This window comes from Falco punctatus (genome assembly GCF_963210335.1).
Source record: "Falco punctatus genome assembly, chromosome: 3".
Classification (NCBI taxonomy): domain Eukaryota; kingdom Metazoa; phylum Chordata; class Aves; order Falconiformes; family Falconidae; genus Falco; species Falco punctatus.
In genome coordinates, this window is record NC_137582.1 from 91,917,214 (window position 1) to 92,061,392 (window position 144,179).

At 41.2% G+C, this 144,179-nt stretch overlaps 1 protein-coding gene across 1 annotated transcript; it reads left to right on the forward strand.

Moving 5' to 3' along the window:
- The first annotated feature begins 5,674 nt into the window (after positions 1 to 5,674).
- On the forward strand, positions 5,675 to 74,532 carry LOC308060801 (uncharacterized protein). The gene is made up of 7 exons (XM_080379939.1): positions 5,675 to 5,810; positions 7,446 to 7,496; positions 8,360 to 8,506; positions 11,918 to 11,989; positions 46,222 to 46,333; positions 48,042 to 49,708; positions 57,265 to 74,532. The coding sequence occupies exons 1-5, from the start codon at positions 5,751 to 5,753 to the stop codon at positions 46,225 to 46,227; spliced, it is 336 nt and encodes a 111-aa protein (XP_080236065.1). The 5' UTR covers positions 5,675 to 5,750; the 3' UTR covers positions 46,228 to 46,333; positions 48,042 to 49,708; positions 57,265 to 74,532.
- Positions 74,533 to 144,179: the final 69,647 nt, after the last annotated feature.

A 144,179-nucleotide genomic window follows, 5' to 3' on the forward strand; every position in this document is an offset into this window, starting at 1 on the left:
TACTTAGTGCAGAGTCACTCTGGTTAGGACTGTGCTGTTGTGGTCTGGCTCTTAAGGAGTGTTGGAGAGGAACATGAAAAAAGGCAGGTTTAAAAGACTAACAGAAGAAACAAACAGCACTGCTTTCTGCCTTGATCTTTCTCGAATAGAATATACATTCCCATACACAACTGCATTTTGTTGCAAAGCTTTGCCCTTTCTTCAGTTTGCCTGAAACTTAAATAGTAAATACCGAGCAATGAGATGTTCTTCTGTCCTTCTGGTTGTTCTAATGCTAACTTTAGTAATAATAGGTTTGATGTCTTCCTGTTGTCACTATAGCTGTACCAGTTCAGAAAAGCTGGCAATTCAGAAAGACAAAAATAAGAGGAGGGAGACCTCTCTTGGTTCCTTGTTGTTGTTGTCTCCATGTAATGTAAACGGAGATCTTTCAGTAAAGCGTTGCATTAGCTGTAGGTGCCAATGTTTGTGTTTAAGGGTATGGGAAAAAGCTATCATTCCTTCCAAAACTTGTATTTTCTAAGATGATGCCAACGGTGAGGGTAGGTTTTTTCCTCTTCCTGCTTTTGTTGTAAATAGCAGTGAAGTAGCGATGATTTGCTAGCTTACCTTTGATGTTTATTTTATTACCGTTCCACTATTTGTGTGGAAAATGTACACATTGTCTCTTATCTTTATTCAAAGAACTTAAAAAGTCATTCAAATGCTGTAGGTAAACACATCAGACATAACAGAAGCTTTTTCACAGCCATACTTCAAGACTAGGAGTGGATGGCAAAGCTGGTTTTGCAAGATTTAAAAGGGGACAGAAGCTTGTGCTTAAAATCATACAATTACAGAGATGGCTATTAATGGCTGGGAGCAGGGAGCCTTTTGAAGACCAACCAGCGCTGATACTTGTTGCTGCTCAAGGCCCCTTTGCTGCCTCTGAGCGAGCGCCCGTGGTAAACCGGCTCTTGAAATCTGTGGTGGCTCTTACCTGAGGAATCAGGGGAAGGTGCTTACATGAAGGGCTGCGGACGGTTTAAACAGAGCCTTCCTGGCCCGAGTGAGAGTGGTGTGAGGCCCGTTGCTATTGCTGCCCATGAAACAACGAGCAAACTTGTAAGAAGTGGCGAAATAGTTCAAGTACTCCCGTCTCTCACCACTGAGAGTATATGTAACCTCAAGTCTTTTCCTGCTATAGTTTTTTAAAAGGCACAGTATCGCCTTCAGGTTTATAAAGATTAACACAATCATCGGAAAAACTGATTCTGTTAAGTAAACTTCACATCAAAAGCACTTTGATGTGCTGTATTATAGCAAAGCCAAACACTCCACCCCCATCACCCCAAGAAAAACCTCCAAAAACTTCTCGTGAAGCAATGTAAAAAAAAAATCTGATTCTTTGTTCTAAAATGAAATGTCTCTTCCTCTTCAGAGCAGCATAGCAGGACTTTTTTTGATGTATGACCCCCTCTTTTCCTACCCAAAACAGGTCCTCGTCAAAGACAAAGGGGAGAAATGCGAATGGTTGCTTGAAAATCACACACTCAACTTTGCTTCCCATTTTCTGTAGTATTTGACTCATTTAATCCAGAAATAGTAAGAGCGTGCCAATGGGAATTTGGAGGTAGGGCAGCGTAGTGCTTTGTGGTTTGCTCAAGCTATGAATTCTAAAATTATTCCTTACTAAATGTAGCAAAATGCTACACTGTCTGGTGATTGCGAGTATATTTTTGGTTGATCCAGTTGTATTGTCTCCATGTTATTTTAAACCATGATTTGGTTTTATATTTCAGTAAACATTGTGCAAAGGTGTGTCACACTATGGTCTTGCTTTTCTTTTTAAAATCTTTTGATTTTCCACCCAATCCTTTCTTCCCATCTTTTCTACCGTCTGTCCCTCCAGACTGCTAACTAGGTTAGAGAAGGTTTCCAGGTAAGATTGTGTAAGCACAAGTGGTCAATAAAAGTCTCTCTGTGGTGACTGGGAAGGTCCTATAGCTGGTGGTAGGCAAGCTTATTTGTACATCTGAGATGTCTGGCACACCAGCTGGACAAAGTACTTCATCATCTCTTCTTCTCCTCCTGTAGCAAGCTGCAGGACTGTGCTGCCTTGCCAGGAATGATGAAATTGGACAATGCAATACACTGCATGAACAATAATAGACCAGTTCAAAGAGTTCTCTTTGGATGGGCTGCTCACAGCAGGAGATGTGCCTAGTATGCATAAATGAACTACAGAGTCTGTGAAGGTTGGCTAATTGCACTATGTATATTTTTACAGTTGAAGGAAATCCAGCTAGTGATGGAGCTGTAAGAAAGGAGGTTGGTGGAAATTCATTTAGACCTTGAGAGGAAGAGTTTGATCACTGAAGCAGAATGCATGTCTGCGTGAATTCCCACACTGGGAACTCCACAGATAGGCACTTTTTTACAAGGACAGCCATTCCCTGTGGGCAGAGATTTTCTCATGTCTTTGGCAGGTACTAAGAGCTATATTTACAATGGGGAGTTCCACTTCAACTTTGTTTCATGTAGTCTTTGTTTTCTTGGAAGCTGTTGCTCAGAATGAAATTTTCTCATGCCGAGAGCTTAGTATCACTTCCTCTCTGTGCCTACTTCATGTCCCATAAAAAAGTATACATCTAAGAAAATTTATTTTCTCCAGCGTACTGGGTTGTGACAGAATGGGCAGGGACAGACTTTCTCCTGTGAAGAGGATGGCATTATTGCTGTTGTTACTAATGCTTAGTACCAGAGAAATAATTCCTGGTTCTTATACCATCCTTTCCACTCAGAGATCTCAGAGCTCTCCTATTTTACAGGCAAAGAGGAGTGAAGGGGAGTCCTGCTGGAAATCATCTGGCACATCGGTTGCAACCCTGTCTGTAGAACTGAACTCTTCAGAGCCCTTGTTCTGTGCTGTGTCCACTGAGGTATCCACCACGAGGCCTCATCTGAGGCGTTGGTACCATTTAACAAGGAGCTGTCAAAATGGAGAGTGCTCTGTCCTAAGACTCAGATAATTTATAGCTAATTCTCTCTTTTTACTAGTGTTACATTAAGCCTCAGGGGCTTAAATGGGGCTCTACACCAGTGTAAGGTAAACCTCTGTGGAATATATTGCAGGTCTGCAGTCTGTGAAAGTACATGACATAAAAGCATGCCGGGTGAGGAGGGAGGTTAAGTCAACACAGTATTTACAACATATTTTGTGATGACTTAATTTTGTAACTGTCCCCATAGGCTTTTCTCATAGCTGATTGCCTGGTTTCATTTAACTGCACCAAGAAAGTGAAGAGAAAATCCAAATGGTGGTGGACTTACAGGTTTGTGGATCTTTTTGAGGACATTATGCTTACAGCAAGAAAGAAACTGGTATTGGAAGGCAGCACAGGTATTGATAAGTCTGGTTGTAATTGTCAGGATGGAATTGCTTGCTAAGAGACAGGCAGCGCCGCAATTAGAAGTTAACGCTGTGTTATGTTTGTTATGAAGTTATGATGCAGAAGCCATTTGGTGAAATTCTGTGGCTTTCTGCCAGGAATAGTGAATGTTTCTTGCTACTGGTGCCAAACAAACTTAAAAAGAAACCATCATAGCTTGTTATTGCTGGTACCAGACCAAATATCTGTTGGCGCCAAACTTGGTATTGATGCCAGAGGCTTGCTATCACTGGCCCATGATATGAGGAAACACCGTCTGAGCTGTTACAATAGCCTCTTATTGCTTTCAAGTCCGTGCATTGATGGAGCAGAGTGAACAACTTCGTAAGAGAAGCACAGCAAAATTAACCAAGAGCTGAAGGGCTTTGCATGCGTGGTGGAGTCATTGAACTTTGCTAGCCCTTCCTGGAATACACCTAAGCAAACTCAAAAACACATGTAGTTTACATGGGTAAACAAGTTACTAGAGATATGAAGAGTATGTTTCCATTCAACTAAGTTAAAGTACTATTTATAGCGCTGTGGATTAACAAATGAATCACCTTGCCAATAATATCCCAGTTGAACAGCAATAAGTATTCAACATTCTTACTTCTGGGTTAGTTTTTTTTGGGTTGTTTTTGTTTGTTTGTTTGTTTGTTTTCAAAAAGCTATTTCTGGGATGGAACCCCATGATTTATATAAGCATTAGCCAAATTTGTAAATAAATAATGGTGTAAAAAATGTCTGGATTTTTTTTTCCCCCAAGACCAAGTCAACTGCATTATAATATAATCCAGGAGCAGCCTGCTGATGGCCAGGCCTTCCTGTGGCAGAATAATGCTCCCTAATTTTGTCGGTCTTGTGCATGCTCTGTCCTCCATTTGCTGTTTGCCATTTTCCTTCCCTGCTTCAGGATCTGAATTGTCATCTGTTGAGTCGTTTTAATCTAACCCTCTAGCCCCCTGGACAGCTGCAGAACAGTGTTGGTGTCTTTGAAAATCTGGTCCACGCTGCTGCTTGCTTACTCCTGGGACAAGGTAGCGTAGTCACACCAAGGGTACATTTATTACAGTAAGTATTATTATTATACAGGGTGGTGGGGGGCAGGGATTTGTAACCTCCAAACGGTGGTCCAGAAATCAGAAAATGTATTCACCACTTTTCAGATGGTGGAGAAATGCAGTAAAAGCTTGAGGAGCTGGTTCTTCAGTGGCTGCAGATCTGACAAAATCATTAGTTTTGTTGAGTTGCATGGGTTGAGCGTGTGATCTCCAGTTCCTAGGTGAGTTCTTAAGGGATTAGCTGAGTTTCAGTCTCTTGAAGGTGTGAGCAAACACAGTGTTGCCTCACACATGTGAAGTTTCTTCCCTAAAGGTGTCAAAGTGCTTTGTGCACTTTGTTGCTATTTCTGTTCTGTAAGTAAAAGTTCACAGGTTTTAAATGTCTTGGCCAAACTTACATGATCTAAGCTGGGAATAGGACAGGGGTTTACTAATTCCTCAACTACTGCACTGTCTACTAACCTCGTCGTTTCCCTGAACCTTTACATATACTTGAGTAGATTAATAATTAACCTCCAAGTGGGGCACTTTGAAGCAAATGTAAAATGAAACCAAACACTTGTCTTGGTTTTTAGTCATACCAGATTTGCAAGTAGGGTGTGTTTAAATGATGCAGGTAGATAAAGTCTTGTTAATTTAGATTAGAGTAAAAGTCAGTGCCTTATCAAAGCAAGTGACTAATTAGGAAAACTATTACCTTTTGGAAAAGAAACAGTTGAACTATCAGTCAAAATTATTTTAACTAATTGAACTGTACTAATATTTATGCTGAATAAAGGCTCGTTCAACTGCTGGGGAAAGGAGAAAGACAGAGCTTTTCCCAGGAATTGCCAGTGTTCTGTTTTTTTGATAATTTTGCCTTTAGTAACTTAACAGTACTTGTCATCAGTGTGTAAACATGGGGAAGGGAGGAGAGTCCTGTGAGTCATCAGGGAGCCAAACTTACAGAATTTAAGTGAAGAACTGCAGTATTTATGCAAAATATACTGCCTTCAGTCTCTCCACCTCACCAAGCCAACAGGACAGCAAAGTGCTTGTGAATGGCTTGAAACGATCCAGTGAATCTCAGGTCTGTAATAACTACGATCAGGCATTTGAGAACCTGCAGGGGTAGAAACACTAGGGCAAATTCATGGTGTGAAAAGAAAGATTATGATCAAACTGTATTTATGTTCAGACAGATACATGCAATTGTGAAGAATCATTAAATAACTGTTAACCACACCTGCACAGAGCCTCTGGCAATGCTGGCTTATATAGAATCTCAAGAACTGCCATGTGCCTGACATCATACCTTTGCAAGGAAAGAAAAGTCCTGGGTGTTAGCCCAAGACTGGTAAGTAAAACATAGTCCACAGACTTGAGCCAGTTTAATGTCTGTTAGTGATTTTCTCCTGCGTCACACCCAGTACCTTCTGCCCTGTAAATCTGTCAGTAGCCCTGATTTGTTTGATTAAGACTGGGCCTTACTAAACAACTCCAAATCTGCTTTAATGCAATGGCTACTTACCTGTAGGTCAGTCAGGACCATGAGGAGGGAGTAAGTACACGTGCACGTAGGGAGGGCAGCACAAACAGTATCTTGACTTCTCTGGGGCTCGTAGTTGGTGCTATGACACACAGCTGCTTGTTTGGGTTTCCTTTTACATGGATCATTCTGCCTTTTAAAAACGTTGGGGGTTTTGCACATCTTTTCATGATGAAAATGACATTTCAGAACTTTTTTATTGTTACTGTGAAAAAAATGAAAGGGAAGCCTGTGGGGAAGGGGAGCAAGCAGGGTAAAGGAAGCAGAGGAAAAGGGGGCTGGAGCAAAGCTGAGATGAAGAGATGGAGATGTGGAGAAGGTTAAGAGTAGATAGCTCCAATGGAGAGCACGTTGCAGAGCAGTTCCACTCAGACTATAGAAAATTTCCACGGTGCCCAAAGATCTCTGATTTGGCTGCTTCTGCTGGTGGAATTTTGGACTGCTCACCTCTACAGCTTTCCCCAGGCTAGGGAGTTCTCTGGGTTTTCATTTCCCATGGTGCTTTTGGAAGCAATTGTCTTTCATCTGTATTTTCTCTCTTGGAGTATGCTTTTCCTGTCTTTCATGGCTAGGGGTGGTTGAGGAGTTGTTTTTTTTTTATTGAATAAGAAATATTAAAAAAAATGCAAAAGTGAAGAGCAAACATCAGTGTGTAATTCATGAAAGGGGCTACTATGCATTGGCATTATCTTTTTCTAATTGCAATTTCTGTACAAAACCTTTCCTTTTATTTTTTTTCACCTTAATGAAAATCTCCAGCAACTGTGAAGAATAGGAGATTCTGAAAGAGAAACAGAGTGTGAGTGATGCACAGAGGGATTTTCAAGAAGGTGGAATAATATTTCAAAAAATTTCAGACTTCAGCATGCATATCAGAGAAGTGTAAGCTCTGGCACTTGACCCTGATAGATCAGACTATGGTGATATTTACTGGTTGCTTATGAGAGTCCTTATTTATAACTGGATTTATTTGTGCCATAAGGGCTTGGAAGACAGTCCATTCTACTTTCTCCAGTTGAGATGGGGTCAATGCCAAGAAACTTAGCAAAGCCCAACATACGTTAAAACTTTTAAGAGTTATCAAAGTGTTGTGGCAAAAATGCCCTCCCAGCATGCTACTTTAAATACCCAGCAATTCTCTGTAAGTAACTCTTGGTGACTTGGACAGAGTTTATTTTGAAGGCGGGGTGTGAAGTAGTACACCCTGTACCCTCTTACCCCCACTTTGGCCTTTAAATGCACTATCATTAAAGGTTGGCCCCTTGACAAAGTTGGGTGTAAACTGCAGAGGCAAACTGAATAGGTGGGGCTTTCGCTCCAGTGGGCCTGAATTCAAACCTTCAAAATTTTGGCCAGACTCATGACTATTCACAGTTGCAACTTTAATTAAATGGTGTTGGATATGAGAGTTAAATGTGGAAACTCTGTATTCTATTATACTAGCTCATGTTGCCGAAAGAAATAGAGCCGTGCTTCTTGATTGAAGAGACAGAGGTAAGTGAATAATTCGCAACAAATAATTAATCTAAACGTTTCTAAATGATTCTTACAGAATCTGATTATGGTTGAGAAAGATCCCTATTTATTAATGCTACGGGACTCCCTTTCACAAGGGGAAAGTTTATTTATATAAGATTAATGGGTTGAGGTATAGACTTGCAAGTTCTTCCTGAGTCATCAGACCCAGAAAACATGTATTTTATATTAAGGTTAATACAATCTTCCACGCAAAAGCATTTATGAGTGTACTTTAACTGATGGATACATGATGACTGACATTCCAAAACCTCTTCTACAAACACCTACGCTGGCATACTTTTATACATAGGAGTAATTCTAATTAATTTGAGAAAATTACTCTTGTGCATGAATGTATTCATTAGTATTCGAAACATCACAGTCTTAGTATGGTGAGTCTTGCAGATACAATCTTGATCTTATACTTAAAGATGCCCACAATGTCCCATCCGGTCTTTATGGCTACTTTAGCACTAGTAAAGAAAACAGTCCAGCACCCAGTCTTTGCCCCTGAGGGCATCCATCCATACAGCTAAATTCACTTCCTTCCAGAGAAGTGGCCTCATCTGTACTGCTTAGAGGGAACTGTCCTTTTTCCGTGTTACCTCCTGAACCATTCCTTTGTGTTGTGTGAGAAAATGCTAGGTTAAGAGGGAAAAGCCCATGTCGGGAAGCTTGTTGCTAGTTAAACAGTGTGGATAATCACATGCCAGCTCTTGAGTCTGTGTCCTGGCTCCTTATAGTTTGCAAATGCAAGATCTAACTTAAATGAATATTTGTGTTCATTTCACATCTTGAAGCTTTGATAAAGTGTTATTGCTCTCATCTGTTCTTTACAGGAAACAGCAGCACATGTTATCTTCAGCAGTGTACTTCTGGGGATGTGTTTGATGGGTTTTTGTTGCAGCGATGCTGAAGAGTTTTGTCCAAGAACATTGCAGGCAAACTGTCTTTCCTTAGTGTGTTGTGAGTCTTCCCTTCCAGAGGTAAGATCTGATGACAGCCTAAGTACTCTTTTTTTGATAAACACCATTTCAGTCTGGTCAGAGCTGGAAAGTTATAGTGCTAGGGAGAGCGGCTTTATTTTGAATAGAGGATAAGGTAGAGAAATTCACAGGCAAGAAGAAAACAAAACCTACGAACTGAAGACATAATAGGGAGTTCGGACTGAAAATTTGTACTTTAACAGTATCTAAATATGTAGATTCTACTTTGCTGATAGTGAGTTTTCTGAGCTGCTGCCTGAAATTCTAACTGCCTGCACATGTTGTCACACCAAGGAATTGTCATCATTTCATCCCAAAGCAGGTGCCTGTAGTACATGAAGTGATTTGCACCTTGCAGTGCCCATTTCTGTTAGCTGGAAGAAGCCTAAGGCTTCCCAAGTGATCACCTGGGATGTATTACAGAGCTCCTAAAGTATTTAAGGTGAATTCCAGCCTGCCTGTCTTCTTTTAGGAAGTACCTAAAGTGGAGATACCCCAGTTTTTGATGTTTGAGATACTCTGCTTAAGGGAGATTATTTATATAAGATAATAGATTATAAAAAGAAGAGCTACTTTTGTCATTAACCAAGCTTCATCCTGAAGTTAAAATACAATTTAATAGAGTGGGCCAGGCTAAAACATTGTGTAAGGTGAGAGGGATTGCTCCTCAGTTTATTTGCTGCTTAAAAGTTGCATGCTGTCTTCCACCTCAAGCATTGCAGTTTCTTTCTTTCTTTGCCTGGCTACCATTTGCTTATTGTTCTTTCTGATATGACTCACACAGAAGGACATTTCATGTTAGTCTGTTTTGTAACATCTTTCCATGAAATGCTAGAACATCAGTGCTTGCTCCAGGAAAAGGTGAGTTAATACGTGTTTTTATGTGCCCTGATGGTTGCCTTGCTTAATCAATAGTAAAAAGGATGTCTTTATTGACACTGAGAGCTTTCCAGAAGTGTTCTTTCCACCATTAGTGATGTCTTGTTTAACAGAGCTAGCTTAAGCTTGCCACACTGAGTTTTGCATTGTTTGTATTGCATTGGTTGGTTACCTCTTTCTGTTAACTTTCCATGTACAATTTAATTAGGTTGTGAATAACATGATGTGTTATCAGATGGCATAGCATTATTAACTTCAGTGAAGTGTTGTATGATGAACTAGCTAAAGATCTGGACAATAACTTAATACATTCTTCATATTTAACTGTCTCTGTGCATTTTGGCTGAAGATAACTGCCAGCGTATGTGATTACAACTCTGTTGCTGAAAGAGGTGTGCCTGTTTATGCTGGTGAGGTTCTTGACTGTTGGTATAAATATAATGGCATGGTAATTACTGGTTATAGATACAATAAAGATCAAACTTTTTTCCATACGGAATGCTTTTATTATCCTGGAAGTATACCACTTGTCTTTTCATGTGAGGAATGCTAACGAAGAGTACGGCATATTAGAGTTGGAAAGCAGAGTGAAAAAAAATCACAGTGTTTTATTTCTGCAAATAATCTGTGTGTGTTAGTTGCCCATGCACTGTGAACAGTGTTCTCAGGTGTCCTCTTATATAAATTAATCATGACTTACTTTGGCCTAAAAACAACAGCAAAAAGAACCCCTTTATAATGCCTGTAATGCTCATGCTTGCTAGCTGTATAAGAAAACAGTATTGTTTCTCTTTCTTCATTAGATAATTTATGAAATAAATTAATGCGTATGTGAAAAATAAGGAAAATGGTAAGTGTGTAAAGGTATCTGTTTTAAAGTTGTTTTTCTTATGTAACTGACAACTGAAGTAAGTCTAGCCTGACCTCTTAGCAAAGCAAATAAAATGTACTTATTGAGAGAAATCAAACTGTTCACAAATGTTTTCAGATGGAAGTTGGCTTTTAACAGCGAATGGTAATCCAGCATTTTCCTATCCTGTTCAGTTCATGCTTAGCACTGAAAGGTGTATGCTTGTATGACACAATGTGTTGTGACTCCCCAGCAACATGTTGCAATGCATATTGGTCAGAGTATGTAGTATTTCAGAGCTATGCATAATTTGTGATTGCACAGTCCCAAATAGGATACAAGCAATGGGAGCACATAGAGTGTGCTTAGTGTTTCCATCTCATTCATAATTTTGACTCAGCAGTTCCAGCTGATTATTAATAGTTTCTCCAACAAGCCTGGATTGACTAAGTGAATTCGCTTTAACGTACTTAAGTGGTTTCATTAACCTTGGCCTATGTAAAAGTGATTTTCTAAATTGGATTCACTGCACTAATCTTGGTTGCCTGTGCCACTGTGTATTGCATCAAGCAACAAAATAAGCAAGAGACAAAGTGGTAAAAAGTGTTATTTAGACTGGAAGTGAGGCAGAACTCATTAAAAAGAGAATATACACCATGCTCATTATAGGATTTGCTAATGCTCACAAGTTCTTCCAACTAAATTTAATGTATGCAAATGACTATGTATGAGCAGTTATTATCAACAATACTAATAACTTCAATACTAGTAATAATGGCGATCTGGACTAATTAACTGTTTGGAATTGAATTTTGTAATATTTGCAAGTTTTCTCAGTTTTATGGGAACTAAACAAAATGAGCCCCATTGGCTAACAGAGAACTCTCATGGAATACAATCCTGGGTTGGGAGAAAAGATCTGAACTAGAATAAAGAGGTGGCCGAAAGTTCTGCTTGTGCCAACAAAATGGATAGAGGAAGAAAGTCAACATAAATGCGTTTAGCATGTTTCCTCTGTTCATATGAAGCAGATATATTCTGGTGAAGTGCAAAAGGCTCACTTGAGAGTTTAGTACTGTAAATGCTTTATCTTGGTGGTTCTAAATGGTTTGGAGGGGATGCTGTTCTTGTGTTGGTTCTTTTCTGTTTTTCTGGTTAGAAAGAAAACAATTTCATGATCTACAGGGAGGCTGGTTTTTTTTTTTTTTTTTATTTCTTCCTGGATGTGGGGAAAAAAACCCAGAAATCCTGACCTGACTATAAACAGAAAGCAGAAGGCAAGTTCATGGGATCACAGAAAAGGGGATCTCCTAACTTTTGCAGCGATCTAATCAAAATGGTTTAAGGATGGCAGTATTGTGCGTTAGTCTGCAGATTCCATGGGACCTTCTGTCTGTTTGGGCAGCGAGGTACCATGCACGAGCCCTGTGTAAGACATAAAAATAAGTGTGAATGATAGCAGTGCAGATAATATTGCTTCTTATAAATAATAATTAATGCTAATTAGTGTTGACTCTGTATGTTGTGGCTTGGATGAAACTCTGGTAAGAATTGGCAGACATGCTGATATGAAATCTCCACCCACAAAGATCTGCTGAAAGAGCAGTATCTGCTGTAAGGGGATCTGCCCTTGTAAGTGCAAAGAATACGAAGATTTTCTAATTACTCTTCTTTTTTTGCAGAGAAATCAGGCTTACAGCTTTAGAGTCTGTCTGCGTGCATGGGTCTCTAGAAACTGCAAGTGTGGAACAAATGTAAGATCAGATCATGTTCCTTATGTAAGCTTATAAATAGTGTTTCATGTTCACTGTAAATGCCACACGTAATATAATGTTCTCCTATGATGCTGTCCCCTTCACATATGAACATGCAGACAGATGCATTTGTTGAGGACAGGCGGCTGGTGCCAACAGGGAGGCTGACACCTCCGCACTGGTCCTGGGTAAATCTGTATCTGCATGTGTGTCCGCACATATGCATACTATTTTTCCTCTGCTGCTTCCCTCCCACTCTGAGCTGCCTTCCTTTCTGCAGTGCCCTCGAGCCAGGAGGTCAGCGCCACCACTTCTTTTCTGCCAGTCATGCTTTTCTTTCTGTATTTTCTCCTCTAGTTGTTACTTTCCCTCTTTCCAGTGGAGGGGCAGCAGGAGCCGTTTGGCTGATTTAATGTTTTTCTGGGAAGGAAAGGAAAAGACTTAGAAAAATAGGATGCTGATTTTTGCCCTCAGGTAAAATGTGTAGGGGGGACATACTTTTTCTCGAGGGAGGAGATTTTTATTACCAGGGAGGGAATTTCCCCTAGCAGAGAAGGTTTATCTGCGTTCCCCTCAGACATGCAAGTCAGGAGCCTGTGTGCTGCCGATGTTATGGAGGAGCCATATGACCAGTTCCATCACAAAATAATCCAGCTTCCCAGAGGGAGAGAAAGGGGTTGTGTGTGGCCTTGCAAACGAGAAGGAAAAGGCGAGAAGGAAAGTCCCTGGTTGTTCCTGGCTTGGTGGGAAGGGTTGCAGGGTCCCTGATGGCTGTGTGACCAGCAAACACCCTTGAGAACCATAGACTGGGCCGTTTGCTAGAGCAGCTCTGTGACTCAGCTGCCTTCCAGGGTGTATATGCTAGAGAAAAACTGGGCCCATGGAGCCGTATTAGCTGACGTTTCAAAGGTAAGACATTCTGTTTTCTTGTTTGTTTGTTTGCTTCCCACTGGGGGAACAGTTGTATGTTGAGATGACTTGACTTGATACACGCCTCCTTAGCAAATACGTTGATTCAACATTTAGAAGATCGTGTTTCTTTGTGGTGCAGAGTTATTTATTACAATATTTGTGGTAGGCTGGTGACACTCTTGTGATGATCAAAAAGAATAAGTTGTGTATTTTTTTTTAAGAATGTGTTAAACCAGTTCTGTCAAAATGGAGCTAATAAATACCAGTAATTGTTTAGACAGTTGAAAAGGAGTAATTCTCCACAATTTTTGAAAACATTGTAGGCAGTGATTTGGCTGAACGTGTATGGAGACCTATGTTTCCTTCTAGGTTTGTGAAGCTAAGTGTAGAGTACTGTACTTGTTTTGTATGAGTCTGGCAACTGAAAAACTAGGATTTTTCTCTGAACATGCCAAAGAATGTCTGCGTAAAGTAGGCTAACTTTAAATGTTCAGATTTCATCTGCTAAACTGCTTTGGCAGGAGCAAAACAGTGGGACAGCAAACACAGACTACACCTTTTTAAACTGAGGAAGCTGGTAGGGGAAGGTGGGCAGGGACCAGGGAGATGGCACAGGTTCTGCCAGTTTAGTGGAAGTTTGCTAGTGGAAATCCTCACAGACCAGCCTGGGACTGATCTTACTTAACATTTTCATTAATGCCTTGGGTGTAGAAGGTTGGAACTGACTGATGAAATTATCTGCTGACACAAGATGAGCAGGCATTATCAGTGTAGAGATAATGTCCAGTTCTTCCCATGCTGGGAGTGTAAGGACAGGAATGATGGAAACAGACTGAAAGTTTAATAGCTGAGGGCTTCTGCCTTTAATGGAAATTGTTAGTCCCTACAAGCATGAGATGGGAAAGAACATGGTAGAGAAAGATTTGGATGTGCTAATTGACTACAGAATAAGTGTGAGCTTTGGGTGCAAGCTGGGAAAAGCCATATAGAAATAAAGGGGTCATTAATGGATTAGGCTTGTAATTAGGAGGTTACTAAAAATGAGATTCTGTAATAATCTCCCAGCTGGAGTAGGAAGAGCAGCAAACAGAACTGGAGCTTCATGGACTGATGAAGAGGGCTCCTGACACAGGACCTAACAATATCAGGGGATAGTCTAATGGCACAAGGCTAACCTAGACTTTATTTCCTGTGAAAGAGGGTATACAGTGCGTATAGAAAGGGAAATTGTTGTAGGCATGGCTGATTAAAATTTTGAAATCCAATTTAATATTGACTGATGTATCATTTTATTCCTCTTAATTTTCATTAATTTCTCAATCTATCTCATATTCTAGACTTTATGGAGCTCATTTGTAATTGGTTTTGTGTCAACAAGCAGGGAAGATCAGATTGTCTGTCATTAGTGACAGCTGGCTTAATTTAGTAATAGTACTTAGCAGTTATGTAGTGCTTTAAATTTTCAAATCCCTGTTCAAATATTAGCTAATTAGTCATCACACCAATTGTTTTAAATATTATCAGGCCTTCTATAGAGATGGGTAAATAGCTGTTGTTATCCGTATTTCAGAGATGAGGAAGTTGAGACACAGATGGGCAAGTTATGTCTCTGTGTGTCTTTATATATAGGTATTTCAAAGGCACTGATCGTTTCAAGGTCTAACAAGTCTATCAACTTATTAGACCTGATTCAGCATCCACTGGAGCCAATGGAAATCATTCTAGCAACTTCAAAGGGTCCTCTTGCTGCCTAATTGGATTACCTTGCAAAGGCCAGCTTCCTAACATTACCTAGCTGGTATAGGGCACTTCGAGATTGGCTGATGAAAATCATATCTGCCCTGGCAGTCAGCACCCGTAGTGTGGCTGTAGGGGACAAACAGCAGCACCCAGGTTTGCTCAGTCACTCAGTGAGTGAGTCCCAGAGGTGAGACTGGGATTCTTGAGTGCTCTGTTTTCTCAAAAAAAAAAATAAAAATTAAGAGCTTGAAAATCTTGATAACCCAATGATGAGATTTTCAGAAGTTCCTAGGTAAGCATCAGCTGTTGATTTTGACAGTCCCAACATACGTTTCTCAGTCTGTTCCACGTGACTTTTAAAATCTAGCCCTATGCTTCAGTGATATGTGGGAGTTAAAACTCAGATAAGAAAAGCTCAACAGAGACTTGGTGGAAAACTCCAAGACTCGGCAATGTGTTTTTTATGTTGCTTTTTAAAACCTGACATTCTGTGGAGAAGAAAAGTGGAAAAGAAAGAAAAGACGTCTTAGCCTCGAGTGTAATGCTAAGAGGGATCCTAGAAATCCTTTACCTGTGAATTGGCAGGCAGCTTTGTAGTGTTAACTTAATGTGACATAACTGGTCAAACTTTGACTAAATATGTGGAGTCTTATGGTTCAGCTGTGTTCCTTGAAAGATGGAAATAACCCTTCACAGATTCAAGAACGTGTTTTGTGTATTAATTTAGGGTTTTCATTCTTGAGCATGTACTATGCTTTGCATAAGAACTATTTCTGCAAATGTTCCTGCCCTTAAACTTTTTCTACAAATGTTCCTACCCTTTTGTGACAGGTAGCATAAAACAAATCAAAGTGTATGGAAAACAGCTTTTTACCAAAATATATTAATTTCTTCTTTTAATGTTAATATTTGCTTGATCCTATTAGCCAATAGAGCAGTATCCCCCAAACTCTGAAAGATTAGCTTAGATGTGGGAAAGCAGCACAGACAGTATTTTCCTCACTGTCCTGCCACATGCTGCTAAATACATGCTTCTTTTGCCTGCCTTCCCAGCCAGGAATATTGTGGTATTTGGGAAATATTGCAGTAACAAGAATATACAGAACAATCTTCTCTCTGGGTTGAAGCCCTATGCTACACTGTCACAGTTTAAACCCAGCTGGCAATACCGTGCAGCTGCTGGCTCAGTCCCCCTACCCCCACAGGGAGGGAGGGAAGAGATTTGGGGAAAAAGGTAAAACTCCAGGGTTGAGATAAGAACAATTTAATTATTAAAATAAAATATAATAATAGTAATAATCATAATGAGGAGAGAGGAATAAAATCCAAAGGGAAAACAAGTGATGCACAATATAGTTGCTCACCACCTGCTGACCAATGCCCCGTCAGTCCCCGAATAGTGACCCACAGTCCCCAGCCAGCTTCCCCCAGTTTATATACTGAACATGATGTTCTATGGTATGGAATATCCCTTTGGCCAGTTTGGGTCAGCTGTCCTGGCTGTGTCCCCTCCCAGTTTCTGTTGCCCCTCCAGCCCTCTTGCTGGCAGAGCCTGAGAAACTGAAAAGTCCTTGACTCAGTATAAACATTACCTAGCAACAGCTAAAACCATCAGTGTGCTATCAACATAGTTCTCTGATGAAATCCAAAACACAGCACTGCACCAGCTACTAAGAAGTGAGTTAACTCCATCCCAGCTGAAATTGGTACATATGTTCGCTAATAAAGATTTTCATGTTTGTTACTTGTTCCTGAACAGCAATCATGAAATGACAGGTGTTGCAAGACAGACCCCTCCTCAGGCTTGTATCTGTAAACAGAAAAGGATGAGGAAGAGATGTGTTCCTCCACATCATTAAAAATGTCAGATATTATTGGGGCACTGCAGTCAACCCAGTGTCTTTACAGCAGATCAAAGAGGCGAAATGAGCCAGAGAGGTGCAGGGTGCTGAACCAGACTCCTCTCCGCTGTCCTGTTGGCACATTGTTGCCTTGCCAGCAATGTGGGATTGATACTGATGCAGTAACAAATCACAGCTGTTGCACTCGGTCTCTGTTTTCAGCTCCCCTTCAGCATATGAGGGGTTGTTTCTTTCAGACCTTGTGAATCTTGTTAAGAACTATAACTCTGGTTAGCCGTACCTTCCAAAAAGTGAAACCTGAATTTGATCCAGGATCTGTATGGCCACTGGCTCCAACCTCCAGTGTGGGAGCAAAAGGAGGCCTGTATCTCCTCACAGGATGGCTGCTTGCTCTCCAGAGCAGCTGCTTTCCCCATATTCCTTTACTTATGGCTCTGGTGTTCCTGCTGCTTGGTTGATGCTTGTGGTTGAACCCCAGCCGGCAACTAAGTACCACACAGCTGCTGGCTCACTCCCCCAGTGGGATGGGGAGGAGAATGGAGGGTGGGAAAGGTAAAACTCAAGGGTTGAGATAAGAACAATTTAATTATTAAAATAAAAGTAGATAATACTGAAAAGGAGAAAGAAGGGGACACTAATAAAATCCAAAAGGAAGTGTGTGTGTGGGAACCTAAGTGATGCACAGTACAGTTGCTCACCACCCTTTGACTGATGCCCAGCCAGTCCCTGAGCAGTGACTGGCAGCCCTTGGCAAACTCCCCCTAGTTCATATACTGAGCACGATGTTCTGTGGTATGGAATATTTCTTTGGCTAGTTCGGGTCAGCTGTCCTGGCTGTGTCCCATCCCAGTTTCTTGTGCCGCTCCAGCCCTCTTGCTGGCAGAGCCTGAGAAAATGAAAAGTCCTTGACTCAGTATAAACATCGCCCAGCAGCAATGAAAACCATCAGTGTGCTATCAACATTGTTCTCTGATGAAATCCAAAACACAGCACTGTACTGGCTACTAAGAAGCAAGTTAACTGTCCCAGCCAAGACCAGGACAGGTATTCAGGAGGAGATCGTTCAGTGTTGGTCCAGGATGGCAGATTCTTCTATCGTTTGTGTCTGATAGAAAAGCAGCTGCTGCGGTCCAGCCGTGCTGGCAGCCTTACTGACTGTGTTCTGCTTCCTCACCTGTTCTCCTTGTCCTAAGCCCTGGAAGGTGGGGGGTCTACCTTCATCATTTTAGGTCCACTCAATACCAAAATTCCTGTAGGTATCTTTCTGTTCTTTCCTTTAACTTATATCCATATAAATACTTCTTCTGAATGGCTTGGAAATAAATTAGATCAAGGTTCAATTTCTTCACACTTTCATTCTACTTTTCCTTCTTCTGTGATTTCTTCATTAGAAATACTGTTGCTTTTTGCTGAAAAGGCATTTAGGAGACTCTCCCTTCTGTCACCTGGATACAATGTATGTTTCAGAGCACAAACTTTTTTTTTCTGCAGTTCCCTTTCCCTCTTGTGTTCTTGCCTCGCTGATAAAAGATCAGCCCTGACAGAACACCAGAAAGCAATTGTAGTGGAGAGACTACTTTTAGTTAGGCAATATGATGGGCTATGGGCTATCAAAGGGAAAAGCATGGCTTTGGTACACGGCTGGGGCACAGGAGTTTGTTTCTTAATCCAACTTCTTAGTTCTCCCGCTCCTTGGCCGAAGCATGTCATTTAACTCTGTGCCCCAGTTATCCAGCCTGCAGCCTGAAGGATTCGCACGTTTCACGAGACTTAGAATGGAAGTGTGGTAAATGGCTCCTTTTCCAAATGAAAAGGAGGTCCCAGGCATCTGATCTTTCTAATGGCCAATTTTATACCATTTGATATAACTGTTGAAATAAGGTTTCTTTCTACTATGAGACCAAAGTCACATCATGAATTGTAGGGAGAAGTGTAAAAAGTCAAGTGGAGCTCCTCTCCTGGAAAGTTGTGAAGTTAACAAAATTAGTTTAAAAAAAATTGGCTATTATTCCAAATTGTGCAAAAACTGTAAATGGATAATTTCTAGGTTTGCTTGAAAATGAAGCTTGCTAAGGGCAGTCTCAGGGTGTCTTCTGTAGTCCAGCAAATTTCTTATTAAGAAAATGAATCGGAGTTTATTGAAATTATTGGATTGAAGTCATTGGTTCATTCTTTTCTGGTACTCCTTTAGTTCCTCTTCCCACAGTGCCTGAAGCCATACTTATGTTGCACAAATCTACATATGCAGAGGGCGAAATGAGATTATTGTGCTAAAGATTGCTATCTCCCTAGAATACAGAGAAAAGTCATATACACATGCTGAGATGCAAACACGTACAGAAAGAAAAGATGACAGTCTACTGCAAATTAGCGTACCTTAATTGTAGTCAATCAAACTGCTAATTTGATTTAGTCAAACTGTACTAATTTACACCACCAGCTGAGATTTTGGCCCTTACTGCTTTAATTTTGTACTAATCTGTTTATAGCTTTCAAATATATGGAGCCAGTTGATTGCTAAACTGTTTATTGGGTGTGGTTCCAGGATTACAACAGTAATTATTTTACTGAAGCCCTTTATTTTCAAAAATGCATGTTTCAGATTTACATAATAGGACTAGACAATGACTAAGGGGCAAATTATACCAAGATTATTGCATGCACTTACGCATGTGTTATGTTTTTATGACTCAGAATGGAGCTTGTTTGTGTTCCACCTTTGGACAGAGGTGTCTTTGGGGGTGTGTGGGGGGAGCATTGTAGAGCACGAGAATTACAAAAGAGTCTCAGCCTGTGGAATTCTGTGCCAAGACATGATGCTAGATGATAAAATATTACTTAAGTGTGAAGGTGGGGGACTTGGTTATGAAATGCCAAACGGTTTTCCACAGCTCTGCTCCCTCAATATGGTGTTTATTCCATCCTGAGAGGAATGAGCTGAGGCCCTCAGTGCCAATCCTGACTGTGAAACACCTCTCCTCTTTGCTACCTGATTCCAAGTGCTGGCACGGGAGCATTCAGAATTCAGAATGGTATTTTGGGTGGTGTTTGCCTGGAATTACCCACTCTCAGTACCTTTCCCCATGCCAAAGGATGGTGTTGATAAGGACAGTGGCACGGTGCTTTGAAATACTGTTTTTTTTCCCCCCTTCTTTTCCTTTTGTGTGCTTCACAGAATAGTTTGCATCCAGTTGATACGCGGGAAAGCTGCCAGCAGTTTTCTGTCTGTAGAACCACCACAGTGAGAAGAGCTGTGGTGCAGCAGCGATGCCTGCGTTGGCACTGGCAGAGCCCACCGCTCCTCCCTGTGTGGTGATCGAGCTTAGTCCTCCGCTTCCCTGTGGAGTCAATCAGCGAGCCGGTTACTACTAGGTCTGATGGATGCTGATGGTGGTGAGGATGCTTTCGTGTAGGTTGGGTACTTGAATGAACCTGTTCAGCCTGGTTGTTGGTTGGATATACAGTCTGAAGGTGAAAGGCTTTAGACTGTTATCTCTTGAGCTGTGCAGCCTCTCTCCTGGCTTCTTGGTGTTTACAATAATTACCTTAACGAAACAGATCATCATCAGCTTGCTGTCATCAAGTGTGCAAAACGGTTGTTGGAGCATTCAGGACTGCAAAATTTGCGTTCTTGCAGCCAGGAAAAAACCTAATGACAACATTGCTCCAATAATCCTCAGCCCTGACCTCTTTAATGCATCCTCAAAACTAAATGCATATAAATAGTTATCTAGGTTTTGTAAACAGGGCTAAATAGAAAGATACAACCCACTTTGGGATCACCAACTTTGACAGCACCTCTTTAAAAAAAAAAAGTGTCTGTGAAACAACTTACTGTAACTCTTATAAGTTTGCAAAATGACCTCAATCTTCATAACTACTTGTTAAAGGATTTTCTAAAAAGAGTAGCAACACCTGGAGACTCATTTATCACTGTGTCTGCCTACTGGCGATCCCACCTACACACTGAAGAATGACTGCTAACATAATATTTATGCAATAAACCAGCTGAAATATGTAAAAAGAAAAGCCTTCTGTAGGGATGGTAGAGATTAAAGAACTATTTGAAGTCACTGGTTATTTTTTGCTGCCTGATAAACAGGGGAGGATTCTTTTGGCTTCATGGCACAGTTTTCTTGAAGAGAAAAAACTTTTTGATATCCATTCTGACAGAGGAAGGCTGCCTAAGACCATGCAGGTTTTCCTGTTATGAAGAAGGTTCTTTTTCCCCCTCTTCTTCATGTTGGTAAACTGTGCTGTCACCTTCTACAACTCAAATCTATGGAGCAGGGCCATTCTGAAAATCTCTTGAAGCCATTTGTTGCCTCTTGAACCCCTTTAATGATGTCCAAAGGCATCTGCCTTGCAAAGACCAGCCTGATAATTCCTAGACACCTTAAACTTCTTATCTAACTGAAAAATTCTGTGAAGAGTTCACTTAAGATCCAGGTGTTTAAAGTGTCCAGTAGTAGAGGTGCAAAGCTTATAGAGGAATCAAAGCCGTGGGCAGAACTGGAGCCCTGGAGGTGCATTAGTAAGTGAAGGCTCAGCCTAAAAATCCTACAGAGCTGAGTGGAATGACCTTGTGTTAACTTCAGCCAGTCCAGCAGCTTTGGTCATGTGTGACAACTGGGTCTGTAAAGCAGTTCTGACTTGCTGCTTGCACACGTAAGGGCTTTCTCCCTGGGCTTCTGTCTCTCTGGTGCAGTGGCCCTGTGTTGAAATGTAGGAGTGACCATGAAAACCAAATATCTTAGATCTCCAGGCCGTCAACCCATGGAGCTCTTAAACAATAAGAGTCCATTAGTGGTAGTACAAATACACAATAGCTATGTTGGTCAGTATTAATGAAGAGGACTATAACTTCAGATCGTGTTGGTCAGTCTAAATAAAAGGGACTATCTCTTCAGATCTAGGAAGCTTGGCACCACTGGACTATCACTTAAAAACCATGTATGATAATTCTGTTGGGTCATACGTTCACGTACAGTGGGAGTAAATGGATTGTAAAAAGGAGGAGCAATTTTGTAGACAGATGGTCAGCAAAAAATAGCTCTGTCAGAGCACAGGGAACATAGCCACCAAAGATAAGCTGAAAGACACAGTCCCCATGGCCTCATGGAAGTGTTAGTGACTGACCACATAGCAGCTACGCAAGTATGTTGTAGTCAGCAAGAATGCTTACTGGATGGGATGATCTGTCTTCTGCATGTATCCTCTCCCTATCCACTAGCTTTGTTTAGTACAGCAAAAAGCAACAACAAAACAACTAAAAGCACAGTAAGAAAACAAACCAAACAAAACCAAGCAAAAAACCCCACCTTCCAGCGCACACAGAAGTAACATGTTGGATCTCTTCAAAGCCTTTGACCAGGGATAATTTGCACTTGAGTTCTTACTTTAGCAGTGTCTGTCAGTGAAGAACGCCACCGAGTCATCAGTTCACATGAGTAAGTAGCTGGGAAATACTTCTTCAGAAAAAAAGCCTTGCAGGTCGTAGTGGATCGCAAGTGTGAACATGAATTGGGAATGCTGTTTAAAAAAAATAATAAAAATTGCCAACCTGGGACATACAAACAGGAATATAGCTGACAAGACACATAAAGTAATCCTGCTTCACTCAATGCTGATAAGGCATCAGCTGGAGCACTGGAACTGATTCTGGGCTGTGCCTTTCTAATAGGATGTGAGCTCATTGGAGAGAATCCAAAGTGAACAAGGAAATGATTGAAAGTCTGGAAAACTTAATGGTAAGGAGAGACTGAATGAATTGGGCTTTTTGGCTTGAAGAATGGAGCCTTTCAAAGGGAGAGAGAGTTTAACAAAGGTCCCCAAATATATGAAAAGCTCTGGCAAAGAGAGGACTAATCAGAATATAATTGTATCTAGTATAATCCTATGTGGTTATTCACATTAGGCTAACTGGCTCTAGCTGTAATATGTTAGGCAACAGGGTAGATACTCAGGAATACTTTTTTAGCGAGAAGGATGGTGATTGCCTGGAGATGTGGCAGAGTTTGTGTGAGTGGAAATCTTTTAGAAAAAGTAGGTTAGTATCTTTGAACAATGAGGTAGGAGCAGGTGACTTTGCGCTTGGAGCACCAACATGAACAGGATTATTAGATCCTTTCTAGTGTCATTCTTCTATTATTTCATGGAGAGGGGTAAACAACAGACATAACAAAACTGCCGAAGGCTTATGATGATTTGTGCTAATTTCAAGGTGCAATTCTAACACAGTGCCATGTATATAGATAACTTCATCACCATGTGACGTGATGGCAATCCACACAGACCTGTCTCACTAGTATACCCAACTGTCTGTATGGGCTGGTAAAAGAAGAGCATTGCAGGGTGGTACCTGTGCAGTGCAAAAGATGTGGTATGGGTTAATTTGAGAATGTTGCAGCTCAGCTGGTTTTGTCTAGAGCATCTCCATGTCGTATAACTCATGGAGTTTTCTTTTTCCTTGTAATAAAATAGGTAAGAACTTTATTGAAACTGGTAGAGAAGAGGTTGACTAGATATTGGCTATATGTTGTACATAAGATGCTGCTTGCAAATGCTACTAGGAACTTGTGTTAGGTGCATAGAATCCATCAATTTAATGCTTAGTAACATCAAATAAGGGAAAAACAGAACTTGAAACTAAACAACCTTTTTGGAAGTGGCATTTAGCTAAGACTGCTGTCCGGAAATTTATCTTCAGGGGTTTTTTTTTGGGTTTTTTTTTTTAAGAGATGTCCTGGTTTTTGCTGGGCTAGAGCTCTTAGTAGCTGCTGCAGTGTTGTGTTTTGGACTTGGTATGAGAATGATGTTGATAACAGATGTTTTTAGCTGTTGCTAGGTAATCGTTTATACTAAGTCAAGGACTTTTCAGTTTCTCAGGCTCTGCCAGCATAGATAGGGCTGGAGTGGCACAAGAAATGGGGAGGGGACACAGCCAGGACAGCTGACCCAAACTAGCCAAAGGGATATTCCATACCATAGAACATTATGCCCAGTGTATAAACTAGGGGGAGTTGGCTGGGGCCTGGGATTCGTGGCTTGGGGACTGGCTGGGCATCAGTCAGCAGATGGCAAGCAATTGTATTGTGCATCACTTGTTTTCTTTTCTCTGTTCCCTTTGGATTTTATTCCTCTCCCCTTCTCTTTCTCTTCATTATAATTGTTGTTATTATTATTATTGTTTTTAATTTTTTTTTAATTATTAAATTGTTCTTATCTCAACCCTCCAGATATTCCTCCCCATCCCGCTGAGGGGGGAGGTTAGCGAGAGGCTGTGTAGTTACTGGCTGGTGTTAAACCATAATAGGAGGAAGAAGGTGATAAAAGTTAGGTTTTGATTAAAACAGATGGAGAGTTGGCTTTTTTGGAAATTTTCATGTTTTGCAAAAAATAAAATACTAGAAATCTAAGTGACTTCTGGTTTTCAGGTAACAGCAGTTGACTGAATGTGGAAAATTTTATGCCAGGACTGTGTTGCGAGTCCTTGGGGAATGTGGGGGCAGGTACCTCATATGCCCTATTATACGTTGGAGCTGAGGTTTCTGACCAAATATTTCTCTCCTATGGTGAACGACTGTATCTTGCAGGAGGTGAGATCATCAGGTGTTACAGGAGAGGGAGCCTGGGCAGCAGGTCTGTTTGATAAAGGAAAATGCATACAAGTACCAGGAAGTACAACCATGAAGCTCTACGGTGATATGTCAAAATCTTCAGAATTCAGACATAAGCTGGAAGGTTTTTTTTGAAAGATGTTATTTCCTGTAAGGAAACAATTCTCTTCACAGCTCTACGAGAGAAGAAAAAATGAAGCTGTTGTGGCAGGTTTGTAGGGCAAAAGGCTGCTCCTTCGTTTCTGACCAACTCTCATTTTCTTTGGGAGACAGCAAAATGTGCACAGTACTGCACAAAGGTTTTCAACTGTTTTGTTTATCTTGAAAAGCATACAGAGATGGGAATGAGCTGTCTGATTTTTTTTGAAGTTTTTAGTTAGTTTAAGGTCACCATTAAGTATCATCTGCTTTGCTGTGCTGAAGAGATGCATTTGCCTATCCTAACAGAAAATGTCAGGTGGGTCGTGCCTACTACGTAGGAACTTGTGGTGAGCAGACCCTGGCCAGCAACGCATCACCCACCCCATGTCTTGCTCACTCCTCTCTCCTACGTGATGGAGAGAAAAAAGAAGGAAGGTGAAAAGACTTGAACACTGAGATAATGACAGCTTAATAAGGAAAGAAAAACCCAAGTGTACAAACAAAGGAAAAAGAGGAATTCATCCACTACTTCCTATCAGCAGGAAAATGTCCAGCCTCTTCCTGGGAAGCAGGGCCTCTGCAGCAGTAAACTTTGCTTGAGAAGACAAATGCCGTAATAGTGAATGTCCCTTTTCCTGTTCCCTTTTCCCTGAGCTTTTGTTGTTAAGCACGATGTCATATGGTAGGGAATATCCCTTTGGCCGCTGAGGTCAGCTGTCCTGCTAGATCCTCTCCCACCCCTTGCCTGTGCCCAGCTTACTTGCTTTGTGAGGAAGAGAGAAAGCCTTGGTGCTGGGTAAGCACTGTTCAACAACAGCCAAACACTGGTGTGCTGTCATCACTTTTAACCGCAGATGCAAAAGCATGGCACCACGCAGGCTGCTGTGAAGGAAGCTACCTCCACCCCAGCCAGACTCAGTACAGGTGCCAGGAAGGATACTGGTCCTGTGGCTACATAGCTTAGCTCCTTGCATGTGTTTCAGTTGTTTAATATACTTCTACCTTTTCTTTTTTTTGTTTCTTTTTTTTTTTTTTTTTTTAGATGTGGGTGGAGAGGCCTTGAATATGTGCTAAAAATCTACACTGAGTTGCACGAACAAAATGCTTTTGCAGGAAGCTGTAAATCTGATGAAATGAGGGACAAAAAAAACTGCTGCAGGACTTGCCCTTTAAATAAACAATTGGGAAATGCCAGGCATTGAAACACTCTTAACTTCTTCAGAGATGATTATAACTTTCTAAAAAAGTGATCTGATACAGTTTGAAAAAAAATAATCAATGAAGTAGTTCATCTTGCTATTCCCATCACGAAAAAGGAGAAAGGAGCCTAGTTTTACCCTCTGTTTCTCTAGCAACACTGCTACTTTTCACATTACTTGAGATCTGAGCATGATGAAAGATAATTATTCAAAAGGAAGCAGAAGCATTCCAGGAAAGGTAATGCATATATATTTCCACTCCTATGGCAGAATGGAGGTGCACTCAGCCTTAAACACCAGCAATGTTATAATGTTCTCCTCTATAATTAAGTGGTTATGGTGCTAAAGGTAACTATTTACTGTTTTGACCTCTCTGAACCAACTTGACTACTGGTCTGAGATTAACCGATTTATCATATTCTGCCCCAAATCAGCAGAAACAGCCATCTTTTTCCCAAGAGGCAGGTTTAGGTAAAACATCAGAGCATTTCAAAGCTATTTTTTTTCAAATCTCCTAACCTTTCTGTGAAGGTACAGCATATATTTTAGGTTTTGTCTAGGGTTTTTGAAAATCAAATAGAAAATAGAACATCTCTCAATAAAATCTGAGGCCTACACATAGAGGGGAGAAAAAGGCTGGCTGATGCTTGAGGGGCCAGCGTGGGACTTCAGAGCCTCTGGTTTGGTTCTCTGTCTGCCATGGGCTTTGCCTGTGGGCGTTGTCAGGCAATTTCATTTTCCTGCGCCTCTGTGCTCCAGTTGTAGAGGGGATAACAGCTTTTCATTGCTTCGCTACACGTCATCATTACACAAATGTTTCACGGGATGCTGACTTGCAAATCCCACGTGTCCCCCTGAAACTGCCACATTGCATGTAGATATCTAAACAGTGGAAAGATTTGAAGACTACTCACCTGTGTTACAAAATGGGATCCTTCTTTTAGAGCAATTTCAGCTTGTAATTGACCTTCTTTTTATTGCATGATTTACAATTTGCAGCAATAACAATGGGTATTCTCAGGCCATTATTTCTGATGGGAGTATAAATGGGGATATAATTTTAATCTCATAATGAAATGATGACAGATATACATAAACATATAGTAACACATTAAAAATTCCCACAGAATTGCAAGTCAAGTGTCATCTAGACAAGGCTGGGAGACTGAGCTACCATGTTATTATAGGCAGACCTGGTAATGGCACAGACAATTAAGACCTGACTAACTTTTTTTCATTATATGACTTTCATTGCAATTGCTGATAACATTGCCAAAGTTTAAACCACTTGGGCTTGTTTTTTCCATGCCAGCTATTTGACTAAGGTAGATTGCTGTTATTTTTGAGGAACATTTAATCAAAAATGGTTCAACTATTTGTTAGAATGAAGTAAGGAGGAAAGTATGCTGTTTGTTCACAGAGTCCTGTGCTTTGAGCAAAGGCTTGAATCTTAACTTGGGAAGCTAGCCTGATCTGAGATGGAGCCTTTTACGGACCTTGTAGGAAGACCTGGTAGAAGACTAGGGGCAAAGACAGCCTGCAGTTGGTCACTAAGCTTAGAGAGGCTGAAGAGAAAGAAAAGGGAAGAAAAGTTCTTAAAAACTAGACTTCAAAGCTTCTGAACTTGGGATAGTCCTCTGTTATCCTTCGGTAGCTGTATAATGTGCCTGCAGAATGATGCCTTGACCAGTCCATACTGAGGAGAGCAACCTGGTGGTACAACTGAGGACAACAGGTCTCTGTGGTACAAAGTTTATAGATTCATGTTTATGTATACAAAGGCACAGCCTGTCCACGTAGAATAGCATACCAAAATAAAAAAAGGCTGCATTAAAAGGATGGAGAGCTGCAAAGTCACGTGTTGAGAAGTTAGGGCATGTCTGAGTAAGAGCTATCAGTGCAATGCTACAGGAGCACCATATGTATGTGCATTCAGAATTAATTTCTAATCACACGATTGCATGCTGTTCTCTTCTAGTGGGTGTACATTACATTTATAGAAGAGATAGACCATGAGACAAGATGTTTAGAGGTCCATGCAATTGAATGCTGATCTGGAGTAGGCCATATGTCAGTAGGAGCTAAGCTTTAAACACAGAAAACTTTGCAGAAATGTGGAAAAAAAATAATTAAAAAAAGATTATGAGCAGAGAATGCAAAATTAGGGGGCAATTTTGAGATATGCCAGTGTCTCAGCTCTGGTCTGTATGATGGGGATAGGATAGCTCTTCCTTTCTCAAAAGAAAGATGTTTTGTGATTTTAAGTTCATTAGCATTTGGTTGCTTGTGTTTTTTTTTTTTTTTGCTATGAAAGCACTTAGATGCTGTCATGACAAATATGACAGAGAAGCCTATGAGCTTCGTGAGTGCTGGTTTCAGTGTTGTTTTAAGAGGTTGTGCTGGCAATCCTGGGTGCTGAATGAGGAAGAGGTCCTGGGGAAAATCACCTGTCATCATGTCATTGCAGAATGCATACATGCAAGGAAGGCTTATGTGAATTTGCACAGGCAACCATAATCCTGATGCTCTCAATCCTATTCATTTTTGCACCCTCAGCTTTTTTAAATGCATTTCATTATCCATGGTAGGGGGCTTAAACACAGTTTTCAATATGAAGCTGTACAATTGAAAATAAAACCCTAAAATGTTCTCTTCAAGTTTAAAATGAATGGAATATTATTAATAAAGCCTCAAATATGGCTTTTCAGCCTGCAAGTGATCCATCTATAGCTAAACTCCAGTTTCAATTGCACTTGATGGTGCAGTGAGGTATGGATTTTTAGAGTGGCTCTACCGATTACAGATATTTCATACAATGGCTTTGTGTTACCATATGCAACACATTAGATGTATCTTTAGTTCTTGTGCACCCACTGGTGTCTTCCCGTGAGTGTGATCAGAATAAAGCCTCACAGCTTATGAAAGCTATTCAAAAGCCCGTCTCTTTACTTTTTGCCTTTAATACTGCAGTTTGCTCTGACAGTTTGTGCTATGTGCTGTAGAAAAACAGACTAAAAGGCAGTCCTTCTCTCAAAGATGTTTACAACAGAAGCAAACTTGTGGTCCACAGCAGGTGGACACAGATGTGACAAAAAGGGAGAAGTGTAAGCAGAAAGTAAAGCAATACTGGCTGATACAGTAGGTAGGTCTGTTACTGGGCACCCAGCACGTATCGGGTAGTTCAGTGAAGTTTGGTGGCATCACTGTTGTCAACGTCTTCATAGCTTTTGCAAGCAAGTGAAAAGCAGAGGACAGCTATCAAAAGAAAAGCAGTGAAGTAGCTGTTGGAAACATAAGAGAGATCCTCTTAGAAAAGCATGGCATTGTGAGAAAGTCCAAAATTACTGGTTTGTAAACTTGCAAAGTACGATGATGGAGTCTGGTCTCCTGGGCTAATGGCAGGCAGAGTCCGTCTGCACGAGGGTGTTTGTGTGGTGAAGCTTTCACAGCCTACGAGTAGTTTGCTCCGTGAAAAAGAAAGGGTCTGTGGGAGAAACATCTTTTTTCTTTTGGAGTTAGCTGAGCCTAACTGCAGCAGGCTAAATCCTTCTGGTATGAAATGTGGCACTGCTCTTCAGGAGCAATGATATGACAGACCTTGGATGTTGTTGGTTTTGAGGCAAATTATCACTGAATTGTGTTCCAAGAGAAATGGGGACGTGCTGGCAAAAAGGTGGCAAGCAGAAAAAAGGAGAAACTGTGAAAAGTGTAACAGATATTAGTCACAGGGAAGAATAAGCCTAGAAGGATAACAAGGGGAAAAGTGGAATGAGAAAAAGGAGTGAACCAGACAGATCTTCAAAGAGTAGCATGTATTGTGGAAGATTACCTTCTGGAGGTAACAGAGGTAGATCATCTTGTTTTATTTACTTTGATGTCTTTCATTCATGTAGAAAAATGTTGCTTTTTCTCTTACCCTTTTAATTGAACCACCTCTGCAAAAAAATACAGGATTAAGTTACAAAAATAAGGTCTATTGTAGTCAAACAAGTTTTGCAGACAAAAACATTACTCAGAAGCTTGCAAAACCTGGAACTGTGAAAGATTCGTGTGTTCTAAGTCAAGACTTTTCCAGTATCTCTTTTGCCTTCTCAATACAGCTTCACATCCTCTGCATAGTTTTACTGTGATTATCCTGGAGACAGAAAAGTCTCTTTGGTCACTGTCTCAAGTGATGACAGACTTTTTTTGAGCAATCACCTGCACTGTCTGCTCTGTAATAGTTGCAAGTAGTATAAATAGTTTTAATGAGCATTAGCTTTAGCAGTCAGCCTGGAGCTGCATGGGTTGCTTGAATTTCAGAGCTTTTTCAGTAGCACCAACTATTCCTTTAATGTTCCTCTGTTTTGGGTGGCCTGAGTGAATCAGGCACATGTCGTTGGTTTTTAGGCACCCAGCACTCATCAATAACAAGTGATTTAATTTCCCATATACTTCTGAGGTCAGCAGCTTTTTCTGTACCCAGGAGGACTGATGGGTAGCTCATGATTTGTAAATATATTAAATTGAGTTCCCTCTGCCTCTGTTCCACAGAAAACAGTAGCCAGTTTCCATTGGACTTTCATGCACTCAGATGCTCACATGAAAAACTTTGTGTTTGATTTGCTTCTGTGTCCCATATACTGTTTAGAGCAAGGAAAGCATGCGTGCTGCTGTAAGTGACTTCTTGCACCATCCATCTGCTTATGGAGTTACTTTCAGAACTATCGGAAGTGCCAAAACTCCTGAGTTTCAATCCAGTGTGTGTGGGCTTAGGGGTTCAAAGATTGAAACTGAGGACATGTATGAATTGTTTCATAAGTAATCTCAAAAATTTCTCTGAAAAGATGGCCAGACTTCCCTTCCTCCTTTCTTGGTGCTGGCTATCTCTGACCTTATTCAGTTGTGCAAGTATTCGTTTGTCCCTTTAGCGCATTCTTTCCTCAACTCAACATACACTCTGAATTTTGGAGCACTGCAAAAATTACCTGTTAAAGTGGCTGTAGGAGGAGAGCCGAAGCAAATAAGTTTGTGCTCCTGTTTGAGGCTGAAATCAAGAGGGTAAAGGAGGGAGGTAGGTTTGATTAAAATTAGGGCTGATTTTTATTAAAATTTTGAAAACAATTTGATTAAGTGTAATGTGAGAGAGTGGGAAATGGGCAAGCATGCTTTCTTTAACTTCTCATGCTTTGCTTTTGAATTGGTACAGGGAATATGTACAACCTTTAATATCATTTTAAAAAACTCAGACCAGATAAATACATCATATGGTCATTACAGATGTAACCAGAATGTTATACTGAATAAGAATTCACAGGAGTAGTCATAGGTAAGGAGAAAGTTCAAGAGCACAGCTAAATAAAAAGATGGAAGGAGGCATGTCATGAGAAGATGCAAGAGAGAAAAGGCAGGGAAATTACGAATTTGTCAATCCACAGTGATGATCTCAGACTTTCTCTAATAATACATGTAATGTGTCTTTGTTTTTCTACTCAGATATGTCATCACTAACAATAGGATGAATGTGGTATCAGTCAACAGGGTTGGAAGAGTCTTTTCACTTGCTGTCCTTTGTGCCGATGCATCTTTGCATATGGCTTATTTGGTAGGAACATGGGAAATGAAACATTCTGGATCTAATTCACCCCAACTATAAATCTGGTTGACATTAAGTGATGTACAGCATGGATGTACTTGATTCAGTATAGCTGCTGGAAGGAAATTATTTATTTTAGACTGTTATTTTTTAAGGGCTACAGAAATGCAACGACCTGATCCTTGGTTGGGGGAGGGAAAGCATGATGCTCTACCCATGTAAGTCAAGTGCCTGGTTTGATTTTAGTGGGCACTAACTTGGATTTTATTTCTTAGAGGAAGAAATACCCCAGTAACCTGGGTTTGTTCATTGGTTTGCTCAGACGAAAGGTTTTCAAAAAGAAATGCTGTCTGCTTTCCTTCTCTAACATGCTCTGCTACATCTCCAAGCAGTTCTTTAATTTCAGCCATCTGTTCTTCTGCCACTATATCAACAAAAAAGGGGAGAAAGTGACTTCGGATTTTCAGTTATATGTATTTTTTGATTAGTATGTCTGTGTAAGGAGCTATTAAAAGCAAGAAAATGTTTAAATGTAGAAAGATACCAATTCAGTTTAACTAGGTCAACAAAAGAGGTGAGTTTCCTCGTAGCCACAAAACTACCTAGAAGTCCTATTTCATTTTAGAGGGAAAGAAGTGTTAAGTTGCTCATGTTTGACTTCATGAGACACTAATATGCTGTATCTGAAGAGTGGGTCTAAAGATGTTAATTTCTGCCCAGTGAGGTGCTAGGAACTTGCACAACAGAAACTTCAATTGATGTTAGAATGTTTCTTACATGCTACTTAGTGTCTAAGAGATTATTTGATTATTATTACCACAATGTAACTATTTGCATGTACATATAAAGTACAGATATAGAAGAATCTCATGCTGCTCCGAAGGGGACAATAAATGGAATTGAACGGGTGTATGAGGTCCATGAATAGTCAGGATGTGGGGTGGTGCCTCTTGCTTCCTTTGGCTGTGAGCTCTCCTAGTACTTGGTCAGTGCATAGCTCAAGTAATCAAGACCTTTGCCTTGCCCCATGAGTCTCATCTGAAGCCACCAGGTTTTAATTTGTACCCAACTCTTGAAAATACATTCGTCCACCTGGTTAGTTCACTGGAGTAATGCATCGATTGGCTATTCTTTTTTATGCACAGCAGTGGTGACTGTAAAATCAGTGTTAAATAGAGGAAGACCTCTTTAGCTCAGCCAGACTTCTGCCTGGAAATACAGCAACCCTTCCTGATGCTGCATGCCTGCTCTCCCCACTGACCCTAATGTAGGTTACAGGTAGGTAGTTTAGAGGACGGATATTAGGAAGCAAGTTCAGTAGTTTGGAGTGGTATGTAAAAACTAAATTTTGTTTGGGTTTATTCGAGAAAGTCAACAGGTTTTCCTGCCTGGCCAGTAGACCAGCCTACTGTTTGCCATCTATTTCTTCTGAGGAAAATGCGAATTAAAGAACTTCAACTGGGTTTAGTGTTAGTGATCCCTATTAGACTTGTGAATTCACTGATTTTGCATATAGATCTATGGAGGGGGGCGGTGAAATAAAGGCAGAAGACCATACCATTTCAAAGTACCTCACAAAGATCTTTGGAGTTCACTAAACCATATTACCTCACTCAGTCTTTAGAGGTGAAGTAAGGCGAACCTCAGAGACCAATGACTTGCATATACAATTAAGGTAAAGTGTTTGCATCCAAAAATAAAGGGTGTCGTCTGTGGTGACTAGCACAATATACCAATATACATGCAGAGTCAGTTTTGGAGATGAGCAACCAGAATAGCTGCTGAAGGCCCCAAAGCCTGGGGACATGCCTTTAGGCTGAGTTAAGAAATTATAAGTCATCTAATGTGGGAATGAAAAGAAGAGTAGCTTAGCCTCTGCCTAGAGCCCCAGCAAGTAAATGGCTCTGCATAAATGTCTGGATCAATTAAATTGCTTAACAATAACTATTGTGGCATAACTATTGCTGCTTTTGTTAGACTAGAGTCAGTTGTTACAGTAATGAGCATCACATACAGTTTTAAGTTCTGACATTGTAAATTACCTCTCGTAGCACCCTCAGGCTAGATCCAAAGTGGGACTTTGATGCTGCAACACTGAGTGTTATATTGCCGAGCTTTTATGTGGCTGGCCCAAGGTAAGCAGACACCTCTGGTAAGTGCCTTGGCCCCATACAGGTATGTGGGAAGAGTGAGGTACATCAGGATCAGGTAGTCACCTTTCTCTTAGGAAACGCTGGGGATACTGTGGGATCTTTACCAGCACGTAGCTACCTGTTACACCCTTTATTCCAAAAACAGAGCTTCTCTCTCTCTCCTTCTAAAACATGGCAGAAGAGTAGGTGGGGGTGGCCTTTTGGACCGGAGCCTAGTGATTACAGCACTCCCCCAGGTTGTGGGAAATCTCACTCCAGTTATTGCTTTTGCCTGAGGGAGCTCAAACTCACCTCCCAGAGAGTTTCCTAAATAACGTGTCTATCTGCTCTCTGCAGTGCAGACATTGACCCGGCTGTGGAATTGAAGAACTGAAGAGAGCTGAAGGTGAACTAGGCTAGAAATGAAGAATAAGACAGTGCTGCCAAGAAGTACAGTGACTTCTCTCTCCAAGAGCCGTTTCATTCAAAACACCTTTGCCATGCATAGAGTAGGAACCCATCTTCAAGAATTCCTTCTCCTTGTAAGAGGAAAGTGAGGGCTTTCACTTCTGGCCAGTGAAACCACTCCAGTGAGAGAAAAGGAGAACTTCAGAGGTTGGGGGGTTTGCATGGCAGATCAATAAAGTGTGTTTGAACTCTTTGGGGCTGGCTGCGGTGTGGTGGTGGCAGGCAAGTTTCTGCCGTGCTAGCAGAATGGTCTGAACTAAGCTGAACTAAGAGTGATACAGGCAGCTGTGTCTAGAGAGGAAACAGTAGCTGCAAGTGCATGCTGCGTGTGCCCGGTGGGGACGGGGACTCCGCAGGCTCTTGTTGGATCAAGGCAATGAGGAGAGAGGAGCAGAGGAATGACCAGCTTTTGGATTTTGCTTGGTTTAGGTAGGTCAAGGCTAGGGTGCTTTGTGGCACACGAAGCAGAGCTTTAGGTGTCCTGACAACTTGAAGTTCCTATACAGAGGCACCTGTAGAATACGAGTAGCAGCTGAAATGGGGGTTATGGATTCGTGGTCTTGGATTTTGGTGGAATTCAGGTAGTTTGATCCTTTTTGGATTTATATTCTTGTCCTGTATCTGATCAGTATAGTTACCTCTAGGACTGTGTAAACAAAATGATTATGCCATGGGTGAATTTGTACCATAATATTTGGGCCATGTAAAGCAGTGTAAGCTAACATTTGCTCATGACTCATTTCTACACATGCTGTGGAGTCCTTCTAGCAGCACGTGTTGACAGAAGTAAACGTGAACACAGCAAGAACTACTAGATGGACATGTCTCTGGGCAGTCTTCACAGGATGATCATGTTTTTAATTTGGTTGGTTCAGTAATGTTCAGCTCAGAGCCCACTGAAAATTGTACTGAGCTGGTGCTATGAGTTTAGCATTCTGTTCTAGTTACCTGGCTGTGTTAAGGCATTACCAATTCTTTTAAACCAGTATCTGAAGGCAGCCAAAGTGAAGCCAACGACATCTTAACAGAGAACTGGCTACCCACTATATTTAATATTGAAGACTCATATAGACAGAACCAAACAACAAAGTCTAAATCTGCATCTTTGGCCCTGTCCATATATCATTATGTGATAATGTGTCACCAGGTGTTTTAATTCCCAGTACAGAGGGATCTTGGGAAGCAGGCAGATTGAGATTGTGTTCCAAATATTAGTGCTATCTGGGAGAAACCTTTCTTCATTTGCAGCAGCTAGAAATTTGTACTGATTTTATAAGCTGAAGCCTTTAAAGGGCCTTTAAAACACAGCTGGATGAACAATTGTAAGAATATTTTCTCCTCATGAAAATTTACATTTAGTAAAATAACAAATATTTACAATTCTCAAGAACAAAAAGGTCCAGAAAATAACGTTCAAAATTTTATGTTCCTGGTAAAAAAACGGCATTTTTTTCAAGTTCTGAAATGGGACGAGGAAGTTGTAGCACATTCACCTGTCTGGGATCCAACTGACCAACCATCCAATCTTATGATGTAGACATCCCCACCTGAGTATGTCACTGTGGGGTCCATTTTTGTTACTGTACAGAAAGAGGCATTTCTAGAATGACATTCATTTCATGCTAAAGCAGGCTCTTAAATAAGTCAGATGAATCACAGTCTAGAAATGTAGTTGTCCAAAGTTATCTGAGATGAATCCTGCTTCATATATTCACTCTTGTCCCATAGCCAGGGAGAGCTGTCTCCTGTGGTGTAGGTGCTCTTAGGGCTCCAGTAGCTCAGAGGGAGGGACTATGGTTCCTTGTTGGAAGTGTTATCTGACCAAAATTCCAGATCGGCTGCAATTACAGGTGAGATAGTGAAGTATAAGCTCATTTTCTCTTAGCAAAACACTCCTAAATCTACCCTGTTCCTGCTCCCCCCCCCCTCCCCCCAACTCCCCGTGCTAGCTGTCAGAATATAGACCATTAATGAAGGTCCTGTTCAAACTATTGCTCTTTTCATTACCTGCTGGCTCACAGCACTTTTGATGCTTGAACCTCTTTTTCTCTCTCTCTTTTTTTTTCTTTTCTTTTTCTTTTTTTTTTTTTTTAAATTTTAGGATAACAATGAATAGTAAATGAGACAGTTCTGGCAGAAATTTTCTGAGAAACTGTCGTTCATGTGAAAATTCATGAAACCTTTTTACAAATACTTGGCAGTTGTACAAATACGCTTAGGAAGGGAAAAGAGTAACATGATCTCACAAATCATTGGTGAGCTGAAGTCAGCATTCTGGACTTGATCTGAAATTTTTTTTTTCCCTAAACTATTTGACCCACACTAGCTTGCATCCAGTTGTGGTAAAGGCTCAAACTCCCTTTTTTCTAGTAATTCTTACATTTCCAAATTAGCGAACAGCCACCAGGAGCGTGTGTGTGTTTGCATGAGCCTTTGATAACTATAATCAACAAATGTATTTGAAATATAGCACAATTTCATCAACAAATAGCCTGCTAGTTCTTTTCTGTTTGCTCCTCTTAACCCAAGAGTTGCTTTTGAAGGTTGGATCTTCTTTAATACCATATCGTGTGTGAGCTTATAAGTAGTCAGATGTGAATGCACATTGACAGTAACAAGCATATGAATATACCTTACATCCTTGGAAAGGTAGCTTTCCATTCCCTTGAATTAAGACCTTGGATTAGAAATAGGTCTTTAAATGACCTGCACACTGATAATATATAGGCAATTATGGTGATACTTCTTGTCCAAGCTACATAGTCAGGAATATTCAGGTACAAATTTAACAGTGGAGAGACTACCACCTCCTGGCATTGTAGACAAATAGACAAAAATCATCCAGCCTGGGTGGCTCAAGTTAGCTGGGGCCATATGTAAAGCCTAGACGGCTCTCGATCCAGTGGCATTATTAATAATAATAATAAAACATGAATGTGTTTTAGGATTCTTGCATGTGAAAGCCTTTGGTAATTTCACAAAATACAACCAAACACAACAGTTATGCTCCATTAAAAAATGCAACATACCCCAGTGACATTGGAAAGAGGCAAGAGAGCAAAAAATACCTACTAAACCCACAATTCCTTAGATTTCTTTACATGACAAGCCCTCCTGGCCATCCTGAGGGAGATTTTCTATGGCATCGATGGGAGAAAGACAAAGCTCCAAGTGAACTGTAGGAGAGGCCTCAGTGAGGGGACACGGGCAGCAGTGTGCTCAGTGGTGCTGGCGCGGACTGAATCGAAAGGTATTTCTCAGAGCCAGTTGTAACTGGATTAACGATATGGCTGCCTGTTAGAATTTAAACTCCCTTTTGCTGGAGGATGATGATGAGGTGTGGGGAAGCCTTCTGTGTTGACGTTTAGACGTAGGGCAAAGGCTGAGATCTGTGTTTGAAATATCTTGTGGCATAAAGGAATTCTGTACCACCTCTTTATGGTTTTCCTTGATGTTTTGCTCTTTGTACATATTCTGGCAAACTCTTGTTATCTCGGCCAAAAGGTGATCAAAATAAGCTTTGATTTTTAAGGGAGACTTTTCCAAATCTGCAGAGTTGATAAAAACGGTTTTTCCAAAAGAGTTGGCACACTGGAGATGTAACTACTTTTCTGGTTGGACTGAAAGGGAGCTAAACTGCTCAAAAAATGTTGTGTTACCTTTATAAGGTCTGCAGTTCTTCCTTAGGCTTGTAAATCCTCATTTATGTAAACCACAGCCTTTTGTGGTGAAACTGCTCAAACAGTTTTTCAGCATTGTAATACGCTGTTTCTCTCCCATTTGTTTTGGGTAAGGATATGGTCTGAATTACCATGTTATCAAAAACTACCCCCACAAATAGTTTTCACTTCCAGCAATCATAAACTGCATAGTTTTTCCTATTTTAGCAGAGAGTACCTTCACAACGTTGCATACTGGATCAGATCAAAGCAAAAAAGAAACAAACCAAAAACCAAAACAACATCACTGCCACGAAATGAAAAGGAACAGATATCACAAAGCTTGCGTTTGTTCAATTCAGGAAGGGAGAATAAAGATTCCAAATGAATTGGAGAATAAAAGCGTGATCATTAGGAAAGTGGCCTTTGGTGTGGTCACCTCTGTTGAGATTCAGTCTAACAGAACGTTGTTGTTGTCTCTACTTGTTCTGTAATGGCTCCACCCTATTCATTTGTGTAGAAGAATGGATCAAAGCGAGCTTGAAGATAGACAAAGTTTATAAAAACAGAAAACTCATTTTCTCATACATTCTTTGGTGCCTGAGGCAGAGGTATTGATTGTAAGGCAACCGAAACAAGCTGAGCTATTCTTGCCTTCTGTATGTTTGAACACTTGTAATTGTGCAATAGGCAGTGAAACAACCCAGAATGACGCACAATGTGCAGTATAAATAAGAGACAAAAGAAGCTGAATTGTTTAAATAAGGCAAGGCTGTGCAACTGAGATTCAGATGGGATTTCATCTTGTAGATGCTTCACAGAAAGGAAAAAATTCATTAACTTGATGAGTGGTTTTGTCTTAACTGTCAGTTCGTATGGCATCTCTACACTATATAAATAAAAGTGTGTTTGGTTATTTTTTTTATTATTATTTTTAGAACGTGAGGAGTCAGTGTGCTTTGTGCGGGCCTTTTAATTTGCCTGTTACAAAACTGGGTTGTGCTAGGTCCAGGAGCAGGATGTTGAAGAGAAAATGAAAAATATCTTTTGCAATAGCGTGACTCTTTTGCCCTGCTTAGGGCCAGTGTGAGTCTTTTAGGCATGGCTCTGAGGGCTCAAAGAGGGACTTTGGTGATTTCAGGGACCCTAAAGAAATAGGTTATCTGCATTGGGTAACTGTATTTCCCATAAGAAGGTGTAATTCAGGGTTGTTTGCAGAATCAGTTGCGCTTAAAATTTGTAGGGCTGATCCATGATTTATGCATTGCCTAGTCCTAACTGATTTTTACAGTTTTGCCTTTACACCATCTTAATTGTAGCAGCATGTATCTACTGCTCATCTTGTGTCCACAGGACTGGTTTGTGGACAGCCTGCCAGACATGTCTGACAGTCCGCCAACCTCCTTTATGTGTCCAGGCATGCTCAGGACTACGTGTTTCAGCTGTGTCAGCACCTTTATGTACTGGTTCGCTGCTTGTATGGTCATGAAGCTGGTTTTGAAGAGGGCTTTGAGGTTGCCCTCTGTGGGGTGCATAGTATACACGGGGTGGACAGATCTGTTCAGAGATGAAAGTGCTTCTCCAGGGATATCTTATTCTGTTTGAGGGAGTGAAATAAGTTCTGCTAGTGTGAGATGCCCTGATACTGGTGTAACTGTATCCTTGCTGGGACCGATCCTCATGCCTGGCTGGTGTACTTCTGCTGTTTTACTGCTATGGACCAACAGTAAAGCAACTTGCGCTGCTGTGGCAGCATAGAGGAACATCAGTGAGGGAATAAATGGTATTTACACCCACACCCAACTGAAGGCTTCTGCTTAATCCCAGTGCAGCAGAGAGCAGTCAGAGCATAAAGGAGGAAGTAGGCTCCCAACTTGTGCAAAGAGGGGTTCATTACAAATGTCTCCAGCCCAGCCCCTCCCTTAGATTCACCTGGACATGTGCTTCTTCAGTAAGATAAATTGTGTTCACTTTCCAATGTGCTGACTTTGGGGTAAGGGAGGAAAACAGTCAAATCAGATATATTATTTTTTATTTTAATTAAGTCATCTGTATTTGAAGGTGGTGACAACTCAGCTTCAGGCTCCTCTTGTTCATCCCATACTCTGGGAAAAGCTCCAGCCTGATTTTAGCTTTGTTCATAACAGAAAGCTTGTATTGGTTTCCTAGCCCTATAATAAATTGTGAATTCTGTCATCAGCTCTAATGGTATAATGAAATTTCAACAGTTACACAATGTGCAATTCTTGTCTTCTAAGGTCCCCAGCTGAGTGGCCAGCTACTTCTGGGGAAAGTGAGAGCTCCATAGGACATGGAAACTTTCTTTTGGATGAGGGTGGATTTGCTGTTGTTGAGAATTCCCATTTTGCCTCAAGGAGCTCTGCCCTGCTCTTTGTTTTCTCTAGCAATGTGAGATCTGCCACGTCAATGCAGATCATTAAGATTTCAAGCCTGGTATCCTGCTTGTAGCTAAATTTAAGGCACTGTGGTTCACAGATGGCTGAAGTCCCACCGGTTCAATCCTCCACGCTTCTACCTCTGCTGTGGTTGACTTTGCCAGTGCTTTGTCCTGTGCTTTCCCCTCCACCCTGGTCACTGAATGTGCAGGGAATACTGGTTCAAATGTTGCTGGGTATAAGGGAAATAATGTGCAATGTAATTGTTCATGGCTGTGGACATGAGGAATAGCTCTTCCTAAGCTTTTTTTTTGGGGGGGAGGGGGGGGAAAGATGGCTTTACACTCTTGGATAAGAAGCTTAAATACCCCCTGGAGGTCCCATCCATAGAATGATTCATCCCTTTCTTAAATCCATCAGTAGCATATATCTTCACATCCATGACTGTAGTGAGTACCCTGTCAGACTCTAAGGCAAATTATCTATTGTATTTTACTGTCTTGTGTTTTATAGCCGTGTCACTTGAATAAATCTTATCCTTGAGTTGTTTAATATAACAGGCTGATCAGATTTTGTTTCTTGATACTTTTGCTAGGGATTACCAACATTAGGCACTGTTCTCTCTTCCAGTTTTGTCACCTCATGGCACTGTGAAAGACAATGTGAAGTTGGCTAATGAAAAATTATTCCTGCACAGATGGATGTAGATATATATTCCATATGTGTGGAGCATTTCAGGAGATACAGAGAAGATAGTCACAGCCTTTATGCTCCAATGGTGCTTATATGCTGGAGTAGCAGTAACTTTATTGGCCGTTCAAGTGACTTAATTCTGTGTTGGGAATTCAGCCACAAGATTGGATGGTTGCAATGAAAATATAAAAGCCTTTCTCTCCTCTTACCCATACTCTGCAGCTAGGAATCAAAACCATCTTTGTGTTGACTTTTCTTAAAGTTGTCTCTGCATTTCATTGCTGGCATTGGAATAGTGGAAAACATCTAGCCAACATTGCATTACTTCTTATTAGGACAGCCAGCAGGTAATACAGAGAGACAGAGCATCCAAACTGTGGTGAACTAGATGCTTGAAAACACACTAAGCTTATTTCAGCCTTCAGAGCTTCTACCTGAGGTTGTGGGCATCAGGGGCAGGATTAAGTCAAGATTTGCCATTGCAACAACATTGCTAGGTGTAGGAAACATTTCTTGCCACAAAGGTTCACGAGTGTAATGCAAACGCCCATAATCTGACAAACTGAAGGAGAACTTCGTACTCTGGTGGAGGTGGCTGTATGCTTTGATGGTCTTAGAGTGTAGCCATTCTGTGCTCTTCCCTGATGATGTATATGCTGCATGTAATACAGTAGTATCTAGAAATACTGAGTAGCATTCCGGATCACATTGTGCTGGACACTGTATAGATAAAAAAACCCCAGAAGGTAATAAATGAAATCCTTAAAGTATCTTTCTGCTGCTGATTGCTAAAATTCCTGTTTGTCACCTTCCATTTTTGTACTTTCCATAGGAGATATTCTAGCAAGATAGTCTCAAGTTTCTTTTAAAGAAACTTGATCTGTGGAGTTTCTGATGGGTGGTGCGGCTCCTGTTGGATCCTGACAAATTTGTGGGTGCAAAGCACTTTCCCCAGTTAAATCCTTGCTGACTAGGTCTTCTCCATTTCTTCCCTTGCCATCTGGAATGTGCTGTGCATGATGCTCAGGCAGAAAAGAACTGCATTTTTTTCTGTAACACTTGGCAGGGAGTTGGCAACAAGAAACCCTTGTTGCCAGAATCCATGTTCTTTGTGGGGGTGGCTCAGATGGCACTGAATTAACTTAGAGACTTAAAAATGAAAAGTATTTATGATAATTTTTATTGACAGTAAGTAACCAACCCTACCTCTAGGGCAACTAATCAAATTAGCTTTAAGAACAGGAAAATGGGCTTCTCTGAATGGCCCTTTGACTTTGTTTTTTTTTTGTCCATTCCACAATACTGCTTCTTCAGCTTACACAATGCCTGGTTCCTAGGAATCAAGACTTTATGACAAAAGGCTTATCTTTATTCCCTCTATATAATTTTTTAAATCCTTGGTCAAATTGGATAGGGGATAGAGTCGTGGAGTGAAAGACAAGAAGATTTTAGGTGTCTACAGTTTTAATGACTGTCAGTGGCTGGGTGGAAAAGGACTCCTGTTAATGCCTTGTTCCTATTATAATGCTCTATTCCCTCCTATTGAAGTGAAGGACTAGCGTTAACGATCCGCCCCTTACCCAGCCCAACACCGAAGCCCCCTGACTAGTCAGCACACGTAGGACCAAACCAGATGCAGTGTGCCCCATTGCTCGAGCAGGCTGACAGATCAGCTCGTGGAAGGGAACTGAGAAGTACCAAGATTACAAAGGAAAGTAGTTGTAATCGGGGGATGTAGGGCATACATCTGCAGGTAACTCAGCTTCATCAGTTATGTTGCTCATAAATCAGCTCATTGACTTTATGCCTATTAGTTCCTTAATCCTCCACCCCCTTCTGTGAGGACTCAAAGAACAATAGGGAGAATGTCAACCCAGTGAATCACTGTTGACTGTGTCCTCCACATTTTCCTTATTTGGGCGGCCAGTTTTGCTCAGGTATGCTGAGCATCCACAAAGTGGCTGGGTACTAAGCCCTCAGACACTCAGACAGGTGTCTCAAAAGACATTTAGGAGTCTTACTCCAAGGTTCATGAACTAGATTTTAAAATAAGTCTAAAGAATTTAGATGTGGGATTTGGGACCAAATTCCCTTAGGCTTCTTTACTCTCTAAAGGCAAGATATTCAAATAATCTTGACCAAATGAGGATAATTATTCCTTCATCTTACCGCTGCAGCATATCTATTATACTTGTCTAATGAGTGTACTATTCAACTGCGTCAGGGATCTTTCTTAATTTAGTGGGAATAAAGAATTAATCATCAGTATCTCTGCTAAGAAGTTTGTGTTTACCATCAACATGCCCACTGATGTGCAGATGTTAGCCTGATGTGAAATTAAAGTTAGACATCATCTTATAGTTGGCCAGTTCATTAACCCATGTCTTATAGGCCTGTCGGACTGCATTTGGTTAGAGATTTCAAGATGTGCTGGTATTTGTTTACTGAATGTGGTTGGGATAACATACCGAAAAGAGAAGCGTAATTCGTGCTTCAGTTTACTTATAGACCTGTAGCTTTGAGGTGCCCTTTAGGTACAACTGTTCTCCCGAGTACCATGGAGCTTTGTCTCTCACTGATGAATTTGGGACAAAATTCTGTGTCAGGTGATGCAGCATTGCCAGACAGCTCTCCTGGCTGACGAAATGGGTAAGGTAGGATTCCTCTCTTTACTTTTTGATTTACCTAGCAGCCATGACAGCCTTAAAACCTGCAGTTCACTGGAGTACCATTTTTGTCTTTTTACAGCAAAGAGTTGCAGAAGTCAGAGCACTGCTTGTTTTCTGCATTTGTCATTTTTATTCCCGTATGCAATCCACAGAGCAGGAATGCACAGTCAAGCGCCAAATCAGACAAAGCAGTTCCTGTTAGTGTGTGCGTGCGTTATACTACACGCTTTAAAAAAAGCACAAACACCAAACCAACACCCCCCCCCCCCCCCCCCCCCAGCTTTATGTTCCATGTATGTCTTTGGGGGAGTGTATGAATGAATATTATTGTTGACTTTCTACTGAGCTCTTTTCACTGGATTATATTTGAAAGGCTTTTTGGAAGAGATGCTTCTATTTTGTTTCATTGTTTGTGTCATTCCTCTGTTGTTCATCTAGTGCCAGCATCTCATCCAGATGCAACAGGAGGCTAACAAAAAAATCCGGAGTGTCTTGTGGCAAGACCTCCAAGATGGGAAAAAGCCAAGGAAGTCTTGGAGCTATTAGCAGCATTTAACCTTTCCAATTGAGAAGGTCAGCTGAGAAGATTTATATGGTGGTTTGTGAGAAATGTTGGTAGCTGGTAGTTTACAACTGAATATATTGATTTTTTTTTTTTGAGGGGTAAAGACACAGAACACCCAACCTAACTGCTCATCTGTGAACATTTGCCCAGGAGGGTATCCTGTGAAATATAGAGATGCTTTATGGATTCCTCCCCCAACCCCTGAAAGGTGTTTATTCATCAGTGGCACAGTTACTCATAGGTATTGAAGCACTATTTTGGAACAACCTAATCTAAAGGTAGATAACTCATCAGATTAATAATAAAGTTGAGGAAGTTGCTGCTTTGAAATGCCATTTTTTCAGGTCATTGGCAGCTGTGCCATTTGTGCTATTAGGGCTTTAGATGAGCTCCTACGTGGTGCTTTATGTGAAATAAATAAAAGGCTCAGATGTTGCCAGCTTTGGGTGGTCAGTCACATCTGTCACAGGTCTTACATTTAGCTTACTCAGGATGAATTTACTAATGTCATTGGGGTTACAGTGATGTGAGGTTAATGGGTACAAGAGCTGAATCAGGCCTGAGGTGTCAGAGCATGGATCTGGACAAAAAGCATCACTTCAGTTTCAGCTCTTCTCTCCCTATCCCTTTCTTTCTACCACCCTATTGACTATTCCTTCATGGAGGACCATTAGGTTTGTAAGCCAGTTTGTTTCTGGTGTAACCCCACTGGGTGCGATGCAATTACACCAGGGGGAGACTTGGGACATTTTTACTCTACTCAGTCATATGGGCCATGTGAAGACAGCCTTCCCACGCAGAGCATGTGCACAATGCTTTCCTGGAATTTGAGGGTGAAACTCATTTTGCCTGTTGTGCTTCAGGCATTTCACCCAATAAGACAGAGCCCTGCTTGCTCGATCATATTAGCTGGATTAATCAGCAGTGACAGTCTTCCAACTGTATCACCAAGTCTTCCTCTTGTACCTGTTGACCATTATCTAAGACGGACTAAGGTCTGGATGGACTTTTTCTTGGCTCAGATGAACTATTTTTATAATTTTTTTAGCAGCTGGTATGCTTTTGGAAAGAACATTTGGGGACGTGCCAGGAAGATTGATTTGGAGGAGTTTGAAAAGGATTGTGAAGAAAATTCCTGAAGTGCAGTTATTGTTGATAACTTGTGATGACAATTAGCAGTTTGAGAAATGTTGCTGTGATCATCTTTTATGTGGCCCATTATGTTGAACGTTCTCCTCTAGCTATGTCATCCAAGGGTCCTTTTACTGCCTGTCATTATCCCTGGGCTGAACCAGGCTGCTGAAGGACCACCGTGTCCCCTGCTTTTGTCCTTACTCTGTGGGGTGCTAGAGCTCTTTCCACAGAAGTGGGGGGACTCATCCCCTTCGCTCCTTGGGGTGTATTCAGACAAACTTAACTTGTAAAGGTCCCCAGAGTTTTTGCCTGTTTGCAGTCTGAGGTCACATGGGACCAAACCAATTGTGGCTATCAGTTGCTGAAATCAGGACTGATTTGCAACATAAAGGTGAAGGCTCTTCAGCATCCCAAGAAGTGGAGGACTACTACTTTTAATAGACTATTCATCCATATTTGGAAAGCTGTTACTGATTTATACATTTTTTTTTTTCACCTATCAAAAGCTCTGAGCAACCATACCCTGCAGGATTTCTTTTCCACTCCATTCTCTTCCTGAGTACTTTAAATAAGTCTCCATTCCAAATAAACTTGTGAAGGGAATTTAATCTTCCTGGTTCCTCCTCAAGTCAAGTTCCGCTTTTGTCCTTTTGTAATCAATACTGAAACAAAATCTATACAGAGGCTGCTGGGGAGCTGTTGAGTTTGATGCACAGTTGGGGGAAATTAGTGCCTAGAAAAGAAATAAATGGGTCATAAGTCTAGAATACATACAAGCTTCTTAATATGCGTCAGTTATCTGAGTTATGTAAAAGCATGTGAGAGAAACACAAAGCAAACTGCTGACAAATGGAGATGACAAATGATGAGGTGTTTATTTGCCCAAGACCTGATTTATCTGTTTACTTGCTTAAGCCTTGTAGAAGATATATTTTGGTGATAAATTCAGCCAACGCTTCCCCAGCTGTCTCCCTTTGTCAGTATCCAGTGGATTGCTGGTGGTGACCAAAATTTCCCTTCAGTGGTGGGTAATGTCAGTGGAACGTCAGTCCCCAAGAGGTTGTGGGCTTTTGTAGGGTTTTTTTTGGGATTTTTTTTTTGTTCCCCTACAAGGTTATGGGTAATGAAAATAGTATAGGTTGCTACATTTCAGTGTTTTTAGTTGATTAGGTCTATGGCTCCCATTTGTCTGAATAGCCCTCTTGCTAACGTGTGTAAGTGTTTTTGTCAGACAGAGCCCCTGTCCCTTATATAAACCATGCTTTCTCTCTAATAGAATATCATTTTTTGCTTATATAATGGATGCAGTCACACAATTTGTACTGGGCTTCATGCTTCACTTCATAGCATTCTCATCTCTTTTCTTCCTAGTGAAGCTATGAGTTTGCTTTTTGGTTAGTTAGGCTTAAAACCATGAAACTCGTAAGATTCTCCATTTATACAGGCCTATCTTTGTTTTTTCTTTCAGTTTTAGGTAAAAGCACAGCTCTAAGTACCCATTGCAAGCTGCAAAAAGCCTATGAGTAGCCCTGCTGTCCTCTTCATTCCTCTACTTCTTTGAAGTCTTCCAAGGTCTCCAGGTAGGTCCAAAATATGTCATTCAATACGATGAAGTTTAAACGGATTTACTTGTTGTGATAGTTGGTCAATCTTTCAACAGAGGAAGGATCCCATTAAAAAATGGTCTCTGAGAAACTGTAAGTAGCAGGTGTACATGAGTCTGAGCTGCAGTCTAGAGCCCTGGATGACACTGGTAATGAATATTAACAACTTCAATTACATGTATTTTTTTCAAATGCATTCATCAGTGAGGGAAGAAACAGCCCTGCCTAATATTTATGAATTAAAGACGTGTGCTGGAAAGATTCATACCACAGCCATGAAAGAAAACACATGCATACAAAAACAAGTAGGAAAAAAGAATAGCAAGTAGTCATCTTAATACAGGTTATATTAGTATGGCTAGTGTACAAGCGGGACAGATTAAAATTGTGCTCCTAGTTTTTTAAGGTCTTTAACCTTGACTTTGTCAACTGAATTTTTTTTAAACATAAATAATAATGGCAAAAAGTTGGTTTGTATTTTGAGGTAAAATAGAGAAACAAAAATGCTATAATGTGACACTAGAATGATACCCCCATGCAGCTAATTCAGGGTAATTCCATATCCTGGCTTTTGCCACTGTGGCACGCATGTGTTCTGGTCTCCCAGTAGGGCTAGAATAATATCCCACATCTCCTCCCTTTCTACACCACTGCCTGGCTCCTCTTTCTGGCCTCTGACCAGGGGCCGTGAGCTCTCCTCTTCCCTTGTCTTTGGTGTAGTGTATTCCTTCTCCCAGCTAACCTGATTCTGGTGAGGCCTTCTTTACTGGCTTCCAACTCCAGTCTGTTTGCTCAAAATGGCCCCAGTCTCCCATTCTTTCACTCATTTTTTCACTCATTTACTATTTATTTCCTTCCCCTCTTTTTTTTTTTTTTTTTTCTTTCTTGGCTGCTCCCCCCCATGTTCTTATCCAAAAGCTGCTTCTTCCATACTACCTGGGAGTGAGAAAGTGGGCAACTGGGAACATGGGTGGTAGAGGATGCACTCTGTTGCAATGCCTAACCCTGGTCCAGGGTAACCAGGAACCTCAGCTGTGGAGAAAAAAAACCCTCTGTATTTTTCCCATGTACCTAGGCTGAAGGATTTTCAGTTGTGCTGTGGGGCAAGGGCATGAACAGTGTGAACACAATAGGGCTTCACTGACGTGGAAGATGCCTGATGAAATTGCACCAGGGATATAATTATTCAGTGTGTTCAGCTAGCGGCTTTGCTAAAAATGCAGGAAAGATAGAAGGCAAAATTAATTATGTAGAGCACAGTAAATCTCTTACTCAACAGCTCCATAGCCTATATATGGCTCCCTTTTTAGGATTCCGCGTGGGCTTATTGTAGAGCTTAATGGCTCAGTTACCCAATCATAATGACCTACTGCGTGCAACAGCTGAGCATGATAAAGCACTCCTAATGTGTCTACAATGCAAGGTATTTTAATTCTGACATGAGTGTTGCAGGAAGACGCGGCACTCTTCCACACCAACACATGGACAGACTTAAGTGGGTGGTAGTGCCGTTGATGGAATAAAACAAGTAGTGAAGTTTTTCCCACTGGGAAAATACATATACTATCTGAAAAACCTAACTTATATTTTGCTGGCTTTATAAAAGGGCAAGTTCTTGTTTATATTAGAAAAATACATTAAATATATTTTTGTGTCCCTAGTAAAATACTTGGCTTCTTTTTAGGGTCTCTCACTTAGTGGTTCTATTCCATGTATGAGCTGAGAACTGCAAACTTACAGCATGCATCGATTCTTCAGAGTAAGTACTAAGGCACCTGCTTAATTTTTCCCATGCAAAGCAGCTCCTCGCATTTCAGTGGTGTGATTAGACTCTTGATTCCAGAACTCTTCAGCTGTCTTACCTCACTTTGCCCCCTTTATGTTCGTAAGGATCCTGCTTTTACCAGGTGCTTTCTGTTGCCTCTTCTCAGGAAGAGCAGGCATCTGTAGCACAGGTGTACCTCTTTCAGCATCTCTGGGCCACATTTCTGCTGGCACTCCTTTTGTGTCTGTCTTTTCCTACCCTATTGGGGTAGGAGAACCCTTTCTGGGTGTCAGGCATTGGAGACAGCCAGAGTAATAGCAGGAAAAATTATTACGGAAGCACAGAATACCTGGGATTGGGACCTCGTTCCCCTAGGTGTATAAGCCTAGAATGAAACTTGTAGCTGTTCAGCAGGGCTGGTCTAGCTTATTGAAAGGTTTTGTTCTGTGCTCACCACTGCAGTATCTGTGTGTTTGCAATCTGAAGAAACAGAGGGACAAGACCCAGGAGGAAGCTCGAGAGCAAAGAGCTGATGTAGTTTCTCAAACCATGTGATTGCGACAAACCAGTTGGGTAGTTTAGACTGAGGCTCGCGGAAGTGAGACGGGAAGAGTGCCGGGCAGAGGGATGGCCACAGATCGTTGTCTGTGTGCAACTGTTGTCACTGTCCTTGGCTCTAGGAATGGCATTTCCAGGTCTCCTCTCTTTGTGCGTCCGTTTGCCTCCTTTCACAACCCTCCTCTGCCCAGCCACAAATTTAGTGATTGTTCTGGGGAAGGAGGCATGTATATTCTCTGGCTTCTGAGCCCCTCAGCTTTGTACAAGGGAACCCTCCGTGGCAGTGCAAAGCTGAGATTACCACAGGTATATTCCTCAGTAAATTTAATTCTGCATTCATGAGTTCAGTGCTGTTTACAGGCAAGGCAAATATGTTTCCTCAGGAGGTGGGGAAAAAACCCCCATATCCGTGCTTACTGATAAAGAAGTACAAAACAGTGTTGGCACAATGATTTCTGAATCTGTTTGGGAGTCCTATCATGCACTGTTATAATAAGATAGCTGGAAGATAGTAATTTTGCACTTGATGGAAAAACATATTGTAGAGCTTAATGAAATTTCATCATGCACTTTTAATTGATTTCAGCAAGGGAGACCTTTCAAAGCAAATATAGCTATTAACCTAATTAGCGTTTCATCTAATATACTGAAATTATATTTGTATATCAATATATCAGGCAAATATTTGTATGAGATAGGCATTTCAATGACTACTCAGCTGAAATGAACAAATTAACTTCTTCGATTATAAGGGCCTTGTTTCCTACAGCTGTACTTTGCAGTTCATTTTCCAGTGCGAATGCTTAAAATCAGACTGCTAAGTCCACAATTAATCTGAAATAATTGGCTTTTTTTTTTCCCCCCAAGTGATCTGGGCAGTTGCACAACTGAGCAATACTGCATGTTGACTCTGCAGCCTGGTTTTTCTGAGGGCTGTGCTAATGAATCCAAGTCACTGGGTCCATGCAGCGTGGTGAGAGCCTTTTGGAACGGGGCACTGGCTGGCTCCATCCTCTTGCCCTGTCTGGGTAAGATGAAGCTGAGTGCACAGCATGACATGCTCTGGTACCTTGTTCTTCTGACTGTCCAGCGTGTGAACCAAATTTCTTTTTCTGTGAAGCAGTGAAGATGGTGTGAGGTGGTGAGTATCATTCCTATATGGGGCCAGGACAAGGCTGCAGCTGAGACCTTGGTGCTCACAAGCATTCCAGGGTTTGCCGATTTGGCTATAGCATCTGTTTTCACCGATCTCAAATGCTACTGGACAGCTTTCAGTAGACATGACTACAAGGGAAAATAATCATGCACAGTCAGTCGTAGGTCCTCCCTTGGTGGTTATGCTGACCTCTGTGGTGCATACTCAGAGCTCCATTGAGACTGGAATGAATTTGATTCCATGCCCATTCAAATCTGTGGTAAAGCTCTCAATGGAGTGCAGGATCAGGCACATAGGTCTGGATTTGAGGGAGGACCTATATTCCGCAATTGTCTGCCTTGAACCACCTTGAGTGCAATCCAGACCTTTGGTGTCTGGCGCTTTAGAGGCCTGTGCAGTAATTAAGGACAGTTAGACACTTCAGAATGAGATACAAAACAGCCAGCAGGCTCAAGAAGTGCCAGGTACCAGCTAAAAGAAATACTGAAAACAAGAATATATCTGAAATCTGGCCATTTTTTGGGCTAGGGCACCACACACAGTACTCCATTCAAACATGGCTCCGTGCACCCACCTGATGTCCTGAAGAAATAGGTCCTGAAGTTCTCCTGCTGATGGGTATCCTCAGCTTTGGTGCCAAACTGCTGAACAAGACTCACTCCTCTCTCTTACACACCTCTTTCAGTCAATTTGTTCTCACATTTTATACAACACCTTAGTGGCTGGAGTTCATCCAAGATCTGGTAGATCCAAGTCCTGTTTTCCACTTTGCTTGAAGTGTTCTTACCATTGTCTCCTGTCTCCAAGGGAGGTGTGGGAATGTTCTCCACTGCTCCTGCAAAAACTATTCCACTAGTAAGGCAATAATTCGAGAGTGCCACAGAGAGCATGTAGTGAAGTTTGTAGCCTCATGGTTAGGGAACTCAGCCAAAGAGGAGGAATACAGGATTTTGATCCCTGTTTCTAGGGCTGTTCACGTGTTTTATTGCTTGATGTAAAGCTCAGAGGAGCAAAGGCCAGATCTCAGGGCTCCCCTTCTCAGGTAAGTAAATTCCTTCTAAGTCCCACCTTTGATACCCAAATTCTTTATTGATCTGTAACAGTTTTGGAATTCAAAGGTTTTTCTCAAGGCTGTGGATCTTCCCTGTGCTTTTGCTGGGTATACCTCCTGGAAATTAGTGGAGTACATCTTTGGACAGAAAGATTACCTACATTTTTCTACCCAAATTCAACCTTCCTTTTGAATCTTCCTTTGGGTTCTGTGTGAAGTCATTCTACCTCAGAGGGAATTAACTGTTATGTTGAACTCTAGTGTAGTTATGGCAGTTCTCATGGGTCCTCTGTTATGACTCATAGTATCGTGTTCTTTCTTTTGTGTCTAGTAAGTAGTTGGCAATTCTCCCCAGCTATGGCATAAAAAGAAAAGCTTAAATGCTGTACTTAAGCTGGGCAGAACTTATGAACCACAGCTGCTTGTGACTGAGGTTACTGCCATCACAGAATACGCTGGATGGGACTGTGTAAAGAGGAATGCCTGATGACAAGGTTGGCTAGAAACTAGGATGAAAGTAGACGAATAGAAGGGATGAAAAGGACAGTGGGGAGCAAAAATACCTGTACAGGAGTCTAAAAGAAACAATCCATGGTGGGACTTCTATTTCTTTTGCATTGTGCCAACTTATTTATTATTTCTACTGAGGAAGGTTAGAAACAATTTTCAGGAGCAATGACTATATAGAATTTCTCTATGTAATGAGTCTTGCAGTGGCGTTACAGGTAGCAGTTGTTTGAATTATCAGTCTGAAAACTCTTTGCGCTGGTGTATGTTATAGAAAAGAGAGATTGCAACTAAGAAAATGTACACAACTGATTTTGTGATGAATTCTAATACCATAGATTGCTAAAAAAGAAAAGCGATAAATGTCAAATCACACTTACCTGTAGGTTTCCCTGCTGCCCTCATTTCAGCTTGCACAGCAAAAGGAAATATCAGTACAAGTGTCTATTGGGAGTCAGTTTCTAGTCAATGTTGAGTAGTAGAGATGCAGTTCTAAAGTCATAGGTGGTTTGGAGGCTCTTAATTTTGTTTCTTTAAGAAAATATTTCACTGCAGTTGGAGAAAAGGGATGGAAATATTTTTCTAGTCCTGTATTTTGCTGGTTTCATAAAAGCCTTCACTTTGACTTGAGGATATGGACCTTTAAATGGAGTAAACTACTGTCATTATTAAAAACACCTTCCTGGAAAGAATTCAGAGATGTTCAAGACTATTCTTTTTTTTTCCCCTGGCACAATATTCTAATTAACTCTCAACCATTTCATGAGTAATGTTTTTAAGGTCACTAGCTTGGCTGGGTATTTGGTAATAAAAATTACACCCCACGTCTGCAATAGGACCACTAATTTAAAATAGCCATTTGATTCAAACTGACCTGTTTGCCAGCATAACTAATGAAGTGTCACTTTAATATTTAAAGTACTGTTCTTTCAAGGTAATTGCTATTTACTGGTAATTCTTCTTCATTTGATGGTTTATTAGGTACCTATAGGAATTTAAATTGGGCAACTGAAAAACTGTAATTGTCTAACTAGCATAATACTTTGCTATAAATATGCCTGGGCACCTGTTTAAGGAAGTTTTTTGTTTGTTTTTAGGGAAGTTTTTTGTCTCTACTTTTTCCACTGTGAAAGAATGGGGAAGGCTGATTTGGGAAAGAGATTTTACCTATTAATAAGATATTAGGAAAGAGCCAGTAGGAGGGGGCTGACATCCTAAGGAATGCAGGGACTTGTTTTGGCTAATTCTGCACCCACCCACTGTGGGTGTCAACATTCCACTCAAACGTGGCAGGGCTTGGCCTCCCCTCGTGGCAGAGGGGATAGATTTGCAGGAGGAGGGAAAGGGAGAACAGCCAGGAAAGAACTGATCTGAAAAGTAATTGCAGAAAGAGCATAAACCAAGCATTTTCTTAGAAAAGAAAAAGTGTAGTGGAAAAAAAGTAGCTGGTGAAATAAATACATTACTTGCTTGTTCCTTTTCTATTCTGGCTTGTTAGTGAATATCTTCTTTTATCCTCAATGCATCATGATGCTTTATTTTGACCACAAAATATAGCTATTTAAATTAACCTTTTTGCTAAAGAGATGTGGAGTTTTGTGATGTCCTCCACAATCTGATAAATTCTTTAGAAAAGGGCCAAGAAACAGCACTCTGTGAGAAGTTCCTGCTTGCTTTTGTTAATACTTGCCTCTTAATAAAAAAGCTTTCTGAGTGGGCTTTGCAGGTTACAGTCTTATTAACCTTTTCTTTCTTCTCACTTGTGACGGGTTCTTTTTTTGAAGCTTGAGTTCCCAGCTCTGTGTTCTTAAATGATTTTTAGTATTGCTTCTGTGACACCAGTGTTTTGTTCTTAAGCTTTACCAGTAATAGCTGTTTAGGTGACATGACCCTAAAAGCAAGAGTTCTTGAATTTGCCTTCATATTTTCCTGGAGTAATGTGAGTGCTTCAGTTACTAGTGAATTTATCATTTCCATATCTGTAGATTGTGAGCTAAGAACCAAAGCAGACTATTGTTCACTAGCTTATGCAGGACTTATTCACAAAGTGGGAATCTCCATTTCCCAAGAAAGCAGTTGATTATTTTTTTTATTATTCTTGTTTACCATTTTAATTTCAAAGTGAAAAAAATAATAGGTGGAAGCAGACCCTGCCATGGAAATTTCATCCTTGATAGCTGAAGTTTAACCAACTTTTAGTTGACCAAAAATCAAGTACTTGGAATGGGAGATGTTGAGCAACGCTGTCTTTTGGTAGCTTTACCAGTACTTTTTCTTTGCTAGAATTTAAAGTTAAGAAAGATAGCGATAGCGTCCCTTCCTCCAAAAATGTAACACATTCAGTTTGATTTGTGGCTTGTCTGTGCTTGGGCAATGGGAATCACTGAAATGTCTGTCTGCACCTGAATTCCAGTCCAGTGGTGTATCTAGTGGGTGGTGTGAATATGCTATGTCATTTGCTCCTGGGTGCATCATCCAGTGGAGATATGCCAGATGACTTCATCATCCCACTCAATCTTGCTACTGTATTTTATATTTTTGCAGCAAGGAGACAGCACAATATCCTGGCAACCTATGTACACAGTAATGAAGTGTCTGCCCACACTTCTTAACATAGGGTTACTAACGATGATTGCTAACATAATGCACTATTTAAATGGCCTGTACTGTCTAATGTAGCTATATACATGCATAAACCACAAATTATTTTGTCATGGTTGCTATACTTTGTGCAAACATTTAATGAAAAGCACTGTTGCAATACGTAGAATACAGACATACTTTGTTGATTTTTCGTGACTGAAGAATTTAATTCTTCACAGCTGTGTTAATGCTGTTTTGGTCCACGACTTTGATGAGTTACTATTGATGTGTTTTGATCTATGACAGATCCATAGAAAATCCAGATGTGGTACCTTTCGTGGTCAAACGCAGGAGAGGATTGAACCTGAATTCAGATTTGCTGCTTAGGCCCATCGTTAATTTACTTGAAAACAGATTCAAAAGTGGGATGTTCTTACTGAAAAGTGCTGTTCTCAAAAGTACAGGTGAAACTCCCCTAGAAAGAGTGGTAGTCACTGCCTCTGGGCACGTGCATATGTGTATGAGTCTGTGTGTTTGTGTATGTGTTCATGTTTGCCTGTGAAAACACATTGCTTATGTGACGGGTCTTGCGCCAATTCACAGCAAAAGCGGTATACTTTATATTTTCTCATTTTTCCGATATAGAAACTTTTCTATATGCTAATAGGAAACGCAATGTGAAGAAGTAAAAGAGACCTTCTTTGCATTCTTAAACTGTTTCCCCCCCTCTTTCCCGTTCTTCTACACCAGAAAAAAGTCTTTCAGAGTAAGAGGGAAACACAGATGTGAACTGCTATGAAAGAAGCTCGTGACATCCAAAACGGTTTGTGGTGTTTGCTTTTTCTGCTGTCATGGCACGAGCTCACAAATACCATTCTGAGCTCTTGAGGCTCTCTTTCTTCATTGACTTAGCTCCTGTTATGTGCAGAGTCGATGGGAAACCTTGTGAAGGCTTAAATAAATACATACATTCAAGTTGAAACCGAGCTGGCTTCCAGCAGTCAGGGTTCCCATTATCTCATCTTGTTTCAATCAAAAAGCTTGTATGAAGCAATCCAACTGTATCAGGAGTAAACAACATTGCGTACAAATTTATAAATATTCTGCCTTGCCCACAACAGTTCTGTGCTTGAATAAGGAGCTTCCCTACCTTGAGTAGATGCTGTGTCCTGGAGTGCTGAGTAGGTGCCATTCCTCTCCTGTAGGTAGTTTTATCAGCTGTGGGATATGGGGGGAAGGTGCTGAGAGGTGTCACTGCTGTCCATCCTTAGCTGATATTACGTCTGTGTTCAGAGAAAGAAAAGTTAAAGGATATTCATTAGGGTGACAAATCCTTCCATGGTGGACTACTTGAAGATGGTTCTCAGGAGCGTGTTCTTCTCAGGCTAAATCATGCAAGTGGCAGGTTTTCTCTCTTGGGAGGGAGGGAGGGAGGGAGTGAGTTCAGGAAGGAAATTTATCTTTACCCTTCCTTTTTCTCTCATAAACACTTGGGGTTTTGTCCCGTTTCCTAATGGCTTCCCTAATGTAGTCTTGTGTGTCAGAGGTCTGTGTAATCTTGTCTCATAACACTGAAGACTGGCATAGCTGCATTCCTGCAACGTTTAGTTTCTGGTCAGTGAGAAGCTGAGATTTGGAAGGCTTAGTCAGCAAGAGGTTGCGTGTGGGGTTTGCAGATCATGGAGGTTGGTGTCAGTAGCTTTCTTGATAGCAGCTCCTAAGGAAAGTCTCTACTTAGGACTCATCAGATGGGGTCTCAGTACATGCTTGGAGGAGAGAGGACATGCTTGGTACACCTGTTGCCTGCTGCTTTCCCTCTGGTCCTGGGCTTATCTACTCTCTTGCAGAGGGAATGAAGGTGCTATATATGTTGGTAAGCTACTGCTTAGTTATATTTGCCTTTCACCTTAGCACCTGGTTCCTTTTTCACAGGATTTCCATGCTTTGATTTCTCATCATTCCTCACACTTATAGGAGGTAGTTGTGTGTCCCAGAGGTTCAGCAGGTCTTTGGCTCCCACCATGTCCTCCTAATCCTGCTCAGAAAAAGGTGCTTTTGATGTCAGTTCCAGTTCCCCATACTCAATGTCAAATTAACTCAGCTTGGAAGATTCTGATCAGTATTTTTGGCTTGTGCACATAGCAGCATCTCCCAAACCTGTGACACAGGCGAGTTTCCATCGCAGTGTTTGCTCACAGCAGAAGCATGTGAAAAGAGTGCATTTTGGGAATGGATAAACATCAAAGTTGGTTGTAGGTGAGCCGTCCTGAGAAGCATAATGCTTATCCTGGAAGATGGCAGAAGTGTTTATGTTATGTTAATGGCCAGAGGTCTCAGTTCACATTTAGGTTCCTCTCTGCCACAGCTAGTAGAATTAGAGATGAGAAACCTTTCCTATACAGACCCAGATTTGCTGATCTCTCTGCTTAATTACAGTAAAGAGAAGTCAGGAGTATCTGTGATCATCATTCCTGCCTGGTTACACTCTATCATCTCTTAGAGAAGTGCATTTTTGCAACTCTAGAGAGAAAAGGCTTTTTTCTTTTTTTCTTTCCCCCTATGGGCTTGCCTAGGAAGATACCCATCTTTAATATTAAGCTTTGAAGCATTATTATGGTAATGTCAGGTAACTGCTCTTCAATGTAGATTGACAGCTAGCTATTAAATAAGGGTAGGGAAGAATGTGGCATCTGTGTAGTGAGTGATGCATGTGGTTATTTTAAAATGTTTTTTTTATAAGCAGAGACATGGCAATTGCAGGTTTTCTTTGCCTTTTTGATTTAACAGCATTTCAGAGTCTTTTGCCAAACCACAAGTAAAAGCAACATTTAGATCAAACTGCAGTCTCAAAATATTTTCCCCACCCTGATTCAAGCACAAAGGATTTAATTTCTAATCAATTGCAAAATGGTCTACTGGAAGATAGTATCTTTTGCATGTAGCCATTTGAGCCTCTGAAACAAGCAGAAATGTATTGGTTTCTAAAGTCACTCAATTTCTGACCAGTTTTGACTAAGGTTTAAATTGGCAGGTGCCTGAAGCTGTAATAGACTCATCTTCAATAACAAGCTGAGCTCTGAATTGCTACTGGTTGGCACTGGCAGGGATACCAAGGTGAGCTCACAGAGCTCTCAGTACATGTGCTCCTTTTCACAGTCAAAATGACATGTTCTGCCAGCCCAAACAAAATTGCCAGCAGGAAAAATAACATTTTCCTCTATGCCATGGGTTTTGGGACTCGCATCTTTTTCCCATGCCTGGTTAATATATTTCTTTTTTTCATGCAGCAAAGGGTATGGCAAGAAGCTGGCCTGGACCATGGAAATAGAGGCCACCTGTGGACAGAACATTGAAGAAGAGATGGTGAAAGCTATCTCACGTCTATCTACAGTTGGTAGTGTGGCAGGCATTTCCTATGCCTCTCTCCCTTGGTTCCAGAAAATTCCTGTGAAGTGCCAGCTGCTGCTCACATATCACTTGCATAGCCTAGCTCTTCGCTTTGTGTAAGTCTTCTTGTTGAGGAATGCAAATTCTGTTTTCATTGTTATTTGGCTAAGAAAATGGTGAACTCTTGAACCTTTTTATCTTACAATTTTAACTGAACTTGACCTAAATATAAAAGCTGGAAGCTGAATTAACTTTTTCCTCCCTGTTGTGGTCAAGAAAGGGAAGGCAGAAATATCAGACTGACTGCTCCTTCTTGCAGCTCATCCAGCCTGACAGGCTGGTGGGAATGCCCGTCAGTCTCCCACCCAGCTTGCTGGCTCCTTGGGGCAAAATATGAAGCGGGTCTAACGTGGTGTAACTTGCATTCCAGCCAGCAAGCAACTGCTTACTAAAGTACTCCTGAAAGTTGTTTGTTGAGTTTTCCTTGTTTGCAGCAACTTTAACAAAGCTTTCAACTCTGTAAGTCATACCATTTCAAGTTCCACTGCACAGAGCTACATAAGTATAAAAGCAACTTCAAGAGAGTCTCCCTTGATTTTTAGAGTGAGATTAATTAGGGCATGGGGGTATAACTAAGTATCACTGCATGTGTTCATTGCTGAGGTGCTGAGGTCTGGTCCAGGAGAATGGCTGCTGAGAAATCTTGCAGTCAAGACTTCTTTCCACATGTTTCTTTGTTTCTGTTTTTTTTGGGTTTTTTTTTGGTGTTTTTTTTTTTTTTTTTTTTTTTTTTTTGGCCTTGCTTATTGATGTGGTACATTCAGACACTTACCGATCTGAAGCACAAGGAGATTGTTTAGAGGTTTCAAAAACACAAGGGATCAGGGAACTGGCTTTACATTTTTGTTAGGAAGGGAAGATACATATGACCATGATTAAAAAGTCATTACGAAGAGGACAGTGATCAATCTTTAGCTGTGTTCACCAAGAAAAGGAGAGATTGACTTTAACAATGAAGTTAATTGACACTGGCTGCTAGGAGAAATAGTCATCTTCCGAGAGATGCTTAAGCATTGCAACTGGCTACTTGCACAAGCAGTTGGCATTCTCCCTCATGAAAGAATTTAAGGAGCAAGTTAGATAAACCTTTGTTTGATACAGTCTAGGGCTACTTGTCCCTATTTCCTGAAATGTTTTCAGTTTTCATTTGGTCTGGCATGCCTGTGGGCTTCAGCTTTAACCCTGTAACTTCTGAAAAGGAATCCCCAATGTATGCCAATAGAAAATTGCTTGAATAAATACCATTAAGGCAACAGGGCATTTAAAAGACCTCCCATGAATCCTCAGCCTCCTATGGTGAAAAGCATATCAATATGTACCCACAATGCTTAGAATGCCTGTAAAGTTTATTGGAAAATAAAGCACCGATGGTATCTAATCTGTTAACCTTAAGAGAGAATCTGTTCCTCTGCCTCAGATTGCAGGCATACCATGAAGTGCTGAGATTGGCATGAGCAGTGCACATTTTTATTTGAGGGGAACATAAATCCTAAGTATCTTGTTTGTGTGTAATTATTCTTGCCCTGAGGTTGCAGCATCTTGTGCACACAGCTGCATTGTGAACATTTTTCCAAGTTTATTTAGTACCGAGTGCAAGTACTTTACATGTCAGAGCTGGGAACGCTCCTGTTTCAGCTGACTCCACTCCTTTGGGGTGTTGTAGAGCGCTTAGGTGACTAAGCGAGAGGCAGTTGCACAAGCCTGGAGAGACAGGGAGCTTATTTAATCACATTATAGAAAGAGAGAGTAGGCGCCCAGGAGCAGACAGAACTAATCTGTGAGAAGAGAGAGAGTGAGCAAGTATTTTTTACGGAAAGGATTTGGAGATCAATGGATTGGCAAAGGCACGCACCTTTAGCAGAGGATTTCTACATACTTTCTTCATTCACATGTGTCCATATTTAAGAACCTAGCTAAGGGCCTCAGCTCCTGTAAACTCAGAGCAGTCAGCAGCTTATGATCTGAAGCTATGTTCCAACAGGAGAGTTTATTGCTTGTTTGGTTTTGCTCCTCACCCATCTCGGTTTTTAAGAGATTAGCAAATGTACCGCAGTGGCAGTGGCCTGAGATTTGATTAACCAGTATCTTGGTGGTTTCCTGTCCTCTTTAAACTGCTTTGTCCTTGTTAAATGGTGCAGAGGGCAAAGTGAGCCTGCTGTGTGACAGAGGTGCTACCTGGAAATGGAGATCCCAGAAGCAGCATGGGGATTTTTGAGGCTCTTTGGCCTTAGTTTTACTGAGGATATGATGGACAGGTTGAAGTGCTGGGCTGTTACTTTATAGAATTAACTCACTGTGTCTGTCCTTGGTGGAAACAGACACAGGGTAAAGATGTGATCTATGTGATTCTGCCTGAATGTCAGTAACAGGACACATGTGAAACGCCTGTGCATATGTTGTAAAAGCATCTAGGCACTCACATATTATGGCCCTTGCAGCTTACATTATTTTATATTCCCTGGAGTAATATTTCTGTAGTAACTGATAATTTTGTTCTTCAGTCAGTCCTTTTATATTGCGTTATTAATGGCAGTACATAATATGGCAAGTCCAGATGTACCCATAGGCTGGGTCAGTGTGTAGTATTGTACATCCACTGCAGGCAAAGGTGGCCAATATTGAGTGCAGGAAAGAGAGAGCAGGGAAGAAATGTCTATAATATGTATACATCCTTAGCGATGCTTCTGGTTATGGTTTGTAATCATCTTTGTTTTCAGAATCAGGTCTGGGACATAACATGTACATGAATTCTGTCTTTCAGCTTCTTTTCAGTGTAGAGCTTTGAGGGAACCATTATTTTTTGTGTGTGTATATATGTATATAAATATATATATACGCATGCATCACTTCTTGACCTCCAATCTGTAGGCAGTCCAGGAACGGTGTAATTGATTGAGACTTGTTGTGGGGAAAAGATTTGATCATTGTGTGATTTTATGAGGTGACTGATCTCTTGAATGATGTCAGTATGCCGTGAGGCCAGCCACATGAGCAGGATATCATGTTTTAATATGGCTCTGGAAATAGAGGGAGCGGTCAGACCCATGTTGGAAACAATGTCGTTAGAGTAGGTATGAAACTGAGTCACATGGGATTTCAAAGAGCTGGAATTCAGAATCTGAGTTTGTAGCTCATTTCAAACCAGTTCCTTGTAAAACAGAAACAGGGATGGCTATGACAATAACAATAGTATAACATACAGCTCTTTAAAAGTCCCAACACAGTTTTCTCCAGGTGACAATATTGGAAAATCCACTCCTGGTGCTTTTCTTTGGGATATCAGAAGGACCAAGCAGGTAGCAGCATGAAGCAATTGTCATAAACATTCAAACTAGATGAATCTCCATTTCAGGTTTTATTGCAGCCTTGCAGTTTGGGCTAGGTTCTCTGAACTTTGCTAACCTTGGCAGATCTACAGGGAAAGCCTGCAAAATCCTTGAGTTCAAAGCAGGCAAAATATATGACACCTTTTGAAAGTTTGGCTTTGACTATTGAGTTTATTTGAACTTATGTTAACCAGAGCCAATAAAAAATGGTTTGCATGAGCTCCCGCAAGGTGAAATTCCAGCAAGCAGAGAGAATGAGAATAGACAACCTGTTTGCCAAACACAGTTATTTTTATTTGTGTTAAAGGGAGAAATTTGATAGAGCCCGAGTACTTTATGTTTGATTTAAGGTAGGAATAAGGAAGATTATAGCTTAAGGATATTATGTAAGAAATATTATCCCTCTGTGAAGATATCCTGAGCAACCTGAACTGTATCTGTTAGGTCATAACACAAAAGACTCCACTCCCTGGGCAGTTTATATTTCATTATAGTAATACCTGTGAAAACTAAGGAGAAAATAAAGCATGAGGTGGAGATCAAAATATGAATAGTTAACTAGCCATATTGAAATAAATAAATATATTAAATAGAAATAAAATCTGGCCAAAATAAATTATAGTTTGTAGTGGCAGAGTCAATCTTATAGACCTCATGCTTAAAAGAGGGGCTAAGTTCGTACTAGACAAGGAATGAGTTTGAATAGCCCACAGCCAGGAGCAGAAAGAGATCCTACAGATATGGAATTAAAGGTTGGATACCTGGGGGAGAGAGGCAGAGAAGGATACTTCCTTTTTTTTGGTTTGTTTTTTTTTTTTTTTTTTTTTTTACTAGATACTCTGACAAGGAATGATAGGTGAGGATGACTACTGAGGTGCAACAGAGATGGTAAAGCAATTGTGGAGATATAACTAAGAAGGTTGTTGGTTGCATGTTATCACTGAGTAGATACTTCACGTGAACTGTTCAGGTATGACGTGTTACTGAACGGAGGTCCCTGAAGAATAAATCATGCGACTTCAGTTTCATTTGGAAATGGTGGGAGGAGTTTAAGTGAATAATTGAAGATATAGACAAAGGAGGTGGGGCAGGGGGCTACATATGTATTTGTAGTTCTGGAAATGGTTACTGAAGGGAGAGGGTAGGGGAGGAGAGGAATAGCAGGAGTGCAGGTACTGGAGCGCACATAACTTGTGAAAGGCAGAAGTAAAGGTAAACAGTGTGATGTTACTGTGAGCCTTTAAAAAGATAAATAAGGAGAGATAATATGAGTTAAATAACCAACCTAACAGAGCCAAAGATATTCTGTGGAAGTATGATTGCTGAGGCAGTGTGGTTATATCTGCAAATGACCTCAAGAACTGGATTTGGTAGATAAGAGATCTTGCTTGTTAGAGGTCTGTCGCTATGGGAGGCTTTGACTTCCCAGACTAGATGGGGGAACAAATAGCTAAATTCTGAATGCAATAATCAACAGAGTTCCTTGCCAGTCACTGAAACAGCAACAGGCAATACTTCTTGAGATCTGACACTGTTAAGTTGTAGAATGAAATAGAAAATAACCTTGATTTGAGTGATTTCAGTTTCAATTAAAATGAAAGATAAACAACTGCAGATCTGTAGCTAAGCTTCTCAGTTCCAGATGGATGGCATTTGATATGTTTAGGGAACTAGCTAAAGCCTGAAGAGCTCAAGAGGACTGGATTGTAAAGCAGTGCAGGCCCTTCTTGGAGTCAAAGGTGCAAAAAATGTCTCAAACAGTTGTATCTTGCAAAGTGAAAAACATAGAAAAAAAGTTATCAGATATGACTGGATAAGGAGTAGAAAAAAGAACAGATCAGCAAAGAAAGCCACATGCAAGAGGTCAGGAAATGTATAGCTAAAATGAGAATTGGCAGGAGTCAAGATGAGTTTGATTCTGCAAAGGAAATTCAAACAAATAACAAAAAATTATTCAGCCACATAAATAAAAGGGAAAAAAGAAAGTAGTTGGGCATGGCCCAATAATTTACCAGATACTTTGCTTCTGTTTCAGTTAGGATGCTGATTCTGAATATGCAGGCATCACAGGTTTTTAGTGGCAACGAAAACCTGGAAATCAAAATGGCTTTGGCCAAAGTGGGAGAAAAAGCTCAAGGAATTCAATATTGGAAGAAGGCTGGATCATTGTCATCTTGGTATCTGGAAGGAGCTGACACATATAATTGTAGGCTCAAGAACAATATTTTTGATAGGACTCAACAGAGGGAGGGGGACGCTATTCAACTGGAGAATGTAGGTCTGTCTTTGATGAAGGGCAAGGACAGCCCGTTAGAGTGTATGTTCTTTGTAGCAACTGTTCTACCAGTCTGAAAGAAAGAGTAGGGCATATGGTAATGGAAAAAAGCAAAGAAAACATAGGAGGCTAGATCTAGCATGGTCTAGGTAAACCTAATCTCTCCCTCTGATAAAAGCACTGGTATTTCTAGCCACAGAAGCGCAGTCCTTCTTGCTTAGCTTTGAGTATGGTGTAGTAGGTGAAATTGAGACAGGCTGGGTAATGGCAAAAAATTGTGACTAATAGGTGAGCTGAAGGGCAGATTTAAGTGAAAAGAGCCATTTCAGACTGGAGGGAAGTTGTTATTGAGATCTCTTAATGACTGATCTTGGGACCACTCTTCTGTGCTAATTTTACTAGGGACTATCATGCAGAAAGTGGAAGTGTGCTAGTGAAACTGGCTGCGACAGTAATGTCAGAAGGACCAAATACCTGGACGATATATCAAGGCATAAAATGAAAGACACAGAGAGAAGTAGATGTGAGAACGGTTATAGTAAAGGTGAATGCAAGGCTCTTACTAAAAGAATTTCTGCTGTAAGTGAGGGGTTCACTGGTCAGGAGTAACTGATGAGGAGGAAAACACTGACATGGTAGATACACTATAACTGAAGGTCTCCATCACTGCACGAGTCAGTGAAACAGCCATCTAGGTCGTGGGGTGTAGTAGGCAGACTATTTTCAGTATGCACATGTGTAAGTGCTGTTGTGCTCAGTTCTGCAGTCTGATTCTGAGGGTGGGATACCAGCTGAGGGATTTCTTTAATGACAGGCATTTCTGATTTGTGTTCAAATATGAATACAGCCATTTGCATGCATTACTCACCCTGTTTCTTCTCCTTTGATGCTGAGCCTGGGATTTAGAAGAGCACAGAGCTGTCCAATGTTTCTTAATCCAAAATTTGGTATTGACTGTCATTGGCAGGTTGTATTTTTAAGATGCCTTCTTTGAAATGTCAAATATTATCCTAATTGAAATCCTCTTACCTGCTATGGGATTTGTCAAACCAATTCACTCAGGATGTCTTGGCATGAGAAGATGTACCACTGCTGCCTATGGAGAGGAATCCCTTGGGCTCCAGCTAGAGACAGATAAGGATTGATCAGCTTTAATATTGTTTCCTTTATCTTTTTTCTCCATCCCAGCTACCCATTCTTCTTTGCTGTCCTCTCTTCATAGAACATGGTTTTTTTTACTTCCTTGTCAGTAGTAGTTGTCAAGATAACATGCGAGATTGATGATATCTAAAGTTTATCTTTTCAGTGTTTCATTGCATTTTGAGATGCTGGAATAGAAACTGTCTCTGCCTCTCTCTGTCTCTATCTCTGGTGGGCAGCACAGTCCCTCCCCTTGGGCTAAGATGGTGCTTTATATCTGGAGTAACAGATTCTGCCATGTACTGGGAGTTGTCTTCCATTTGCACCCCTCTTTCCCCTGGATGGGGATGATGTGCAGCATGGTGAATCCGGTCAAGGCTCTACAAGGGTCTACCTCACTGCTGGTTTGGATTTTTCGTTTAGATAACCGGTTGATTATGTCTACCATAAACATTCTGTGTTTGAGCAAGTGTGGTTTCTCCCAGCAGGAAGATTAAAGTGATCAGGCCTGGCTTGTGATGATGTATACCTTAGTGCCATACAGGACTGTCATGGGAGGGGAGTACTCAGAAGTTAATTTTTGATCCCCTTGTGCTTCGAGAGAAGAGGGACACTTTCTGCTTTGGTTGAGATGGCACCTGGAAATGTCTGTCACTTTCTCTATGTTTAGTAGCAGGCTTGTTTGTTCCCAGTCTGATCTGCTGCCATTGCATGCAGAGTAGGCATAGCTGAGAGGAATGCAAAGGATTTCAGTTGTTTGAGAAGAGGTGGGTGGGGGCCTTCAGAGTCCGTGAATTCATTAAAATTCCACGTTGTGTTGCAGGGTAAATGCGTGGGCCTTAATATGCAGGGCTCCAACAGGTAAATACTCGAATCTTGGATACAAGACATAGCAAGTTTTTACCTGCCCTTCATCCAAAAAGCTCACCAAGTACTCTACACCCACCCAAAAGGCAGTGTTCACCGCTACCTGAGTGTAATGCAAACTGATAGATGCAAGCACAGGTTAGGGGCAGCAATTCACCTTTAGATGGATATCTGCCACAAGTGTGTGCGTGTGTTTACACTTGAGAAAACTCATTCTCTGTTTTGAAGAAATCAGACACGCTTTATGTTGGTGCTCCCTTTGAACATGTGTTGTTTTGCTGACAGCATCCATTTGCACTGTGGATTGTATAAACAACTCTCAGTACCTCCAGCCACCTTCCCAAACCCCAAAAGTCACAAAGCATCCACTGGGCAATTAGTCTCACGGATCAGAAGCCCAGAGAATAGGGGCCAAAGACTGCCTGCAGGCACCCTGCCTGTGTGCACTCTTGTTGAACCCTGTGAGGTAATTTGGCCCTTTTCAAGTGCAGCCTGCTCTGTACACCGCGATCCTCTCATACCGAAGCTGGTAACTTTGCTGACAGCGATTTCACCATAGACCTGACTCTGCAGTCGCCAAGCCCCCGGCAGCGCTCCTCGCCACAGGTGGGGGACCGAGGGAGCCATGGTGCTCCCGGTCCAGTCTTGTTGTCCAGATGCAGTACCAGAACTTGGGACTGAATTTGCTCTTCTCGCCTGCAAACACGTGAACGTGTGAAGGTGGCTCGTGAATGCACAGTGGCACAAAAAGGGGAGTAGGTACCCTTAGGGAGCTGTACCTGTGGTGGCTCCCACCTGTGCTTCTGCAGCTGTGGTTGTCGACAGCTTGTGGGGTATCTGGAGGCTTGTCCTTCAGTCAGCGATCCTCTTCTCTAGTTACTTGCTCCTTTTGCTGGACAACTCAATGGGGGGATGTGAAACCACACAGCTTTAGATCTCTTCCATTTATTTCTCTTTCAAAAAAATAAAATAAAAGGTTAAAAGAGAGCTGTGGTCACAGAAAAGTAATTTCTCTACTGTAACAAGGGAACAAAAACATCTGCACGAAAACACTGAAAGTAGAGAACTGTGTTATTCTTAGGAGAGAATGTTGGGATTAAGGTTTAAAAAAATCTTTTTCTTTTTAAGGCATCCAGTTTCTAAGGGTTTCAGTTACTTCAGGGTTCAGACATTTAAAAGACATTTTCTTGATCTAACTTTTTTGCAGGACCTGAGTATTTTGAAAGACTTCCTGCACATACATGCCAGTTATTTGATCTGATCGTTGTTTTAATAAAACTATTATTTAACTAACCACGAGTTAATTTCTTTGGCCCTCTGGGAGCCAGCCACAAATAGTAGCAAGTTATTGTGTAACCTGGCTAAAGCTGAGCTCCTTGTCTTCCCTGCCAACTCCCACCATTGACAAAACCACTTACATTTGGATTTTTTTTTTCTTAATGGAGTTTAGAGTGTTATTAAAAAAAATAATAATCTTGTGAGATCCTTAAAAGTTGTCTTCATGGAACCATGTTCCAATCCTTTTAATTTGATTTTTGTGTCCAAGGATGTGAATAGATGCTCTGTAAAGGTAGAAGGGATCGACTGAGATCTGTTGTGTAGAGCAATTGGCACAGAGAAGCACTAAGTGTAACTGGAGTGTGCCTGGCCTCTACTTCAGTGAGAGGATATTAGAAAACTCACTGAAATGGATTCCTTCTGGTAACCTGAAAAATGGGATATCTTTCAAGGAATTTTCCAGGTGGGGAAAATAATTAATCAAAATGAGAGGGTGATTTATTTAAACTATCCTAGAAAATTTCAGAATTTTAGTTCATAACTGGGTAATTTCATTTCAAATTCTCTTTGCCATCGTGTTTCCATGAACGTGGCCCTCTGTGCCGTTTCAGGACCTGGCAGCAGAGTGCAGGAAGAGCAGGTGGGATGGCAGCCACAGCCTCCCCCTTGCACCCGTGCAGGCTACGCTGCTGCTGGTCCAGTGGTCAGCAGCCGGTAGCTTTTCTGCTTTGAAATCAGCAAGTGTAGCTGCTGCTTGCATTCACAGTGATATGTGAAGTGTTCCAAAACTTCCTTCTGTGTTTCTAATGAAACTTTGAAACCTAAAAGGTACCCATGCAAATAGGCCAGGGAGAGAAGAGCAATGTTACTTGGGAATGTCCATGTGAGACTAAATTCCGTGGTGATGAGTTAGTAAAATACGTATGATGTATGCAGGAGGCTCTGTTTTGAGCGAACACGTTCCCCTGCACACGAGCATTGGCTCCGATGTTTACCGAGTCGGAACGATAGTAAGCTATAGCTTGATTTTGTTGGGACATTGAAGCTGTTGCTCCAGTGTAATGGAGGCCTGTGCTGGCTTAGATATTTGGTCTAAATGTGAAATAAACCAGCCATTTCCAAAAAGACAAGGCAGCTGTTGTGCAGGCTGTGAGTGTGTAGTGCAATAGAGGAAGCTATGGCTTTGTTTTCAGGAGGACAAGGTGCATGCAACAGTGAGATCTCTTGGGAAACAGTTTGCACCTGAATGCAAATGGACACACCTGGGAACAAGGAGTGCTAGGCCATGCCTGTGGAAGGGGTCTGGTGTCATAAGAAGGGGTGACACGTATCCTGGAGGTCAGTGATTCTGCAGAGGATTCTGCAGGATCAGTGGGCAACTAACTTCAGAGGCCTTCCTAGGCTGGTATCGTGGCCAAAAGGATTAAGGCAGCCTTCGAGTGTAAAAAAACAGGCAAAAGCAGTAAACAGGAGCCTAAGGCTTATATAATTTTACCTGGGTGAAGAGTGTTTTACTGGTGAAGACCATATGGAATGTGATGTCTTCTGCAATTCACAGTCCAAACGAAAACTGAAAAACAGGATGGGGACAGTGAAGACAAAGAAAATACATCTTGGGATTGGGAAGTGGGGAATACCTGGGAAAGATTTTTTTTTCATATTCCTCTGTGGTTGAGGTAGTCTGATGACCAAAAATTCTCAGGACAGTGCTGAACATTTCACCTCTAGAGATGGCCAAATCAAGGTGATGAGACCAGCTGTCTTCCGAGAGACATGGTTGAACACAGCACTAAAACTTAGCTCAGTGGCAGCAGAGCAAAACTTCTCAATCTTTTCTACATAATACCATTGGCAATAAATATTTTTGGCTCAAGAATATGCCAGATCTATAGATGGAGCTAGTAAAATTGTTTGTTAGCTGTGTGAGGCTGTGTCTTTTGCAAAAGCAGCCTGAAAGTATTTACTAGCCTTGTAGCTCTGCCAGTCAAACACTGGAGAAGAAGCATTTCTGTTACCGTTGGCCAAAGCTAGGCAGACCTTCCCCATTCTGTGCAGTAGGTGAGGCTGATCAAGGAAATGCAAAAAATAGTAATGCTATACAACTTGTCCCAATACCACCAGGCTTTAAATAAACCATAAACACTCCCTGGAATGGTTTATGAGTAGGCAAATAAAAACAATTTAAAGGTGATAAAACTCTGTTGACATGAATACCATTCAGGTAAACCACCTTGGACGTATTTCAAACAGAAGCCAGCACCTATTTAACTTTATCCCAGATGAATGAAAGAGTTCACACGTGAGGCTTTGCAAATACAAAAGGCCTTATTTGCCTGCAGACTCTGCTGCCTGACAGCTGTCCTCAACAACAGCCCTACGCTTTTTCAAATCAGTTCAGCAAGCTTTGGCTCCATGGAGGTGGTTGTTGAGTCTCAGTTGTGAGGCTTTCAGAGCATCTCTGCCTCCATACCTTATTCTCTAGAGCCAGTGCAGATTATGTGCTACAGGGACCTCTGTCACTGGACCTGCTGCCAGTGTCCCTGAAAGCTTTAATTGGATTGAGAAGCAGAAGTAAGAGGTTTTTGCCAGGCAGATATTCTATGTGAGAAGAAAGGAGCTGACCCCATTGTAGCTCTGAGGGTCTTCCAAGGGCTGCCTGGGGGACCCAAAGCCTTTCCAGGTTTAGTATAACTTCAAAGTATTACTTCATTGTTACAGAAGAAGTACAGAGGAATGAGGTAGGGGTGAAGATGTCCTTTCTGAGCTCTAAGGAGAAGTTCCGTCATGGTGCCAATGTTTGCAAGTTTTCTCTGTTAATGGGGTAGAGATGCCATAGTAGTTTCCCACTCTGAATGGCCGTAGTATTTTGCTTTGCAGCAGTTTTCAATGCATTACTCTAATCTCCAAGCGAGGCTTCTCCTCTGATGAGTGCGTAGCTCTAATTCACACCGAGGAATCCTCTACACACTGGGAAGTATTGATGTAATTTAGTAATGTTTCTCTTGCAGTTAGCATCATGGATGGGGGTAGACAACAGCTTGAAACTAGAGCCCAGTTTCTGTTGTTTCCCTGGATGAAAATCTGAAGTAGCTTCAATACTGCTGGGGAATCAGCCTGCATCTCATATCCAGGTAATGGATTTGTCTCAGGATGCTTTCATCTGAAAAAGATGCTTGTACTAAAAAGGACAGGATAATGAATGAGCCCATACTCATTGCTCTCTGCACCTGTTGTTCTGATCTTATTATTATGAAATCCAGTTAAACAACCAAGAATTTACCATCCCTTTAGGTACCATGAAAAATTAAAAATAACAAAAGCATGCTGTCCTTGATATACAGAAATTCTCAGACTAATTATTTTTCAGGGAGAAGAATGGCTGATGGGTGAAGTTTAAGAGTAAAAGGGCAAGAATATTTTTAGACAATGAAGAAATTAGTTTGTGTAGTTCACAAAGAGCTGGGTTGTTTTCTTCTTTTTGGTCCTGCTCACCTCTGCTCATCTGTCTGTTATTTGTTCTGTTCTAAGGGATACAAAACCAGCCCCTGGGAAGAGATAAACCTTTTGAAAGAAAGTTAGAAATTGAAGCAAATGCAAAATTTGCAAATGTACTTACCACAAAGAATAAACTGTCGTGATGTACTGAAACAGGTTTGTCTGTGGGGCATATTTGGAGGCCTTTGGGAATAGACATAGAGAAATACCTCTAGGAAATGGCACCACTCTGGGGTACTGAAATGGCTGATATAATTTCTGGGTATCCCCAGAAGGTCTATTCCTCTCTAACTAGTAGCAGAGTAGTCCACTGATCTTTTCAGTACTGGAAAATCTCAATCTAAGGTAGTGACATGACCCTTTTTCTTTTAATCTTTACATCTCCTGGCCTCATGGTAAAACATTTTGTCCTTGCACACTTTATTTCCTCATCTATACAATGGGGACATTTACAGCACTTCCCTGAGAGCTTGGAGTAATGTCCTAGAATAGCGCCAGTATCCCAGTTGTGCAGGTGTTAGAGTGCTGCTCACAGGCTGTGACTGCTGTGACCAAAACAGGGTCAGGGAGGGAGCTCTGGGCTGCGGATCACCCATGCAGCTCCCTTCTTCATGCCACCCAGCTAGGACTCTCTGGGATGAGTCCCTGGCTAGAGTCCTGACTTCATTGCCTCTGCTTATCTCCCTCCGAACTCATTTTGGGTTTGATTCACAAATATCTCGATACAGTTCAGCTTTGGTGTGGGCCTGCTGAAGTCACTGATCTGGAGAATTGCAGTGAAGACCAAGATTTTTAACAGGTTTGCTTATCATGTTGGTCAGTGCTTATCAGGAACAAATATTTTTCAAAATTTTTTATCTGTGAATGGCTACTCACAAGTAATTCTGATAGTACTGCATGCTGAGTTTCTCTGGCTGGCTGTCTAGTGTCGGTGGCATATTTGGTCCAGAAGTTCCTTGCAAGAGCTGGTGTACCCTGTGCATGATACTAAACCCAATGGGGAGAGTGGAAACGATTTGGCTATAAAACTGTGCGTAACATCAGTTTGTAGTGACATTAGTGCAGCCAGAGCTGTACAGCTGATCATCCAAATCCTGTGGCTTTGTTCGTCTGCCCTGGTTGGCTAGTAAAGTGTTGGAGGATTTATGCTAAAACACTCTTTTTCTTCCATTTCCCCCTTTGATCTGTTACATTCTGAAAGAGACAGTAGGACACTAGGCAAAATATTTTTAGCATGGCACATCTAGATATGTTTAAACATACTACTACACCATATATTCTTTTGTGGAGAAATATATAAACATGTGTTACATATTTGTAGTACCTATTGAAGGTATTTAATATATATGTGTGATATAACAGCAATTATAAATTGTATATAAACAGACACAACAGATACTTATTTGCCCACTTGCCTGTATATGAGCATTTGTGCAAATATACAGGTGAAGGAAAAAATACTTAATATCAGCATGCACGTGAAGAGAAGATATGAAGGGAGTCATGCCAAAATGTGTTCTATATTTATTAATTTTTATTTTGTGCTGTTGGGAAAATAGTAGCTACAATGCACTTATTAGGTAGTCTATATATAACGTGATCCAAATCTGCTGGTGTAATATTGGGTCTGGGTTCATAGGTAGGTTTCTTGCTCTGTTCTGTTACTATAGAGAGACATGGCTGGGTAATTCAGCATAATAAGTATATGAGTACTCATGTAGTTTGTGTGTGTATGAGTGTCCTAAAGTTTTGTTCTTGCTTGTTGCAGGGGAAGAAGGTGGGATCTGCAGATATGGAAAGGTGCAGGTCAGAAGACAGTGAGCTGGCTGTGTCTCTTCTCTCTAAACCAGGCTGCTGTGAATATAAGAGGCTATATATGCAGATCAAGGTTACCAAGGGACATAGACACCTCTGGCTTCAGTTATTTTCCTTATTAAACTGGCAGTGGAAGAAGTAAGCGGTGTAAAATTCTCTAGGTCAACTCAAAAGCACTGAAAGATTATCTGTGCCCTGGAAAATTAAATTGGCTTTATGGTCAGACAATGCCCAGCAGTGTAATCCAGAGACACAAGAGGATTTGGATTGTAAAGTACTCAAATTAAAGGAGTGCTTGTATTCTGGGAGTTTGATTCTTCCTACCACAAATGGTGTTTGGTTCTGGGATTTTTGTTTGGACCTGCCTGTGCCTCTTACAAAACCAAAACAAGCAAGCTGTCATTTTTTACAAAAGCCCAGATGTATTTTCATTTTTTGCAAAGACAGACAAATATCAGTACTAAGGTATTAAAAACCATAGCTACTAAAATGTGTCGCAATTTTTTCTGTTCCTTCCCCCCCAACCCTTTCTATGTTTGCCTGCTTTTTTGTGCTGTTCTACTTGTTTGCTTGTAAAATCTTCCTTGGGGCCATATTTGTGCAGACAGACTAAAACATTTTTGACTCTGAAGGAATCCCCTGAGGTAAAATTTACTCAGATAATATCTCAGTTACCACCTAACCTGTTTGGGTTATTTTTGAACACTATAAAGCGGTAGCACCAACAAAGAAAAAATCTGCATGGTACATACCAGTAGCAGCTCACTTCAGGTAACTTAAGAACTCTGCTTTTGCACAGAACACCTACAGTTTGTGGCTCTGTGTGGATGTCAGAAAGGAGAAAGTTAAATGTTTGATGTGATCCCCCCAACCCCTCCCTCCAACATTTTACCTCCTTTGTGTGAAAGCAAAAATACATTTAGCTTTACCCGATCACGGACATAAACAGGTAAAGGATGCCAAGTATGCATAACAGCACAGTAGTACAGAGGCTGCAAGATGAATGAACTGGACAAGCAGTGCTGAGTAATCACTTTATAACCAGCTGTGATTAGGCACAGGGCCCAAACCAAAAGCCAGGCTCTGAACATGCCGGAGTTTTTCTGATTCAGATCAAAACCTCATGGCTCTTTGTTTCTATAAAGCATGGAAAAAAGTCCCCAGTTCTTCAGTTCTGAAATAAATTCAGATTTGGGTTCCAAACCTGTTGCTTAGCTTCATCTCTAACAACACTGATGTTCCACAGATTTGGGTTTCCAGCTGTTCCTCCGCAGAGGTGCTGTAAGAGGGATGCTGTTCCCGTGGAGGCGGCCAGCCTGGCGGCACTGCTCCTGCTGCACGTCGTGCAGGGGCCGACAGCAGCTTTGCTGGCTGGCTGTGCCGGCGCTCTGTGTTGGAGGAGAGAGGGTGAAGAAATAAGCCAGGATTGCTTTGCCTGATAGAGAAAATACCTTTTTTTTTTTTACTTTCTGCTGCTGCAAACTTAGGAGAGATCATAAACCAAAATTTCTCTGCTTTGGGATTGCAAGACAGGCCCTACCTAAGATGGTGAGAAAGTTTTTAAAGAGAAAGCAGGTTTAACGAAAAGCTACTGGGCATAAGAAAAGACCACGAAGAACAAGTCTGGACGCATTAGAATGAATTGAATTATAGCTATGCTAGTCTTAAAAATAAATAAATCTCTATTAAGCTCTACAAACCTATTCGCTAAGAGGAATTTCTATTGTGCAGGACTTTTTATTTGGGTTTTGTTTTTTATTTATTTTTTCAGGTTGTGTTAGGGAGAGTATAAAACGTAGCCTTGTCAGTCTCCTCTGTGGTGCTGAGGGGTTTACCCATCTGCTCGCAGAGGAAGACACCAGGGCCCTGGGGAGCTCAAATGACTTGATGAGGTTCACCTGTGGAGCCCTGCTGGGGCTGGTGCAGGGGGAAGAGCCTGCTTCTCCTGCAGACTGCTCTGATGTCTCCACACAGCAGTGCTGCTCTTTGCAGGCGACACGTGTGCCTTTTAAAACATCAAGCGTGTTCTGTTGTGTGAGGATGGGGCTAGCAAAGTTTTCAAGGAGAGTTATTATCTTGGGTGCTAGCAGGGTTCAGGAGAAAGCACCTTGCTCCTGTGGTGACGGAGGTAAGTCATAATCGGGTGTGTTAATAGCTGCGTGCAATTGCAGGAGCAGGCCTGACCTAGTGAGGAACTGAGCTGTGAAAAAGTTGTTTTTTGCACAATTTGGTGAGTTTTGTTAAAAATAATGGATTTATCCTGCTTTTGGTTTAAATAGTTTTAAACTTCCATTGATTTAAAGGAGGGAGAGTCAGCACAATGCATATAGGAGTTCAGAGTCAGCTTCAATTTCCTTTCTTACAATAAGGACTTTCTTTCAAATAAAATCATGGAACAATTCACACAGTAAGAAGCTGTTCCTCCAATAAGCTGCTGGTAAAGATGGGATAAACTGTATAGTTTTGTATAGAAAAAATAAACATCCAAAGATGAAATTTACTAAGAGAGATTCAGAGAAAATTCTACCCCAGAGCATTTTTTAAAGCTGCTTTATCTATCAAAGCCTGTAGGCAGAAATCCTTCCTGGACCAATGCAGGTGCCATCTTCAAAGTATTGGCTCTATCTGTCCTCTGTCAAATGTAAATAAATAATTTTTTTCTCCTAATATGTAGGTGCTTCTACATAGACTCTGATAGACTCTGAGCTTGTCTTTATTTTTCTTTTTTCTTTGCACACCCCACTCCCACCCATTCTGAAGTGTCTTTTTCTTTTTCTTCTTATGAGCCTAGATTGGAAGGACCAGAACCTACCTCTAGGACTGTAATGATCTTAGTACAGTTTCAGAGATTTTGAGAATTCTCGGTGTTTAAACTATTTCTGTTTACTAATCTATATGTGAATTTATGGAATTAAATTTAGGTGTCCATCCTAAAATATGAGGGTCAGCGCTAGCCAGCAGGGTAATGATGTCAATTTTTTAGACAGATTGAAGCACTCTAGAGTTTCACACATCATCTTCTTGAAGGCCTACAGCATGATCCAAAGCAGAAGAGTTTAGTTTTTGTTTTTTTTTAAATGTATTTCAGTTGATAATCACCTTGCTGTAAACACCAAGCTATTGAAATTTGCTGAACAATTAAGCTCTGATTCTGTAAAGCATGTAAATATGTATGTGTTTGAAGTGTCATTGACCTTAGTAAGTGCTTACATGCCTAGCTTATGTCTTATTCAATCAAGACCTTATGGTTGCTTTTTGTACTCAAGCTATGAATGCCCAATTCAACAGATACACTGACAATCTGTGCATGTTCATGCCTTGTTTACTAATCAAAATAGGCTGTTTTGTTTAAAGTGGAATTAAATTCTATTGTTTTGGTTTATGCTTTCAGAAGCAGCCTGAGATGTGTGCAGGGTGCGTGCGTTACAGACCTTGACATACTCCATATTTTTCTGTTCTTTTATTATTTATAGCTACCTAGATAAATTCAGGGTAAACTTCTCCTCCCTCTTGAGGAACTTGGGCAGTTCCTCAGATTACTGCTCCTTGCTTTAGATGGGTGTGCCTTTAGTTTTTAATTAACACTGTTAAATAAACAAAACAACCAACAAACAAATCCTGAAGGGAAATAAACCACAAGAACGATGTTGAAATACTCATAAGAGCTAAACCCTGAGTCCCAGGAGATACAATGTTATGGCCACGACTCTGCCCTTGACTTGTCCTTTTGCTCTAAGAGGAGGTGTCTGTTCCCAAGCAGGGGGGGAAAGGTGATACAGGGCTCAGTGTTGGAAGCAGCGAGAGCTGCTTGGTGCTGGTTCAGGTATAAACTGTGACTGTCCTCCAAAAATCTGGGAGTGGGCATTGACCTCTTTTTTTTTTTTCCCTCAGTTTCTCATCTGGCAAAAGGAAATACCAATACAAAATTCCTGTAGGAAATAATTGGAAGCATTGATGCTCTTTGCTCCTGTGGTTTGGGAGGAACAGAAGGGTCCCCAGTGACTCGCCTTCACCCCTTGCCTTTCTGCTGCGTCAGGCTGGGAGGCGGCACAGTTGTTAGGTGCCATGGTGAAATCAGTGAAGGAGAGGTGTCTCCTCTGGCTCCCATTTCTCGCTAGGTGGATCCCAGGCAAAGCCAAAGCTGGGCCTCTCTCTCCTGCTGGTCCCCCGTGTTGACGAAGGAGTTCCCAAGGTTGAATTTGTGGCGTCTTAGTCCCAGAGTGGGAATAAATCCCATTGATAATCTGGGTTTTGGTTGTTACTGGCCACATTGCTTCTGATGCGCTGTTTCAATGGGTCAGAGCACTGCTGAGGCTTGATGGCAAAATCCTGGAATAAAGGGGAGGGTAAAGTTTCAAACTTAATAGCATTTAATTACTTTAACTTAGAGACTTTAAAATGTTGCTAGGATGAATTTTCCTTTGTTTAGCTTCTTTTGGTGTGGCTTAGCAGATTTTAACCATCTAAAACTGACTCTTGGTTGGGGGGACCTTAGGTGGTACAGCACATATCCTTTAGTGGAATAATGAAGTGTTTACATTATGCAGTCCTATTGTGAGATCAATCAGGCTACAAGGCTGGATGTATAAACAGAATCTGCAGGTGGTCCCTGCATCTCCTTGCCCAGAAGACATGCTTTAATCCTCAGGAAGTAGGCAGAGTAGAGGTTCCAGGAGGCAGCCAGCCCAAGCAAAATAAAAGAACAAAACCAGCCTGAACAATGCAATGCATGTCAGGCTCATAGCGCAATCACTACAAATAGCAGCTGACAGGAGACTTTATGACAATTCACCTATCAGCTAAAATTGCCAAACTCGGGATCCTGGGATTAATGAGCATCTTACGCAGGCAGTACAAGCATGAAATGTGAGGCAGAAAGGGTGGATAATGTATCTCACGTGTCCTTCAGATGGTTTGCTCCCTTTCAAGCTGATCTGTTACCAGGCGAGTTCTCTTGTGGAAATGATCTCTTGCTCTGCATCTTTGCATCTGATGTGTTTTGCGCAGCTGTTATAGCCCATAAGTATTTCTGCTCCCTGATGCTGCAAGCAGAATGCTAATTATTGAGTTATTTGGATTGCAAGGTGGGAGGCAAATGGGAGAACAGAGCATTCACACACGTTAGTGCCTTTGGCATGGGGCTTGTGCTTTGTCGGGCACACAAGCACTCGTGGAGTGTGAGCAAAAAAGTGTAGCTCAGGCAAGTTTGAATAGAGATATAAATTAATGCCTTTTGAAAAGGTTTTAGCAGCGATCTTCCAGGGTTCTGTGAAATGGAGGGAAGTTTTGCCAGAGTAAGAGCAGCAGGGTCTGACTCATTAAAAAAAGGTAGAAGAAGATTTTGTGACTAGGGAATAATGAAAGAAGTAAATGTCAGTTCAGAGGAAAAATAATAATACTAAAAAAACCCTAAACACACATAGTTGAGTTGGCTTACATGTAGTTTGCTATAGGGTTGTTTTAATTAGATTTGTGAAGCAGGGAAATGCCAACTGAGATGTTCTGCAGCAAGAAAAAAAATAATTTTCAAGCTGAAACATGGCACGTAATGGAATTGAGTTGTCCACATGGGTGCATTCTCTTCCTCTTTTTGAAAAGAGCACCTAAACCAGTTGAGTCAGAAACTACTGAAGGGTAAAGCTCAAGATGTCTGGAGCTCTCCTGTCTGTTTAGATTCTTATCTGGAGTGTATTTAAGCCTTTGGAAGAGGCTTGCTATTTCATGAGATCTTGTTTGTTCCCTTCCCTGAGCATTCACACATTTCCTGATTATGAAACAGCCAGTCATACCTCAGGAATGGGTAGGTGGTGGGAGATGGGGACAGCTTTATTTGGCTATTTATTTAGTTTTAGCACCTTTGCATTTCACCCTGTCCAGCAGCAGCTATTTACAGTGTGTGGAAAAGGGGAAAAATGTAAGAATGCTTCTTTGCTGCTAAAGTAATTCAGGTGAAACTATGTGTGAAGATGTGGGCAGTTTTTGTGTTTGACTAACAAGTCTATCTCAACTGTGTGCAGGTGACCTTTTTTATGGGCACAGAGATGTTGCCCATACACCTAGCAAGATCAAACTTGCCTGATTCCTGAGGCAGGGTTTTTGTTGACAGAATTAGAAATACCAAACTCTACATCAAGACTTATTTCCACTTTCAGCTACTCTTAGATCTCTGTGCCTGGCTCCTGTTTCTGATATGTCTTCCTCCCTGCCCCAGTTTTATCGTATGCAGGCTAAGAAGTATGATCGAAGGTAATGTCTGTGCAGACTTTGTCCCCTCTGCAAGGGCAGCCTTGTATTTCTTCTCCTATACTAAGCTATTATGACACTTGTCTATCACGTAGTATTTGTTCTTTTTGAGTAACTTTAAAGGTAATACAGTGATGGTTTCCAGTGATCTCATTCATTTCTGGATCATAGATACCTGGATTTGCTTCAAAGCCTGGGAGGTGTTTAGATCTGAGATTCTCTAAAATGGTGTCTTTCTTGAAAAACACTCATTGGGAATTCCTCATTACATAGAACTTATGGAAACCTTGCATGGCTTAACCTGCAAATTACAGGCAGAATTTTGCATTTTGCTGTGAAAATTCTTGTCCTTGCTATTTATTTACTCATAGGAGCATTCATAGCAGCCAAACAACCTTAACCCCAAAACTCTAAGACTGTTTCTATATTCCTTGTGGCCTTCTGCTGTGATCCTACAGGAATGTGTGAAAGTTCTGCTTTTTGAACCTTTCTGGGGGAGACAATAAAACTAAAACCTCAAAAAGAGAGGGCATGTGTTTATCTTGAAGAAGTCTTGATTTCAGCATGTCACAGGAGGTAATAGGTGGTTGACATGAAGAAGCGAGATTAATTGGGGTGCAAAAGAGGGTAAGATGCTGTTGATAGTTATTAGTGATTTTTTTCAATTCTTATTCTGCTGGTCATGGATACTGTATGTCAGCATGCCCTATGTAAAACTGGTATCGGTGTCGTAATCTACGCTGACCTTTGAGATAGTTTAAGCATTGCTGTTAGCCCTAAGCCATTCTGAACAAAAAGTGAACTGTCAGATGAACAGGGTCTCTTAAAGCAATGGCTTTATGGAGATCTCTGAAACCGATCAGGCTTAAGAACTGTCTAATCATCTCTGGAAGACTGTCCTTGTTGCTCATGTTCCTCTCAAGGGAATTTGTATACAGCTCTTGCATAGTTTATGCTTGGCCTTTTGTTCCTGGTTGTCCCAGAGCAGCTCAGTTGTTGTTCTGATACAGAAGGTCTTTGATGTGTTTGGAATGAAGCCATCAATGGTGACATGAGAATATATTCTCCTGAACTAGTGATGTGAACATCATGTACATGCAGACACTGACAAAAATGACAGCAGATTATTAGCTGAGACCCTAGCTTACCATCTGCCGTACCCATTTGTCATGGACTAAGCTCTGAAGGAAGAGGAAGCATTAGATTTATGGATTTTCTAGAATGAGTTGCATGAAACCATTGTGCTTATCAGCATTTGGAAGGAAGTGACAAGGGGGTGGCAAGAGAATACTCCTGACTGGAAGCACACAAAAAGGTTTTAATAGAGCAGACAGCATAAAGTTAATTTGTCAGGGACTTTTCAAGTTAGGAGTCAAGGCAAGGAAATTGTGTGTGACAGGTGGGTGGAGAGTGCTAGGTGAGCAGAGGAATGGCATGGGCAGAGCTGAGGAAGTGACCTGGGCAACTGTTTTGGCCTATTTGGAGCACAGACTGAGGTAGGAGTAAAGGTAGGCAAGGTCACACAAAAGATGCAGTGCTAACCAAAACATCAGGTGGTGAAGGTTTGTCTTGGGAGGCTATAGGGGTATAAACAATAAATAGGTTTGCTCTGGCCATGATCAGACTGTGAAGCATAAAAGTTTCAGTGCAGGGATCTGAATAAAGGGAATAAGGCTGTCAAAGTTAAATTGGACACATGGAGCAGTGCTGGCACTTGTTTGCTTTTTGCAAGAGCTCAGAAATGAGGATTTAGCCTTAGAAAACTAAAACCAGAAATAGTATGCAACGTACTGCTTTTCTGAACTGCTGATTTAAGTTGGATGTTTAATTAGCTTCACTTATGAATGTCAGTGTAATTTGGAAAGATTTTTATTTTGTTTACCTGTTTTGTATTTCTTAAAAAAGGAAGTCTGAAGATGCTTGGCTTATATTAACTCATCTGCAGAGACATCACTCATCCTTCTTCTCCTTTACACCCCCCTCCTTTCATCTTAATTAAAGTACAGAGCAGGTATTTCACACTATCTTCCACAGCAAACCACCATTATACCAAAGCCATGCTAGTGTGAAGAGGGTGTATTTGTTATAACATCATTTTAGTGCTTATGTATTTTTGCCATTCAATTTAAAATGATTGGGATATCTCAGATGATGAGATAAGAGTTAAGTAGTCAGAGACTACTTAACCCCAAAGACCACATGCAGCCCCTGGGTTTGCAGTGTCTAAACTGTAGATTTCCAAAATCCAGAAGGATAACAGGTAGGATATACGTTACTGTACGTTTGCTTTGTTCTTATGTTCTTTCACAAGTAACTGCCAGTGGCTATGAGATGCAGTGCTCTGATATCCTATGCTATCAGATAGAAGATAGCAGCTGAATGTCATACAGCTTTTCTTCCATCTGTGTACAACTACTCCAAACACACCTGAGCAAGGAAGAACATTAAGTAACATCACATGTTTTTTCAGGGCTGTCTGTCAGTGCACTGAGGAAATCATCAGTAACTCCTAAGTAACATGGAGAAAAAGATTAGAGGGGTAGTAGCAAATATAGGTAATTTCAGTCTTAGCACTCGGCCTCCTTCTCCTCCCAAATACATAGTCCATGCAACAAAATGCTTCTCTCTAAGGCAAACTTATTCAGCAAGGCAACAGGTGCCCAAGAGGATGAGAGAAAGAAACCAGTGTTCCCTGGAGGGGTGATCCCGTGTGAGGAAGTGTGTACCTGGTGTAGCAGGCTGGTCCTGCAGCCTGGAAGCAGCACCACGCCATGAGCCCTTATAGGAGAGGCAGGATGTGACTCTCAGATCTTTTGGAAAACTGAAACTAGAAGCAATGATTGTAGGGCTTGGGCACTGACTAGAACAGTTAAATAAGACTTAATATGAGGTGCTAGGAGACTAGCACAGAGAGTTGGTGCAGCCCTCCAAAATACTCTGTTCCAAACCTACCCTGTAATTCATAGGTCCTAACAAACCATCAATATACTCGGGTTGAATGAGAAACTTTGGTCTTGGCCCATGTATATGGAACAGCTACCAGACCCCTAAAAGCTATATAGGTATATATTCTACCAGCATAAGATGGATGTGGAAGGAGTACTCTTCCATTGCCTGTGCCCTGAGTTGAATCCCACTGAAGGTGGGTTACCCTTTCTGTGTGGACTCTCAGCATGTGAGGGGGTGGCATGGACAAGCTGTGGAAGCCTTTGGCTTTCCCCTCTGCAATCCACAAGGAACTGAGTGGCCATGAAGGTACAGTGTAGTGCCTGGTCCAGTCCCACATTATGACAGGTTCTTGCCACATCACTTAAGAGAAGTCCTTGAAGGGAGTCTTAGGTCACCTTTCTAGTTTATCATGTGGAAACCTCTTTGGGCTAAAGCTCTACCTGGGACAGATAAGTGGAGGCTAATTACTTACTGACAACAGGTCAGTATGTGGAACTGAAATGGCTAACATGAGAGCACAGAACATGTGGACAGTAGAGATCAGTTTCTCCTCTAGAGCAGCTGGCAAAACCCAAGTAAGGAGAAAACTCCACAACTTTCAGTATGCAAAGAGCCGGAAACACCTATTGCTATTTGACCCATAGTTTACTATTTTCTGCTTCTCAGTCAGACTGTTTATTTGCTTCAGCTGCTTTTCAGGATGACGAGTTGTCTAAGAATGTGCTGGTGTTTAGCAGGAAGGGGGGCTGGCTTAGAGCATGCCCAGCTACCTGAGGAGAAGTACTGGAAAGTGAACTGCATCATTGAGCTTACATCTTACCCACAGCCCGATGAGCAAAAAGAATTTGAACAATGTGTTAATGTGTTAAGAATGTTGAACAATGTGTATCTCTAGGTGTCACTTGTTGTATGACTGCATTGAAAGGGATCACTGTGACATTAAATGAAGTTCTGATAACAGGGCTGGGTCAAGGAATCATCCTATCTATCAGGGTCCATCATTTTTAGACTGTACCTCACACTGATAATTTTAACTCTTGTAGTAATTTTGTTACCTAAATGGCGATGACTCCTTAGGCAATGAGGTTTATGGCCTTCAAGAAATGAGCATGAAGAAAAATTATGAGCGTATTTTTAAGAGATGGCTGAGTCAGGCTCTGTAAGTACAGTAAGATTTCCTTATGTGTAAGTAGGTGTTACGATTTTGTATACAGAAACTAACTCAACAAGACTCTCTTGTTGAAGAACCAGGAAGAACGAAGGTGGTTAGGTGCAACCACTTAGACTAATGTCTTCTGACTTCTCTGCTTGTCAGTCACACTACGTTAACTTTGTTTTTGCTTTGAGTCTGAGCGGGTTTAGGGGAGGGTGCTGTGACTTTATTAGGGGTTGGGGTCTATGATGAGTAGAGTAGATGTCACTTAATGGCCACCACAATATAAAAGCACTCTTGTATCTGCTCTGAAGTGAGAAGAGCCTCCCAGTGGTTTCTGTTCTTGTTGCTTCTGATTACAGCAGCCCTGAATGCATTCACTGTTTTACAGGAAAAGGATTCTGCAGTGCAGAAGGTTTAAATGGCTTCAGGCTATATCGTATTATTAACCTTTCCCCACCATTTTCCCTGTAAACAGAGCTGCCAACTCTTAGCCTTAATCATGAGATTCACCCGCTTTGTCTCCACCTCCTGCAGCCCCTCCACAGCACCCACAGAGCACGTATTAACAGCCTAATACCCTGCATTTTCTTTCCCTTTAGGTTGTGCCTGGTATGAGGTCAGAAAATGGGAGGGATGACCCTTGGAGAAGGATCCTCTGCCCAGGCAGCAGCTGCCCAGGCACTGAATGCTTTCCTCATGCTAAGGACACGCTGGTCCAGGAGGGAGAGCATGTGACTCTTGGCATGGGGTTCCCAACTGACCCACACACATACTGGCAACCAGAAAGGATGGGAGGGCCGGGTGAAGTTAGCTGTGAAAGCTTGGACACAAGTAGCGTTACTTCTGGCTTTGTGACTTTTAAACGGAAGGTGTACATAGGGAGGCAGGGTGGCCAGGAAATGATGGTGGTCTCCCCCTTTTTCAGAGAAAGTGCCTGTGGACAGAACAGTGATTTTGCTCCAGGATTTCCTCCGAAATAAAAAGAAAGGAGAAAGGAGGCTTTTTCCTATAAATCTTTTAAATGCCAGAGAAGAACAGATGATTGAATATGACTTAAGTCAGAAATAGGGAAAAGGTAACATATTTCAAAGGTAGTTCCACCTGCCATTTGGTGGTCATTACAGCCACGTGAGTGCCAATGGGGACACTTTTGTCACTCTGAAACACTTTGCATCCACATGAATAATATCTTGTGTTGCACCAGGTAATGACAGGCTGGCCACCTGTGTGCTAGCAGAAGAACAGTCGTTTTCAGTAATATTTGGAACCTTTGGCTTTTAAAACATTTTTTTTTATAATTGTTGGCTCAGACGTTGGAGGCTTACTTCCATTACTTGCTGATGGCAAAACTTAGAAGATCACTAGAGGTTGAGAGAAAAGAATCACAGGTTCATTTGCATCTAACCAGTTCACAGGTAGATAAGGTGTATGATATTCAGCAAACAAAGGAGCCAAATGAAGAGATGTGGCCAGGACCAGCTCAGGCTACCTTTGATTCTTGAGTATCTGGATAACCATTTACAGGAATGTTAATTTTTAAGGCAGTTTTGATGTGAGCTTGTAACATGCTGTTTGACTTCCAGTTACTTAAACCTGGCTCTACCTTGATACCTGCTTAAAGCAATGTGAAAATGCAGGTTTGATGGTCATTATCATGGTTTGCAGCAACCCTTGAACTGTTGAGAACAGAGTATGTAGAAAACAGGCAGTTTTGTTGTTGGGACTATTTCATCTTTCTCTGCTGTAACTATATTAGGTCCTGTATGCAGACTGTATTCTGGCTCACTCTGGCCATAAGACATCTTTTAAAAATAAAAAATGCATAATAAATTAAACACCGACAATTATTTTAATACACTGTTAATGTTGTGACTAGAATCAGATTCTCCTGATCTTTCAGCCCCACTTGTTCCATTAGCAGTGTGTTTTAGCATATACCAAATATGCTTTCTCTGTGTAATACCCTACATGAGTGGCAAGAAACAAGATCTCTGGTTTAGGTGCAGGAGCACATGTGCAGAAGCCCTTTTCCAGTTGGGCAGATGATGTGAACTTTGTCAGACTTCCTTTACCTGCTCTGCCTGGGTTCAGGCTAACATCCACAGCTGCTGCCATTAAAGTACAAAGCAATTTTTCTCACGTATGTATCTTTCCAGTAGATCAAACCATTAAATATGATTTAAAGAGAATGCTTCAAGATAAGAGTAATGGAATCACCATGAATTTATCTCTGACTTCAGTTGAATACATAAGTGAAGGCCTGGTTTAAAAAACAAAGTAAAAGGGAAGCTAGCTATTCACATTAAAAACAAACACCCAGCCCCCAAACCCCAACAAAAAACCCCCATGGATGTGGTGGTGTAATTAAAAGAAGAACATTTATAAAACCCTTTAGATCTTAGTCTTGGGGTTTAGGAACAAGGCATTAGACTGTGTAAACTCACGGAGATCACCACAGCCTTTTAGACCAAATTCTCAAATCCTTTACACTGAATTAGAATAAAAGAACAAAACACCACAGCCCAACAGAAAACCTACCCTTTCCTCTGCCCCCACCACAAATGTCTACTAACTACAGAAAATAAAATCACCCCTTTTTTTCTTGTAGGGGAAGGTGGGTGTGGATTTTTCCAGATCATCCCTGCTCTCCTGGCCACCAGCCAGGGTGGGGAGCATGCTTACTGCTGCACAGCACCCCAAGCTTGCTGCTGCCTTCAGAAGTTATAGTAAATGTTTCTGTGCAGCCTCTCCTGATCTGAAGAGGACTGCTGTTGAGAGAAAATTTCCCTACGTGACCTGAGTTCAGAGGTGAATGCTCCTTTGCACACATGAGCATAACCTGCTCACCTACTCCCAATGGAAATGTGTAATGTGTATGTAAATGTGAAGATGGACGTATTGCTTTCTTCTATAAAATTGGCTACAGATTGTCACATATTGCCTCAGAATGACTAAGTCTCTGAAACAAATTATGCAAGTGTAAATTAATGTAATGCCAGTAACAGAACTGCACTGATTTATACCTGCAGTGCTATGGCCTTAAAGCATTCTTTATTTATTTTTTTTAGGTGATTAAGCCTCTAGCCTACTCTCCAGACAGATTTTCATAAAATTACCCTTAAAACATTAGATTATAAAGGCTTGAGAATCAATTTTACACTAGAACAGTGTGAAATTTCCATTACAATGGAGAAAATGTAAATATTTAATAGCTACTTTCATTACACAGATAGGTGTGGTTCTTATAGTGCTGTTTCCCCGTGGGGGGAGGAAAAAGCTGCACAAGTTCTTTTTTAACTACAGAACTGTGAACATGTGCAGTGAAATCAGTTGAGAGATTTGAAATCCATTTTTCCTTTTATCTTTAAACAAAGCAATTAAATTAAACACATGTACATTAATATAAAGTTAAAGTTACAATTATGATCATGGAGTCTTTGAAATCAGTGGCAGAATTCCCATTCTGTAATGATGAAAGCCAACAGTCAGGATAAAAAATAGCAACAGGCGACTTGGCAAAAAATCTTTGCTTTCCTCCTGAGACTCTAGGGAGAAGCAGGCTGAAAGTGCTATCACTCTATAGCAATGCTGGATAAAAGGCATACTCAGGCTTGCAATGGTATGATGACTGAATCTCTGTTGGAGGTGTTGTCGTATAGAAAATTGTTGCTGGTTCTTTGCCCACCCCCCCATCCACCCTTTTGGTTTGGTTTTTCTTTTTCCCTTCATGAAAGATGTTCTGTATTCCATTTAGGTTTTCTAGAATTGTTGTACTTGTTGAGAAGGGGGTTGCCCACTGGGCTTTTGTAGCTTGGGAGTTGGCATTCCTGTTCTCTTGGGTGGATCAGGCACTTTTTAGGCTACTTTTGCCAATACGCAGAGTGCTACCTCCACATCTAAGACCTAGTCTGATCGTGAAGCTCGATCAGAGCTACAGAAAAGGGACAGGAGCAGTCTTGTGGCTTTGTAGTGTACAAGGATTGAATCTGCTCCTAGAGATAGCTCTTTGCACTGACCAGAGAGAGAGCCTGGGCAGCTAGTTTAAACCAGATATCTTTTAAATGGCTAAAGTTAGGTGAGATAAGTCCAGCTATTAACCTCACCTGGGTCTCTCCCCGTATTTCTGGGGGGAATCCATTTAGTCAAAAAGCAGGCAGCTAGAGAGTGGGGAATGGAGTGGCTTGAGGGATGGGGTATCTTCTGATCAGCAAATGTTTTTGTACTAAGATTTCATGCAGGGTTATAGGGAAGGGCGTTACACTAAGTTTGTAGTTGGACTGAAGATGCAGAGGGAAATATGGGTAAACGAGACACAGCAGTGGGTTTCTTGGCTTGCTGCCCTGGGGAAGAGCCTCAGCACTAGCCCTTTCTTGTGACATTTGAGTGAGTCAAACTAGACCAGTTTTCTTCTGTATTATTTGTTGCAAATTAACATCTACTCTGTGGTACCACCTTGAGGTCTGACCAGGTCAGGAACTCAGTGTGCTAATCATAAACATGAAACAAATGACTTTCCCTGTTTCAAAGACTCATTAGAAAATTTCAACAAATTCTTTCTTTGCATTCCAGCTCTCCAGTGTGTGTTTACTGGCAGGAATGTTTAAGAAAGCTGTGTGTTTAGCGCAGGTGGCAAATGCAGAGCCATGAGTATTCCCACCAGAAGCCAACTTCTGGGAGTTAATTCATCAGGGAAGAGAAGCATTATATTCCAGGTGATCTTGAATTACAAATACCAGCTAGTCACAGCAAACTGCTTTGAACAGGGCAGGGAATACCCATGAGTAACTTGTGGGCAGACCAGTGTACAAGGTAAAACCGAATCTAAATTTCTCCCTTTTTTATCACATGATTATTTATTCATCACAGCTCAGAAAGGGAGAATGGCCAGGCTTCAGATGCCCATGGCCACTTGTTACTGTCTTTGTAATATTAAAAGAGGCAAAGAAACTGGGCAATAAATGCTAAAAGCCTTCAAGACAACAACTTGCCTTCTGTTTCCCTGTGTGGGGAAGATAGAGGATTTTTTGGGGCATTGGGCAGAACTTAACCCAAGGATTCTGGTAAGTGTAGTGCAGCCACCCTTGAGGAAGGGTTTGTGTTTTCTGAAGTCCAGAGTTAGGAAGGTAAAGGTTACAGTGAAGTTTCAGTCGCAGAACATGCTGTGTTTGATGTGCTCTCTAGGGGAGTGGGATTCCTACCAGGGACATAGATATTGCTCTGCAGAGCCCAGTCCCCAAGCTTCCACCCACTTACCTGGGAACTTGTGCTCCAAGAAAGAAGTGCAGAATCATATGTCGCTTCTAAGTGGACATGGTTTCTTAGGCAATTATAATATATTGGAAGCATTTATATGTATAATTTACACATGTGTACTTGTTCGTTTATTTCTTTTCTCCCCCTCAATCTTACTATACCTCCTCTGTGTTGTCTAGATTGCAGATCCAGTCTTTGGACTGAGTCTTGATATGAATTCATAGTTTTGGACTCCTAGCCTGCCATGCCTAATGCCGTTACTCCAGTTTTCCAACAGTGTTTTTCTTTTTGGAAAGAGTTGTGTTGTTCCACAGCTAGAACAACCACTTGTATGAGCTGTATTTGGTGGAGTGCACCTTTGAAGTAGCCCATGGATGATTAGGTATCCGTATACCACAAACTGAAGTTAATTCTTTTGCATATATCATAGCTGACCAAATAAATTGTCAGACTGTGCAAGTCCAGGTGCTTGTGTTGCAGAGCTTAGAAAGCTATGAAACATACAGAAGAATTAATGCCATACAGAAACCTGTTGTATTTCTTCAGTTCTTTCTGGCAGTTTACAAACACTTTTCTCCTAGATGAGTCTAGAAATTAATAGTTTGCATAAAGATTTTCAAATTTTTACAATTCCTTTGAAACCTCTGCTGCTGAAAATCAGAAGATGGCTTTTCTACCAGGGCAGCCAATGGTAGCATTTTTGTTTCTGTGGATGGTGAAATACTGTGCATGGAAATATTGTGTGTGTTCTCAGGCTGAAGAGAAAAAGTTCGTCCAGACAATCTTGTGATGTGGACTTTTGAACACTGATGCAACATGACTCTAGAGCACATGATGGATGGCTAAGCAGAGATGTTTCAGGCAGTGAATTTAGGGATTTAGATGACTGTCCCTCATTATCAATTACGTGATTTTCTCTTCTTAATTGCTTGCATGGTACTCGGGTACAAACACAGGATCTTTGTACACTGAGGAGTAAATCCACGTGCACACACACATACGTGTGGGTATTATCCTGCAGAATTCCAAACCAGAACATAAGGAGTGTATTGCAGTAATGATGGGCCAGCTTTTCTGGAAACCTTCATAAAGCGTACCTTGAAATAAGTATTGGATACATTAGTGAACTCAGATACTCTCTAATCAAACTGTGAAATTGGAGGCATTGCTGGTTTTTTTTTTTTTCAGGACTGAGCAACTGAGTTTGAACTGTTTGTTCAAGGGTTTGAAATATTCTGGGAGTTCAGACTCTCATTCTGCCCTACTGTAAGTGTTAACAGTCTTCCTTCTGGTTTGAGTTAACGAGAATTGCGTATCATCATCCACAAAGTGTAATTTGTAGGGATTAAATTGATAGGAAGAAGCAGTTATTAGCTGTCATTTTGAGTTAGTTTCCTATCTACCTTGTGTTTCTGCCTACTCTGTAACTTCATGCATTGAACTAGCAGTGGAAATACTGCTGCCCTGAAATAGAGCGGCTCTACTTTCTGGCAAGTTCTGCTTCATTTCTGATAACGCTGCAGAAAGTCAAATGTCATCACAGCGTGCCTAGTACCGCATCTATGAAGGGCTGTACCACTAGCCGGTGTTCAACATGTCACAAAAAATGAAGTTTTGCATTTAAAGATATTTGCACACTTGTGAAAGAAGCATGGGGATCTGCATCTGCTCACTGCAAAACCTTGGAGATCATATGCATGCTCGTGACTCATCCTGCTTGATATTAGACACTGTTTGTTTAAATTGCACAACATACTGATCCCACCAGGTACCGACTGTTTCCTCATGTTATCCGTCTAGATCTGTTGTCGTGCCTCTTCATGCATGTGTATTGAACAGTGAAGCCAAGTGACACTGTAACTGCTAATTCCATCCTCTGGTTTGGCAGGTCACTCCTGTATTTTAGCTGCGCAATAAATAAATAAATAAATGGTGCCAATGTCTTGTCAGCATGTTTGACGTTGTGGGGTAAGCAGTTTGCGCTAATCATTTGATTTGGAGAAACTCAGTTTCATTTCCTTGCGAATCAGCCACCTGAGCATTCTGCTTATGTGCTATATTAAATTTTTTTTCTCACAGATAATAATCATTGGTGTTTGTGTTCAGCTGAATTCTCAGTAGAAGGAGCATTAGGGGCTAGGAGGTACGGCTGTGTGCTGAGCAGGGATCTGTCGTCAAACTGCATGGCAGGCAGGTGTCTAAAACTTCGGCCAAGCCAAACCAAATTAAACCTGTTTCTAAAATGCCATTGAAGTTTCGGTGCCTGGAATCCATTGCCAAGCTATGTCGCAAGGGTTTAAGTGAGCAGGCCAAAAACTATTCCTAGGTGCAAGAGGAACAGCAAGCGTGTAAGCCCACTGGAACTCGCGTGCTTGCGTTCAGCACTGACAAACTCCAGGTCATGTTGGCTCCAGTTGCTAAGGAGCCGTTTCAATACTCAAGTAGGCCAGTGAGTGTTTTTCTTTCTCTCTACTTTGGAATACAACCAAGCCTTGTGGAAAGCATTTCCCCCCCCCTCCGAGTCTATGCTAGAAGTGTTACAATAATCCACATGCAATAAGGAAACACTATTGCCTGAGAAACTACCCATGAAACAGTCTTTGCGGTATTGAAACCTGATGGTGTTAGCGTTAAGAATCCAGAAAGTATCACTGGACTTCTTTTCCTTAGGCATTTGGTGTCCTCTACAAGCTAGTAAGAATTTTAACCATTGAGGACATTGCGGTTTCTTCTGTGCTTGTGAGAATATGTTTAGCATATCTTTAACAGACATCATGCTGTCTACGTTAGCGTTTCTAAGCGTAACAGGCAAGTTGTGTGCTGTAATCCTTGACTTAGCCAAATTGTACTCAGACTTTTCTGGGTCACTTGTAAGAGTGTGTTTGTTTTTTTGTTTTTTTTTTTTTTTTAATTGTGTACTTCATCAGATGAGTGTACAAAGCAGGAGGTTAATCCTCACTGCATCAAAGAACAGGCATACTTCAGTCTACTACAAATGTTTGGGTTCTAAGGCCAGCTCGAAGGGAAAGCAGTGTCTTCCATAAGCCATGTAGTTTTGCCAAAATGATTTTCATCGGAGTCCTCTAGTGCTGCACTGAACTGTTCCAGATAGCAAACACAGCAATCTTTTGCATACAAAATGTCTCCTTTGGGTAACTGGGTCCAAAAGTGAAATTGTTTTCATACCCAGAGAAAATTGCTTGATGTATGGTCGTTAACGTAGTTCAAAGCTGGAGCTGTTCTATAGATATTTAGCATTTGGAGCAGCAGCACGTGGAACCAGTTGGGGATGAGAACACAATGTGCTTCCAAAAAAGCAATCTTTCTTTAAAGCAAAGGATAAGTTAATTCCCAGGAATATCTTTCTCAAATCCCAAGTGTTCTTTTTTTCTTATTAAAATTACAGAAATGTCTTGAGATTCTTTAAATCTCAATATTAAAATGTTCATATCAATGAAATTTCTGACTCAATTATCAGTTATTTGTGTTCTGGTGAGCAATTCTTGGTTGACTAAAAGGCATCTGTAGGCTGCTATAGTTTGTTTTAAAGTTACTTGCTTGATAGGGCAAGCTGATTCATATTTTCCTTCCTAGGGTCATTCTTCATTTTCTTCGCTGTTATATAACTGCAATACTGCTAATGCATTTATGTAACATCAATTGCATTCTGCAGCGGAACAGATACTTGTGCAATGTGTAACTGTAATAATATCCAGCTTCTCTTCGGATCAGTTATTTGAACAGTAAAATAGAATCCCTCTTCGTGGCTTCACCTCGGTGAACCTAAGGAGGATTATGAGGGTGATGGTCAAGATGATGGCAGCAACATTCAGGTTTATTATTAAGAGTTTGGAAATAATCTGACAGTTGGAAAATTGGATCCATATGACAAGACTCTGGGTTGTTACAATGGCCTTCTCAAGAGATGCCCTGTGCAGAAGGTCTCAAGGAAGCTACATCAGCCCCTGCAGCTGCACAGGCTGGAGCTCCATTTTGGGGACCTGCCTTGCAGGTTGTAGGGCTGTTGACTCTGTGCCCTGATGCAGTAGGAGATAAACAGCCAGCCGTTCCCTGTCCTTCCTCAGGGACACAGGCTCAGCTAGCATGCAAAATACTCAGCAGTTAGGGCAGAGTAGGCTTCCTGAAGAGCCTGTCATGGAAGTGGAAACAGCTGGGCACAGGCGTGGTGGAGCTATAGCAAAGGTGTAAGTGCACCGGGCAAAGGAACTTTTAGTTGGCTGTTGAGCTGGTTTGCTTCATCCAGTAGCACCGTATCTCACCTGAAACCACTGTTAAAGAGTAGCCTCCTCCATATGGATACCACATTGACCAAGAATTATGTAAGGAGTGATTTGTGACAAAGGTGCTCCAGATGTTACCAACATGTGGTGTTGAATACAAATGCTTATCTTGATATAACTATTGCCTTTGAGTGAGTGATGTCTGCAGATGTATTTGGGTGTCCTGGGTTCAACTGGGATAGAGTTAATTTTCTTCTTAGTAGCTGGTGCAGTGCTGTGTTTTGGATTTGGTGTGAGAACAGTGTTGATAATGTGCTGATGTTTGTAGCTGTTGCTGGGTGATGTTTATACCATGTCAAGGACTTTTCATTTCTCAGGCTCTGCCAGTGAGAGGGCTGGAGGGGCACCAGAAACTGGGAGGGGGGATAGCAGGGACAACTGACCTGAACTAGCCAAAGGGATATTCCATACCATAGAACATCATACTCAGTATATAAGGTGTGTGTGTGGGGGTGGCAGGGCCTGCCAACTGCTGCTCAGGGACTGGCTGGGCATTGGTCACCAGGTGGTGAGCCACTGTACTGTGCATCACTTGGGGTTTTTTTCCCTTTCCCTTTGTAATTTATTCCCCTCTCTTTCTCCTTCCTTTTCATTACAGTTGTTGCTATTATTAATTTTATTCTATTTCGGTTATTAAGTTGTTCTTATCTCAACCCTCAAGTTTTACCTTTTCCTGATTCTCCTCCCCATTCCTCTGGGAGGATGGGGGGAATGAGCAAGCGACTGCGTGGTACTTCATTGCCGGCTGGGGTTTAACCACACATTGGGTTATCTTCAAAGGGACTATTAGGGAATTACCTAATCATAAAATCATTTAGGTTGGAAAAGAACCTTAAGATCATTGAGTTCAACTGTTAACCTAGCACTGGCAAGTCCACCACTAAACCATGTCCCTAAGCCCACATCTACATGTCCTTTAGATACCTCCAGGGCTGGTGACCTAACCACTTCCCTGGGCAGCTGGTTCCAGTGCTTGACAGTGCTTTCAGTGAAGAAATTTTTCCTAATTTCCAATCTAAACATCCCCCGGTGCAACTTGAGGGCATTTTCTCTCATCCTATCACTTACTACCTGGGAAAAGAGACTAACACCCACCTCATTACAGCCTCCTTTCACATAGTTGAAGAGAGCAATAAGGTCTACCCTCAGAGTGTGTGAAGGCAAAGTAACCTGTGTGGGACATACTAGCACTTTAAGATGAGAGGAAGCTGGTCGCCATGAAGAAGGTGCTACAGGAACAGCAGCTTTTTGATTTCTCCATGTTCACTCTTGGATCACTGCACTGGGATTTTAGATCTCTCCTGTGAGTGATCCTTCTGTCTGCAAACCATGTAGGACATTGGTTGTGGGCAAAGGGGAACCTTTTAAAAAGCACTGACATCTGAACAGCGTGTGGTGAAATTTTTGGCCTAGAAAGTGCCAAGAAAGTCTTATCAAGACTTTATTTCTACTGGAAACTTCTTCAGCTTTTTTAAGCTCCCTCTTCTGCAAACAGCCTGTGCCTCAGGCTGTCAGGCTTTCCTCTGGCACTTGTGTCATGTCTGATTCAGTTGCAGCGATTGGCAATATCTAGGGAGGAACATCCAAAATAAGGTGTAATTTACTCATCTCATGGGATTCGTACTGCTTGGTGGCTAATAGCTCAAATACCTTCCACTCCGTAAACACATTTATACTGAGGTTAACAGGGAAATTTATCCATGTGAGGAAGGTATGTTTTGGAATATTTCTCGGTTTGAAGTCTTTGGTCTCAGTGATTTGCTGTGTGTTTGTCCCTTCATTGCCACAGCTTCTAACAAACAGGTCAGACAAACATCTGCCAGGAGTGGTTTAGGCATTGCTGATCCTGCTTAGATGACTTTTTGGGGGCTATTTCCTCCCTGTGCTCTCTGATACTGCAGCTTTCAAGGCTTACTCTTATGAGCTTCTAAACATGTTCGAAGATTAATGGTTAGCAATGAAATTGCTACTTCCACAGAGTATTAAAGCAGCTGCAATACAATAGGATTGAAAATTGCCAGCAACTTAGTGTATATTGAATTTAGAGAAAGTAAATTGCTTCTTGTAAACTTTACTGCTGTGTAATTGTCTAACAATTTTTTAAGAATGTCCCCTGAGAACATAGAGGGTTTTAGTGGTGTGTTTTTTTCTTTCTCCTTTTTCTGGGAGCTAAACTGAAACTTCTGGGTAAATTACATGATACCAGTTATATAAGGCAACAAACAGGTTTGTTATTTATGAGTTTTATGTACATAGTAGAAGTCTTATGGAAGCTGTCATTGCCTGCAATAGGAGCTACAGAAATAAAATGCAGAAATACCTGATCATACTCATTTGTCCAGGTGAAGGGAGTCAGGGGGCAATTAATTGAAAGGCAATCAGACCACAGGGCAGGGCAGAGGCAGAAATGCCCAAAGGTTTTCCTCCCTCCAAGAGGCTTCCTCTGTGTTGCGATTATTTCTATGTTACGTGACTTCTCTGCTCTTATCTGTGGTGCCCCCCACCCTCCCCTGTTGTTTAATCAGAGGTTTTCAGGTAAGGGCACGTTACCACATCCATGAAAAATGTTTTGCTGCCATGTGATTCGGTAGTCAGTCATTACCTTACTATCAGATAAAGCCTATCTGATTCGAACGTTTTATTCACTGTTGAATAAACATTTCTGATAATTTTATTTTTTTAATGGGAATAACTGAAAGAGTAAAGCTCAGTTATTGCCCTTTGGAGGCATGCCAGTTTAAAAGGAGTTATATTATTTCCTTCCAATTCTCCAGCAGGGTGCAGGTTGAAATTTCCCCCCTGTGTGAAATGTTAGGGCTGTTCCTACCTGTTGGCGAGCTGCTTCTTTCTGCACTTCTTAGCTGGTCACCCCAGGCTTAGCAAACACAGCAAGTGAGTGTTACTGTGAATTTGGGTTATGTGGGCAGGATTAAGTCAGATTTCTACTGCCTTTGAACCAGGATCCTAGTCAAGTTTGGGAAAAGAAAAGGAAGGGGGAAGTACGGAGTGCTCTGCACATATACGGGGAGCTCTGTTCTTCCCTAGATGCACCAGTTGCCACATAACTCCGGGCTGGTTTCCAGGCCTCTTCCTCCTGGTGAGTAGCACCACACTCCTCAGTGAATGCTACTGCTTTCAAAGAAAGGTAGTACCTATGTGTAGCCCAACAGAAGCCAAGAAACGCAGCACCAGCAGCCCTAAATCCTGTAAGATGCCATCTACACAGGTGAGCTTACAGCCTGATGGAGATCCAGTTGGAGAATCAGGGTGGTTGTTCCATCTGAGAAGCAGAGACATGAGCTGTGCAGTCGGGAGCTCGACAAGAGTCGATGGGAAGAGAGATTTAAGCAGGATTTCCAAGCTGCTGCTGTGAATAGCCCTGTCTTCTCTCCTCCTCCTCATGTACAGCACCACAAGGTGTCAAGGATGCAATGATGGCTCTGCTCTCCCTGGGGCGAGGAGGAGGGAATTAGCATGTGCTAACTGAGGCCACCAAAGCAAATTGTCAGAAGCATGGTTAGGCATGAAGGAACATTTCTTTAAAAAGAATGAAAAAATATAACTCCAAGCAGTGGCATCACATTTTTGTTTCTGATGGGAAAAAATTAATATTAAAAAAAGGCTTTTTTTTCTGTTGAAAGAAGGATTTGGGAATTTGATACTTTCTCATTCCTCCTTTGAGATGTGTTTTAAAAGATTCATCCTTTTTGTTTTAAACGTGGCAAAATAATTTGAGGGGAGAAAAAACAATTTCCCACATTTCTTACATTTTCCTAAAATTTTCCAACATAAATTTTCCAGCAAGGGAGAAAAAAAAGAGGAGTTTTTTTCTCTGATAATTCCCTTTTCTCAAGTCTTCTCTTTTAACTACAGTTTCTTCAGCTATTTAAATATGGAAAATCTTTTAAGGGGCTAGGGGGAGTCCGCTTTTTTGTTAAGGTTTGACAGAAAACCTTTAACTGTCTTTGGCTGGAATGACAAATATCATCATATAACCAGTGTTTCCTTTTTCTTCATTCATTGCAGTTCTGTCTGTGAGTCAGCTTATTCTTTCAGCAGCACTGAATTAGCAGAGTGGCCATCTTTTTGCATTCATGGCAGAACGGCTCTTTTAGTCTGATTTTCCTGGGACAATGGGCTAGTGCAAGTATGTAAAGGCAACCAGTTCACAAATATGTCAAATAAAAAACTCCATCAGTAATTTTAAAAGCTATGGTGTCGATTGCACACAGAGTGCATCCTTCATGATTTACTGCAACCACTACCTTCAAGGCTGACTGTTTTCATTCAACCCCCTTCTGTTAGTTGGCCACAATCATCTGTAACTTTCACCCCCATCCAAAATCTTCCTGTCTTGATTTCTGTGCAAATCTTTTATAATACCTGGAGTCTAAAGTCTCCCTCTTGCATTCTAACAGTCAAGCTGCAGTTCTTTTTTTCTGGCATTTCAGTGCTGGTATGACGCAATGAAGTGATAATTTCTTTAGCACAGTTAGAAGTTATGTGGGAACACGTATAACAAATCCATTACAGAGGATTGGAGACAGGAGTGAAGTGTTGACAAAGGGCAGGGCTTCACGACAGTGTTTGTGTTAGCTCATTCTGCTTCTGGTAAAATTCAGTTTGCCATTTCCATAAACTGCGTCTGAATCCAGGTTAGCGATTGCAATCAGGTTGGCTGCCATTAATGCTGAAGAGTATTGTCTTTAAGAGATAGGCTGGGCTGGGCTGATTGTTACATGGGATGGTTAAATTCAGGTTGGATAAACAATGAGCCCTAAGGCAAGACAAGAGTGCTTGTGTTCTTGTCTTCCTTTTTCTTTTTTATGTTTTCCATAAACTGTTACAGCATTTTTCAGCATGTTGAATGTTCCCATTTTGAATAAATGTCTGATCTCTGAATGAAACTACTGAGAAAAGAAGCACCCTTCAGCGCATATCTTTTCAAAAGAGTTGCAGTGGCTTTGTAGATTTTCCTGAAAAGGCTCTTCATGGTGTTTATAATTAAAAAAATTTGGAATACTATAAAACATATTGAATACATTGAACATTCACACTACAGGGTGTTGAACCATCTTGCATTCTCAGCGCACCTCTAGATTTTGTGTACCTTGGTCGTCTTGTCTGCTGAGGGGGGTAATGTTATTTGCTACCTTCTACAAAGTGATTTGAGATTGCTGTGAGCACACTAAACACACCAAAGCACGGACGTTAATAAAGTTACAAACCCAAACCCTAAACTCACTCAATGAGATTTTTTAAGACTGTATGTAAAGACTTGGTGAAATGAAGAGACTCCAGAAAATGAATTGTTTCTATTTTCTCAGGAATTGCCTGGGAAATTTTCCTTAACTTCTGGTCCTGGATGAAAAGGCTTCCAGTATGTTTGTCTGACTTGGGCAGGCAGGGAGGATGGTGATCTTTCTTTTACAAATGGTTCTTTGAAAGGTGATAGATGATCTACTGACAAATCAGATAGGAATCTGAAGTCAGCTTTTCCTTGCAGTGATGAAGACTTTTGTTAGTGTTTGGATGGTTGTGTAGTTCATCAGGTTGGGTCAAATGGGTGTATCTGGTCTCTGGCAGTGAAAAAGCATCTGCTCTGTGGTGACCAAGGGGTAACAAAGCCTCTAATCAGGTGATAGAGTGCTGGTGGACAGGTGCTTTCCTGTGTGCTCCCACCATCTGTAATCTCCAGGGCTCTTAAAGGAAGTTTACACTGAAGTTGCATACACAGATTGTTTTTGTTGTTTTGTTGTGTTTCTTTCCCCCCACCCCAGCTCCTTTGAAAAGCTGTGCTTTGAAAAATAGGCCTGTAAAGCTGGTAAAGCATAATAGAGTGTACCGGCTTTGTGTTAGAACAAGTCTTTTTTCTCTCCTTCACTCCCCCCAGACCTCCCACCCCCTGCCGCCTTCGCTTTTGCATCGTAGCCTGCTCAAAGCCAGCAGTGTGTGCATGCATGTGTAGTTGTGCCTCCCAAAGATACAATAATCTGCAAAACATCTCCTTAAATAAACATCGCCCTCCGACAAAAGGCAGGTATGCCAGGGGTCAAAAGGGTCAGCTCTTTAGCTCTTTGTTAGGCTCCCACCCACCACCGCACAGTTGGAAATTTCCTGTGTGATATTTATGCATCGCTAGCTTAATTTTATATAGAAACAGAGCTAAAAATCTGTGCATCCAAACATATATATGGTATATGTACACAGATATACATGTGCATGTATTTGCGGCTTTTTAAGCTAAGCTATAGGTGACCCCGGTAGATGCAAACCAAACCCAATAACTCCCCAGACAGCCTTACAAGAATGCAAAGTCTGTTACATATTAAGTGGATGGAGTAAAAGAGGTCACAGTTTATTGTTTGCTCTTGGGTTGCTCGCTCAGTTTTGCCAGGGTGGAGAGTTGTGGGGCGGATTTGGAAGGCAAAGTAACCGGTAGAAAAGGTCCCTGAAAGCACATGAATTGGGAGTGACTGCTTTGGGATCTGCAGGGGAGTTCTGGTTTTTGTGAGTGGGTTTTTTTTTTTGTTTTGGTTTGGTTTTTTTTTTCTTGTAGCAAGGGAGTGTTGGCTTCTGGAATATACTTCTCTCCATACCTGTTCTGCATCTCACATCTGCATATATTGGGCTACTCAGAAACATTTTGTTTCCCACTGTCACTGGCAACATGTCAGTATGCCAGCGAAAGCACGTTGGCACATGGACCACGAGCACATCAGGCTCTCATGATTGCAGTGAGATCTGTGGCATTTGTCTCTGTAGGAGCAGAGAGGCCCAAGTATTCATCTGTGAGTGCCACAGCAAGCATAAGGGAGTATTTATTACCATACTAGTCACTTGAGAGGGCCAAAGCATTTTGCTGGGGAGCTGGGTATGTGAACAAATCCCATTCTGGTATGTACACTCCACTCGGTGCATCAGGAGGTTGCTTAGAAATCTTGAAAGGAGTGGAGGGTGGATGGCTGAAGTCTGTGTAACATCTGTAGCTTATATGGTGTTACTTGGACAGCAGGGTCAGATAGAAAGATAGGAAAGCAGGAGTGGTAAATCACTGAACTTTGGTATTCTGAGAGGAACATTAAATGAACTTGTAAACATCTGTGTAAGTGTTTTTCTTAATATGAAGGACCATGATGAGCAGTTATACCTGAGGAATTTCATCAAACCCAGTAAAGCTGGATTGCTCTGGTTGAGAACAGAGTTTACTGAGGTATGTCAGCTGATTTGGAGTTACCAGAGGGGTATGGAAAAGGTGATCAGGTGAGCAGCTACGTGCACTCCTTCCCATCGGCACAGGACTGCTTTGAAAATTTATTGTATTTGATTACTGGAAATCCAAAACAAGAACTAAGAAGATGGGGATGAGAAGGGGAGCAGGGAAGAGGTGCTAGAAGCTGTGCTGTATCCAAGGAGTTGTAGTAATTATGTTTTCCAGTACAACAGCTCAGGATAAAACCTGAGACTTTCATTCCTGTGCTTGTGTGTGCGTCCCCTTTCCTCTTAGGAAAGGGTAAGGGGCTAGTCCTTTTCCTTATTGCCAGAGGGGATACGGAACTGCTGGAGATAGATTTGTCTCGACGATTTAACCCCTGTTTCTTAAAAGCCAGGGCCCAAGAGAGAAGGAGGAAATGAAAATCCAAACAAAACTGCAAAGACAGCATTTCTCCCCCCTACCCCCTGAAACTTGGTTGTTACTGGGAGAAGCTGGGAAATGTCTTTCTGCCCCGCCAAAGGCCAGCATGCTCTGTACCCAGCACACCTGTGTACACAGGGTCTTCTCTGCATCTGGGCACAGTGTGGTCTCCTGTGGCCCAAGGAGATGAGGGAAAAATGTCCCATCAACCTTGAACCCCGTAGTTTGTGTTTCTCACTCCCCCAGTTTGATCTGAAATCCTTCTTGTGGTGGGTGCTGCTGACAGCCACAAGAGGTGCCTTCCCCCTGCCCGCTGCACTGCAGAACGGGTCCTGTGAAAGCCGTGCTCTCCCTCCAGTGAGAGGGCAGGACAGCATCTCTTTCACATCCGTTGTGCAAGAACGTGCCAAAACCTCTTTGATTTTTCAGGTTATTTGTGAGTGTTGGCAAGGCGGGTGCTTGTTATGTAACAGGTGGTATGTGAGACTTCTCCACAGCAGTTTACTTCAAAACCCAAACGTCTTTCTGTCAATGGAACATCTGTGGTGGTGAAGAGGAAAAATAACCTGAGTAAATCAATCTGAGTAGCACATGGCAGCATTTCTAAACTTGAGCAGTCAAAAACTCTGGAACTCAGTTATCCCTGTTTTCATGCCAAATTTAATGCCACTGCTTTGAAGTTATTCTTCATTTTCTGTGTAAATGAGAGAAGAATTGGGAGGACTTCTAGTAACATTTTACTAAGTTGAGTATGAGGCAATAAAATACAGTGGATAAATGCCTTCAAAAGATGAAGAAATTGTTTATTAGGTTGTTTGTCTCTGGAGGAATCAATAGCCTAGCAGCTGTCAGCGTCTGAAAGTTGTATCCAGGTGCTTTTAACATACAAAGGAGAAAACGCTTCAGTTGTAAGGGGTGGACTGAACCCTGGAACGAACTGGAGGTACACTGGTCAATTCTTGGTTCCTTCAAATCTAGATCAGAAGCCCTTCTAGAAAACACAAGTTACATGTGAACTTTTAATTTAATAATAGTATGAAATGTAATGATTTATGAAATACTGGTGGGAAAAAGTAGTAATCTAGAAGGTTTTTTTAGACATAAGGGCTGTGCATCTGTGAATGAAATTTCTTAGGTCTTAGGCAGACCGAAGCTAAACAAAATAAGAGGAAAATCAAATCCAGGTTGAGAAGTAAAAATGAAATTGTATTACCCACATTCCTGCTTGAAATCTGTGAAGTTTCTTTGTTGTTTAGCTGGATCCGAGGCTATATGAGTAAAAATATGTCCTTGTTAAGTGTCTTGTACCATCCATTAAGCTCCCAGTTATTATTCAGGCAATTTGAAATGCAGAGGTGTAGCATTAGATAAACAGCATCCATCAAACAGCAGGGTGAATTCTTTGCAATGACAGACATATTCTAGTCTAATATCAGTCCAAATAATGGTTAATGGCAAGATCAACTCTTCCAGCCCCTTACAAAAACCAGGACTAGTAGCAGAGCTCCACCCAGGGATGTTAAGTTTATTGTGGTTATCCAGATAATGACCCCCTTCCCCCAGAGTGTGGATGGAGACCATGTGAGAGGCCCTGGAGACTCTCCGCAGCTGCAGAGAGCTCCTTTTCTCCCGTTGCGTTGAGGAGAGCTGCAGGCATGCTTGTGCTTGCAAGTTGTGCCTCTTGATACTGCAGCATCGCTACAGTATCTGTTGCACAAGTGGACTCCTGAGGTGACAGGACTTGTATGTACAGTAGCTTTGATCCAGCCAGCACTTCTCTCGAATCACTGAGTCACTCACTTATAAGCCTTTACTTTTCCCATGATAGACAACTGCAAGGACCTGCCAAATTCAGTTTATTAGGAAGGAAAGTTCTAAGCAGTGTACAGGAAAGCACCACTGCCCCACATCAGAGAAACATAAACAGAGAATAAGCCTCAAGCTTTTTTTGGTATGGGAAGCCTGAAGATATGAAACATCACTCAGTGACAGTTACGAGTTGTTCATATGTAAGTGGGTTATTATAAGGCTGAAATGAGACTCCTGAGGCATCAAAATAACACCAAAAGCAATCTTGGAAAAGGTGGGAGTGGTGCTGTACACTCTCATCACTTTCACAAAAATACATCTTCAAGGAAGAGAATATATTAAAAAAATGCTGAGCCTTTGGAAGGAAGCAAGTGCCTCAGGAGAAGTTTTACAAATGGAGCTTACTTGACAGGACAAAATTGACTCTCCTACTTGAACCAAACGGGATATCACTATCTGGAATCTCGTTACAGTAGTGTGCTTTTCATAACCAACAACATTTGCAGCATACTTTACATTTAGGGGTGTCCCAGTCACTGCCTGGATGCTCATCACTGTACTTCTGCTTGAATTGACTTGTGTTGTGGACTTTAACGGGATCTCACCTGTTTGCCCCTGTAGAGAATTTTGCCTGTGGGTTTTACTCAGGACACGAAAGTTCCTTTGAATCTGTCTTTTTGGTGCTTGGAGTTTTGATTACTGTGCTTTGAGTGGATTTACTGGAGAGGGGAGGACTCCATGTTTTGAAAGCGAAGACATCCTTTGCCTGCTTAAATTAAAATACACAAGATGCGGCAACTCAGGAGCAATATATTTCAATACTACTAACTAGTTATTTCAGAGGCAAGCCTGAGTGGAAGCGTGCATGTCACGTTGTGCAGCTGTTCTTTATCAGGTGTGATCTGATGCAGATGCTAAACTGATTTTGCTGGAGCTCAGGTGACTTACATGGACTGAAGAGTTTGTCTGTGGCACCTCCTATGGTTTCTCCTGAGGTTTCAAAGGATTGTGCTTGCTGATTGTACTTGTCTTTTCCTCTCATGTGCTTGCCATGGTCTCTCCTTTCCCATCTGGACAAGACAAAGTGTTCTCATTGTAGGATAATGCCATGTTTCTGTACCTTACCAGCTCCAGATTTTGACTTCCAACAGCAGGGCATCCACAATGGCAAATTAAAGGTGAGGGAGATATTTTGGTTGTAAAGGTGAGGTGTGTTTGAGTGAGAAACTCAGCTTAGTGTTCAGATTCATTTAAGTGGAAGCTTTTTTTTTTTGTTTTGTGGGTTTTGTTTTTTTTTTGTTTACTCTCTTGTCCTACCTCTTTCACACCTGTAAGCAAGAGGGGTTTTTGCCTTCGGTAGGTGTGGTGGAGAATCTGACTCTTTTGTTCTCAATTGGGAAGGGAGGGTGTTGTTTATCACTTCACCCCATCTACAAAGCCTGGCCTGCTAATGTTGTTGCTTCTGAATTTGAGTGTGAGAATATATTTCACAGCTTGTATGAGAGTTCGCTGCTTTGACTGTAGAGTTCTTGTGGCTGTTGGTGATGCAATTGTGTTGGGAAGGTGCAGCTCCAGGCAGAGCAACTTTTCTTTGAACTCCTCCTGCTACAGCTATTAAAAATAGGTCAGGGTAGAGAAAAGTAGGTCTAATTTTCGAGAGTATATTAAGCTAATCCATTGTGCATTGTAGACTGATACATGATCAAGACAACAGTGATAGAGCCTGTCTCCTGAACATTAACAAATTTACTCAGTCAAAACTAGCTGGATATACAAAATACAGTTTCATACACCAGGTGAGAAGGGTTAAGAATATGATGTTTTCCATAGCTAATTCCTTTTTTCTTCTTTCCCCCTCTCCACCCCCCCAAAAAAGAAAAATAAAGCGCACACCCACCTTCCCCCCCCAAACAACAAACCAACAAAAAACAATAACAATGCCAACAAAAAAACCCAACAGTCTAGCTGCCGGCTTCTGGCTTTAATGAGTTACTTTGCACGATGATAAATTAAAAAAGAAATCCCACAATAACAAATCAAGATGAGCAGGTAAACAGAGATTTCAGACATATAAAGGAGGATTATTATAAGATAAGCCAATGCATGAAGATGATAAAAACTGGATGGCAGAGAAATCAACTTTTTGGAGCTACTGTCTGAAGGATGTTAAGGATATTGATTAACCAAAATGATGTATGGCTAACTTCCCTGAGAGTTGCTTACAAGGAAGAAGTAGTTATTTCTTTATGTTGGGTTATACTTTTGCCCTGTGCCTAATCAACATTACATGAATGAGCTCAGCTCAATTGATTTCATTTGTATTTGTGCAAGTTGTATCTCAGTTTCTGTATGTTTTACATTGCCTCCGTCTTCATGGAAGTGCAAGTCAGATTTTTCAAAAGCATCTAAGAAACTAAAAGACTTGAAATCCACAAAGTGTGGGATCTAGATAATTTCATTACGAGGCTTGTGAAAACTCTGAGTTCTTTTGCCATTTCAGAGGAAGCTGTTTTGGGGTGGTGGTAGAGATTCACACTGGCTTCCATCTTGTTGTTTGCCCACACTAATTAGAGAAGAAGACACACCAGAAATTTTTTGTCATCTTAACTGGACTCAGAAACTCCCTTGAGGCCCTCTGCATGCTTTTACTCCAATGGGATCTAGGATGCAGGCACAGAGTGAAGAAGGAAGCCAGGCAAATGCGTGCATGCTACAGAGATTCATACTATGTTCCAGAGGGGGTCACAGAACTTGGGGTGTCTTAACTGTGTTATTTTGGGGCTCTGTTGCAGCTAGGGTAGCACTGCCCACAGTCATGGGTGAAAAGGAGGAGTCCATGAGACATAACAAAAAGCAGGTAACCCTTCTTTATTTCAGAGAAGTGGAAAAGAAATACATCCCCTGCAGTTGTCATAAAAAGTCAAAAGGTGTTTCCAGGGAATGGAGCTGGCCCAGTGCTCTTTGTTTATCCCGGGACTGATACGAAGCTACTCTACCATACTTGATGGAGTTACCTCGGTGTGATGTGAGCACTGACAACTGCCCAATTTGGGGCCACATCAATAAATCGTTGATGCATTCATAAATCCTTTTCAGAGTTGGTATTAACTTTGGATGCACTCAGGTAGCTTACGAAGCAGCCCTCTACTTAATAATGTGCTTTGCACTGGTAAAAAAAAATAGTATTTACATTAGTAATTTTTAAATTATCTCACTATTTTCCTTTACAAATTTACAACAGCTGGTGTAAAAAAAAAAAAAAAAGAAAAACCAGACCCAACACCTCTTCACCCCATATGACTGCAGAACTTGTGTGTTTTTGGTGAGGATGTGTTTTGCTAGAAGCATAATCCAAAGGTACTTTCCAGAAACGCCAGCGACTGTTTGACGCATTGCTTTAATTTGTTGTGGCCATTACGGTTGCTATGATATTTTCGAAGCTCCCAAGGGATGACCCTGACCTGTGTTTGTGCACGGCCAGTTCAGGCATCTTTTTGTTACATCTGGCAGAATTAAACTTGCTGGACCAAGGTAAAAGAGCTAATGCCTGTCTGCTCCTGCCACCAAGCTGGGGAAGTGCCCTGAAGAAAACCCAGGCTGGCTGCTGCTGCTTCTTTTGCGTGATGAGACATCTGGAGGCAGTAACAGCTGTTTTAGGAAGGCTGCTCTTTCCCCCCCCCCCATCACCTCTTTGTGATGATCGTTCGTACTCTGCTGCACCCCCTCTCCCTACGCACAGCAGCGAGCTTGGCTTTCCCAGGCTCTGGCGCGGGCAGCAGCAGGGAGTCTGCTGCCTTAAGCATCTCCCTTTATTACCTGGGCTGAGTCAAAACACTCGCCAACCCTCACCACACCACGGATGTCTTGAAAAGGCTTGGGCAAGTTATGTTGCTTAATATGACTGCATCCTGCTCCAGACGCTTTGGTAACCCCATGTCCTCTCCCGTACCTCGCGGGGGGAGCGAAGAGGAGGCTTGTGTAGGGACCATGCTGCAGAAGGAGCAAAACACAATGATTCTTATTCTTTTCTCAAACTTCTAGATTGCCCCAGAACGTTGTTGCCCTTCAGATAACTGGGGAGACGGGAAGAAAACAGAGCCAGGTTTCCTGCCAGTAATTATTTGACATAGGCTAAGCAGAGGAAAACTTGAGGGAGGGGAAGGCAGTGCGAAGAATGATCTCACTGAGGCAAAGACAAAATGCAGAAGCCAGAGCCTTGCTTGGAGCCAGCTGGCCCCTTGGCTGGCCTGCTGTAGGGCTCTCTCCAGCTGAAAAGGAGCCTGCTGTACTTCTCCCCTTTGATTTGAGACAAAGCAACTGGCTGAACGTTGGATGGCATGGAGAGGCCCTTGTTTCCACTTTGCAAATTAAAGGGTCCTGCCTGAGTGAGTCCAGGAACAGCAGAAGTATAACTTCTTCATCTCCTGTTGGCTGGTGGAGGTTTGATTCTCTGGGAGACTGCCTTCCAGGGACTTTTCAGCAAACAATAAAACCATGAAACAGAGCTAGACTTAATGGGTCTTAATTGAGCAGGTCTCCCTTGGAATAAGTGTGTTGTTTACTGCTTTGCAGCCCACAGAATTTGACCTAACGTTTGATTTTGGCCTCCTATTTTCTCTAAAGGAAAAATGGAAAGAAAAGAAATATAAATGGCAGAATGAATTTTGAACTGAATTCTGCTCCCTAGTGTTTTTTGATTTTTCCTAGATGATTGTGAAGGAACAAGGAAATTTTCCTGGTGTAAGGATTTCTTGCCCAGCATAGCATCAGCCTATTTGACTCTTCTTCTACTACCTCCATCTCTGCAGCATCTTGTGTATAGGATAGGGAAGAAGTGGGTGCAGCTGGTACATGGTAAGCTGGATACCAACAGAACATGGCTGTCAGTCAGGTCTTTCAGAGCCATTCCCACCTCTCAGCAGTTCTGAGATGGACAGATGATCTTGGAACACATGGGGAACATGGCTTTCTAGTTTGGGAGTGGGATTGGATCTTTATAGCTCTTAGTTATTACAATTTTTTGAGTGTAAGAAAGAAACAGTAGGCAAAGAGAACAGAACCGGGGGGAAATAAAATTACTATGATCAAGATGTCACAAAGTTATGCATAGAAAATTTTTTCTTTGCCCTGGAAATACAGATTAATGTGAATCTGCCTGAAATGGTTTGGTTTTGCCTTCATGGCCACGAGACTCAAAGTTCCCCATTACCCCAAGCAGCCTAGAAAATAGGAAGCAGATAATGGGACGTTTCTGTCACCACTAAGGAGTGCTCCCATTAAATTGCTTGTAGGTCTTTAGAAAGGTCAGTCAAAGCTTAAGCAACCCCCTGTTGTTTGACAACATCAGAGCTCAAACACCATGATCCTGGAGAACTCTGCTCTTTGAAAAAGGGGGATGTTTAATTACCTTTTGAAAGTTGGCAGCAGGACAGGATGCGAGGATGTTTTCTTTCTTTTGTGTCAGTTGAACAAGTTACTATTTTGGTACATGAGAGCAAGTAACCCACCACACTAGAGGAGACTGTCCCTTCCTCTGACCTGCTGTTGGGAGAAAAGCAAAGGCAGGAGGATATTAGTGAAGGTGAGCCTGCTGCAGGAAGGAAGCCTTGACACAGGAATGTTTGAGGAAGGAGAGGCAGAGACTCCTGATGCCTTTCTTAATGCTGTATTGGCATGTCAGTTCCATCCACCTTTAAATATGTACTTATTTATTGGCCTGGCTTTGCAGGAAGACATTGATGCAGTTGCGGGAAATCGACTGCTATCACTTTAATGAAATTTGCTTTCATCATCAAAGGAACTGGCAAATTGGTTGCAGGAGTTTTAGTTTTTAAAATTGCAATGCATCTGCTCCCTCCCAGGGGCAGTCTTTCACAGAGCTTTTTTAATGCTCTTCAACTATATCTTTTTTTCTTTTTTAAGTGTTTGGATTTGTGGCATCTAAACAAGCTAAACAGAAACTGTGCCTCAGGGAGAAACATACTCTTAAGTAATTGAAAATAAACTTGGATGGCGTGCCTTGTATATTATACACATTCAGCCATGCACATGGTGGGAATGGAGCATTAGACATGGTACCTACCACTGTAAAGAGAATGTAAACGTATGTGCCACATATGCTTGTGGTAAACATAAAAGAGATGTGTACGAGGAAAAGATAATTTGGTTTGGGTCTCTCCAGCCAAACCTGGCCAAGAGGTGGAGTATCCCTCAGCCTAATTTCATGTGCGGTACCTGTGGTAAGAACAAGCCCTTACTGTGCTAGCTCTTCCTTCCATCAGCGTTCACAGTGATTTGTTGTTACCTTGGTGGAAGGGCCTAGTTCAACAGTGCCTAGGGGTTGTGGCTGAATACAAAAATCTCAGGCAGGTTTGTCTCACCCGGGGCTTGCTGCCTGGTCAGCAGGCACAGCAGCCCAACGAACAGGGTAAGATTTTGGACCTTCCAAGGGTTTAGTAGAGCAGGCATTGCCTTGTACAGACATGGCAGTCTCAGGAAATGAAAGTCTGCCTAGGATCAAAAGTTGATGCTATAGATGAAAGAAGTTTTTATCCGTGGTATGATATATACAACACTGGAGAGGACGAATCAGATCCAGGTTTGATGTAGCCATGGGTTTATCTGTTCATCATAGGCAAATTACATGGTCTTCCTGAACTCTGTTCTTCAGCTACACGCTGGTTTTGGCTGGGATAGAGTTAACTTTGTTCATAGTAGCTTGCATGGTGTCCTGTTTTGGATTTGTGATGCAAACAGCCTCAATAGCACATGGATGTTTTACTTATTGCTAAGCAGTCTTTACACAGTGCCAAGGCCTTTCCCGCTTTGCGTACTGCTCCACCACTGACGAGGCTGGGGGGATGAAGAAGCTGGGAAGGGGGCACAGCCAGGACAGCTGACCCCAAGTGACCAAAGGGATATCTCATACCATGTGACACCATGCCCAACAATAAAAGCTGTGAGAAAGGTGGGGGATGTTCGGGGTTATGGCATTTGTCTTCCCAAGTAACTGTTATGTGTGATGGAGCCCTGTTTCGTGGAGATGGCTGATGGGAAGGAGTGAATTAATTCCTCACTTTGCATTGCTTGTGCACGCAGCTTTTGCTTTACTTATTAAATTCTCTTTATCTCAACCGATGAGTTCTTGCCCTTTTACCCTTCCGATTCTCTGCCCTGTTCCACTGTAGCTGTGTGGGGCTGGGCTGCCTACCAGGCTTAAACCACGACAAGCTGGTAGACCGCAATGCTTGCTGGCCTTTGCTAACCTCCTGTGCCTTCAGTAGCCATTGTTTCTGGTACGAATGGTTAGCTTTGCTGTGTCCGGGCAGAGCAAGTGGTTAAGAATTTAAGCAATATTAAGAAAGCTCAGCCATGCATCAGCTGTTCATCATCCTTCACCATACCGCACACATACAGTGACCAGTCTTGGAGGCCCCAGGCATGATAGGTCTTGGCAGGCTGGACACAGCCTGAGCTTGCTCAGCTGGACTCCAAGGGCAGCCTGGAAAGCCCTGCCCAAACAGCTGCTCATTAGGCTTGGAGGTGCTGTGAGTGTTCTTACTGAAAACTGTTCTGCTCACTGTCGTTTTGGCTGGTTTGAAGGATGCGGTGGTTGAGCAGTGTACATTCCTGAACTGGAAATGTGGCATCTGCAGTGCCTGGGTGATTAGTTTTAATGCCACATATTAGGCAGAGAGCTATTGACTAAGACGGGTAAGCAGTGCTAATTACGTATTGAAAGAATGCTGCAATGCTAATAGGTGGAAACAGGCATGTGATATATCTCAAATCTGTTGTTGCTGCTCAGCCCTAGTGCAGATCTATCCTTTCGGACACTGTGCAACTTTGGCTTCATGCACCTGTGACAATGTGGTTTTCTTCAGGTCCTCTTCAAATACCACTGAGAACAAAAAGCAAAATCTTATTGTCTGACTATATTGGATCCCAAGTACTATGTATCTGATCAAGAGGTGGTGTAATTATGTAAGAGGAGTTGTCCTGTAGTATTTAAAACACTCTGTGTAATGCCTATTCTGCATGTTACAGACCAGTCTTCTATAAATCCTCACCCATTTTCCTCATCAGTTCAAGCCTACCTTAACATAAAAGTTCGCATCTTGATTACCCTGTGATCAAGGATATAATCCTTGTTCCATCCTCACTGGAAATTCTTGCATTATAATTTGTTTCTGACAAAGTGAATGTGTAAATAAAGTATTTTTTACTTTGCCATGCACACTAACAGTTTTGTGATGACCCCATTTGACAACTAATTGGCTTCTTACCAAAAGTGAAAACAATAGACACCTATTTTCAGCTGGGAAAGCCACACTCAGTATGTTCCCTGGCCAAGACAAAGCACTGAAGCAGCATGACACAAAGTGCTCCAAGCTCTGTCCATGGCTTTTCTTTTTCAACAGATCTGCTGATCAACTTACCTTTTTTTCTCCCATGTCTTCCCTCTTCCAAAGCATTGACTGTTGACTGAAAGTGTGTTTTCCTATAGTCTGTAGATTCTTCTTTTGCACTAGCTGAGTATCTATGTACTGATTGCTTCTTGAGAAGACATGGAGCTGTGCGTGTTACTAAAGGAGCTATGTGTTCACAGACTTGGTGAGAAGTTGGGAAGTCCTGACATGATGACAAAATGTTGCTAGCTAGACTGAAAATGAAACCTTAGGAAAATGTTTGACATGTCTCTAGTGATTATTGTTTCCTTGGTGCATACTGTTGCTATGTTTAATATGTGGAAACTGGCAAGAATAAATCAGATCGCTAGCGAGATTACTCATACTTGAAATGCTAAGTGCTCTAATTGACAGAGGAGCAGTAACTTATCTTTGCATATGCCGGTGGGTAAAAGAGAACCATCATTCAACCTTTGCACATTCACATGGATGTATCCAAAATGTATTTCTCAAATGTGACTAAAGTTGAAAAAGATTTCTTGAAATCTCTCTTTGTGGGGTGAAAATGCATGTTTATTCTAAGGTAAAGTATTTTACAGTCTTCCTTTTTAACTATTCTTTGTAAATGCAGTAGTTCCTATTAAACTCAGTCTGAGCAGGATGTGTGAGTACAGAACCAGAAAACAAAATCAAAGCAGTTCCTGCTCCAAACATCTTTTGCGTGATCTATATGTTCTTGAATTTAAGCTTCCTTCCCTGGTAGAACAGTCCTGATATGTAATTTTTTTCTCCTTTGCCCTCCCCCATCGCTTTGCCTTTGCCAACCATAACAGCGCACAAAGCAGATGCCTTTAAATCTTCAAGCCCACAAGTTTCCAACAGTATACATAGCTATGAGTTCCCCAGTGCTATACTAGCATCTTTCTGAGGAAGGAGGTATAGCAGAAGAGAAGGAGCCTTGTAGGGAGAGCTGGCTGGATCCCACCACTCATGGTTCCCTGTCAGGTGAGGAAAGCATATAGTGTCCCTGCCATCCAGCTGTTTAGGATCGTTTATCTTATGCTTTTAGTTTGTTTAGTCAGTGGTGATGCATAAGATACAACTGGTTTTGACTTCTGGGTAGGCAAAGTCTATGGAGCAACCAGAAGGAATCCCAACCATTTGTTGCTGGCAGAATACTAAATAAACAGTAGCAACACCTACCTGTGTGGGTGGCAATTAATCACATCAATCAACCAGATCAGCTAGCAAAGCCTTTTTTTTTTTTTTTCTCTTCTTTTCTTTCCTTTTGTTCCTTGTCTCCTCCCACCTGCCTGTTTCCTGGTTGTTGTTCCTGCCATCAGTAGAGCTGGTGCTCAGCTAAGTAGTAGGTCAAATGCCATTACATGGCTGGGTTACATAAACCTTGGCCACATCTTCTTTAATGATCCGACCATTTAATGCTCTCAGGCCAATTTAGCAGAGGACTCTCAGCCTATCTTTAAGCTTGGATTTATTCTCCTTCTGGATTTCCTAAAGAAATGAGCCAAAACTACTGCCTGTGTGCTTGTAGAGCTGCGTGTGCCTGTCCATCTGAACTGCCCTCCTGGGAACCTTTGAACTCTCATTTTTCTTAATCAGTTCCTACAACTTTTCTAAAATGTGTGGAAGAGAAAATAATTTTGTTGCAGGGAAACGTACCATCACAAACTCTTCTTTTATTAAGCACCTGTAATAAACATAAAAGAGAGACTTTATGAGAAATGGGACCATAGGAAAACCATCCTTCAAAGCCTGGATAAGCACCAGTGGTAACTGGTTGTGAGACACAAATCTTTAGTTTTGTTTTCCAGGCTCCTCTACTTTATGTAGACTTATTTTTTAAATAGAGAGGTGGTTAAAAATTTTTGTGGAAGCAAAAAAGGTTAGAAGGGTACCATTCTTTCTCTTAAAATTGGAGGAATATTTTTCCAGTTTTTTTTTTTTTTTTTTTTTTTTTTTAACCTAGATGTTAGGCAAAGACTTGCTGATGTGAAATGGTAGAGACTGCAGGAACTGGTAATTGCAGAAAAATACAGATTGCAAACCAATAGATGGAGTGACAGTGGCAGCTGATGGAGAAGAAAAGGTGACCCTGGGGGAACTGGATAGTTCTTTAAAGACCTTGCTCCGGTCAGATACCAATTTACCCAGAAGGTGAAAACACTGAATAGTAAGCATCTTCATTTCTTCATGGTTTGTTATTCTAAAATCCCTGAAACTTTTATGTGTAGGAGATAATTAAATATTAAAATAAAAATCTCAAGACTAGGACAGTTCTTGGTTTTCATTCCCACCTATGCTATTTTGGGTTCATTTTTGAACTCATAATGGCATCTCAGAGTCATTTTTTGTCACAATATCCATGCTGTCATTGTTACTGGAGCTGAATTCATCCATTACTAGAATCAAGGTCTTGACTATGTATGTTTCGGTGGGACTGACCTCCCAGTTCAGTTACCTTTCCTCTCCCTGATGCCATTTCTATGTTGTATACCTAATGGAAGAGCAGTCTAATAGGACTTACATTTGGAGAAAATAAAGTGTTCAGTGTAAAAATGTCCTGAAGTTGTGCCTGCTTACACAAAAGAAAGGCCGTACCAAGCTAGAGTTCTTCTAGCCTTGAATCCTGTCTCCAGAGAGATTAAATGTGGTTGTCTAAGGCAAGAGTGTACGCATAGGGCAAGGAAACAATGATGCTCTTCCAGCCTCCTGTGATTTGTGGTTGTTAAACTTCCTGAACCAGAGGTGAAGTCTTGGTATAATTGTACAATGCTATGAAAAATTCCAGCCGTGAAGCCGTATCTTTTATTTGCATATTATAACATTAATTAATTATCACTGTAATTCTCCCATATGTGCCAGAAAGACTTGTCTGAGCTGTTTTATCTCCCTGGTGGTGGTAACTGATTACCACATAATAGGCTAGGAAATACCAGAACAAGAAGAAAATATGCAGGAAATGTGCAGGTGGGAAATTTTTGCCATCATCTGTAGCAGGGCAGATCATAGTTTATTTCCGTGCAGACTAAAAGCTGTGAACAGTCTTAACTTTTCTGCAGTATTCATGCACATTTTGCATAAACTTAGGCCAGTTTTGCAGCCAACCTGATTTGTGGGTACTCAGAGAACGTAAAACTGTGGTATTGTGTGGTCTTTGTGTGAGGCTGGAGGAAGAGCAGAGCTCTACCTGGTGGCTCGAGCTCACAAGAATCTCATACTTAGGCTGGAAGGCTTGAGGTACATGTTCCCATCCAGCAAGCAACCAAGGGAGAGTTTCATGCTGACCTTGTCTGCCATACAGCTGTAATAGGCAGCTCATCTTGAGGGGCTGCAGAAATTGTTTCTCAATAGTTCACAGGTGATTTTTGAAATTCAATCCATTTAATTTCTTTAATGGCATAGGCAGCAATTGACATTGTGGAACGTTGTGGACTTGCAATACAGTATGCACTAGCTTTTAGTATATTAAATAGCTCATTTTGACTCTGTCTTAAAATGGAATCCTTTGCATCTTTCATTTGATTTTCATTACATAAGAAACGACCATAAACCATGACCTTAGTCCTTGGCCCTCGTGGAAAGCATATTGAATAAATATCTCTTTTCATCGTGGTCCTTGGCATTACCAGGTTTAATTTAGTGAATTTAGAGTTGAAGTTTGTTCCTGTGTGAGTCATAACAAAGGTTACATGTTCCTCAAAGCCTTAAAACTTCACTAGAAAGAAAATATATCCTAGACTGAAATACCGATCCAAAGCATAGGAACCTCTCTGTCTACTGTATGAATTTTATAGTAAATCCAGTTAATGCTACAGGGAGAAATAACATGGTCGGATGAAGCGTGGTGAAGTAATAGAGACTGAAACTAGGAAATTCCAGGTTTTCCTTTCTCCAGTGCTTTGTTAAAATGTCAGTTGTTTTTCCAGTAACTTTTAAAATTACTTTTGTTGCTCCAGATCAAATCTGTAGAAAAACATCTAGCCCCACTTGAATGGAAATGGCTTAAACACTCAACATGATATTTTAGACTCAGTTTGCTATTTAGAGTTGAAAAGGCAACAAAACACAAAACTGGAAAAACTCTACAATCCCCTGGTTTAAGAACAACCTCAGTCATCCAAGGACTTAGCAACTGGTTTGAAGGAATATTGCACCCATGTTAGGTAAAACGCTTACAGTCTAGTAATTTGTTGTTGGCAAAATTTGTAAAAACATCTACTTGACAATGCTTTAGTAGACTTTTGTCCAATAGGTCTGCAGTCTCATCCTTCCCTGGAAATGTAAGGCTGCCAGAAGCTGACAGTGATGAAGCTCGTCAGGTTGCATTGTCAGCCTCCCTACTATTCAGTCCTTGACTTGTAGTTTCTTTCAAATGCCTTTGGGCTGCCTTCTTCCCTTGCTCTTCAACTGTATGTATTTTCTGTGGTCACTTGTTAAGTAAAGAATTTAGGATCGCCTGTCTGCAAGACAGCAAACAGGGCTGCCATACTGCTGAACTAGCTTTTCGTATACTGGGTTTTTCTCACCTAGATTAGATGAAGTTGCATCCACTAAAAGGTTGAGTCACTTGGTTGTGGAAAGTTGATTGACAGCAAGGTGAACAAGAGAACTGAAAGCTTCAGAATAGAAATCCCTTTACTAAATCAGGATGTTCTGCTTTTTACAAAATTAGCTTGTCCAGCTCTAGCACAGATTAACATTTTTTGCAACTCAGACGATGACATATGAAAAAAGAAATTCTTTCTGGTGTTATTAACAGCTACCAATGCAAAACTAGATGATGCCATTTTTCATTTAAAAGAAAAACAACACTTACAGTTGCAATCGGACTTCAGTGAAGAATCAGTTTACTATGTTCAACTGTTAAATAGAAGATCAGAACCTAACGACTACATAAGTGGTAAAATGGCTGCCATTTACTTTACATCTTCTATCAGTGAAGTACTGCCTGTGGATCCTTTAACGATTTGTTTTACCTTAAAATCCAACAATTCAGCAAATTTTTGTGTAAGAGTTTTGTCCACTGATCTAACAGTAGTATTTCTATAAAAATATAAATATGTATTACCTCTGTTCACAATGGAAGGCTAAGGGGGTGCTGCTTGGTCTGAATAACCAGTGACAAACATGCTTCTCTTTCATTCTCTCCTCTTCCCACCTTGTTCTCCAGCACATCAAGCAAAACTAGTATTCCTTATAAGTTCTCCACTTCTCAACAGGTAAGGCAGAAAAGTAATGCACATCTAGAGTAACTTTAGCAGAATTCATATTTAAGTGATGAAACTCCATCAACCACACAGCTCAAGAGTAAGCACGTTTTCAGTCTATCAACCTCTCTTTTTACAGACTCCTGGAGAATCCTAAAGCCCGTGTGGAGACCAAATGGATCACACCTCTGCTGAGTAAAGAGACAAGAGGTCCAAAGTCAACAGGCTTCAAGATGCTGTTGATTCTGTATGAACATGAACGTAAGCATCATCTTGGTGTTACCCTTGAGTTTTTGTGTTCCCCTCTTAGTCCTTACCTTTTCTAGAAAAGAGGAGGAATACGTCCTCAAGTAGTGGTACTCCCAGTAATGCAGATCTCCTTGTGCTCCTTGTCCTGTCCACCATTTATTTATTTTCTGCTTAAAATACCCAGACTCCTCCCTCCAGTGTATATTTATGTTTAGAGGTGACATTTTATTGTGCCTTATATGTAACCATTGTGTCTCTGAATGGATGCAAGATAATGTGTATAAGAACACACTTGGTCTTGTTCTTTTGCTCATTTTTATCACATAAACACAGCTGGACATAATTTTCTTTGAAAAGGTTATTCAAGGTGTCTCTCTCAAGATACCCTCGGCCTTAATTCTGAAAATACTCTGGTGGACTTGCCTTCAGAATGTTTTATTGCTCTCCCTCACATGACAGCCACTCATGTTGTGGACAAGGTTTCTCTGTTTTTCCCTTAGTCTTCAAGAAACATGGAACAAATAGTGGTGGGAGCTAGAGTTTGTAATGTTTGCAGATGAGGAGTAACCAAGGGATTTTTGGCACCTGATGTTTGAAGGAGGATTTGGCACCTGATGTTTGAGGAGGAATTGTGAGGATTAATTAAACAACGAATTCTCTGATGGAAAGGGACTCTGGTTAAGTTTTGCTATGGGCACAACTGTGAGCCTCAGTTAAATTTTATTATCTGAAACTGTTTTGATGTAATTGCTAAGAAAATCCAGGGAAGACTCCTAATGACACAAACTCAAGGAAATATATCACTGAAATGAGAACATCAAGATTTCCGTTTAGTCTGAAATGCCACCCAAAGATGCTTTTCCAAAGACTTACTGGTTCTGTCTTGGAAGCTGTACAAGTATTTGTTTCCCCTCGGGACTTCTAGAATTTCCTTGTTTAGACTGGAGGCTCTCTGAAGCGGAGGCTGTTTTGATAAACTGTGTGTACAGCACCTTACACAATGGACCTCTGATCACAGTCTGCGTCTTCACGTTATGGCAATGCAAATAAATATATGACCAACAATCCTTGAATGGGAAGGAAAATAAAAACTAGATTCCCCAGAGAGTTGCTGCATATATGGTAACCAGTCTCCTCTCATAATAACGCTGTATTTATTGAAATCCAAGATTTAGAAGGTGTTCAGCTTTCTTGGGATGGCATAAATACTCTCCTGTTTTGACCTATATCCTTGTGCTGAATTTCTTGCTTGTTTCCTTTATGTCTTGTTTTGCCTGAGACTAGGGGATACTTCATTTCACTAACATTTGTAGCCCTCACTTTGATCTGCAACAGGAAAGCTCAAGATTGGCTTCTCTGCCAACAGGGAAACAGATGAGATCTGAATATACCAGTTTTAAAAACCTCATTAGATTGGCTCTACAAGAAATAGTTCTTGTTCCTTAGTTAATTGTAAATTACATCTTTATTTTTAACAAAACCACTATGTTTTCTACACATGATTATTCATTTGTGCAGGCTGGACGCTGATTTCCATTTATTCCTGACACACATGAGATTATTTGTTCCTTGTAAATAAAAGAAAGATGATAGTTTCCAAAGTCTTTCATTTACTGCAGGGTTTTGTGCTTGCTTGTTTTCTGATGTTCCTGTGTCCTACTGTTTGTTAGCAAAATTGTCACTCTTGACAAGTACTTCCAAAAACGTCTGTAGTTCTAGAGCAGGGTGGTATCATATCAGATTGGGTGTGGGCTGCAAAGGGTTCCCTTCGGTTCAGCAAGCACCGCGTAATTGCACTGCTGATCGTGACTAAGCTGATTTCAGACCAGCTTCCCTCTTTGCTAACAAGGGAGGAAGCAGGATTTATTCCAGGGCGGTCTGAAGAATCAATGAGAGGGACACCAGAGGATCAGACAAAGGCCATGTCACTTCTCTCAGTGTCTCCTGCCACAGTGCTTGTGGATCGTGGTGGCTGGGGAGGGCGAAGCGCTGGCAACTGAGCTTTGCCCTCAGTGTTCAGCTGTTGGAGCAAGATGTGCTCCATCGCCTGCTCCAGGATTTTGTAATCACCCAGAAAGGGCTCAGGTGGGGGTGTCTCCATTACTAACTGAGTCTTCTGGTGGGTAAAAAAAGTTTGCATAGAAGTCTGAATTTGCTAAAATGCCAGGCTGTTCGGTGCTAGCTGCTAGCAGCTGTGGATATTGCAGCACATCTTAAGAAAAAGGTGACTGTGCAGCCTGCTATAAAGGACTAACTTGTGCAAAATAATGTGTGGTGGCTCAGCCGTATCCCCTACCCACCCATCTGCGCTCGGTTAGACCTGCAAGGCATTTCCCTGTTTCTGCTTGTTTGCACTAGAAATGAAGGGAAAAGTCTGCCCACATTCCTCCTCCATTACACTGTGACTATTCAAGAGTACCTGGAGTTTCACATGATAGGTGCGAATGGCTGGAGGTCTTCCTCATCGCCAGCTTTCCTCTTCCAGACATTTCTTGCTTGCCTTTCCATGTGAAATGAGTGGTTTGCAGGAGTACAGAAAATTCTAGGGGCTATAAGGACTCAGCAGGTGCTGGGAAGAGTTTTATAGGAATACTCATCTAAAGTTGAAAACAAATTTTCTTTGACCTTTTCCATGCCCTGTTTGTGCTTGTTTGCCACGAGTGTTCGTGTTGGTACAATTTGGGGCTGGGGGGTATAGGAGTGGTCGTAGAATAATAATAAAGTTGGAGTGTTTGCAGTAATGCTTTTCATTAGCACCAGAGAAGTGACTGCTTAGAAGAGAGAACCTTAAGGCACTGTGAAAGCAAAACAAAACAAAACAGTTGTGTCCAGTCAGAACAACTCCAGTTGTGAATTTAGCTTACAACAATCCTTACAAAGCATTCAGTCATTATTAAGAAAATGATGTAATACATAATTTTACATGAATAAATATGAGAACTCTCGAGTATGTGGCTGCCAACAATAATAATGTTTCTTTCCTACTCTCCTTCCATCAAATGTTATCATATTGTGCGTTAGCTAGCTATCAAGGCAGTCTACGATTATAAATGGGAGAAGAGCTTCTTCATCCCATCATAGGAAAAAGAGGAAGTTATCCATAATTGTAGTCTGTGGTCTATGTAATGGAAAATGGCTGAAGCCCTTTAAGATGGTACCTCTCAGTATTCTTTCTCCCAAAGCATGTGCCAAGCTTTTAGGTTTTTATTATGTTGGGAAACCACAGACCATACCCAACTAACTTATTCAGAACAAGCAATGTGTAATTTTTCTTTGGAAGAAAGCTTTACTTCCTGGCAAACTTTGTCTTGAACAAATGTTGCGCAATTTTGTTTTGGGTCCAAGTAACCCAAAACTCTGTTCATATGGGGGACATTCCTATGTTTGTGCAGTAGTTTCTACACTGATACAGTTTCTCTCAAGAGTGAAGGTATTTTTGAAGGCAGCTTTACAAAATCTGACTGAAAACTCTGTTTTATTAAATGTTCTATTTTTAAAATCCAGAAAACAAATCAGCCAACCGTTAAGGAGTATACCTGGCAGGTACCAGTGAGTTGGATGGTACCGTGACATTCAGGTGAACTTCCTGTAGATAATTCAGCCTTACAGCAAATCCTATAATTCTCTCCTCTTATCCATCTCAAATATTGCAATTATTGCAAATATGACTTGGGTATTTCACGAGGCATTAATCATTTTTATCAGATACTTGGCTTCAGAAATTATTTTGTAAGGTTGTTTACTTTGTTACTCAGAAATGAGTTATTACAGAACAGTAATGTTGGCCATGGGGAAAGGCTAAAAGGAGGTAAAAAGCTTTATCTTTTACATTAAGAAGCAATTGTAGAATGCTTATGTGGCTAGTTGAACACTTTCAGAGGCAGCTGTGCCTGTTTGTTGCTATCAGAAGGTGAATAACGGTTCCGTGGTCTGCTGCTCAGTTTGCATTTCCATCTGACCCTGCTTTTCTAGGCATACCAAAGTCAGCACACCTGCAAGGTGTAACTTCATTAGGAGAATAGTGCCCATCAGGTGAACTTTCTTTATAAAAAAAAGAGAAAAGGTAGTAGTGCAACTCATGACTTGGGCTCTTGCATCTTGTGGTGTGTACATATGCTGCTTATGAAAGACGTTGAATCCAAATCCTGGGCTTGACTGGAGGCAGACACAGTGTAAATCCCAATAGAAGAGGTTTCTGTCCTCGTTGCACCTACAAGGCTGCTTGGTTGAATCTAATGAGATTGTCCATGTCCAACATAGTTGGACTCGATGATCTTAAAGGTCCTTTCCAACCTAAACAATTCTATGATTCTATAAGCTCTCCCAAAATTCTGCTCCATGTAGCTGGCTTTCTGTAACACCACTGGGTTAGGCTACCGTATAGCTCCTGTGTAGGAGAGTATCGCAAAGCGTTAGTTTCCCAGGGGAAAAACAACTTAACTCTGCTTTTGAAATGAACTATTTAGCCAACATGGAAGAGCTGTCCAGACTTCTCCCCAGATATCCTGATTTAAACTTGCAGTTCAGCGTGTTACATCTGGTTAATATCCCTGGCAGCATGTGGGTGGGGTGTCCTCTGGTTTTTGCTGTAATTGAGTAGATGGACATATTGCAGCCCGGTTGCATTTAACATTGCTTTTCACGTAGTGTTCATTACCAAGATGTCCAGCAGTGAGCTGAACTCCAGGAGAGTGTTTATCCTCCATAGCCGCACAGTTCTCCAGCAGCGTAAGGAAGCCATAAACTAGACAGTGAAGCAGAATCAGACTCTTCTTAAAACTGTACCCCCTGCCCCGCCCCCCAAACCTGCTATGAGTAAATATCAGAAAAAATAATTCCCCAGCAGTTCCCCATCAGATGAAAGTGGTACCAAAACATGCTAAAAATAAAAGGAGCCATTGTTCCCATCCTTTGGATATTAGTTATTCTCCTGTCTGATTGGTACAGGCTAGAAAACAGAAGCGGTTTAAGGTTGACTTGTGGATAAATTATGAATACAAAGTAGTGGTGGGATGTTTGTTTGTTTGGTTTTTAATCAGTGTAATCTTATTGATATTCCAGAGTTTTAGAGCAGGCACAGAGAAGTGAGAAGCATGCGATCCATAGTCCTGAGTATTCTGTCATCTTAAATGAGAGGTAGTTGGTTTCTATAGAAATTTTGTTTGTTTGTTTGTTTCAGATTCAGGTGTCTTCACATAAAGGAACTCTCATTTTCTCAGTTCCCATCCTTATTTGGCTTGTTATTAAAATGAGTAAAGGACAAATAAAGCAGCTCAATGGAGGAAGAGCTTTTTGGCTGTTGTAACAGCTCCATATTGTTAAGAAAATGAGACCAGCCTTGATGACTGGGCTTGGGAAGTTTGCAGACAGCAGAGAGGGGAAAAAGGCAAAGGCTGATCCCTGCAGGACTTGCTTGAGTGACATACGCTGGTCTTGCAAATCTGAGTCCATCTTCCCACAATTTTGCGTTACAGTCCTGACAGTGGGGCTTGTAAAGCTTGGCTAATTCATATGGAAACATCTTGTTCAGGGTTCATGGAAGTAAAGCTATGGAAAGGTTCTCTATTAAAAAAAAAAAAAAAAAAAAAAGGTGTTCTTTTATATTAAAGCACGAAACATCTGCAGTAGCGGAAGAGCTCCTTCTGAATGATGAGATGGGGTCTGGGGTTGAGGGGAATTCTCCCATCTCTCATCTTTGGGACTGTGTTTTGTTACATTAGGTTAGTAGGTTAGGACTGTGTCTTTCAGGAGATTTCAAATTAGATGAGAACTATTGAAAAATCACTACGATTTTAGCATATTGGCTTCATTATTCTCTGTTAGAGAGGACCATGAGACTAAGTCAGCAATCTGGGAATACTTTCCCATAAGAAAGAGCCTAGCTTTTATGTCTACATGCGCCTGGTATCCTGCATTCAGGGATGATAATGAGTAATTTCTACCTCTGAGAAGGGATAACTAAATACCAAGCCTAGAGGGAAGAATTATCTTGCAGAGCTTGACTGTGAGAGGGGCAATTGCAGAAAAAGGATGAGAAAGAAAGCCTAGGGTATATTTCTGTCGGAAGACATGGTTGTGCAAGAAAACTTCATATCAGAGAGAAGCAGATCATGCAGAAAAAAAAGTTCAAAGAAGCAGATATGGAAACAGATGTGCCTACAAAATGGAAACGACAGATTCCCTCTGCATTTATGCATGTATTAGAATATTTAGGGTTATGATGAAGTGTGTTAGAGAAGATGATAGTGGTGGTGTCTTCCTGTTTATAAGAGGAGAGTGAAAGGCTGGAAGAAAGCAGAGAGAAAACAAGTAGATGTAATGGTGCATATCATGATTAGATAAATGGACTTTTTTCTTTATTTCCTTGCTGCTCCTCCATTTCCAAATCATGTTGCATTTCCAGATTGCCTTGCATCCTTTGGCTGCTTCTTACCACATGCCTCTTTAACCTATCAAATGTTTCTATGAGTTATCCATGCAGTATTGCTGAAATTTCAGTCCCCTGAGAAACTCGTGCCAGTGATGATCACAATCCAGTTATCAAAACTAGAACATTGCAAGGCAGGTAATTGTTCCAGGGCCAACCTCAAAAAAAATACCTCAGTTTAAATTGGTAATCCCTGCCCTGACAGCATACAGATTTGTGACACACTGTTATGATAAGCTAGATCAGCAACTGTCTTTTTCACAGTCAATTCTTGTAAGTTAATCACCCTTGAAAGAAACCTGCCTCAGTGAAAACATTCATTTCTGCATCTGGGCTCTCTGCTGCAGGTGTAGGGAGAAGATTTGCAAGACAAGTTTGGAAGCCTGATGCAATAGGAAACAACGAGCAAAGCTTAGTGACCAGAACCAGTCCTGGAATCACAGACTGCTGTATATAGGGAGGCCAGAAGGGAACTTTGTGACTTTCTGGTCTGAACTCCAGCATAAAATAAAACGTCACCTGAGGATTTCCTACTGGCAGTTCTGCTGGCATTTGCAGTTGTAGAAGAGCCTTTTAATCTAAACCACTGTTTCGCTAAACTTTTAGGTATAAAATTTGAATATGATCTTCCATTCTAGTCTCTGACTCACAAAGCCATAGGAATCAGAAGTCCCTAATCTTTAAAAAGGTCAAAACCATCTTGGTATTCGTGCACTGGCGTGGTTGTATTGCGGTCACAGGAACATTATGGCATCTAACCTGTTCTGCTCAGCTACCCTGAAGGGCATGAGGAGCAGACCCCTGGAAGGGCTTCGTTCCTGTAAGTCTCATTGGTAGTGAGGTGCCTAAACAGAATTTAGGATCCTATGTACCTTTATCACAGAGGTCAGCACTTTGTGACAATTAATGTTGTGATCACTTGCTATATTTGTATCCCTTTTTTTTTTGAGTGAAATTGGACGTTACTGATAAATGAAAATTTCCACAAATATTATATTTTCTTTTGAAGTTTTCCAGTTAGAAAGTTGCAATTGGATACATAAAATGGAACAAACAGATTGTTATAACAAAAATGTACACCAATCTAAGCCAGTTTTGGTGAGGGTTTTTTTTTTTTTCAATATTTTAGCTGGAAACTTCTACACTTTCCAGCTGGCTCCCTTCAACAGTTGTATGTTGTAGTAATCAAGTATTGTGACAGCTGAAATTCTATGAAAATGCTATCCACTCCCAACTGGAAGAACAATATCAGGCATTTCATAGAACTTGAAAGGGTGACATTTCCTTACAACAGCAGGATATAAGGGAGAGAGCCAAAAGAGGCAAAGTAAAGGCGATTTCTTCCCCTCTTTGATGGAAAATTCCACATGTTACTCTCTGGAGGGAGCAGAGCACAGGTAAACTTGCCAGATTCTTATGTCATCTTGGAAAATTTATTGTTCCCATTCTCTGCGTTCTGAATTTGAAATTGTTCAGATACGCTATTCCCAAATGCACAGAAACATTTTATTTTATTTTAATGTGTGTTTATTAGAAAATGGTTGTTTGTTGGGTTTTTTCCCCCCCTGCTTCTTAACTTCTGGGATTCAGTTTTCCTTAGTGTTCTGATGCTCCCTGCTCAGAAATATTTGATGTGTGGTTCTATGTTGGGGCACTCAGACGGTTACAGAGACATGACACTTGTCAGGAAGAGGCAGGCGTTGCCAAAAGGTGGTAGCACTGATTCAGAAAGTGGCTCTCCCCTTTGAGTCAGGATTCAACAAGTCATTATATGGTTCTCCCCTTGGAAGAGAAAGATGTTTTAATGTTTAATTATGGCTAGATACAGCTAGCAGTGGAGGGCCCTTCAGGTGCAAGTGACTGATCTCTGAGTTTGAAAGGACTCCAGACAGCTTGCACGGTATGAAATTGAAATAGGCATTATTGCACTAACTGTGGGGATGCTGTGTTTACTGATAAAAAGGCACATGAAAACTACTGCTTCTCTTCTCCCACCCTCCAGCCTCCTCCTACATTGCAAATAGCAACTGAAGATCACCCACAGAACATTGTGGCTGGTTTTGGGGTTGTTTGGTGGTTTTTGTTTGTAGTTGCTGGATGGAAAAAGTAAACAAGGAACATTTTTTTTCCCCATTGAAGGCAAAAGAGTTGAAATTCTTGGTTTCTGCCTGTTGCTGTTTTTGGTTTCAAAATTCCACTAGCAGAATTCTGAGGTTTGGCTCCTGCTTCTAAGCTCATGATGAGCCCAAGTGTCCCTTCCAATACGCACTGCTTAGTAAAAGCTAAATATCAGAGAGCAAAGCCATAGTGGAACTAGTCAGTTCCTATTCATTTTGAAGTTTCTTTTTTTAGTGTTAAGGTCTTGAGGGGCCATTACTAGCCACCATTTTTTTCTTTATGTTTCTAAACATATATTAAGATCCACCTTGGTAGATTATTAGACTTGTCTTATCCTGATTGCAGGTTAATTATGGTTGGGGTTTATGGAATCAGTTACTCAACAGAATTTCAAATGTGCAGTCACAGCTGACATTTAAAAGCAGATTGAATAAATTAAAATGCCTGCTACAGCTATTAACTGAATTCTGTCCTTAATTACTGAAATATTATAATATATATATAAAAATAGAAAATTATTTGCCAAAAGCAAAGGAAGTTCCGGGTTCCCAGAGCACTTTCACTAAAAAGTAGCCATACAGAACCAGATACAGGGGTGAGTCTGGTGGATTAGACTGGAGTAAGGATATTTTGTCAGCACTTGTTATCATCACAGTGCATGCTTGCTCAATGCACATACGTGTAAATATAGGACACCTTAATATCATAATGTATTAACCAGCAGCTAGCAAGCTCAGTATGAATGTGGCCAGAATGTATAGCGTATTCATCCTCTCCCTTGTACATTATGGAGCTGTGATTGACAAAATCAGATGAGTTTCTGCTGAAGCCCATGGTAAAAGCTGAAGACGTGCTTGCCTTTGTGGGGTGGTCCTGAGTGTGTGTAAGTGGCCAGCAAATATTTCACTCCTCTGACCTGCTTGGTCATCCTTCCTAACCCTTCTGCAATAATAACCCCTTCACTCTTTCCTTGAGATGTTTGCCTTCTGCAAGTGGATGTGTGAAATGGAAGCGGGCACTCTCACAGACAAAACCTAGTTGTCTATGTGGTTCCCCTTGGCTGCAAACTCTTCTTTTCCTGTAGGATGTATATAAACAGGTTGTGTCCTACTAGCAAAATGCAACTGCTTCCTTGGGTGGCAAAGGCCTCCTTTCTTGCCTATATCAGCAAGCATCTACGCTGTAGAGGGAAGGGATGCTCAGCTGCTAGCTGGTACTACAGCATATCACTGGGAACATTTATGTTGTACCAGGTGGCTAAAGTGATAGCTGTAGCTATTTTTGCTTTGTTAGAAATCTGCCTGACTTGTGCCTCTATTTTGTACTTTTAGATTAAAACATGTTCTCAAATCTGTAGGACTTTCAGTACACTATCTCAGAGTTGGGTTTTCCTAACTCCTAGCCTTTGCAAGACACAGTGGAGTCAAACAAGTCCACATCGCATGCCATTTCCACCATGGATGTACAAAGTGAATACAAACCCAATATTGACCTGAACTACATATAATCTCTTCTACTATGTGATCTTTGGAATAATCTGTTTTGAATACAGAGAATGGTTTCCTACTCCTCCTATTAAATGGGTAAGAAGTCATGGATATCAGCATATGTAGAAGAGTCATCATGAAGAACACTGAAAAAGGGAGGGTTTGTGTTTGATTTCCATTTCTTCGTGAGTGTGCTATTCTGTGCTAAAGAACTGCACCATAAACACAGAGGTGCGCAAAACTCCTGATCTTTTGTAAAACTGCACAACAGCATCCAGCACAAGGTTTACTAAAATCATGAGCGATGTGGACAGTGGCAGGAGCTTGCTGTAACAATGAGTTTTTTCAGATGCAGAAAAAATGCCCAACAGTGTTCAGAACAGACTGTAAGTAGTTAGTGGAAAGAAATAAAAATCCAAGAATGTCGGATTAATATTCACCACTCCTGATGCAATCAAGTACATTGGTCTTGCTCAGTACCTTTAATTGGTCATCATTTATTTAAAGACTTTCAAGTACCCATAATTTCCAAGTTTCTGTGTCTGTATTGATGGGAACACATGTGAGATGCTGCTGTTTAGGATCAGATTTTAGTAGATGATAAAGTATTAAGGTTGCCAACTAAAAGAGGCAGAAGTGGCTGTGTTTATGGCTCAGAAGTCAGAGCTGTGTTTATGGCTCTCACTGAGTAGAATTATAATTCTGTCACCTGATTCTGATAAAGATAAAATATCCCTACCCAGGCTGGCCTTGGGCTGCTTCTTCTATATGTTCATTAACATGATCTAAAACCCCCACTAATGTTTAACCTAAAACCCTGGAACAAATACAGTTTTGAAAACTGCTGTTTCATTGCACTTGATGCTGAAGACTAACTTGGTTTCCGCCCAGGAAAGCTTTTGCATAGCTAGCTTCAGCCCATCAGGCCACTGAGTTTGAGAGAGGTGGTCCAAAACTATCACAGATAATTGGAAAACATTCAAAAGCAGCTGTCAGTAGCTAATTTTAGTGAATTCCTGACCTGGAGTTTTTGCTGAGGACACTATTTTATATTCAGCGGTGACAAGGTGGGGCATCCAGTTCATGTAATTTAACAGTTTTAACCATACGATCTAACCCTTTCTGCCTTTTCTCAAAAATTACTCTGAATAGCCACAAAAAAACCCAACCAAAAACCAGCCAAACCAAAAACCCCTAGAAGGATGTCTAGTTCTGTCTTTAGAACATACCCTGCTAACGAGTATTGCTTCAGGTACTGCCCAGCCACCATTTCAAAAATTTTTGAAACGCCAGAGTTCATAAATAACCAGAATTGTTCATTTTTTTACAGGAAACAAACTTTTACTGTAGAGGGCATGAAAAGGGAAAAATGATCAAAAAGAAAGGGTCTATCTAGGAATTCAAGTGAGAGAACAATACTTATTGGACAGAAGACTAGGAAGGAGCAAAAGACTGAAAAGGAATTACAGGATATAAAAGAAAAAGGTCCGGAAAGAGAAAACAACGAAATGGGAAAATAGTGAAAAGGCCAAGGACACTCAAAAGTTCTGTAGCTGTGATTTTTTTCAAAAGCCGTTCTGGTGCTGACCATCAGCTAGATTTTTTTGACACATTAATCTTCTGAGAAAAATATTGTATTGTGTGTGCAGTCCTAGTAGCAATTGGTTCTGATGTGCTTAACTCACCTTTCCTTTGCACCTTGGTTGGAACCATTAGTTACCCTTTACCACTTAGTGTAAGACCAGCACAGAACATCAGTAATAGTCTTAACACAGTCTCATATAGAGGAAGGATTAGGCTCTCTGTAACTCTGAATAGTTTTACCCTAACAAATTGTGATATATCTTTTTTTCATATCAACAGTAGCCAAGAAACAGTAACCCTAGTAACTTCATCTAGCTCAATATTTTGGTTTTTTTCCCAGCTTAAAAAAAAAAACCCTTAACATGTTGAAACACAGAAGAGGTGACTGTACAACAGAGCCCAAGGCTAACCTTTGTAGGCAAGCGTTAGCTTAATCACGGAGAGACAGATTAGGAGAGAAAAAAAATATGTAATTGAATGTGTTTTATTCAGTAATTTAATTTTGTTTTTAGAAGAAGGTTTCAGGCAAAAAGATAATGACAGCAATTTATTCAATTTATCCAATGAAATGTTTCAGATTGTATTAGTAGACTAAAGTGATGTTTACATGTGTAGTTAGATATATAGTTTCCTATGGAGACAAGCTCATTAGGTCAAGATTGCATGTCACTAGTGATTCTCCACCTAGATGCAAGCTGCTGAGATGGGTATTGCAAAAGCACAGGACTTGCATAATTGATAATGTGGGCTGGAATTTCTTCAAGAAACTGCCTCTTTCTGGGGGTAAGACTGGACAGACGAGCTCTGGTTTGTCAAAATGAGAGTAACTTTTGTGAAATCTTCAGATTTGATTTATTTCTTGTTCAAAGAATATGTTGAAAAACTTCTGAGGTTGTCAAAATGACCCATTAGAATATTTTCAGGAAATCATTTAATTGTGAATTTTGCGTCTCCCCCCCCAACTCTTGGTTTACCAGTTCAGAAAATTCTTGAGTTTTTTTTCCCCACACTATGAAGCAGGATAACTTTTCTTAATTTTCATGAATCTTTAGGAAAAAAGAAAATGGGTTTCCTGGACTTTAGCACTCAGGGCAGGAATCTTGTTTTCCATATGTAGCAATGCAATGTATGTAAAGTATGCATGTCTTTCACAATGCAGCTCACTCTGGCATGAGGCCAATGTGTAGATATCTATCGGAGATGAGCTTGGGAAGAAATAGATGAGGAAATTTTATGCAGTCTCATATTTTCTCTTAGATTATGTATCTATTTTATCTTGTTACATTTAGTTATTCCTATATTAACTGAAGATGTTCAATCAGTGGATGGAAAGGATGTTCCCATTAAGGATTGCACTGTACTAACCTGTACAGTTTTGCTGGGACTTGGCAGACAGCTAAAGCTGTCTATGTTTAGATGAACCCCATAAAATTTATACATTTGCATAGCCAAGTGCACATGCCAGTAGTACTTGCACAACACCTCAGAGCTGTATGCACAGGTAACCTGCGTGGCAACAAACACTGCAGTAATCTGTCTGTGCAACAGCCACTTACATAGTGAATCCTGAATATTGAAGCTCAGAGTCAAAGCTGGTCCAAAAAAGTCTATTGAAATGCATGTACGGGCCCCAGTAAGCAGTTTGCAAGGAGCCAGGCTGATGTCCTGCCGTCTCCCTGGAGTGGGGTGCCGAGGAGAATTGCTGCAGCAGCTCTTTGGGACCAGTACTAAGGCCATTCCTTGCAACGTACAGTTGAAAATCTGGGGTGTTTCCAATTAACTTTGTTCTCTGGAACAACAGGCTTTCACATATGTAATTTCTAGCTGGAATTACAAATGCAAATTACTGTGAAGGCAATAAATGGTTTTGAAGCAGATTGGCCAGAAAGTTCATATTCATATTCCAGCAGTGGCACCTGTGGTCATTCATGCTGGCAGCTCACCGCTATTCTGCATACGTAAATATAAAGTGAGGCGATGTGCTTCTCAGCTGCTTTATCCAAACCTATGTGCTACTTTTAAGTGCAGAGACACCCAAGTGCACATCCTTTCACGCCTACAGTGCCCTCTACTTGTTTCTTTGGGGTGGATATCTAGGTGCATAAGTGAGAAGGGCGCAGCAGATGATGGGGGACTATAGCTGTGGGATGCTCCAAGCAGATCCCCTGGCTCACAGTGTAGGTGCAGACTCAACTAAATCTTTTTTTTTTTTTTTCTTTCTTTCCTAACTGACTGCTTGTACAGCAGAAATCTTTGTTGTCACTTGCCAAGTGGAGATTCTTCTGCTCTGGATTGCTAAATATTACTCTTATTACTTTTATTCTGGTTCTCAAGGGTTTATATGACCTCTCAAATTTCCTTTAGGTTGGTGAGCACTCTCAATTTTCCCTTTCAGCATTGAGTACTGTTACTTTCCCCTTTTTTCCAGCTCCTTACCTGCCTTATAATTCTTCTAAACCCATATCTTCTCTAGTTTAAAAGAGTAAGCTCCTATATGCCATTATATTAGATGCCTTAGAGGACTTGACACAAATCTGCCATATTTCCAAAGTCAAGTAAATAAGTTCTCACAGAAAGATTAGCTGTTAGGCTGCTGTGGCACCATTTTAATCAACTCAAGCTGCATTTTATGCTATTTTCTACCTATTTCCATGTGTTTGCATACAATAGCTGTCAGACTTACAGGCCTGTAATGGCCATCAGACTCCTCCTCTGACTTTTCTTAGCTATAGAAATAACGTTCACTGTTCTCTGCTCGTATGGTATTGTTTTGTTCCCATCATGGACACACAGTATGGTGGAGGTATTTAAAAGAAGGAAAATCTAGAATAGCTCAAATCCTGCAGGAGTTCTCTATCTGAACTTTCAAAGTATTCAGGAGTTTGTTGTACAAACCCTTCACAGGATCAGGTTTGACATAAATATCAAGCTAGAATTGCACCAGCATGTTTGTCAGTGCAATAATAATTCTCTACACAAAGACAGCAAGGGTTTGTCTATCCAAGTTTATTTTAAAAGCATACAATATGGAGGGACTTAAAAGTTGGGGGATGTTATTAGCTTTTATCTTGGTATCTGTATGTTGCATACTATGCCAGCAAATTGGAAATAATGTACCTTTAATAGCTTACTAAACAAACATTATCAGAGAGTATCAAATGGAAGTAAAAAGAAAAGTTAAGGAGCAGTTACCATAATTCATTTTCAGCACTCAGAGGCTTATGTGGGACTTACTTAGTACAGAAGTGTAAGAATGTTAGTAAGTAAAACCTGTGGGTAGCATGGTGACCCAGCCAGCGGGCACTGTGGTTCTGGGGTGGCGGTCTGAACCCCTCGGTCACAGCCTGGGCCCTGGACATGGGAATATACACAGTACTAACCAGAAGCAAAGTGCATGAGGATTGCTGTGTAACTTCAGTTCATTGCTGTTGTTGATGCTGCAGATCAAATCAACATTTATTTGACTAAAGGATGTTTAACATGATGAAATGGGCTCTAATTATAATGTGCTGAAAGAGCTGATGAAAATTTGTCTGCTTTCTGCTTTTAATTTAGCTTGAGGCACTGGAAAAGAAATCCAGGGGGTGGAAAGAATTTCTTCAGTCACAGTAATAGCTTTATACATATTCCTCAGAAAACTTCCTTGTCTTTTCTTGGTGTTTCAGGCCCTGTCTTAGCACAGCACAACAATGCGTATTTGACCACGATGATACGATAAGTCTCAGCGAGATCAGGGATGCACTTGAAAGCAAGTGTATGTTGTATGTACTTTGGCTGAGTTTGGAGGGAGGCAGGTCCCGGTATTAGACTTTGGATTCATTTTTTCTAAATCATGTGTCAGGCAAGCCTGTATCAGGTTGGCTCCTTTTAGCTTCCTATTTGTCCACACTTCTCTCCAAGGCAGAAATTCCCGGGTACATGCAACGAGCGATACTGTCTTTTTGCTGAGACTGTTTGGTGTCTGTTCCGTGAAGCAATGTTTCAGTATGCACACCATAAAACTGTACTGGGTGATCTTTGGGGTTTTTTCCTCTCTAAGCCATGTCATATTGCAAACGTACATGTAGTTTGTACTCCTCTTTCGTTTCAAGTTCTCCATTACCCTTGATGCTCGTCGTTTTTCTTTAAGCCTTTTGGAGCTTTCCAGTGCTCTCACTGTCTTGTTCAGCAAGTGTTCTCTCTTTAAATGTTCCTTCCAGGCTAATGCCAACAATGCATATAATATATAGTTTGTTTCCTCTGCTAAGTCGTGAATTGTAACCTTGCCTTTTGAGGATTCAGCCCCGAAGTGTCCAGTGTCCTCAGTATTCAGGAGGGCACATGAGATCATGCTGTAGGAAGAAGTTGCATTGGTTTCCACAGGGCTCTCTGCATGGTGAAACCAAACACCTGGGTGGGTCCCTTGCCATCTGATCCATCAGGATTGGCCTTGACCCATCAGCGATCGCGGAGCTTGAGGGTTGGGAGCACAGCACCAACTCTGCACCATTCCCCTGTAGAAGACAGTTTTCCCCTTGAGAGTGAACCTCGAGATGTCCTGATAGTGCTGGGCATGGCATAGTCACCCCCCAAAAAGTCAATCCCGAGATGCTTTCTTCACAGCTCAGCACCGAGCCTCCGAGAGCGCAGCCAAAACGCTCCCCCAAGAGGCTCTGAGGTCGTGTTGATGCAGGTGGTATTGCAGAGGGGGGACGGAGGAGAAGGTGGGTTGCTGAGCCAGGGGTCAGGAAGAGAGAAGAGGTTGGAGATGCAGGCCAATCCAGAAAAATGTGGGTACTTTCCACCAGAAAACTGGCATCTGACCAGACAATCCTTGGGTCTGCTTGGAGAGGATATTAGTGCTTCCGCTCTTGCTGCAGGGCTCTTTGGCTCCCAGGTATTGCTAGATCATTTCCAGAGTTGTTATTGCAAAGTAATATTCACACAAACTGATCTGGGAGGCAAAAAAACCCTCTTCAGCTTGGGTACGTGACCCATGGTGAAGTTTAATCAGCTTTGTAAGGTATATGTTGTATCCTACTGTTTCAAATAAATAAATAAAGCTTCATATAAAATTTAGGCATTTAAAAAGACCCTCTGGGTAGGTTTATTTCAATATTTCTTCTATTTATAGCTTTTTGTGAAAAATGGCCGTTGTTTTGCCAAGTATTCTGTAGAGCTTTTAATTATGCATACTGGCATTTTATGCAACTTTTTTGGTTAACTAGTAGCAGGCATTTCTGATGTTTTCAAAGGGATAAATGCTGACTTAATGCAACTGAACTTGCTGTCTGTAAGTGTGTGTTGTGGCATCCCATTTTACTTGTTTTCCTTTAGAAGAATGGGACAGAAATCAGATGCAAATAAAACAATAATGACAGCGGTGTTTGAGCAAACTTGGACCCAGAGTGAGCATGTGAAGTTTTGGCCATCAGTCTAAGCATGGGCCAGCTGATATTTTTCTGGAATTTGTTGGCTTCTTTTTACATAAAAAAATATATTGTATACAACTATTCACATAATTATTAAAAAATGGAAATACATAACCTATTTTAACCATATAGACACATACCATACAAAAGAAGAAGCCCATAAAGTTCCTATTTGCTTCTCTCTGCATCTTCTGTAGACATCTGAGTAATACCTTTTGCTCTCTGCATTCCCTGAAGCTGCTGGTGCTCTGTGCCTCTCCTCCCCCGTGACTGTGTGGGAGCTCTTGGTGTTTGCACAGACCAAGCAAGCTGATGAGAGGTAGGTGTCTGCCCTGCAAGGACACCAACCAGGATCGGGTCCTTATAGTTCTGTGCATGCCAATACATGTGTTCCTATCTCAATTAATTGGGGCATTTTGTAGCAAAATATATTTCACCTGTAAGTTTGGCAGTATACCAAATATTTATGGTCATTTAGTTTCTCTTTACTTAGGGGTATATTCTCTTGGGTTCTCATGTTATTCCTGTATTTTTGCAGTTTAACTGTTAAATGTAACCATTAATAGCCTCTGAAAATAATTTGCAGTTTGCCAATTGGGTGCTGAACTTCAGCCACTTTTGTGTTCTGTGTATGAAATATATCATTATAAGACACTTTCCTGAAATGTGAAAATTTCGGCCTGTGTTTAATCTCCCTCAGAGCTCCAGCACAGTTATTTCGAGTTCAGCTTGCAGTTTATAACTCTGCAATCCTTTTTTTGAAGAGCTGCTAATGAATTATTCTCCATCCTATGACTGCGGAGAAGTATATTTGTGCCAAAACCATAATACTTTGTTCTTCTCTTTACTAAATTGAATGCTGTTTTTGCAGAGCATTTCTCCAGTTTTCCTACAGGCGTGCATATTAATAAGAGTAAAGTTGTGCCCCTAAATCAGCCTTAATCAAGTCATTTAATGAAGGTCAGGGTTGTTTAACATGAAGTCAGAGGAGTCCAAAGAAATGAATACATGCAGATGGTAAAGAGGAGAGCTGTAATACAACGCTGAAAGCGTGATAGTTCAAGCTGTGAAAACGTTAAGTCTAGGAATAGCATTTGTATTATTGTTGTCCTGTTCTACAAGCAAATACAAAAAAAAGTGTGTTATTACACCAATAAACTCAATATTAAATCCTTTTTTGCTAATAATCTGAATACCCAGAATTAAGTCCTTTTGTAAACTAAGTGGTTTCTCAAAATGACCAGCCTGTTTGATTATATTTTTATATAGGTGCACACTCATATACATTTTCTTTAAGAGTGACTTTATTCAGGTTTGTTGCATAATTTCCATTCTTCACTGTATATACACGTGAAAAAAATGCAATCAGTGGTTGGAAAAAAAATAGAAGTCCCACTGGGTCACATATTCAAGTCACTTCTCATTATCGAAAGTGACAACGTATGTATTTAAAAGTGCTGATGTGATCACTGGAGTGACTATTACAGATCAGCCTAATTCAGATTTTCTAAAAACCTGCGTGAAATCTGGGTATTTATCATATGTGTGCCAGTTAAAATCAGTACAGGTAATTGAAGTTGTGAGAATTCTTCAGGCACTGGCTTAAAGAAGCTTTGCACATTTTCTTTGCATATGTTTTCATCTACGGTAGGCCACCTATAAAAGAAAACAAAAACCCACACCAAACCCAAACCAATGCAAAGAGAATACAAACTCTAGTGAGGAATATTAGACCAATCTGTCATGCTAATGAAATCCTTGCTGAAATTCCTTCCTTTCCTCTCCCCTCTTAATTTTTCGAGTACATCTTCTCATAAATTACCCTGATTGCTTGACTGCTGAGATACTTCTTTCCACAAGAGTCCAAGGTTTTAAGGGGTATGTATAGGTCATATTTTTCCATAGGCATAGAACAAGCCATAAAACCACACAGTGTGATTTCTGCATCAGAGTGACTATTTGAACTGTATCATCTTTTCAGAAAGAAAGTCAGGCTCAGCTTTAAGCTGCAAGTGATGGCAAGGCTACTGCATCTCTACCGCATCTATGTATAAGCTGACCCAGAAGTTAGATTCTGATCTGAAATTCTTTATCCTCAGCTTCAAAATGTAAACTGTCGTTATGCTTTTATTTTCCACAGCCTGTTACGCTAAAAAAGATGTCTGCTACTGGAAATTTTTCCAAGTGTTCTTTAAGAGATCACTTCATTATTTTTAGCATTGTAAAGGCATTTCCACACTTCTGTAACCCCCCAGAATAATCTGGTTATTATGTCTATATTGAATACATTAATTTGCTTTATTTTAAAGGGGATAATAATAATAAAAAGATTAAAATACTGAGTGATCTTCCCTGCCCCACGCAGCCCAACACCTGGTCAGTCAGAGTTTTTACACCAAATTTTATTCCTTTCTTCACAAGTAGAACAATAACCTCCTCTGAATTTAAACTTAATTTTGAAGTTCTGAACACTGGCTCCCTAACAGGAAACATCGTCTTATACCAGCATCTGGGGTGAGCTCAAGTTGTGCTCTATGGTCCGATCCTTACTCTACAAGCCACCATACATCTCTATATTGCAAGATTCATCTATGTGAAGCTAAGTCAAGACAGAGGCCATCAAAGCAGAAAGTGTTATTAATTAGTAATTAGATTAATAAATGAACTGAGTAGGAAGAATTCTTTAATTCTGCATTGAGCCTTTCTTTTAAAATATAGGGTGGTTTCCTTGCAGCAAAGCCATAAGGAAAAAAAGAAAAATAAAAATAAACATGTGTTAATTATACTACTGGACCTGCTTACTTGTCAAAACTATTTTTACAGTATTGCTTCATTGTTGAGGGTTAGTGTGCTTCACCAGCAAGTGGCAGAACATGTCCTAAGTAGGGATTTTCCATTGCATGCTGCAATTACAGACAATTGACATTTCATTATAATAACCAGCAAACTTTCATGAAATAAATGACACCTGAGTAAGTTTCATAACCTTTTGCCTCGCCCTACCCTGGAATGCATCTGTGCTGTGTGAAGGCTAGGAACGGTTCTGGTGATCGGAAACAGAATTATTCGAACCCAGGAGAGCGCGGAGGTTTCCCCGAGACAGGCTGCACTAGCTAGCTCACGAGCCGTTCGGAACGGCTTTGAGAACTATTTACTACATGCAGTTCTGAATACGATTGCAGGAGCAAAATGGTAGTCTGTGCGGGGATTGAATGTTTGCATCCAAAACTTTCTTTGTTTCCTGGGTCCGATTCAAGCGCACCTTGCATTTTTACCAGCTCTCTGCTTATGTCAGTGAACACAAAGCGGAGGTGATGCTGCCAAATCAGAATTGTTTTGTAGAGAAGTGCAGGAATTGCGCCACTTTTTTTTTTTTTTTTTTTTGTGGTGCCTGTGGTTTGAGCAGCAGCAGGCAAAGCTGTTTGCCTGTGTGAACTCGTCATTTCATTATACAACTGTCTGTTGTATATTTGCTTGCTTCATGACCAAGTCCAGCTAAACTCCTAAGAGCACGCAAACAGTGTGCTGAAAGAGTTCGGGTTGCAGATGTCTCTGGCTTTGAGTAGTGACGTGTAAAGATACAGTGCAAGAAAGATGCATAAAGGTACGTGTTCCACCAAGGATGGTAGAACTGTGTTCCCATAGACTGAGTTTCTCCTAAAAGGCCTCTCAGCTCACATACTTCTTTCACCTACACAGTCAGTAACGTGGAAGAAAAGTTTTCTGCATTCAAAGGGCAAAAAGCAATGACAGAGAAAACAGATTTGTACCATATTGATCCTGGCTGGAGTGGGATATGCTACTGTCACACTATATATTGAGACTTGTCTCCTACATCATCACCTCTCAGTACCCTCAAAACTATTCTACCCGGCTGTCCTCCTTCACACTCACCTGCTCACCTCCTGGATCTTACTTTGCAGTAGAGTACAGCTGGAGATGAGGAACTATCCTTTAACGTTTCTTGTTCTTCTTCCCTTCTGCCAGGGAGGAACAAACCCTTGCAACTGCAGCCGTCCGCTTGACTGCTGTGTATTGGGATCACAGGAAACATGGGCAGTGTCTGTAAGATGTTTCAGATGTTTAATTGCTGCATAGTGGCAAGAATATTTCTACAGTGTAACTGGATAATCTTTATTAGGTTCCTGGAAATCCTGTTGTTTTCTGCCCATTCTCAGTTTTGCTGTTTTTTAACAAGGTGTATTAGACCATGGAGCTTGTTCATCTTAAATGTAGTGAACAACTTAACAGTTCTGACATCTGAACTTTAGGGAACCCTTAAGAACTCTTAATTGCTCAGCTTAAAAAAAAAAATAATCAAGGCCCAGCACAGAACAGATGTATGGTAATAAACTTATCTCATAATGTCAAATGATCAAACAGTGGATTCTTTTTTACATTTAAACATATAAGACTTTCCATTAAGGGGCTTTGTTGACTCTGATAACAGTTTCACAACCATTAAGTTTATTTCTACAGCTATTTGTTAAAAGCTAATACGAAAAATAATAGAATCTAATTGAGAAGCAAAGCAAACAGAGCAGAGCCTAGGATGTTTCAGTTAATAAGCAATAGAGATTGTATTGATTTCATTTTATAAACAACATTAATCCTCAATAACAATTAAAGTGTAGACAGGTTGCTTGTTTAAGTTATCAGATAAGATGGCCTACTCAGGTATATATATGGGGTAGTAATTTGAAAAGGATATGAGGATTCAAGAAGCTATTGATCTATCCATCATGCGCCTGTGTCATGAGAAATGTTTTTGGTGAGGTGCAGTAGTTCTTCAAACCACTGCTGCTCAAAGACTGGCAGTGCAAACGTTCCTGCTGCTGGAAGACATTGCAAGCCTGAATGAAAGTAGTGGAGTTTCAAATGTAGCTTTAAGTATTTTCCCCAAATTATAGAGATTACTGAAATAAGGTGTCAGATCTTGTCTACTGCGAGTACAGACAGTGGAAGTGAGCACTTGCAGCCTCAAAGCAGAATCTGTGTTTAAGGCTGTGGGAAGGTTTGGTCCTGGGTATCCTCTGCTGGCAGAAAACGGCAAAAGCTGTTCCTGAGACACTTCTGATCCTAAACCAGAAGCGGGATATAATCCCCCTTCTAGCTGGTGGTTTAGAACTATAAGGAAGGCTGGAAAATAATGATGCAAGTGCAAACCTCTAGAAATATGAAGAAAAGCTTTTTGCATCTTAGATAAAGGAGAGCAGTGCAATATTCACAGCTCTGGTGCTGGCAGGTGTTTATTTGCAATGACTCTGTGTGCTAGGTGGTGACTGAAAGTTCCTTGAGGTATGTCAGTGTAGCTGGCTGTGGAGGCGCTCCTTTTGTTTACCTGATGGTGTAACAGTGGCTGTGAAGAGCAGCAGATCAGACCCCAGTGTGGCTGGGCTGCCCTCTTTTAGTTCTCTGGGAAGTCCAGACCTACCTCGGTTCCTAGCCCGCGCTGAAGCCCATGCTATCCCATCGCCACTGCTGCCAGTTCCTATGCAAGCCTGCTGAAAGCTGGCTGGGTAGATGTGTTGTGCTGCCCTAGTGCCTTCAGCTCTAGCGTGGACATTAAAATGGAGCTGTGCAGCCGCAGACTGGGCTGGCTTTGGTTGAGGGCCTCCAGCACAATCAAAATAGCTGGCAGCTTGGTACTTGCCTTGTGTTTAAGCTGTCTGAGTTCATGAATAAGCTGCTCTCTTCATCTCACCCTCTGCAGGACCTGACCCAATGGCTTGCTATCAAAATGCCTAATTGGCCACGCTCTGCATGCAGCTTCATGTGGAAAGGTCATTTGACACATCTGCGTTTAGTGCAAGGACCCATGGCACAAAAGCTTGGGGTCAGGTTCCTCCTCTGTTGCAGGGGACGTGGAAGTTGCATCTTGTTCTGTTGGTAGTGGTAGGACTTGACTTGCTGTTCTCCTGCTGAAATTGGGCTGATTTTTAGGGACTAGTTCAAAATCCATTAGATTAGAAAGCAAGGAGATTCAAAGTAAGAAGGAGATTGAGTGGATTCTGTGATCTCATTTAACCACTGGTATGGGAGAGAAGATACTTTGATGTCAGTTCCCATTTTATTAAAACATACAGCACAGAAGTGTGAAATGGGCAGTAGAACAGGGACTGACACTCGTTTCCTCTACCCAGGTGAATGTCCAAGAACCTACACATACACTCTGGCCAAGAAACTACCTGGTTATTCCAAGTAGTGTGGAATAGCTTCCACAAGAAAGGAAGACATTGATCCCCAACTGCCTTACAGGCTCTTCAGGAGAATTAATTCAAATCCTTTTGTGGTGAGGAGGGAAATGGAGCCCATTCCTCTGTGGATGTGGGTGAGGTCTCTGGTTCCGAGTCAGGTGGACAAACCAGGTGTAACCTCCTCCAGCTGTGCCTTGAGAAAAACAGCACGTGCTCCTACCTCTGTACCACAGTCTGACTGTAGCACCAGGTTTGGAAAGCCCTGCAGGGTGTCCTGTCTTCTAGGAAAAGGTGGGAGTTAAGACAAGGTCTTCTCAACAGCAGTTTCTGTTCTGTAGAAACCCTAGTCTGTGGTAAGAGTGTTTGGACCATCTTAAACCAGAAAAGGCCTTTGCTCTAGGAGGTTCTCTGAGAGGGCTGTGTGAGGGGAGGGCATTTTTCTTCTTTCTGAGCTACTGTCTGCAGGATCAAACTCGTGACTTTCAAGAAGTAAAATAAAGTAGGGCCATGCTAGAAGCTTGTAGTTTAACATTCTTTGTCCAAGATATAATGCATTGCACTGTAGCAAAATCACCTTCTAAAATGGAGCAGTAGGCTGCATTTATTTGTATTCTGTTTGTTTCATATATATGATTAATTAAAATGAGCAATACAGATTGTTGGAATTAAGTGATGACTGAGATATAAGCTAGTAAATAGACATAAATGGAAGCATTTACTCCAAGTACATATCTGTTTATGATAAGGTTGCTTGGATTTAGCAGAGCAGAGACTAGAAAAGATGGTAACAAAAAGCAACCAAAGAACCTGTCTGTCTTAAGGCAGAAGCTTGCAGTTGCCCTGGGTAAAAATTTCCTGTTAACTTTTGTAGTCCTTGGAGAGTAGCCGACTGTCATCAATTCCTGGTCAATATTTGAGTAATGCTCTTTGGCAAGTCACACCATTTGCTATTTGCTCGATCAATGTATAATAGCCCAATGACTCAATATTATAAAACTCAATGACCTGTGAAACTTCAACATTTACATTTCTGTTAAAAACTCAAATAGTTCTTTATTAGTAGGAACTCAAGCTAAAATGCCAATCAGATAAGCATGACGACAATTATTAGCTATTTTCTTGGTCGCATTAAGACAGATTCTAGTGCTTTTTCTAAAATTGAAATGAATGAAACTACTCACAGGGAAAGACAAAAACTCGTCATACATTTGACAGATTAGAAGATGTGGAGGTCAGAATCTGTCTGAGGCAACCTGTCTGAATTTTCTTGGTTTATTCATCCTGCTTACTAATGCATGTTGTAGTTGTACCTGAGTGGGCATAAAATATTTATTGTCCTATAGTGAGAGTCAAATGTGTCACGGGAACTCTCTGTATGAACCTCATTTAGTCATCTGGTTATCAATGTCTGCACAGCTTTGCTGGGTTTTAGGGTGGTAAACATACTATGAGATGAAATCCTGACCCCACGGAAATCAAAGTAAAACTCCCAAGGGACAATATCCCGGTTCTGGTGGGGAATATACATGCCTTCTATTTACAGCCTGTTTCCTTTATGCTCGCTGGCTCCTGGCAGCACAGAAGCAGAGCATAGGCAGAGCATAGCATAGGCAGGAGGACCAGGGCAGCTGCTGCTAGGCTGGGTGCTCGTGCAGTTGCAGGCACCCTGCCTCCGTGCAGGGGTGCCAGCCTCTGAAAACACATTTCTGCCGACTGGGTACTCCCAGTGCAAAGTCTTGTGCAAAGTGGAAACTTAAACTGCTACCGTAGGTGGCTTACATTGTTTAAAGCTATGTGTTCGACTCCTGAAAGCATTAAAAACACTGAGGTGGTCCACGAGGTGATCTTGGTTCTCAGGTGGTTACAGCTGCAGTTAATGCTCGGTCGTAGATTGTGTCAGCACTTTAATCCATTTGAGTGTAAGATCAAATGAGTGATATTAAACTATTTACTGTCAAACACAGTTTGTAGACACCCAAGAGTGCCCACACCAGAAGGTACAACAGAGATGCAAGCAAATGTCTGTCTCTCATCTGTTGTAATTCACAACCCCTAAGCTCAGAGACAGGTGCTGTGATGTTGTGAATGTCCTACATCAAACATGGGTACTGATTTGACCTACTGGCTTTAGGTAGAAAGTTCAGGTACATTAACACATTAGTGTATCAGAGTTACATCCTAGAGTGGTAAGTCTGTGTTAATAAACAGATTTAGGTGTATTTGGACATTGCCACACATTGAAATTACTTTTTCCCCCCCTCTAAGTACATTGGATTGAAGAATCATCAGCAAGCTAGCTCATAGACATGTCTGCCAGAACAACTGTTTTGACAAATATTCTTATTTATTTTTCCTATTAAGAAACTCTTTGGCAATCTATCAAGATTGGGTTCAGTTATGAAGTGAAATTACTAATAAGAAAAAAGAAGGTCTTAGTAAAAATCTGACCTAATTAATGGTGAGGGCTGATAATAAGAAATACTCTGCTAACCATTGGGGTACAGCACTTGGAAGATTTAAAGAAAGAGAAAGCTAGCAGGAGATGTGATATAGGATGAGAGAAGCTCTCTGCTGGCCAAGGCTGAGTTTCCAAGGCAGGTAAATGAAGCACATGTAGGTACCCAAGTGAGCAGTGGTCACAGCCCACAGGGTCGAAATCGGGGAGCTTCAGCGATTGCTCCTGTACTCTGCTCCCAAACCCTTTGTGTATCAGGAATAGTTGAGATAGCTGAGGCATTTCAAATAATACACAAGAGAAAAATATTATCTGGCTGCAGACAGCAGAAGACAGAGAAGATTTATCAGTCTCCCAGTATCTCTGAAGAGCTTTTCTAGCAATTTCAGCTGATTCTGACAGCGTTGGCCATGGTACGGCACCTCTGTTCCAGCAGTGCTGTGTGTCCCTCCCTTGGCATAATGGGCTTAGTTTACCTTGCACTGTATGAATGCTCTGTAAACATTTGTGTATATGTAAGTGCAGGTTGTTACATGCACTTACTACCTGAAGCAACTAAGAGCAACTGTTGGGTCACTATTTGCATGAAGAATGTGTGTGGGTTTATCATTATGCAAAAGGTATCAGACGCACCTACTAGAACAAATGAAACATTTCTAGAAAAAACAAACCTGTCTTTTGCTGTAGTGAGTATCTGAAGTCTTTTCTCTTGCATATTGCGCTATTTCGCCACACTTGGAATGTCAATACTGGCTTGGGAAAGTTTGTCTGCCCCATTTCATGCAACTGTTAAAACAAATGCTTGGAAGCAAATTAAATCTGAAGCAATGTGAGGATGGGCTAAAGAGGGAAGGGAAAACAAAGGTTATGTCAATACAGTACAGTGCTGCATGGAGCCAACACATTAGTATTCCTAAGCAGTGCTGTACAGTTGGATGTAGCTACATTAGGTAACTTCTTAAACTACCTCTGTACCACTGGTGCTTGCTTGTCAGAGCTTGGTGGCAATGCAGCTCGGCAACATCACAGCAGTCCTGTCTGTCTTGCATGGTAGTTGCACTGTGGTTACCCTGCCACATTTCTGTTTTAGATGTTTCAGTAACACATGGGATAGCTTTTGATGGGGAGGAAACCAGGCTCATGTGTCCAGGAGAAGCAGGCGACCCTGGCTCCCAGTTCCCTCCGAGGGCAGCCCTCTGCACGAGTCCCTGCCCAGCTCCAGGGCAGCCTCACGCTGCACCGGAGGAACATACCCTGCTTTCCTTCCCCCCCTGCATACGTATGGAAGGGGGTTGTGTCATTCTGGGAGTAAAAGCATGCTTTGGAGGCTAAAGTTCAATTTACCCTGCCTACCTTTTATTTGTTCTGCTTGCACTGCAGTAAATGTAGTCTCACCCACAGCCTTTCCATTTAGGAAGTTGTGAGGCTGTTTGGCCTTTTAAAAGAAGCTCTGTTAATTGTATTATGTTGAATGAGAAAACTGGAGCTATCAATCATATAAAAAGAATTAACAGGGTAGCCCTCTTGGGAATAAGTAATGAAAAAGCCAAGCAGTACAGAAGGCAAACCAAAAACGTTGTTCATTATCCTAATTATTTGAAGGACATGAACAAAAGTACATGGACATTGAAATAACAGTGACTATGAAATAAAAGGAAGAGTGAAGCTGTGAATGACAGTTTAGAATAAGGTGCAATAAGTAGCAGCGTGTTCAATATATTGATAGATAAGATATAAAGAGAATTGTGGCTTTTATTACTGCTCAGTGTGTGTGTTGTTTGGCACTATATTTGCTGTGCATGGATGAAACAGGGTCTAATAACTGGTACAACCATAATAGGTAATTTACCGCCAGTGTTTCTCATTGCAAATGTAAGAATTTGCTTCGTATAGTATCTGTGCATTTCTGCATACTGTTCTGAAATATGTTTTCATTGGCACGAGAGGAATACACCTAGAGCCCTGAAGCTGCTACAGTAATCTCCTATTTCTCAATCAGTGCCCTAGTGATGTGTCATTTTGTCTTGGTTTCCTCACCTGGATCACTTTTTTTCTACCTAAGCACCCTTTGACTTCCATGCAGTGCTACAAAAAATATTTAGAGTTGAGCATAAGGAGAGCTATTCAAGTGATACAGACTGACAAATCAAATTCTCGACCTCTTGATATAAAAAAAACCCCACACACAGACACACACACACACACAGAGACACACAGACACAAACACTCTCTGTCTCTCTCTCTCTCTGTCTCTCTCTCTCTAGCATGAAAATTATACATTTATTAAGAATATATATCTTGTTTTCTTTCTATGCTGTTGTGGCATGGCAGGTATCTTCTACTGGCTAGGAAATAAAATGAACTGTTCTTTTCTCTAATTTCTTGCCCCTCAAAGCGGAAGATAAAGGGAGCACTTGCACACAGCGTAGCTAGTTGCTGGTGTTGGTAGTGCAGCGTGTTCCTCGATGAGGTTCCCACCTGTGCCATTGCATTCTCCACAAATACTATTGAGGACTGTCCAGGAAAATCTGGAACCATCACCTTACCTTGGCTTTGCTAAACTGTTTGATGGTGAACCTACATTTCTTTGTAGAAAGCAAAAAAAAGATGGAAAGGCAGTGAGAGGGAATCTTGCATTCTTCTGCTTTTGGTACAGTTTGCATTTTTCAGCTGATAATACAAATAATGAAAAAAAGCTGAGTCCTGCCTTGCTTTTACTCCAAAGCATTAAATCCTCTAGGCTTTCAAACAGCCAGGACAACTCCATTATAGTGTTTACATTTCATTCCTCTAGCTTAGATTTTTATGTACAAAGTTCTGAATTGTTAAATGTCTCTCATCATCTATTATCTTAAAATTAGACCTTTAATCACTACAGGTTCCCCCTGTGGTTAGGAAGCTAGTAATGGGGCTAGGAAGTGCTGATGTAGTAATATCCTCTGTTCGGATTACAAATGTCATTTTAGCTTTGATTATAAAGGAACAGAAGGATTATACTGGTGCATCTTTGTGGATGTATCACTAATGTGATGATTGTTATATTTTTAACTACTCTTTTTCCTATGCTTATGTTATACAACTTACCACTGATTCCCTCCTTAACAGATGGGAGACGTTTTCCATTTGGCCATTTTGGTTTTAGCATAGTTATTTTAATTTCCTAACAACATATTAGCTGTTGTTTCTTGTCTATGAATTTCAGGGACCAACCAGGTCAAATGTCTCCCATCACATCACTTGATACAATACAATATTTGTTTCTTTGACCCTTCCCGTCTTCTCTCCAAATGATACTCTCCTAGTGTCTCTTGATGGAAACTTCTGCAGTGCTGTCTGAGGAAAGGGAAAATCCCAACACACATGTGCACACCAGCAAATACCAGAAGTACCTTCTCAAAAATGCTCTCAGGGACTTACTCTTAATGCAGATCACACAAGCTGAAATCATCCTCTCTTTTAGGGCTAATTACATCCCTTATATAAGTGGAGGCAGCTGGTTTTTTTTTTCCAGCTTCTTCAATTCCTAGAAGGTTCCTCTAGCTCATTGCCTATCGGGTTACTGTTGCCAAGGGGTTTACAGCTGTACTCAGAGAGGATAATCTACTATCAGTCATTTCATCTGTACGATCACATGTAAACTTGGTTTCT

What these genes read in the sequence shown, in the direction of transcription:
- LOC308060801 (XM_080379939.1), top strand. Translation starts at nt 5,751, where the DNA reads ATGTGCCTGACATCATACCTTTGCAAGGAAAGAAAAGTCCTGGGTGTT. An exon ending in TCTTGATTGAAGAGACAGAG is followed by an intron (nt 7,497 to 8,359) that starts GTAAGTGAATAA and finishes TGTTCTTTACAG; the next exon opens with GAAACAGCAGCACATGTTAT. An exon ending in GTGAGTCTTCCCTTCCAGAG is followed by an intron (nt 8,507 to 11,917) that starts GTAAGATCTGAT and finishes CTTTTTTTGCAG; the next exon opens with AGAAATCAGGCTTACAGCTT.